The sequence below is a fragment of the Pseudorca crassidens genome, chromosome 9 (assembly GCF_039906515.1).
Source record: "Pseudorca crassidens isolate mPseCra1 chromosome 9, mPseCra1.hap1, whole genome shotgun sequence".
Lineage (NCBI taxonomy): Eukaryota > Metazoa > Chordata > Mammalia > Artiodactyla > Delphinidae > Pseudorca > Pseudorca crassidens.
Window position 1 is genome coordinate 46,078,608 of NC_090304.1, and position 101,101 is coordinate 46,179,708.

The window sequence follows — 101,101 nt, forward strand, 5'->3', positions numbered from 1 at the left end:
GTAGGAGGCTACTACGGCAGTAAGTACCCAGGCAACAAATAACTAAGAGAAGGTCTGACCAGGATGGAGGCAGTGCAGGTGGTGAGAAGTGTTTGGATTCAATTCTGGATATAGTTTGAAGGCAGAGCCAACAGGATTTCCTGACAGATTGGATGTGGGAGGTGAGAGAAAAAGTAAAGTATGACTCTCAGGTTTTAGTCTGAGCAATGGAAGAATGGCAACCTCATCAACTGAGGCAGGGGAGGCTGTGGGTAGAGCAGTTTAGGGGGTAAGATCAGATTTTGGGTGTGGGCACGTTGACCTTGGGCTGTCATTTAGACTTTTAAGTGGAGATGTCAAGTAGATGTCAACTGGATAAATGGGGAGAGAGGTCTGAACTAGAGCTCATGCCTTCTCATGCTTTAATATCATGAGTTCACTGACATCTCCAAAATCTGCTCTGACTTCTCCCCTAAGCTGCAGGCTCCTAGATTCCACCACCTACTTGACTTAATCGTTTAGCTTTCTAAGAGACATCTCAAATTTAACATGTCCAAAACTGCGTTCCTAATTCCCTGTCTCCCTCTACAAAACACAAACACATGAACAAACAGCAAAACTCAAAAAAAAAAAAAAAAAAGGCAATTCCATTCTTCCTAAAACTTTAACTCATCACTGACGGTTCCTTTCAAATTTCACATTCAAACCATCAACAAATCCTACTGGATCCACGCCCAGGCTAACTGTACCACCTTTACCAATGCACCCTAGTCCAAAGCACTGTATCATCTCTTGCCTACATTAACAACCTCTGAACTCTGACAGTCTGTTCTGCACAACAAAAAAATTGATTCTTTTAAGAGGTAAATCAGAGCATCTCATTCCTCTGCTCAAAACTGTCTAATGGCTCCACTATCATAGGGTGTGGTACAATCCACCTTTCTGCTCACATCCACTTTCATCTTTCCCACTCACTCCACTTCTATCACACTGGCCTCCTCCAACATGCCAAGCACACTCCTCTGCCTCAGGGCCTTTGCACTTGTGTTTCTTCTGCCTAGAAAACCCTTTCCCCAGATTTGCAAAAGGACTGCTCTTTCACCTCCTTCATATCTCTGCTCAAATGTTACCTTATCAAAAAAAATCTGCCCTGACTACTCTATAAAAATAGAGTACACCTGATCTCCCTCACCTGGCTTCATTTCTCTCTGTTGCACTTATGATTATCTGACAATATAATATATAATACTTAATATTTTATATATATGTTTATTGTATGTCTCCCTTAACTAGAATTTGAGCTCCATAGTAGCACAGACTTTATTTTGTTCACTTCTCTATCCTCAGTGCTTGGACCAGTGCCTGGTATGTAGTAGACATTCATTAAATATTTGCTGGATGAAGGAAGGAAGGAAGGAAGGCCGGCTTCTTTGGAGCTTAAGCGTTCATCATGACACCAGAAATTGGCTGGAGAAAAAAGACCTCAGCATGAACTCTCTGAACACAAGTTCATAGCATAACAACACACACACACACACACACACACACACACACCCCCTCAATAACCTGAAACCCATGAAAGTGTACAACAAAGGGAGATGATGAAATATGCTTGTGGGTGGAAAAGTATATAGCCATTAAAAACACTGATTATGAAGATAGTAAAATGTTTATGGTATGTTAAGGAAAAGTAGTAGATTGTGAAATAGAACAGCTCTCAATATACAATTATTGTGCTACTATAATCACAGCAATGCAAAATGCGTGTACACAGGAGAGCTGATGTTTAAAACAAATTATTGCGTTAGGCCTATTAATGAGATTGTGGTGGTTTTGTAATCTTTTTTTTCCTTCACAATTAAAAAAAAAATTCTTGTATTCTTTTTCCCTTAAAAGGAACACGTTTTAACTCCCTGGGCACACTGGCTGAGGAAAATCCCAGCCCAGTGAAGTCAGCACCCAAGTTCCCCCAGAGACTCCAGCGAGCGGAAGAGGGGTCCTGGGCCACGCCTGCGCCGAGGGCTGCCCCAGAGGCTGAAACCCAGTGGTAAGTGAGGCATAGAGCATTTGCATGACTAACCCGGGGAAAAAAGCCACCAGAGAGTTATTTCTATTTAGGCACAGAGAAATGCAGAAGTAAATCTACTTGAACCCAAGTTGGCTTTAAAACGAAACCAACAGTGCCCCTGGAGGGTTTTTTTGGGGGTGCGGTGGAGGTGGGGAGGAGCTTCTGTAAGGAGAAAAAGTCAAGTCCAAGCTCTAATGACCCTCACTGGAGAACCAAACTCTTCCACTGGGGTCCAGATTCATGGGCCTCAGGCCCTCAGGAAGACCTCTGTGTTAGTGCCAAGGGTTCTGAATCTAGAAACCCACTGAATGTCAACTTTAGACAAGCTTTTTTTTTAACCAAACTAAGGTTATGAACATTGGTCATCATAAAAGATACAAAATTTCTTACTAGAAAAAGGCACATCACCCGCCAAATTGGAAACAATTTCAGGGTTGTCATGGACTCCCTAAATCCTAGACAATCTTACTTGGCCCTGTACCCCCAGATTAAGAACTGCTGCTGGGTCTCAGTAAATACGTTTTACATACAATGGGTACAACGTGAGCGCTGTTTTTCGTCTCTTGATAGGTTTGTGATGAATAAATACCAACTAACTTAAAAGAAATACTGAATTCACAGACTTTGTTGTTGTTGATGTTATGTATGTTCTCCAGGCAGACAGTAAACTCCCCTGAAGGTCCAGGAGCATGTTAAAAGGGGTCTTCTATCCCAGGGGTCCCCTATCCCTGCAGCAAGGCTGTCGTCCAAGTGTCCTTTCCAAGAGAGTGGGGCCTGCCGCCTCTCCCCGGTCCCAGGGCCCAGGCATTGGAGGGCACCTCTGCTTTCCGGGGTTTTTTCACGGAAATGCTGCAGCCGTTGGTTGGCTCACCTGTATTTAAGTTTTACTCTCCAATCATCAGCGGGTTTTCCGGACGTAGATTGTCTGCACGTGTCTAAAAGAGTCAGCAGCGCGGGCCTGAGCGCCTGGCGCAGCCCTCGAGGTCGCTCCGGGTGAGCTCCCCTCGTTAGAGCCCCGCGGGGCCCGGGCGTAGGCGGCCGTCACTGCTGCGGCGAGCGGCGGAATGTCCTGCCCGCGAGCTCCCCCTCCTGGGCGCGCCTGCAGGCCTGGCCCGACCCGGGAGTGCGCCGCCTTCCGGCCCGAGGGGAGCACCGGGCGCTGCTGCGTGGAGGCAGCTGTCGGGCTCCGGCTCCCGACAGGCCTCGGCCTCGGGCGGAGTGGCGCCAGGCCCGAGACTGTGCGGTTCCTGGACACCCTTACCCCTGGCCCGGCGGCTCGCGGATTGAAGGGGAGACTAGGAGGAGAGGGGCGCGTGGCCCAGCGCATTCCCCATCACTGACGACTCCAGGACGATCCCCCTCCCGGCTCTCTACTCATTCCCTGAGATGCTCCAAGACCTGATTTCGACTTTGGCAACCAAACTTGGTTGGTTCTAGAAGCCCCGGGTTGGCTCAGTCTGGGACTCATCTGACAATAGTATCTGGCGCACAGTAGGTATGTGTGCATCTGCTGAATAAATAAATATTTTATTTTTCATGCGTGAACTGTGTCTGCTTCAACAACACTTCAACAGTGAGCTCCTTGTGAGGAGTAGGTACAGTCAGTGATGTGCCGAGAAGGATCGGGGCGGCCGGGGAAGTGAGGGGAAATACGCGGGCCCAGCGAGCAGCTTCTGAGTGAGCTGGAAAGTCAGCGCCCAGAAGCTATCCGGGCGCAGCGCCTGGGTGCCGCGGAATTCCGCGCAGACGGCCAGAGCCACGGGCCATGGGCCCTGGGGTCACGGAATTGGAAAAAAAGACGCTAAAGGGAGAGCCCGAAGGGGACAGTCCCCACCCGACAGCTGGATACAGGCCCAGCTCTAAGGGATGCTAGAGACCCCAAGAGACCTGAACAGAAGGAAGCCGGTCAAAAGGGCCCCAAATCTCCCTGCAGAGACAGAGCGACACATCCCCCCGGCCTGCGGGCTCGGAGGGCAGATACCAGTGGGCGAGCGTCCCTGCCGCCCTGACCCAGGCTGCTCAGGTCCTGCGCGGTAATGTCAGCCTGCAGGGGGCGAAACGTTCCTTTCTCCTGCTGGGCTGCGGCTGAAACCAGAGCCAAAAATAGAAGCTGAGATCAACCGAAAGGAATGAGACTGAACAAACATATGCGTGTGTCTAAAATCCTGATGGGACACACAATAAAGTAATACTCCCAAACACGGGTGTAAGGCGGGATTACTTAGTAAGGAATGCTCGGATAAATGAATGAAAACTTGGAGAAAAAAATGTAAGTTCCACAATATACCTCAAAATAAACTCCATGTGGATTAAAATTCTAAATATTTTAAAGAACAGTCATAGAAACACTATATCAAATAGGATAAAACCGATTTATGGCTAAATGTCAGCATTCTCAAAGCTGTAAAGCAATAGAAGAATGCAAACGAAAACTAACTTTCGAAAATACAAGAATTGAACAGGATTTTTAAAATAAAAATATTGACAACAAGCAGAAAACCCCTCAAACGTATAAAAGCTTGTTTAAATATATAAAAACAACCAAGATATCAATAACTAAATACACAAAGAAGTTAAGTATGTAATTCATGAGGAGAAATAAAATTACTATACAAGTGCATGGGGAAACGTTCATTGTCCTTGAAAATCAAACATTTTAAACTTAAAACAACCTTGAAAAATATTGAATCATTATGTTTTACACCTAGAACTAATATAATATTATAAATCAATTATACTTTAATTTTAACAAAAACCTTGACATAGCACTTAACATCTACTAAAGTTGCAAAAGTGTTTTAAAATTATAACACATGTTAGCAAAGTAGAAAAATAATGGAGTCACAATAATACTTTGAATATTTTAAAAATTGATTTATATACATATTAAGACAATGATAAGTTCATTAAGCTGAAGTGATATAGTTAAATATGTGTCATTTTATCTTCACTAAATTAACAAAACCTTAACCTCAATGGAAGGTGACATTGCAAAAACATTGCTTCACCCCATCCTCCTCCAGACATAAAATGCCACTTCTTCATTTTCAGTACACTCAGTCCGTTTCAAAATAAAGTATCTAAAGATATGAATTAAATAAAGTACTGCCACAGTTTAGGGAAAGGGTTTTCAAAGTAAAAGCAAAAAAAGTCTTGAGTGAGTTTATCCACTTTCGTGGTTTTCAATACCATCACTATGTTAATGATTCTCAAAACAGATTCCTAACCCGAACCTCTGCCCTGAACTTCAGACTCAAACATCTGTCTGTCCATCTGACCTCTCCAAATGGATGTCAAATGTAAATGTCCAAAACTGACCACCTGTTCTCCCTTCCTCCTCCCCCAAACACACACACACACACACACACACACACACCATGGACAAAGTAGTTTCTCTAACAGTCTTCACCTGTTAATAGCAAGTCAATTCTTTCAATTGCTCAGGCTCCAAACTTGGAGTCATCCTTGAGTCCTCTCTTTCCTTTCAAAGCTGAATCAGGTCATCAGTTCTCTACTTAAAACCTACCATGTCTCTCCATCTATCATATCTGTAAAAGCTGAACTGCTCACTGTTCCCTAAAGGCCCCACCACCTCTCTGACCTTTTCTCCTACGCCTCTCCCCTCCCATCACTCCTCTTGGTCAGACTGGCCTCCTTGCTGTTCCTCAAATACACCAGGCACATGCCCACCTGAAGGACCTGTTTCCTCAGCCAGGAATGTTTTCCCCTCCATACTCAAATGTGGTACATGCCTCACTGCCTGCAGATCTTTACTCAAAAGCCAAAACAACTTTCTCAGTGAAACAAACACACGAAAAACTCCCTGCTTTGGATTTTCTACTTTATCACTATCTAAAAGTATATATATATATATATATATATATATATATATATATATATATATATATATATATAAAATCTTTCACTTGTGTATTTTGTTTATTATCTATATTTCCTTAGAAGGTAAGCCTCTGAGGGCAGAGATGGTTTTCTGTTTTGTTCACTGACGTATCCACAGTGCCCAGAACAGTGTCTGCCACCACATGGTGAGCAATGGATAAATGTTCACTGCATAAATTACAGGGGAAAGGAAAGCAGGTAATACAATGTGGTAAAGATCAGAGACAGGAGGAAACATTCTCATTAACAGAAAACCAAAACAAACAAATAAACAAAAACCCAGAAAACTAGCTTAGGGAGATTATTAAGAATACAGGTGTGGGAATTCCCTGGTGGTCCAGTGGTTAGTACTCTGAGCTTTCACTGCCGAGGACGCAGGTTCAATCCCTGGTCGCGGAACTAAGATCCCAAGCCGAAAGCCACAGCCAAAAAAAGAATACAGGTGTGGTAGTGCAAAAGGTTCTACAAAGTATAAATAGGTGTCTGGGTCACCAAGATAGAGGCTGGAGGCCAAATATTCTCTGACAAAGAAGACTGGCCCCCTCCCTAGTTCGTAGTTTACATCAGGCTCCATCTTCAGAATCAGTCCCCTGAAGGGTAAGAATGCCAGGATCTGCACCATGCCCTGCCCTAAAGACATACCCTGGCCCTGGAAGGTGGCATGGAGGGGCTGATGGGACAAGGAGATGCCTAAGATAATGTTTGTCTCATTTAGGATACTCTCAAGTAAGGTAAGGTAACAGAAATCTCAACCTCTCACGGCCTCTTTTGGACCATCACTCTGCTTTGAGTCTCCCTTCATTGGCACTGCTATCTTCCCACCTCCCAACATTCACTGGGGAATATTGCCATCAGTCTGGATAACTTAGTGTCTCTGTGGGTAATACCTTCTACATCTTAAAGTCTCTGACTCCTGTGTCCCCAATGAACTTTGCCCTTCTTGCCACTTAGGCCACTCATCCTTTGGCCACACTCTGAGCCTTGTCATCACCTTGAAGGGCTCCATTGTCTGACAAAACCCCCATTCTCCAAACATGACCATACTTGTAGCTCTCCTTCCCTTACCTCACGACCTCCTTTGTCTCCTTATCCTTCCATCTTCTTGTCAACACATACTTTTTAGCAGTGGTGGGGGAAATTCCTTTCCCCTTTGGACTGGGACCAGGGTGTCCATTTCCAGCCCCCTGACATCTGGATTCTCTACCACACTTCCAGAGCTGCTCCCTCTAATGTCATGAGACTTCTATGTTGCTAAACTAGAGGGACACTTCAGTCCTTATCTGATTAGTCCCCTTCTCTACGTTGACCACTTCCTCATTCTTGAAATTCTCTTCTCCTGGGGCTACCAAGACACCAGTAAGTCCTCATTTTCTTCTGTCTCCTTGGATGCTCTTTTTCCATCTTTGTCACTAGTTCCCTTTTTCCTCCATCAACCCCATAAATATTGTTGTTCTTTGGGTTTACTTCTCCCCTCATTTTACAAATCCTTCTCAGATTCTCTCTCTCAGGCCCAGGTCTCAATGATCACTCAAACGCCAATGATGCCCAAATCTAAAACTTGGGCATGGATATATAGCTGATCACCCATTGGATATTGCCACCAGTGTGCCCCTCAGGGACCTTAACCTTAATATGTCCAAAATTGAACTTTCTATTCTGTAACTTGAACTCCCCTTTCTCTTCACTAAGGCATCATACTCTGTGTGAAATGCCAGAATCTAAGTTAAGACCAGCAGATGCTGCCTCTCCCCTGGATAGAAAGGGAAACTTGAATAGTATTCATTATTACCAATTTAAGATGCATTAAAATGTCCCAAACCTACCTTTGATTCAGCACGTTGGTGAATATAAAATCACTTACAATCTTATTTTCCTCTTAAAGTCCTGAGTTGCTCAACTGTAAATTCTTTTCCCACCGATGATTTCAGGGGGAAATACGGTGCCTTGGCCAGCTGCTCCTCTTGGGTTGGCAGTTGACATGAGTCATGCAATACAGAGCAGGGTCTAGGTGAGCAGATACAGTGCATTTGTCTGCATGGTTAAAAATGAGTTTTGCTTTACTGCAGATATTCAGCTTTCTATGAGAAGAGGATGGGTCACATGTAAAGCTAAAAACAGATGTCCTATGAGAACCCTCCAGGAAAGTGTCTAGGTTTCTGGGTCTTGTATTCTCTTGTGGGCTCTCAGAGGCTGGTCCCAGGACTTTCTAGGACTGAGAGTTTCCTAGAAAGGCAGATGCAAGATCTGGTAATGGAGCTTTCAAAACTGGCTGGGAGCAAAACAGTCCCTACTGACACAGCTCCCCTTGGGTATCACTGTGATCAAGGGATGCAGAGTAATCGGATGTCTGAGAAAGAAGAAAGCTTGGATAGGATTAATTTAACCTACTCAGTCCGTCATCTGTGTAAGAGAAACCTCTTGGGGGCTTCCCTGGTGGCGCAGTGGTTGAGAGTCCGCCTGCCGATGCAGGGGACACGGGCTCGTGTCCCGGTCCGGGAAGATCCCACATGCCGCGGAGCAGCTGGGCCCGTGAGCCATGGCCGCTGAGCCTGCGCGTCCGGAGCCTGTGTTCCGCAACGGGAGAGGCCACAACAGTGAGAGGACCGCGTACCGCAAAAAAAGAGAGAGACCTCTTGGTGCGTGATGCAAGAAACCGAAAACTAACTAACTACTTTGAGAAAGAAAAACAGGGGCATGGGGCTTATTGGAAGATAAATGATTGTTTCAATAGCAACCAAACTAGAGGAATGGGAGGGAAACCCTGAGTTTGGGCCTCGGTCAGATATAACTGGAACCAAGGATTCAATATCTAGTGTTCTCTCTGCATGCTGGCTTCAACTTTTCCCACTACAGACCGGGCTCCTCAGTGAGGCTGAGTGCCAATAGCTCCCTGGCCTCTCACATCCCACCTTCCCCTGCAGAGAGGAACTGGCTTAGTCTCTCTCTGCTCTGAGAAGGGACTCTGGCCTGGCTCAGGGTGGGGACTGACCCCCATACTGAAACCATGCAGGCCCATGTAGGGGCCTTCTTCCAGTGACAGGCCCCTCTGTGTCCCCGCTGATTTTTGATCGGGAAAAGAGGCTACGGAAGTACACTGTGACCTCCTAAGCCCTCCTTGTGGAACAAAGAACAGGTCCCAGCAGTTAATGTTTGGGGAAGTAAAGAATGCAGAAACAAAGATAAGGCAGTCAAGAAGGAGAGTAGGCATAACTTAAACAATAAATCAGTCACAAGGACCCCCAGTTCTGTTTCAGAGGTAAAGATAGGTCTGACGCACATTCTTAAGTTGTTCTGCAGATACTAAAAACCCCACCAGGTGGAGGAAGTTGACTGCCTGCTGACCACCAGCACGTTGCCCCCAGACCGGTTGGACCCAGAAAGTTGATGATGTTGACTCCTGAAGTACCACCCTGTTACCTTGCTACCAACCAATCCGAAGGATGTACACAAGCTGATCACACACCCCGAAACCCCCTCCCGCACTCTGACTTTGAAAACCCTTCCCCAAAAGCCATCCAGGAGTTTAGGACGTTTGATCATGAGCGGCCCCTTTCTCCTTGCTTAGCACCTGCAATAAACGCCATACTTTCCTTCACCACGACTCGGTGTCAGTAGATCGGCTTTGCTGCACAGAGGGCAAGCAGACCCAAGTCTGGTCTTGTAAAAATACCACCGATGGCTGGGCTGTGAGGAGATCTGAGAGCCCTCTTGAGTCAGGTGATCACGGGATCAATCAGCTATGCCAAGGAGACAGAGTCCCAAAGCACGGACCCACTCACTGGGCACCCACCCCATGTTAATAAAAACACTTCTCAGGGCAGAAGGAAGTATTAGAACATTACAATTACAATACTATAATTAGAATACAGGCATTCACCCCTAGCAAGGATTGCTACATCACTGCTAAGTAATTGTTTTTCAATCTTTATCCAAAACACAGTCAAATAGCCTTAATACATTGCCCATGCTAAGTTCAAGGGTTAAAGCACATGGGAACATGGCTGAGCCCTCTCTCCTTGCTCTGTCAGCTGCTCTCCCTCTGCTGTACTTCTAAGGCATCAACCCCTCTCATCTGTCCCAAGCTGCCCGTAAGTGTCTTCACAAGCTGCCCTCTGTATTTCCCTCCCTCACACCATCTTATCTCTGAGTTGCTCTCTCTTTTTATTATGCCCAAAGGGAGAGCCTTGAAGTCGCCTCCCTGCCAAGGGAAAATGCAAACAGATGTAAATCTGCATGTGCTCCAGTTTCACAGAAGGAGCCTGGTGGTTGAGGAAGAATTTCCTTCCCAGACGGAGTGCGGAGGAAAGGGAGAAGGGGAGGAGCGCTCATGTCGCAGACTCCCCAGGTGGGTCTGGTTCTCTCCCTGGGTGAAGCCAGGGATTCCCTGTGCGAGAGCCTCCAGATGTGCGAGCCAGTGTGGGTGAGCTCGTGGAGCCAGTGTGACACACGAATGACAACCAGTGAAGCAGTAGATGGGGGTTGTGCCAGCCTGATCCAAGCCAGGATCCAAGCCTTCTGCCTCTGGCCTGCAGTTGAATTTGGTTTTCTACACAGATCCTTGTAGTTCTCTAAGATTTAGCTCTTATTCACCTTCTAGCTACATTGGTTAAGATCCTCCCCCTTTAATTTCAGCCTTTACATAGAACCTTCTGCCCCAGCCTTGTTGGCAAGCACTCCAGCCAAGATCATAACAGCAACACCCCGGGGGCTCAACAGCAGCGGCCAAGGAATAAGAAAGGAAGAGAAGCCGCGGCCCGTGCCAAGGGCGAAGGGATGCTTAGCTCCAAAGCACAGCCCTGACCTCCACCTGCCCGAACTCCTGTCTCTGCTGGGGCTGCTCAGCGTTCAGGGACCAGGGGCTAGGAAGGGGCATGGGGGTGGCTATGCCCAAGGCTCAGGCACAGGGGCCCGGGCACAGGGGAGGCAGTACCGGGAACACTGGAGGCAGTAGGATGGTACAGGCGACAGGAGGAATAGTGCCTGCAGCTGGCCTGCTAACGGAGCAGACGGCAGGACCAGTGTTGCTGTAGGAGCGGACTCTGGGCTCTTGCCAGAAGAGGGGGCTTGGAAGAGGCCAAAGTTGCAATGGTGATCGAAGCTCTTCCCTCCTTTTCCTCCCAGAGTCATTTTCCTTGACTGACAAGGCCTAGGACCTATTATATATTTTTCTTTCATTTGTTCATTCATCATTATTTTCAACTCTTCTCTGAACAAGAATAAACAGAAATCCGTATTTCTCAGCAGTTTATCACAGAATTGAAACCCAGAAATGGAAAACATGAACCTCACAAAGTGAATCTGGGTTCCCAGTACAATTGGGCAACACTAGCTCACTTCCTCTCCTCTGACGCACAGTACATCCTCCCCATCCCAATACCCCGCACAGCTCCATTCCTCTGCGCCCTGTTTATGCTAATCCCTCTACCTAAGAAACCCTTCTATTGATACTTTATCCACTTGGCACACTCGTACTCATCTTTGCAGACCTAGATGAAGTGTCACCTCTCCTGGGAGCAGCAACATTCACCCCTCTCTCCACTGGATTAATTGCTTATCATTTTGTCCCCACAGTGGCCTATGCATGTCCTAAAAAAGCACTTATTGGGCTTCCCTGGTGGTGCAGCGGTTAAGAATCCGCCTGCCAATGCAGGGGGCACAGGTTTGAGCCCTGGCCCGGGAAGATCCCACATGCCGTAGAGCAACTAAGCCCGTGCGCCACAACTACTGAGCCTGCGCTTTAGAGCCCGCAAGCCATAACTACTGAGCCCATGTGCCACAACTACTGAAGCCGGTGAGCCTAGAGCACGTGCTCTGCAACAAGAGAAGACACCACAATGAGAAGCCCGCGCACCGCAACGAAGAGGAGCCCCCGCTCGCCACAACTAGAGAAAGCCCACACGCGGCAATGAAGACCCAATGCAGCCAAAAATAAATAAATAAATAAAATAATTTTTTTTAAAGTTAAAACAAATGCACTTATTTTACTGTATATATAGTTAGATGTTTCTAATACCTCCATGTAACTGAGTGCAATGGAGAGGGTGGGGGATTACCTTGTTTGTATTTGTAGCTCAGTGCCTAGCACTAGTTAGTAATCCCCAGCACAGTGCAGGTCCTCAAAATACATGTTGATTGAAAAACTGAACCAAAGAATGTAATCGACAAAGTAAAACTGGGTGCAATTCTACTCTGTACTTCAGTCCATTCAATGTTGGAGCCAGGAGGGAATTTCCTGGCAGTCCAGGGGTTAGGACTCGGCATTTTTACCGCCATGGCCCGCGTTCAGTCCCTGGTGGGGGAACTAAGATCCCGCAAGCTTCGCTGTGTGGCCAAAAAAAAAAAAAAAAAAAGCTGGAGCCAGGAATCTGTTTGGGAACTAGGTCCTCTGCCTTCTCCAACTTCAATACTCCCTCCACCTCTCTGAATGAAGAGGCATAAATACCATCCTTTCCCAAATTTATATGTCAAATACAAATTTAAGACTCCTCGCTGGTTTTTATCTCCAGGTTCTTCATTCAAAAACAGCATCTTTGTTGGGCTTCCCTGGTGGCACAGTGTTTGAGAGTCCGCCTGCCGATGCAGGGGACACGGGTTCGTGCCCCGGTACGGGAGGATCCCTCATGCCGCAGAGCGGCTGGGCCTGTGAGCCATGGCCGCTGGGTCTGCGCGTCCGGAGCCTGTGCTCCGCAGCGGGAGGGGCCACAGCAGTGAGGGGCCCGCATACCGCAAAAAAAAAAAAAAAAAAAAAAAAAAAAACATCTTTGGGACTTCCCTGGCGGTCCAGTGGTTAAGGCTCTGTGCTCCCAATGAAGGGGGCACGGGTTCAATACCTGGTCAGGTAACTAAGATCCCGCATGACGCACAGCACAACCAAAAAAAAAAAAAAAGCATCTTTGACCTCATAGCAATAGTGTATACAGACAGGAAAACAGACTGCACAGTCTAATTATTGTCTAAATCACCAGGCTGGGTAAGTCTCTTTAGCTGTTAATAAAACTGTGTGTTTTCTAATCCTGTTCAGGAGAGGTCAAGTCTATCAGCAGAATTCTTTCTGGAACTGCTGTGCATGGTGCTTCACACAAAAGAACCACTAGAAAATTGATGCTCTAACCACATGTAACCAGAAAAAATGAGGCAGGCCAGGGTGGGATACTGAGGAGTCTGCTGCCATCACACACGAGTCTTGACACAGCAGGAGCCTTAACAAAGGGATTTATCAGGAACCCTAGAATCTTTGGCATACACTTCTCAGTCATACAATGCCTAGAATATTTAATTCATGGCCGTCAGTTTAGAGAAATATGTTGCACCACTCAAGCTCTTTTAATTACAAGCAACAGAGACTCACCTCAGTATAGCTTAGGACAAAAAGGGGAATAAATACAGTAATGGAACCAAACTAAGATTGGCTTCAGGGACTGATAACACTGTCAGATCTTGCTCTCCTCATTTCTCAGTTCTGGTTCTGTGCTGGTTCATTCTCTCCTCCTGCAATAGGCTTTTTCCAAGCAGTGGAAAGTCTGGCTTTCCCATCTTTGCCAACATATTAATAGCAAATGGAGATACTTCAGGGTTCCAGGAGAAACTCCATTTGACCCAGCCCAGGTCACATAGGTGCCCCTGGATTCAAGGGAATAGTCTCATTACCAGAAATTTTAGGGCCTGCAGGTGTGATCACTGGACAAGTCTCTGCAAGCTGGCTGACTTGCCCAATTTGTACTGACTGCACATGCTAATAACTTCAAACATTTTTAAAGTGTATTTTTTCTGATTACAAAATAAAGGCTCATTGTTTAAAATATAGAAGGTTCATAAAGGAGAAAAGAGTGGGAAATACCCCACAATCTCACCGCTCAAATGACAGTCATTGTTAGGCCTCCATTCTTTTAATGCTTTAAAAAAAAAAATCCCTTATACAATTTTGCTTCCTGATTTTTTTTTCACTTTAACATTATAACTCAAACATTTCCCTAAGTCATAAAAATTCCTTGAAACTTTGCTTTAAATGGTTATATAGTATATACTCTATGTATTTCTCTCATTTAGAAGGAAAGAATGCAGTGGGGTAGGGCAGCATTCCTCGCACGTGTGTGCATCTGTGCACAGGCACTTTCAGTTCACGGGACTCGATAAGAGGCCTCAGACTGGATTCCCCTCCCCCACTTCCTGCATTCCCCCAAACACTTCCAAACTTGTCTCATCCACACTCATTCTTCCTCTGCTCCAGGCTCAAAGGACTTGCTATGAATTGGGCTAGTAGTACAGCCAAACACTTTAGGTTTGAAAACTGAATCTTTTTACCTATATCATCTGGGAAATTTGTTTTACCACTCTAAATATCATGTGTATAATGGGGATTTTTGTGTAGAATTCTTATAAGGATTAATGACATTATGTATGGAAAACATTTAGCACATAATAGGTGATCAATAAATGATAGCACAAGACCCAAAGATTCCTCTCCAGCTGTATGGCCTTCTCCTCTCTTGCCCTGCTTTTTCAGCCATTTTTCTTAAAAATAATTTATACTTGCTGTCTCAACTTGCCCATCTCCCATTTACACCCAACTCACTGTAACCTGTCTTTTGTTCCCCCTCCATTGACACTGCTTGCCGAAGATCTAGTGAACTTCAGATGCATTCATGGAGCTTTGAGTCATTTCTTAATCTTTTCTGCATACAGTCACAGTTAACCAGTTTCTCCTTCAAACTTCTCTCTTGGTCTCGCCGATACCAGAGTCTTCCCAGTTTTCCTAATTTTCACACTGTTCCTTCCTGTTCTCCTTTGCTGACTCACTCTGCCCTTTAATTAGTGTTGCCCTCAACTTTCACGTGTCTGGAAAAAGCATGATTCTTTGCTATGAGATCTGAGTTGAAATTCCGGTTCTCCTACTTACCAAATTGAGTTCCTAAGTTACTGAACTCACCTGAGCCTCCCTATGCTAATCTGTGGAAAGGTAACTCCTCTCCTAGATAATCAACCTAAATGGAATCATTGTACACTGAACCTGCATTTCCCATTGGTGTAATGGATTGGTAGCCATAAACTGGAATTCCAGGCCTAGAAACTCATTTCATACCTCAAGAATGTCAAAACTCAAAACAAAGAATATGCTCTTCAAAATATTTATTAACCATATAAAACTAAACAATATGAATTATAATATAAATGTTTCTTTGAGGCATTTTTCTTCATGGGCTGGACTGGCTGAGGTTTCTTAGGCTCTTAGTTTAACGAAGTTTGGACAGAACATGTCATCGTTTCCTGGTAACTCTTCCTAGAGCATACACAGATATTTTTCCTTACTCCAGAGACCTTTGAACTGCATTGAAAATTAGGGTCATCTGCCACAAAGAAAAAAAAAGTTCAATGACGTTCAGATGAAAGCCTCTCAAAGTTTTTGAAAGTTAAATGTTGGGAGAGGGACAGTTTCAATGATGTCTTACTCTCGCATTTATATAAAAATCTACTTTGCTGAGCTTGAGAAATGTCTAACAGTACAACCAGGTTTTCAGGAGAAATGTCTAGATCCACTCACTCCGCAATGTCAATCAGTTTCAGTGATGCTTTTTACAGTTAAACCAATGCCTTCAAAATACTGAGGCAGTTTCCTCCAAATTCCTAGTTCCAAGCTTCAATTATGATTTTCACAGCATCCAAAACACTTCCAAAATTTCTTTTGATCCATCCTGTTTGTTGATTGCTTTAACTGGCCTTAAATAATTTCACAAATAAAAATACCAGAAGGACGCAACAACTTTGATCTGCTGGCTAAAGTCAGTGAGATGCTTTGTGGATATGAACTGGGGAGGAAGAAAAACTAATGTCAGGATGCTGCTGCTTAAGAATTAGGAGACAGCCTAAAGCATTACCCAAACCCAGCTGTTACCAATTTTTAAAATACCATTTCTTGCCCTCTGGAACAGAGTAAAAAAATCAAAGCTTAAGAATCGGCTCTTCAAAAGACATTAGTTCATTAATTAAAGGGGATTGCCTTGGATTCTTGGCAAGATAAAGGTAAGGCAACAGTTTCAATTTGTAGTCAACTGCAGTATGGGATTCCTCCTACTCAACTGCATAATCAATATTTTAAAATGTTCTTCCTCACTTAAGTTAGCTTTCCAAAAAAGTAATTTTATCAGTGTTAAATATCTGTCTCAAACAATAACAGGCCTCTGCATTTTAATTTTTCTGGGAAATTCTTCAATGCTTCCATATTAGCACTTGCAGCTGATTCTCCCAATTCTGACCTTATGCTAACAAGTTCTTATTCCATTATAAAAACAAACAAAACCTGTTCAATGTGCAGTGTGCCCATCTAATGAAATCCTATCCCCTTGTTTCCATGCATAGACCTCCTAGTTCAGGCCCTCCTTACTTTTACACTGATTTAGTACAATGGCCTTGAAGCCAATCTAAACCTAATTCCCACGATCCATTCTCTAACCTGCCACCAGCTTCCTCCCAAGGTGTAGGTACATAAATTGTCCTTTGAGCCATCCCTCCAACATAGCACTTACCACATTTTATTGTCGTTTTGTGTTTACATGAATCTCCTCTATTTTATCCCAAGTCCCTAGTGGACAAACACTATTTCTTGGTCTACCAGTTAGTACATAAAAGGCACTTAACCTAAGTACACTGTATTGAATATGAGCCCAATTCTCATGATCAGTTTTCAGAGAGCCTCAGAATTCCCTCTTTGAAAATCAGATTTTTTTCCTACTCAATCTACTACTCTTAAACAATGTGAAAAACTTACTGCAAATCTTGATGAAAAACACCTGATTTTTTTCTTTGAAGCTAGTGCACTAGAAAAATGCACATTAACGACTTAGTGATGCTCACAAACACCAATTATTATATTTCTTATAGCTTTGTCCTCAGTGGCTGAAATGTATTACCTGCTCCAGCCTATGCAGCTTTTTCTGTCTTCCATACCTGTCAGCTTTTATATCTAATTTATCTGCACCAACTCCTCTAGTGCCTCTAAATTGTACTTTTTAACATGCCGTGGGCTTAAAAGCTAAAATAATCAAGCTTGTTAGAAATGTTTATAGCAGAAAGAAATAGACCCTAATCAAAAGAAATGATGTACCCATGATCAAAAAGCCCAAGGATCTTGCAATGTTCATTTTTACCTGCTAAAAGGCCTTCACTGCTTACTCTCTGGTTCTAATCTATGTCAGAAAAAGATGTCACATAGAATTAGCACTGTTAATCACTTAAACTTGCATTCTCAATTCTAAAATCCAGGCCAGTTTAGTGAGTTAAAACCCTCTCCACTTCAAAACTCTTCTGTGACTCAGTTCAAATTAAAAAGTTGAGTCCTATCCATTATATTCACTTAATAATCTAAAGCTATCTTAAACCACATTATATATTTCTAGCAGATCAAATGCATAATATGCAATGTGATGTAAAGATATTATTTATGACAAAAAACATTGAGGGTTAATGGGTAAATTTTTGTTAAATCTCAAAATGTAACTAATGTAGACTAAAGCTCATCATTAAATAATCAGTGTTTCATATTCTGTCAAAAATGTGCCCTCTGCTTTTAGTATTTCATATACATTACACTCTACATTTTAAAATGTAGTGATAATGGAGATAAACTAGTAGAAAACAGGCATCACAAAGATTTAGACAATTAAAGTAAGCTCAGAGTGACTTTTAATATGCCAATCAATGTTAATAAAACACAAGTCAAACAGACTAGTGCAAACATGTTTTAAACCAAAATAGAAAAACAAACAATAGACAGATTCTATTTTTTTGCAACATCTGTTAGCCAGTATTATTAGTCAAATGGCTAATCACACATAAAACATATTTTGTGATAAGCTTGGGTCAGAAGTCATTCTGGCATTTCAAATAGCTATGTACAGTATCACCAAGATTAGTTTATATACACAAATATTGAAGAGAAACCAGGCAAAACATTTAAAAAACAGACTAACAATATAATCAAGTACAAAACTTGGGTGAAGGGAGGAAACATTTTTTAAAAAGAGTCAGGGAAGGGCATTATCAGGAAAAAGTACAAAACCAGTAATAATTATACTACATTAATACAGCATTCCAAAGGGGGGGAGGTGCATTTCTCCAATGCACTAGCTTCAAAGTTCAAAGAAAAAAAGAAGGCAAATAGCTGCTTTTCATCAAGAGCAGCTATATATTTCACATAATTGTTTTAAAAAGAAAGCCTATTAACAACGATGATTGTTTAATGCTACAATTTTACAGCAAAGACACAACTAAAATAGCAGCAAATTCACAAGGCAGTACTTCCACAGAATCATCATTCCATGGTGCATGCAATGCCTACAAAGTGCTCCCAGTGGGATATACAAGTATAATTCACAATTTAAAAAAAAGAAATATAAGATTGACACACAGGTACATTGAAGGCTGAGGAGTACTGAGTCTCTTAGCATTTCCCTTTTCAAAGGGAGAATAGGTATGTAATAAAGCCCTTGAGTCCTTTTTTACAAGTCACTACAGAGACAGATACCTTTTATTACAATGCAACAGCTAACTATAAGCAGCACACCACCACAGTGGTTAACCCTGGAAAGGCTGGTGTAACATCCAACAGTGACTGACATCCTACAGAAGACAGACTGGTAAAACTAGACAAAAGCCTGATATAGCACTGGTCAAAATACAGCTTTCAACTGTAATTCACAAATAAAAGTCCTAAAACATATTTCAGTAAAACTACTGACACCGATTGAGAAAGTAATTGCAAACTGGATTCTAGCAGTGATTTCAACCTAGCTTCCTCTTGTCACAGTTTTTTTTTGGGGGTGGGAAATGAGTAGTTCAGTATATGGTAAGGCTGACAGAGCGGTTCATTTTCTTTCCAATAAGTCGAGATGTTCTATTACTCTGGGTGGTGGACCTTGTGGCCATCCGGTCAGTGAAGAGTGCTCTTTCCTCAGCCGCAGCTTTTGCCATCTGGGCTTTCTTGAGTTCTCTAAGAACGTAAAAATAGGAAACAAGACTTTTCACCTACTGTATTAATCCTAGGAAGGGAACCTAAGAGGCCAAATACAAACTACATTATCAGTTGGGAGATCTTTGCATGTTATCATTACTCATGCAACTGAGGAAAGAAAAAATACAGTATTGTGAAGATCTCTTTACATAATACAGACAAAAGGAAAATTCTACTTCCTCTTTATATGAACTATGATGGCTATCAAACTAATGGCAAAGGAACCTTTAAATATTTCAAGTCAGTTTTATTAGGTTAGAATCAAAACGGCAGCAATAAAGCAAATGAATTAGAATGATCATTCCAACCAGTTTTCAAAAATGTCAAAGGTCATTCAGAGCAAATATGAGAATCATCTACTAACCTAATCGACATTTATTTCATCCCTTCATATAAATAAGTAGAATAGAACGTTTCAAGGAAAATGTTAGTTTATGTTGAGAGTGTGGAGGGAAAAAACTGATACCTGCTCATTTTAGTTTTTGTGACAATTTGGGGCTTATCACCACTGCAAATATATGCAAGTTTAAAAAATTTTTAAGTCCATAATTTCAAACTTTAGAAACAACACAAATTTATAGGTCAAATACCAATGTAAAGCAGAAATTCCCAATCTTTAACCGTATAACATGCCAAGCCACTATATTCCTCACTGATGGAAAGCCTAAATCATCTCTCATTAAAATTTGAGAATAAAAATGAGAAAGTAAAAACAAAACAAATAAAAACCCCATCACTTACTTCTGCAAAAGTGAATTTTTGAACTTTTCAGCATTCAGTTCTATTCGTAATTGTTCTGCACTCTTCCTAGAAGCAGACAGCAATACTGAATGCTTTACCAATGCCATTGCTGAAGGTCTTCTCTCTGGATCTGGATGAATCATAACCTTAAAAAGAGAAGTAAAATTAATGTAAAGGCATGCAATTAAATAAAATATTGAATCATGTCAATAAAGTGCCTCATATATAAAATGCTCACTTTTAGCAACTCTGTAAATTCTTGGGAAAGCACTTGTGGAATCCGAGGTAATCTACCCTGTCTGATTTCATGCCATTGGTCTCCATTTCTGGGAAGAGGCTCAGCACCAGCAGCACATACCACTGTGAGGGCAAGGGCAAAGATATCCGCCTTTGGTAGATGAGTATAGTTCTGTAAAATTAAAAAAAAAAAAAAAAAGAAAAGAAACTTAAGGGAATATAAAAATGGCCAAAATAAAGTAAGATTACACCTCAATGATGATTTGGGTGAGAAATAAAACGAAATTAAAATGTCCAATGCCACATTTAAGTTTAGGACCTATTCAGAGAACAAGCTAAATTTGGGGAGATTATTATTTTTTTAATGATAAAATAATATACACTCTGGGGTGGGAAAGTAAATACATTTCTAAAAGTATTTAGGCATTTCTAAAAGGCCTCTTCTTTATCACTAGCCCAGCTCAACTCTCAGAAGAAACTCCTATCCCCCTGGGGGCATTCATATGAAAATACAAAACATACATATATCAACAAGTCAGAAATACGCATATACGTATAAAACACAAATATACATATAAAAAGAACAATGTAATCATACACTTCATTTGTTCTACTTGTTCTATTTTCATTCAAAACTCTTATCAAGAAATATTTTGCAACACTCTTTTTGAAATAGCAGTATTAACTATGTGCCATAATTTACTTAATCATTCCCTTACTGCTAAACACATATTTACATCATTCTCAATTTACTTGTATATGACTATCTCTGAATGAGAGACTCCTAGAAATGGAAATTTTGGGTCAAAGCGTACATGATTTTAAAATGTTGAAAGATACTAACATTTTTTTTTTAAGATTTTTTTGATGTGGACAATTTTTAAAGTCTTTACTGAATTTGTTACAATATTGCTGCTGTTTTACGTTTTGCCACGAGGCATGTGGGATCTTAGCTCCTTGACAATGGATCGAACCCACACCCCCTGCATTGGAAGGCGAAGTCTTAACCACTGGACTGCCAGGGAAGTCCCAATACTAACACTTTGATCCCCAAAAAGGCAATGCCATTTTAAAGTTCCACCAGTAGTGTATGGAAATTTCTCTTTTACTGCAACTCCACCACTGCTGAATATGATAAATCTTTGCCTTTACTGACTTTCGCTAGATTAAATACGTCCACAGTTAACAGTTTACACTTTCTATTTTGTATTACCTTTCTACAAGTTATTAGCATAAAATTTCAGTACATCTGCATTTATAGTTTTCTAGCAACTGGTTAAGTATTACAAAGCAAATGGCTTAAAGGAGAAAAACTACCTCCTGCAAAACTTCATTTGCAAGAAAACGGCTATCACCCTCTTCAACTTGTGGACTAGAGATTCTTGTTACATGCCCAAGGTCACCTAGAAGTATTGAAAAAATACAGTCAAGAATTAAAACAAACCAGCCTCTCCCTCTTTATTTTGAGGAAATAATCTGGTTATTTTTCTTTCTTACCTATTTTAAACATAACTTTGTTGGATACCCAGTCATCTTCATCTCCTTCTTCAGAGGCAGCATTTGGGATTGAAGTTCGAGATATGAAAATATTACCTGTCAAACAGTTATTTAGGTTAGCCATACTAACAGTTAACAGTTAAACCAAAGTTCACAAACAAGTCATATAACAGAATCAACCAGAAAGCTTTTAAATATATAGATTCTTATGTGTTCTACCCCAAACTCAGTGAGAATGAAAATCTCAGGGGACAAGAACTGGGACTATATTTTCTAGGAATATATTTTCTGGCCTAGCACTGGTCCTTGAACACTTGGAAACCATTGCATTAGACCCTTGTCACCTACACACTGATCTTCAGCAGTTTTAATTACTTAGAAATAATACAAAAGGCAATTAACATACTAATTTGTGATGCTGCCAAAGAACAAATTTTAATCTAATGCTACAAGGCTAGTGTGAAAAGAATAAGTCATGTAGCTATTGAGTTTGGCTGACCATACAGCATCTACATCCCAATGAGGTTCTGTGGTTCATTATTTCTGCTGTACACATTTTTTTTTTTCTAATTCAGGTAAGCTCATGATTAACGTAAGTTTTAGTGGCAGATTTTATTTTAGTAGTTTTATCAATATAGTATATAAGTTATAAATGTTACATTCACTAGAGTCATCTTTCCAATTCTGCTTTATTTACAGGACAACTTATTTTATGGTGATATTTGTAAATTTAAAACTTCACAAACCCTAATATTTTCAACTTTTGTACTTGTAATATAAGAATCCACTATGTTTGTCTGACATTTAATACAAGCTATGAGTGAGTATGGGCAAACCTTACTGATCCACGTTAACTGCCATCAGTTCAAATATAGTTTTTCCTTTTGGAAAATAAACATTTTAGCAAGTTAATGTAAAAAAATTCTTCACATAATTCATATAACTAAGTTGTGCAAAATGATTTAAATTCCCGTGAATCACACATATTTCCATAGATTAAAAAAGAAAAAAAACACCACCTCATTAAATTCAACTTAAAAACACCTAGCCTACAATGTTTAACTTAAATACATCAACCTTTTAGTTATAACTTCTAATTTATAGGATAGAGAAAGGAATAAGCTAGGAAGCAACCAGTCAAACCCAGAAGAAAGGATATCTTGCAAGACAAGGTCTGTATTATTTTTATTATTTAAGTTGGGGAAGGGTAAAACCTAAAAAAGAAAAATGGATTTAACCTGGTGTAATGCATGGTCCTAAAATGGAAATGAGTTTGGACGAATCAACTGTTAAGGACTTTGGTCAACTAGGAAAAATTTTAATATGATCTGGCTACTAGATGAGATAAAAATTTACTGAAATGGAAAGGTAGAGACAGTTGTCTTAAAAAAAAAGTTACGGGGCTTCCCTGTTGGCGCAGTGGTTGAGAGTCCGCCTGCCGATGCAGGGGACACGGATTCGTGCCCCGGTCCGGGAGGATCCCACACGCCGCGGAGCGGCTGGGCCCGTGAGCCATGGCCGCTGAGCCTGCGCGTCCGGAGCCTGTGCTCCGCAACGGGAGAGGCCACAACAGTGAGAGGCCCGCGTACCGCCAAGAAAAAAAAAAAGTTATAAAACAGTATGTACATTATGATGTTATTTTTGATTAAATGAGAGGAATTTGCACTAAAATGTTAGTGTAGGATTCACCTGCATACTTTTTTTTTTTTTTTTTTTTTTTTGCAGTACGCGGGCCTCTCTCTGTTGTGGCCTCTCCCGTTGCGGAGCACAGGCTCCGGACGCGCAGGCTCAGCGGCCATGGCTCACGGGCCCAGCCGCTCCGCGGCGTGTGGGATCCTCCCGGACCGGGGCACGAATCCGTGTCCCCTGCATCGGCAGGCGGACTCTCAACCACTGCGCCAACAGGGAAGCCCTGCATACTTTTTTTAATGCAAGACAATCTAAACGCATGTACCATTTTGTTTTCTGAATAAAACAGTAACATTTTGATGGCATTTTACAGGCTAGAAATACCACCATGTTTGTACAGCACATAAGTTTTCAAAGCATCTTCACAGCTCAGTTTATTCTAATAACCCTGTTAGTAGCACTGACATTATAACTGTAGTTCCAAAGATTAATAGAAGAATGGGGATTTAATTTTTCTTTTTGTCCAGCTTGTCTATATTTTAAAATATTCTACAATGTACTAATTACTACTTCTGTAATACAATTTTGTTTCAGTTTAACATAAAATTATGTAGGCCTACACCTTGATTCGTACCACTGCATCTTCAGTTTGAAACCTCATAAGCCTTGAAAGAATACTATGAGGTTGTTCTGAGCCATAGTATGGTCGATCTACTAGAGCCATTTATATATAAAAATCAATTTTTAGCTGAAAATGATCTAATGGTAAAGAGAAAAAAAATAAAACCACTATGTTCCTAAACTCTCCAGTGCTTATTTATCTGCAACATTTTAAATACATTTATAATCACAATACATCTATCATTTTGTTTTCTGGGTCATACAGTGACAATTTTATTATTTCTTTTACAGACTAGAAATACCTCCAGGTTTGTAGCACCTATGTTTTCAAATTTATCATTTTATTCTAATAACCATGTTAGTGGCACCAGCATTAATTTAAAATTATGGGTCTATAGCCTAGTACAAGAGACGGGCTTTAAACACAGGTTCTTTTAGTCTCCCCAAAGTCCCACTCCGAGACTACATGGTTCCCATAAGATGCAGCACATTTTTAACTTTTAGTAAAAGTGAGTTTGTTATTTCAAATTTGGGATAACAAGGGAAGAGGTGATGGGAAATAAAACAATACTAATAAGTGGGTCAAAAATCTTTTAAAACTAACAATGAAAAAACAAAGTAAGATGTTTATGTTCCCATATTATTTTAATGAAGTCATTTATTCTCTATAACCCTAAAGAACACAGGTCAGAGGATCTATAATACTTACTAGGTTTTATATCCATGTGAACCAAAGACATTGAATGAATATACCTCAAGCCCCGGCCAACTTGCAAAAGGAGATCCTTCAACTCTGCTTCTGTAAAGTAACTCATGCTTCTGTAGTTTTCACTTATGGCATCAGCTAAACTTCCACCTAACAAACACAAGAAAAATTAGAATCATCTTCTTCCTGAAATATTATTTTTCTTCCATCTTTACTGTATGATCACACACAACCAAGAAAGTGACATTTTATATAGGACCTATTCTCTTCAACCTGTTTGTGAAATCCAAATTTTATTTATTCTTTCAGTAGGTAATACACTCACATGGGTACAAAGTACAATGTAAAGTCTCTGTCTTATGAATACATACTTCAGCAATGCACCTGGTTCTCTTTCCCAGAGTAAATCAATGTTATCAGTTTCTTACGTATTCTTTTCAACTCCTTTTTACACAAGCGAAAACATATTTTCATTATCTTGAAGATCATTCTCTACCAATATACAAAACTACCCCTTTCTTTCTTGTGTCTACAGAGTTCCACTGTATAATTGAATGGTAATACACTAACCAATCCCCTAATTGATGGACATTTAGAAATAATTTCCAAGCCTTTAATACTACATACTGTGGTCGCGGGAATAACTTCGTACATTGGTCATTTCACACATATTTAGTATATCTCCTACAAACAAACTGCTGGGTCAAAGGGTATGTACAATGTAATATACACATGCACAGTGTGTGTGGGAAACTTTTATTACATATAGAATAAATTTCTGTAGCTGAGAGGGCCATTTCTGTTTATCTGGCAAAAGAGCTTAGAGTTGGTATTCACACCATCAGTGCCAAGATCTGATTACCTCTGAAAGCTCACATAAAATAACAGTACACTCAGTTTCTGATTTCAAAATGGCTAATACTTAAATTCTGCTAGCATAAGCTTATGTAAATCTGGGGATTTGGAAGATAAATCTGGGGCAATAACACACACACATAGAGTGCCCCTTAGAGAAGGCTGTACCAATTCATACTCCCATGTTTAATGTGTGAGAATACCTGTTTTCCCACACACTTAACAACAGAGTCTAAAAATTTTGTAAGTAAAAAACAGTATCTTAGTATCGTTTTAATTTATACTACCCTTACTATGAATAAGAACATAACCTACTTTTATAGAATCAGTCAAACCAATTAGCTAATTTGTTTATACTTTAAAAAACTTTAAGTTTATACTTAAAACCTTTGTTTATATTCTGTCTCAGAGGAAACAAGGAGTTATTGTAATAAATAAATAAATAAATAAACCACTTCCATTTAAAGCTTAGTTGGGAATAATAAAATCAGAATCAAGGTAATAAAATCCAGGTCAATGATATACTACTCAGAAAAGGTGGTCCTATAATTTGAACAAGACCGAATAACAAAACGTCAAATGTGTTTAAAATAAATAAATAAATCACACACCTGGAGAACTTAGGATTAAGTATGTTTTCTGAACTTAACTTGAACAAATCTTGAACTGCAGGAAGAAGAGGGGTCTAGGAGGGAGCAGGTCAAGAAGCCTGTCAGACAGGTGAGCTTGGAGTCCTAGATCAAGTTTACCAAGAAATAACATGGCTGCTTTTTAGTGGGTCTAGCAACTACAGCTAGGCCAGTTCTTCTATCTTGTTGATGAAAGGGCAAGAGGTGAGAAAAGCAAACCATTGATCTGATATTTCAGGTTCTCCTCCCCTATCTATCAACATTTTTCTACACCTGTTTATCAAGAGTAGAAATTCAGTCTATCACCAAACCAAGAAAAAAGGCTCAAAATGCAAACGATGTTTGAGACAATAAGGAAATTCAGTTAAGATAAAGGATATCAGTTAATCAACACAACAAATGAATGATAACAGAATCCTTCCCTGTGAAACTGTAGAAAAGGATCTAAAGACCAGGCCTATTAGGACATTCAAGGGTTTATGTGGAGAGAATGGTGGAAAAGGGAAACAAAAGAAGAGCTCACAAATGTATCTAGATAGCCTCACTGTCTTTCATCTAAGCAAAATAAACAACCATACAAAGAGGCAGTCCTATTTTACAGAGGTCTATTTGTTTTCTAAAGATCCATATTCCTTAAGTGTTTTACAATGCTCCAAAATAATAAACTATTTCAAAAGATTATTTTATAATCTAACTTTATTACAGGACAAGGTCTCTGTAATCTGAGAGGGTTAGCAAGATGGCTCATTCCCTCCCAACTCCCAGGCCCAAGAGTTTTCTCAAAATCATCTGAATGACACAACCATGTATCTGGACTGTGGCTGAAATACTTAAGAGAGCCAGGCACATCCAACAAGGTGAGAGGCAGATAGAAACTAAAAGGAGACGGCATCTAGCAAATATGGAGGGGAGAAGGTATTATGGTAAAGTTGTACTATTATTAAATGCAGTTACTAAAAAATGGAGGTTAAGAAACACAAGGCCATGGGCGATAGCTTCAAAAATGTTTTGATGGTATGAAGAGAAACATTTCAACAGATGTGTGAAACAAAATAGCAGCAATGCTGTACACTGAGCACTTATTCTTTCAAGGGTGGAGATTAAAATGACAACTCAATGAGAAGTCAGGTAAGACAAATGAGTCTTTTACTGCTGTTTTGTTTTCAAATACAGAAAACCTGAATCTACTACCTATAACACTTATTTATTCACAAGCTATGAAATGGCTGGTCTTAAGAAAAAATGAGAATCAACAAAAATAATCTTTGCTACTCGACTGTTCATTAAATTCTAAATTCTCTAATATTCACTGAAGATATACAGAAATAAAAATCCATCATATATAAAGATTTAAGTATTTAATAACAGCTGTCTGTAAGAATCAGAAGTGAGGCCGGGACTCTGGTAAAGCTTTAATAAAAAAGGAAGGACACACGTTGATTGCTGAAGGACCTGATGAAATTCAAAGCTATACAAAGGTCCAAAGTTAAACCTCTATAAATGCTTGTTTTAGCGGGGGAAGGAGGGAGGGAGGCACAACTAGGGAACTAAAAGAGCATAACTCTTACTTTACAGAAACATCTCAGTGGATTCTAGTGGTAAACTAGGTTGGAGAGATGGAAGGGGGAGCAAGATTCAACAAATGGCTAAATTTGTATCAATGGAGAGTCACTGTCATTTTATGAGTAACCAATATCAGTTTTAGCAGCACATAAAATGAAATGGAAAGGGAAGGCTAGATGCAGGGAACCTGGATTATTAACTACTATATCCCCCACACACACTATGTTAAGTGCTAGGGATACCAAAATATATATGGCAAGGCTGCTGTCCTCTCAAGAAAATCAGTTTAATTTGAGTAACAGGCATACGTATAATATGCACGCAAGAACAAGGTTTTCAATACTAACTTCTACGTAAGAATTACTTGCACTTGAAATTCATGTTGAAATTCAAAGATCAGGCTTCTGATCTTTGAATTTACAAGAGATAAAAGATATATAGAATTAGAGCAAGACTTTAGATAAAAAGAAGTATCTCCTTGGTGTTCATTTTCTTGAGCTTATGAGTTTACAAGGGAACCATTATATTACTCACCGTTACAATATTCATTCTGTATAAGCATATGGTCATCTTCTGCCCATGCAGAGAAATATCGAACTACATGAGAATGTTGTCCAAGCACTGCATGAGCATATACTTCTCTCAAAGCGTTCTGCCTAGAAGTTTGAGATTAAGAGAATGGTAAATCATTTTTATTCAAGCCTGAACTGAGTTAATTTATCTGAAAGTTCATAAAAGAATCTTGACTTCTGGATCTATCATTATGCTGAAGGACAACTTGCTTGAAAGAGAGGGAGTTAAAACTCTGTACCAGATTTTTCCATAGACTTCCATTAAAGAATGTTAGAAAGAAGGAAGCTTGCTGGCCCTAGAATTCAGAAAAGATGAAACTCCACTTCACTATGAATTCATGGATGCCACTAGAAATAAGAAATTTAAGTTAGGCTCCAAGATCAGACCCCTTATATTATTCTTCCAAGTCCAGTAAGAACTAATGGCACAAAATGAAATGGATCTGATTAAATCATTACAACTTCTCAAACATTAGAGAATTAAATTCAATGATTGACCACCTAAAACCTTAACATTTGTAACATCATACTGAACAAAAGAGAAGAGAAAATCTTTAATACATACTCATCAACAGAGCCAGCCAATGGCTTTTTTGATCGCTTTATGGCATAAATGCATCCATCCAGCCTCTTCACACATTTAAACACAGAACCAAATTCTCCAGAGCCAATCTTCTCTAGCTCATGAAATTCTGTTGTATACCGTGACTTCATATTGCTTTCAGTAATTGTAATTCTCTGTAATAAAAAGTGTATCCATATATATATATATATACATATAAAATACAAAGGTATGAAAATGACTTTTTCACTATGGTGATAGCACTATGTGTGAAATTTTTAAATTATATCTTATGTTTTGCAGGTGCTCTGTGGGAATTGTTCCATTTGTAGATGCGTTTTTGATGAACTTGTGAGGAGTGACAAATTCCGCATCCTCCTATTCCACCATCTTGACTCCTCCCTAAAAATTATGTTTTAACATGCATATATGGTAGCTTGCATATGTGGCTTATTTAACATGTATATGTGGTAGCTTGTTAAGACGTAGAAAATCAAATTTCAAAAACAATAAAATCAAAATCTATTTACTTTAGCAGGTCTTGTTTCATCGTCAAACTCATAATCACTGGCTTCCATGTCTTCACCACAGGAACTGAAAAATATTATTTTTTCCATCAACATATCTGACAGATACATCAACTAGAGATCCAAAACTTTGTCTGACAGGTATATAACAAAATGAAAATTTAATGAATGAAAACAGAAAAGAAAGCATTTAATTTTGTAATGACAAGATACAGCTCAACTGATGGAAATGTTGTTCTTGCTTAGATACACCAACACCACCACACATATAAAAATTAAAGCCTTTGGAAATCAACCTTCTCTGCCTGTCTCATTTTGACACCAGCAGATTTCCTACTATCTAGGCTCTTTATTCCTTCCTTTCCCATACCACTCTTTTCCACAGGTGATTACTGAGAACTGCTAATAATGGAGAAAATTCTCAGTGCATAAACTTCCATGTCATTCAGTTGAAACGAAACTTTAATAAGTATACCAAACCAATCTTGGGTGGTTGGGGAACCACACTGTTGAATAATAAATAACTTACTCATTCCAGTATGTTCTCTTTCTTCTACGACACTGTCCTGAGGAATGAAGTAACACAGAATCTGGAGTAAAAGGATTAATATTCACTTGAGGAGTCTGTCGTATGTCAAATTCCCTTTTTCCTGACTTTTCTGTATCCATGAATAGAGAACCACCTCGGAGTTTAACAGAACTGGAATCGATTCCTCGAGCTTTGGAGAGCAAACTCTAGGAGGGGGAAAAAAATGTTTAGGATCCAAGTGCTATAGCTGGCCTTCTCAACCGAACTTTCAACAAGGCTTTCACGAGGCTGAATGTGTAGGTCAAAGCAACACACAAGCCTTTGTTATCTTTCAAGCAAAATAAACAGTGGTTAACTTAGGAGCCTGAAGCTGGATACTAACCACCTTTTCTGAAAAGGCCAAGTAAAATAAGGTCTCTAACCCTAAAAAGAATATAAATGCAGACTAAAATTAAGTTCATTCTAGAGGATAAAAGTTAACAAAACCTTTCAATCCATCTAAAAGTGGAAAGCAGTCAGGGAGCCCCATAAAAGCTCCCCTCCCCCATCCAAGTAGGGCTTTGAAAGCCTCCTCCGTAGGACTCCTCCCCTCACTTCCAGAGGGATCTTGCCCTGGGCAAGTCGGCTAGCAAACAGTAGAGCACAAAAGCACACATCTTCCTGAGGTTTATGACTAGTAACGGTACTGAAACTGACTCACTTAAAAAGGTGCATTTCCTGCACTAATCTTATAAATGCGGCACCTGTCTTAATTTCGGGAAGTGTCCGTTTTAAAATCTTGTGTTACTTCTAAAGTTCTAGAAGTGGTCATCTGCTTACTCACTAGCCATTCAGCAAACAGGTGCTGAACAGCTACTTCTTTAAGATACCTTATTAACGGTATATGAAAGCCTGAGGGTCCAGGCAACAACACCAATGCTGGTTTTTAACAGTTGGACGTTCCTAATCCTGACACTTAGGCTGACCAAACTTGGGAACTGCAAACCCAAGGGTGTAAACAAACGCTTACCCAATAAATATTCTGTCCGGAAAGAGGCTTAAACGCTACCCCTTAGTTATTTACGAATCTTTTTAAGACTGTAAATGCTTGAAGGCCAGCCTTTTCTCCCAAGTCGAAGCGCAGTCTCCCTCCGTATCTCAAACTTTCCCCCATAAGGCCACCTGATACGAAACGATAAGCGCATGAATTTTTTTTTTAATCGAACTCCTGCGTACGCCGCCCAAATTACAGGACAGAACACTGCGTTTAAAAGCCACCTGATGGCTGCGGCGCTCGGGAGTGTCAGGTGGTCGGGCCAGGACCACTCGAGCATCATTCCAAACCACGTTATCGGTGCCACACTCCCCGCTGCCACGCTCGGGGAGGCCCCGACTCGGCGGGCGTTAAATCGTCAGCCACCTGGACTGCGCCGATCAGCCCCCTTGAAAGATGAAGTTCCAGACGAGGCCCATTGTTCAGTTACATAATCTTAACGGACAACTTCTGGGCAGGGCCCAAAAGAGGGACTGCCAACTTTTTTGTTGCGGCGCAGAAGAGCGAGCGCGGGTGCGGCCCGGCGGTTATGTAACCGAACCCGGGCAGCGCCGCGCTCGGCTCCTGGCGCCACTGCCTTTTTAAAAGGCTAGGCCGGCGCGGGCTCGGGGCGCCCCAGCAGCTGAGTCCTCTCACCTTGGGGGTGTGCGGCGTGTCGAAGAGCCGCAGCTTGCGGAAGGTCTTGTGGGGCGGGGTGCCCGGGTGGTCGGGCAGCGGCGAGCAGGGGCCCTCGCCAGCCCCGCGCGCTCCGCAGCCCCGCGGGGACGCATCCCCCGGGCCGCCGCAGCGCACAGGCGAGAACGAGCTGCCCAGAAAGTAAGCGGCTGCAGGCGACTTGACCGGCGACGAGGAGCCGAAGCCCTCTTCCTCCCACGAGTCGCCCTCGGCCCCGCCGCCCGCCGCGTCCGCGCCTGGGCAGGCGCCCCGCAGCAGCATGTCCTCCTCCAGCTCTCCGGGGCTGCCGGGGGCCGGGCCGGGTGAGCGGCGGCGCTCGGGCCCGGGCTCTGTGGGGCTCCGCGCGGGCGGTAGCGGCGAGTCAGGCTCCTGAAAGGCCGAGTCCTCCCCGGTGCTGTGGCCACTGCCTTCCTCCTCCTCTTCCTCCTCCTCCTCCTCACAGTCGCTGCTGGGCGAGAAGATCAGCTTCTGGCGCAAGGTGCACGAGGCCCCGGCGCGGAGGGGCGGCGGCGGCTGCTGCCGGCTCAGGAAGCTCATCGCGCCCACGGGGCCGGGGCGGAGGACCGGAGAACCTGGGCCCGCGGAGTCCAGGGCACGGCCGGCCCAGGGGGCGGGTCCGCCACGTGCGACTGGGCGCGCCTGGTGGCCGCGGCGGCGGGCCTGCGCGGCGGCTCCGGGACTCTCGGGGCGGCGGCCGGCGGGGGCGGCGGCGGCGGCGGCGCGGACTCTTCTGCAGAGGCGGGGGGGCCCGGGCGCCGAGGCTGGGGTCTCCGCAGGTCCAGCAGCAAGTTCGGGCTCCGCGGCTTCCCGCGACCGTTAACCACGTGAGTGCCCAGTCCACCAATCCCCGCCCAGCCCGGGGTTTGAAAAAAAAGGAGGGCGCGACTCAGCCCGCGGGGGAGGGATCAACTACGCGATTTTGGCGCGAACCTGCTGGCTCCGCCCCCCACGCCCTCGCCCCGCCCCCCCGCTCCGCGCGGATCCAGGCCTGGGCGGGCGCAGTGCTCCGGTCCTATGAGCGAGCTGGATGGCTGGGAGCTGGGTCCGCCGCCGCCCGGACAGGGCCGGGCCGGGGAACAGAGGCAGCCCTCTGGGAGGAGCGAAGGGTGCGGACTGGACTAGGCCGAGCCGAGCGCCGGCCTGGACACGACTTCCTCGCCGCCCCTCCGGCTCCCCGGAGTCAGGAGCGGGACTTGCGACGGCGTAGCCCTCGGGATCCCTGCGGGTCGCGGGGAGAGGGGGACCGCCGTGGCCCTTGGGCGCTGCCCAGGGAGACCGACATCCTGTCCCGCATCCCTTTGGTGCCGGGCCCTGGGGCTCAGTGGGCGTGGCTGTGGGGAGTCTGGTTGCAGGGTCGAGGTCTGAATCGGGAATGGTGCCTCCGGCCTCTGGACCCTTGCGACCGTGTGCAAATGGGTTAGGCCGATACCGAAGTCAGCCGGAAGACGGACGCTTGAGTTCTCGAGGCGAGGTCACTGGATGCGGGGCGACCTCTGAGCCTCAGTTTTCCCCCAGAGAGTCTGTTAGGGGCCGGTGTGTCCGCCGCGAGGGGAGCGCTCGCAGGCCATAGTCCCCTCTGCCGTCCCCGCTCTCCACCGCCCGCCCCCCACTTGCCCACAGTAAATAAAGCAGCACCACACTGGGCCCTAAGCACAAAACCAAGTGCCCACCACGCGGCCACGGTGTTTATATTTGTTTGCCAGCACGTGGGCAAGTGTTGGCAAAACAGATTGGCTCAGCTCGCTGCAAGTTTCAAAGCAACTTGAGAAAAAATTTCTCTAGTACTACGTCAAATTGTGATTTAATCCGTCTCTTACTGTCGCACATAGAAGCTTCTGACAATTTTTCAGTTGTGAGTAACCCCGTAATGAATATTGTTCCTTCTCGTGTTGTTTTTCCTCTGTGTTTTGTTTTTTATTCTTTAGGATACATTCACAGAAGTGAGAATTACTGGCTCAAAGTATATATAAACTGTCAAACTGCCTTCCAGAAAAAAAAATTTACGTTCTCACAAGCGGTGGATTAGAGTACACCGTTGGTGGATTCTGGACATCAGTGGGTACTTAATGTTTGTAGATGTAGTTTTGTTTTGATTCATATCACTGGACAGTTTTCATGGGCTTAATGGCCATTTGCATTTATCTCTCTTGTCTGTTTTTCTTATTGTGGCACTTTATGGATATTAACACCCGACCATATATGTTCTAACACTTTTCAAAGGTTAAACTCAAGGTGGTTTTTGACAATGGAAACACATGGGAAATTACCTGAGATCACATAACTGAAGAAGCAGTGAAGGGTAAACAGTTGTCTTCTCCAAATATCTGCTAACTGATGTATAAATGTGTCTTTTTTGTGTGTTAGTCCAAACTTAATTTTAAGCTCTCAGAAGACTGGAACTTAACCCTTTTGTATATATCAGAGAGAGGTGTTCTCTGATAATCCGTGGCCAAAGCCAAGGAGTGGTTTTTAGCACCCTCCCTCCAACACTTCTCTCCTAGTGAGAAATATAAATTCTTTGATACGGATAGTTAACATTTTCTCAATTTTCTCACACTTCATGTGAAGTGTAAATAAAAATAACTTTAGAAAACTTCTACTCTTTATTGATCTGTAACATGAGTTGTATGTAAAAATAGTGTGCTTCCTAGGTAAACAGAAACTTTAAAGCTGAGTAAACACCTCTCCAGAGCGAGGTTTTTGCCCCTAAGCCTCTCCCATATAGGAATCCTATATCCTCTATCGTTTCGCACGCAAGCTCATGCTGCCGCCCCCCCCCCCACTCTTTCACAACACGCTGCTTTATTTCCTTTACAGGCTTATATCTATTTCAAAGTGTGTTGATTGTTTATTCCTATTCCCTTCTAGAAAATGAGGTCCTTGAGTATAGGGACATTTTCCATTTGTTTATTGCAGTATTCTGATGTGAGTTAGGTGCTCAATATCTTCTGAGTGAATAATAGAGCCCTTACTTAAATATTTGTTGATTGGTTTATTTTTCTCTCTATGTTATTAATTCAAATGGTATAGAAGTCTCCGACTTACCCCTGCAACCCCCAGCCCAAGTCCCCTTCCTGGAGGTAAACAATCTTCTAACATTTTTTGGGTTTTGTCACCTCTTAACTTTTCCACCTCTCTGCTTCCCTGAACTAGGAGGTTCTTGAAATTGGCTGGGGCAAAGGGGCCTGGTTCCGGATGGGAAGGGAAGAGTTCTTGGTTCACACCCAGGTCCTCACACAGAATATGAAAGGTAAATTCCCAACAAATGTATAAAATTACTGGGGGAAAGAAGGAATTTTTTTTTTAAGTATTGTTAAAAGCAGTAATCAGAGCAAGAACCATTTGACTTTCACCACTTCCATGTAAAATAGTTATTCCCGGCTCCAGACTTTCCACTGCACCCGGCATGGACTATGTAACACTCTTTGTTTACATGTCTGGCTTCTCTCCCACCCAGCGCTGAGATCGAGTTTTATTAGTCTTTAGAGCTCCAGCAACCAGCAATGTGCCTTGGCCCCAAAGAAGGTTCTTAATAAATGTTTCTGGAATAATTAAAATGTAGTGTTCTTTAAAACAAAAGTGCCAAAATGAGTAAGAAACCCAGCCCCTGCCTCCTCCAGCTGAGAACAGGCACAGTGTTATGGTTTAACTGCAGCAATGTCCTAACTGAAATTCTAAATGATTGTTCCGATTTTTAAAATTTCATGCTCCTCAGAGTACAGCACTCACTGTACGGGTCACGCCCACCTGCCCCAGGGCATATCTAATTCAAATTTCCTGTTCTTTCCCTACCCTGTGTTGTTTCTAACTGTAATGTTGCTAGGCAACTTTTGCAGAATCCACAGGCTTGTGGTAATGTTGTAATAACTGAGTGAAAATTTTGCCTCTGGGTATTGGGAGAACAAACTTAACCTGTTTATCTCCTTTAGACTGATGATTTAACAAGTAAAAGGCTTTTTCATGCCACTGTTGTCAGCCTATTCACCTTCCTTAGCAGCAAAATAAGCAAGATTCCTGCCCTGAAAATTTATAATTGAGAGTCCTAAATCACCTTCTCAAATACTTTTTTTTAAATAAATTTATTTATTTTATTTATTTTTGGCTGCGTTGGGTATTTGTTGCTGCATGTGGGCTTTCTCTAGTTGTAGGGAACGGGGGCTACTCTTCATTGCGGTGGGTGTGCTTCTCATTGCGGTGGCTTCTCTTGTTGCGGAGCACAGGCTCTAGGTGCGCAGGCTTCAGTAGCTGTGGCACGAGGGCTCAGTAGTTGTGGCACATGGGGTTAGTTGCTCCACGGCATGTGGGATCTTCCCAGACCAGGGATCAAACCCGTGTCCCCCGGCAGGCGATTCTTAACCACTGTGCCACCAGGGAAGTCCTCAAATACTTATAATATATGCAGCACATAAATATATGTGCATATTCTCATTAACATAAGCCATGAACTTTTGAATGAAAAGTCCTTCAGAACTAGGACCTAATTTTTCACAGTGATGTAAAGTCTCTAGGAATGTTTGTTAAGACTAGCCAGATTTTACCCAAAGCTGAATCATTTCCAGATTATGTTTTTGATTCTGGAGAAATAATAACTTTTTCTAAAGAAGAGCCTACTCTGATAGATATCTAATTTTTTTAAAAATCCATGTTGGTCAAATCTGTTTTTCACTTAAAAACCAAATAATATACTAAAAAAGTTAAACTGTCTTTCTTCATCTTGCTTAATATCTTTACCTATCTCCTTCTGCTGGTTCTCCCAGCAAACCTCATCTCACTTCAACCCAGCTCTGTTACGAACTGCTGGTTGGCCCCAGGAATCCAGTTCTCAGGCTAGAATGTGGTAACTCCTACCGCTGCTCCTGTTTGACTTCTCACATATAGATTAGATTTCTCTCCTTTGTCACTTGCCTTAATACCCTCTGATGGATGACACTGTTTGACCATTTCACCACATGTTCATCAGCTTACTCTGATACAGAATAATCAAATCCAGTTCCTCCTTAGTTGTTCAATGGATTAAATGTGAGACTAGCATTGTCCCTTACGAATAGTGTTCAATAAATGTTATGTGTGCTTTTACTTATAACAGTGTTATTCGAGAATATTCATACTTGTTAATGGCTTTATACTCAGTAAATGCAACATGTGATTCCTGGTGTCACCAAAATAAGTTTGCTTAACGTGGATCAACAGTTAAAGGCTGTGTACAACCAGCAAGGATAATCAAATCAGAACAGAGATAGTATTGATAAGAACTTGAGAAGTATAGCTAGGGAAGAGTGACCAGTTGAAAGCTTGTATTTTAATGAAATGAGCATAATTTATTTTCATGCCTAATGACTCTTTAAGGATTACTAACATACTATTTTCATTTATCCTTCTGACATTTATATAAGATCAAGGGAAGATTCCATTACATGCAATTATATAGATTATGTACAAAAACTTTGAGGATCTAAGATTCTCATTCAGTTTTGTTTTTTTTTTTTTTTTTTTTTTTTTTTTTTTGCTGTACGCGGGCCTCTCACTGTTGTGGCCTCTCCCGTTACAGAGCACAGGCTCCGGACGCGCAGGCTCAGCCGCTCCGCGGCATGTGGGATCTTCCCGGACCAGGGCACGAACCCGCGTCCCCTGCATCGGCAGGCAGACTCTCAACCACTGTGCCACCGGGGAAGCCCTCTCATTCAGTTTTTTCTTGAGGGCTTCAACACTGAGAGACCGTGCCGGGGTGCTTGACAGTTGTGTCTGTACATACACAAAACCTTGGCTATAACCAGTTTTGTTAGTGAAAGAAGCCTTCAGGCCTGCCCCCAGTTATCTCAGCCTTTACACAGGCCCCCCTAATCTTCAACGACTTGATAGTCCACTGCAATCAGTAAGGCCTGTGGCAAGAATACTACTTTAAGACTTTTCCCAAGAGAAAATACTGACCACTGGCCATATTATTTCTAGATAAGAGAGGAGTTCTCAACCCACATTTAAAATTACAGCTCTGTGAGGCAGTTAGCCAAAACATCATGCTTCCTATTTGCTATTTTAGAACTTCTTTTTACTGGAATGGAACGAAGTAGCCCCATTTTCTCCAATATTTCTTGCAAAGGGCTGCTTTTCTCTCTATTCTTCATGAGTTTCAATAACTGAAAAGGTCACTTCACAGAAATGTTATAAACAGGAGGAATCAGTAAGTGAGTGCCCAACAGAATGCCGGTGCTAAATACACAATCGGGTAATTGATTAATTGCCTCTCCTGGGTTAGTGACATACACAGGAAATGACCCGGATGACCACGAGTTGTCTGCTGGCCACACTGTGATTATCTAAACCAGCTTTGTTCAGATTACTGCCACACAAAAGATGTGATGACTCCTCTCCAGTGAGACAAGGGGCCCAGTCTCAGTAGGAGAGGGAAAGGAGATAAGGCAGACATCCCATGCTGGTCTTTTGTGAAGCAACAGGAGTGTGTTTGGGTATTGCTATGTTTTGATGACTCAGTGGTGAGTCAGTTTTAAAGTTCTGTAAAAGGCCTTGTTCAGCTCAGACAGGATTGAGAGATGAGCTCATCCAGTAGCTAGTTGGGTAGAGAGTACGCAGCAGTGTGGGATACGATCAGCTGATTGGTGGTATAAATATGTACGTGGAAAAAAACAATGCAAAAATCAACTCTACCTGGCATCTTCTATTGAGTGCGTGCCATGTTCAAGCACCATCCATATCCTACCCACTGCCCCTACTTTTTATACAGGTCAGCATATGGGAAATGTCCTAAGTGCCACAAAAAGCTGGAGTGCTTTAAAGGGAGCTGGGAAGGCTATAGTGCCAGCTGTATGGTAGGCACCGAGCCAGATGCTTTACATATTTATCTTACTTAATCTTTATAGGAACCCTCCAAGAGGTATTTTTATTCACATTTTACGGATGAAGAAAATGAAACCCAGATACGTTAAATGCCTGTATCACACAGTCATAGAGCCAGCATTACTGAGACTGTATTACTACTGACTTAAAGAATAGCTCTTTCTACCCTGTCAGGAATGGGGTAAGGTGAGGGTGAGAACTCACTGGGAGACTTGATGAAGACAGTGTCACAGGAACCAGCCATGGGCCAGGCTAGTTGTGCAGTGTGCTGCTAGAGTCTGGACTGCAGGGCACACTTCCTGTACGGCGTGATTGAGGGGAGTGGGAATCAGAGACAGTCAGACTTGGCACCTCTACCTTTTTGTTATACCATAAAATCCACATGTATTTTAAATTCTAAAATCAAGAGGAAAGATTATAGGGGCTTCCCTGGTGGCGCAGTGGTTGAGAGTCCGCCTGCCGATGCAGGGGACGCGGGTTCGTGCCCCGGTCCGGGAGGATCCCACATGCCGCGGAGCGGCTGGGCCCGTGAGCCATGGCCGCTGAGCCTGCGCGTCCGGAGCCTGTGCTGCGCGACGGGAGAGGCCACAACAGTGAGAGGCCCGCGTACCGCAAAAAAAAAAAAAAAAAGAGGAAAGATTATAAAGACTGATACTATGCTGTGTTGCAGAGGGTTTGGAGAAATGCATTCTTGTCTGCTATGGGGGTGGGTGTAAATTGGTACCACTTTTAAGAGATTGTTTTGTTATTATTTTTTAAAAATTAATTATTTTTGGCTGGGTTGGGTCTTCGTTGCTGTGCGCGGGCTTTCTCTAGTTGTGGCAAGGGGGGGCTACTCTTGGTTGCGTTGTGTGGGCTTCTCATTGCGGTGGCTTCTCTTGTTGTGGAGCACAGGCTCTAGGCACGCGGGCTTCAGTAGTTGTGGCACACGGGCTCAGCAGTTGTGGCTCGCGGGCTCTAGAGCGCAGGCTCAGTAGTTGTGGCACACAGGTTTAGTCCCTCCGTGGCATGTGGGATCTTCCTGGACTAGGGCTCGAACCCGTGTCCCCTGCATTGCTAGGTGGATTTTTAACCACTGCACCACCAGGGAAGTCCCTAAAAGATTGTTTTGAATATTTCTGTTACAATTTAAATATTTATAATTTTTGACTCAGCAATGCTAGTAAACATTTCTACAGGTTTGCAAACATATATAAAAGAATGTTTATCGTTGTATTAATTCATTCAGTAAATACTTAATGAGATTCCCCTGTGGGCTTGGCACCCTTCTGGGCACTAGGAACACAGCAGTGAAACAAACCAAAGTCCTTACTTTCATAAAACTTTGAGGCCTCTGGTGGAGACAGACAATATATAATTAAACAAAGGTACAAAAAATATCAAGTAGTGATAAGTGCTATAAAAGAAAAAGGGAGGTGTCAGGGATTAAGAAGTGGTAGAGGGTTGGAGGGAGGTGCTATTTTAAATAGGATGATCTAGGAAGGCCTTTCTGAGGAGGTGGCATTTGAGCAGGAATCTGAATGAAGTGAGGGAATCAGCCAAATGGAGATTTGGAGGAATTGTGTTGTAGGCATTGTTTAAAATACCAAAAATTGGAAGCCACCCGAATGTCCATTAAATAATAAGTAACCACAGTTTGCATAATAATGAGATAGAGCTATATGTACAAAATGAAAAGATATCTAAGATACGAAAAAAAGGTTGCAAAACTGTATAATGATTCGATTTTTAAAAATTAACCTAGAGTAAATATATTTACCACAGCGAAGACATTTGGAGAAATATACAAAATTATCAAAAAATCTCACTTCCAAAATGCCTAGGTACCAACTAAAGAGAGAGCCAAGAGAAAGGCCGAATCATTGCTCTAAAACAGGATGGGGAAGGTGGAATATGGCACAAGTCCTAGAGACCCATACCCTGCCTTTTCTGACACACTAGAGCTCTCCTCTCTTTCTGGTCACTGATGCCCTATCCCTCCTTCCCTTTCCTCGCTTCCCCACCTCCCTATCTCCCTCCCCTGGCTTTGCTCTTGGGAAAGGAGCCTGTGCTTCTGTTTTCTTAGCCTGGTTACTTCATCTGGACTGGTCTTCCTGCAGGTCTGTTCTCTGGCTGCAGTCTGTGGTGAGGTGCTGATAAGGAAGGGGCTTCCAGGAGCCCTCTGATTTATTACAGTCTCACTTTTAAACACAGAATAAGAGGCTTTGTCCCTGGTTACCAGCGTCAGAATCTTAGCTGAGCCAGGAGCTCAGTTTGGGACGTAGGATTGCTCACACACGCTCCTGACAATTCTGACTGGATCACCTGCCTTGCCTTCAAGGCTCTTGAAGCAGCCCAGCTTTCTGTTTGATGCCTACCCCAACTCCCACCCACCACTACCAAGCTCTGCTGATTTCCAGGGCCCTGTGTGTCTGTGTGCTTGTAAACCAGTGGTTAGAAACAACAAGAGCACAGAAAAATGGCGAGGATGAAATAAAGACACAAAACATGTTCTGTGCTCCTGGATTACTTCTAACAATTTTTCAGTTGATTATTTTGGATTTCTACGTAGGCAATCATATAATTGATAATTCTGTCCTTCTTCCTGGTATTTATGACTCTTACTTTGTTCTGTTGTCTAATTGCATTAGCTAGCACTTCCAGAACAACATTAAATAAGAGGAGAGGTGTTCAATGGCTGGTTAGCTCAGTTGGTTAGAACATGGTGCTAATTATAGGAGAGGTAGAGAGCATTCCTGTCTTGCTCCTGACTTCAATGGGGATATTAAGAATAATATTGGAGGGCTTCCCTGGTGGCGCAGTGGTTGAGAATCTGCCTGCCAATGCAGGGGACACAGGTTTGAGCCCTGATCTGGGAAGATCCCACATGCCGCGGAGCAACTGGGCCCGTGAGCCACAACTACTGAGCCTGCGCATCTGGAGCCTGTGCTCCGCAGCAGGAGAGGCTGTGACAGTGAGAGGCCCGTGCACCGCGATGAAGAGTGGCTCCCGCTCGCCGCAACTAGAGAAAGCCCTTGCACAGAAACGAAGACCCAACGCAGCCAAATAAATAAATAAATAAATTTTATTAAAAAAACATAATAATAATATTGGAAAAAAAGAATAATATTGGTTAATAAGATGCGATTATGTGTATATGTGCATGTGGACATGATTTATATCTGTTATATTAGGGAAGTATTCTTTTCCTTTTGTCAGAATATTTATGAGGAATGAATATTCAATTCTATCACATTTTAGCATTTCTCTTCATTATTCTGCTTTTTCCTCTTTTTAATTATTTATGTGGTGAATTAGATGATAGATTTTCCTTCTATTATGCCACTCTATTCTTCCTGAAATAAACTGTAGTCATTTTCAGAACATACTGCAAAATTATGTTCATGTATTTCATTTAGTCATTTTGCATCTATATTTATAAATGGAACTGGTCCATAGTTTTTCTGTTGTACAATCTTTATAGGACTTTGGTTTCATGAAACACTGGAATGTTTGCTTCTTTCTCTGTGCTTTAGAGCAGCTTTAATAGTATGAGAATGATTGATTATGTGAAAGTCTGAAAGATGTTGCTCTTAATGTGTCTAGGTTCAGATTTTTTTTTTGAGGTATTGCTTTTGATAGCTTTTGTCCATGGTTATTTATCTGTTTAGATTTTCTTCTGTCTTTGAGTCCCTGTTGGTAATTTATATTTCCTTGAGTATTATCCATTTCATTCAGATTTTAAATTGTAATAGCATAGGACTGAGCAAAGTTTTCACTTGTATTTCTCATCATTTCCTCTGTACCCATAGTTATAAGCCCTTTCTCATTGTATATTTGTTTTGTCTTTTTTTTTTATCATGTTAGCTAGTGGTTTATCAGTTTTACTGTTTGCTTTCCTCCCACCCCAAAGAACTAGATCTTAGATTTATTAATCAGTTGTTTTCTGATATTGAAATAATTCATTTTGCTTTTATCTCTATTAATTCCTTCCTTTTGCTTTCTTTAAATTTTGCTTTGCTGTGACTTTTTTTTCCCCTTCTAATTTCCTGCATTGTCTGCTTTGTTAATGAACTTTTATTTTTTCTTATTCAGCAGTAAAAGTGTTTAAGGTCATGAATTCTCTTGTGAATACAACTTTGGCTGCATTCCATAAGTAATGTTTCATTGACTTTTTTTTTTTTTTTTTTTTTGCGTTACGCGGGCCTCTCACTGTTGTGGCCTCTCCCGCTGCGGAGCACAGGCTCCGGACGCTCAGGCTCAGAGGCCATGGCTCATGGGCCCAGCCGCTCCACGGCACGTGGGATCCTCCCGGACTGGGGCACGAACCCGTGTCCCCTGCATTGGCAGGCGGACTCCCAACCACTGCGCCACCAGGGAAGCCCAACTGACTTATTTTTAAAATAATCTATAATTCAACTTTTTTAAACTTCATGTTGAGGTATATACATACAGAAGAGCAAACATATCAAAATATGTACACTTTGGTGAATATTCACAAATTCAACACTCAGATTAAGATATAGAACATTACAGCTACATAGTTTACAGGGTCCAATGAGAAATGAAAATGCAATGTTCCAGTTTTATTAAGAACTTTAAGATGGTGACAGCAGAGCATTAAACCACCAGTGGGGCCTTTCTAAGTGCAGGGCCCTATGGACATGCCCATGATGCTAGTGCTTCAACTTCCCTCTGGGCTTTCTTCTCACCCCCAGCTCCCCTCCCTACCAATAGTATCCACTGTCCTGACTTCAGATAATGAGAGTAGTTTGGCCCGCACTCTTAGGTCCAGCTTCCTTTGCTGAACATTATATTTATGAGGATCATTCATACTTTTACATGCAGTTGAAGATCATACATTCTCATTGCTGTGTACTTACAACTAGTCTATAATTTAGTTTTGGTCTGTCACCGATTGAAGAGTTGTTTAGGAAAACTTCAAATTTTTCCTAGTGATTGAGTGCATTAGACTAAGTTCTAACTTCCTAGTCTCAGAGGTGGAGCTAGAAACGGGCTCTTCTTCCTCCGAATGAGCAAGTCCTTAGTCAGAAAACATATAGTATGAATAAGGAACAGTCAGCTTCGGAATAAAAAGCTCCTCCTCGGGCTTCCCTGGTGGTGCAGTGGTTGAGAGTCCGCCTGCCGATGCAGGGGACACGGGTTCGTGCCCTGGTCCGGGAGGATCCCACATGCTGCGGAGCGGCTGGGCCCGTGAGCCATGGCCGCTGAGCCTGCGAGGCCACAACAGTGAGAGGCCCGCGTACCGCAAAAAAAAAAAAAAAGAATGGAGACTGAGACGGTGGGTGACTGAGACCTTTTCTAATGTTATCTATCTATGAAGAGCTTTGAAGGGAAAGCAGCCAATCCCCCCGCCCAACCCTGAAGGGTTTCCCATTTCAAATGACTAAATCATGACCCTTTTTAGCAAGACTTCAAAGAACCTGATCAAAGATAACATTTATATTAAATAAAACAGCACATTTTTTCCTTTTTACTGTAAGGCTTGAAATGAAAAACAGCCACGTTTCAGCTCCCTGGCAAACAAAGCATGGTGAACAACAGCAAAGAAGTGATTGTTGCAGGACAACCCTCACACACCCCCCCCCCTTTTTTTGGACCTTGGTAGACCCCACACTGATTTTCCAACATTAGAGATGGTTTTTCAGGTGCTCAGGTCATTGGGCAATCGAGATCACCAAAGCTCATCTTGAAAATCTCTGCCACAGGTTATCATCTGAGAAGGCAGTTGTGGTGTGGTGAAAAAACACCCTGGACTTGGGAGTCAGAAAGTCTGGATTCTTAAGTCTTTGCCCTGCCTCACCACAGCTGTAAGGCCTGGGTAGACACTTAACCTCTTTGGACCTTCAGCTTCCTATGTACAAACAGGAGTAGTAAATCCCACATAGCTCACAAAATTGTTATGAGTAGATAAAAATGTATGGAAAAGTACTTATTTTGTGCTTGATACACAATATACTCTCAATATATGTGTTGTATTTTATTATGTTTGTGATATTTTCTACAACACTTCCCCCCACCTCCATACCAATTTAATGAAACAAATATAAAGGTAACATTTAAAAAATTGCTGTATTCAAAATTAATAATAAACTTTAGGGTAAATAAGCTTTAAAACAAAAGTACATAAGCAAAAATAAATAATTTACACCAACCCACTAACCTAATTTTCAGAGTAAAGCCATTTCCAATTACAGCACTATTATCCCGGGCTCCAGCCTGTGGTCAAACTTTGATAGTTTATTATTTTTAAAAAACAGTAACAAGAAACTGAACGCTAAGGAAAATCTTTTAACAAAACCAAAGTACTGGATTTAACTTTTTAATTTTAAATAACCAAACTTTGTAATTTTATATATAATCCAATGTAATGCTAATACAATTAGCACTTCAGCTTGAAGAGCTGTTAGTTAACAGGGATGGAAAACTATAATGAATAGTCTTCAAACCGTAAGATACAAATAAAAATGGACAAGTATACAGTAGAACAAAAACTGCAGACACTCTACTAGCTGAGGGAAATATGTGAAGGCTTTACATCCTTTATTATCCATGATGGCTTTTGGAATTATGATTGTTTGATGTATAGAACCTTTGACATTTTAGATACAGCCTTTCATTTTTCACAGTAAGTTAAAAGTCCATCATAAGTCTCCATAAGACTTCACTGGTCTTGCATGTAGACTCTAGGATTTTGCAATCTGATAAAAGAGTAACATAAAAATTTACTGTATTACCCTAACTTCATACTTCCTTGTACACAATGAATCAGTTTGGGAAATCTTTTCCAAGGGTTATATACACAAAAGTGTCAAGAATAAATTGTTCTCCACTCTTGCATAAAAATGTGTACAGTGTTTCAGGAATGAAAAATTTCTAATTTTCCTGGGCCCGGGCTTCATGGATCTCTGCTGCCTGAAGATGATAGGCTCCTCTTCCTTTATTGCTCCATTGTTCTGAGGATTAATCATCCAACCCTGGCGTTTCTCCTTGTTGGATCCTGGATGCTATTCTGATGGCTTCTTCCAGAGATGGCTGTTCTCCAAGCTGAAACAGGAACATACACAAAACCACAGTCAAGATGCCAAAGAAATATAACATACCAGAAGTAAAATTTCTCTCTGTAACTCTGACACCTGGGCTTGTTAAGGTACTACTGCTGATCCACAAAACATAAAAACAAATTCCTGCTGGGGATGCAGTTTCTTTATTTAGGATTTTGATAAACCTTCACGCATGCAAGGAACAAAAGATGCTCATCTTTTCCAGTGGAGATAGAGAGCTTCCTGAGCCTTTAGCTTTTATGCCCATAAACTAAATTAAAACCAATAGCTGACATTTTCCTGAGTATGTTCTAACCCTTTTCCAAGTAAATACATTTAAAAAAAAATCTTCCCAAGGAAAGGTAATCTACACCTAGCATTCTAGATTCTCTGCCTGAATGCAGTGACTTCCCAGAGAATATGTTCTTCACAGTCTTCTGACATTTCCCACCATAAAATACAGCTGTGCAGTGATTCTCAGAGGACTAACTTGGGGTCTATGTTTACAGGAGGTTCATTTTCAAGGAATAACTCTTAAGTGCTTTATAGAATCCTGCCTAATTAGACTTTTATTCTGAGAGTAAAGATAGCTGGCCAGGTACACACAGGTATATATATATACCAGGAGCTTTATTTTTCTTGTCATAAATTCCCCTAGAATATACAAGGATGGTAGAAAACAAAGTTTTAGTCTGAGTCTACTTCAAATGCAGCAATTTCCTTAATGTGGCTAAGTAATACAGATGATTCTGTGCCCTGCCTCTGTGAAGGTTACGCATAAAGCAGAGAGTACAAGGCTGAGAGCTGAGCAGCACTGCTGTCAATGGAGGACAGTTGCCATTGTACCCACCTGAACTGCAATCTGGGTGCCGTTGGATGTTGCCACTAAGGTCAAAGGTCTGGTTTCTGTGGTTACTAAGTGATGGCTATGCTGTTGGTGCCCCATTTCTGATGATGCAGTATGGAATGCTGCCAAGTCCTGAGCCACAATTGCAACCTTAAAAAATACACAGAAAAATTAAAACTATGATTTAAATAGGTTAAAATCCATTTAACACAGGGACTGTCTTCAAATTCAAAAGGCAAACCTCCCTTCTGACCATACACTTGTAGAAGCCTAAAGCTGGAAAAGACCTTACATATTGTCTATTCTGGACTCTTTTTTTTTTTTGGCTGTGCCACGCAGCTTGTGGGATTTTAGTTCCCTGACCGGGGATTGAACTCGGGCCCTTGGCAGTGAGAAGCAGCAGTCCTAACCACTGGACCACAAGGGAATTCCCATGGACTCCTCTTTTTTATTTGAACAAGTTGAGGCTCAGATAGACGGGACGTATCTAAGGTTATAAAGTGAGCCAATGGCAAAACAGGGTAGAGGACACTGAAAAAGTGGATTCGCTATGTCAGGCTCCATTAACCAGGAGAGACATGACTGTGCATAGATTCTATTATCCCTAAGAGGCTGCCTGGGAGATTACACATGTGGACTAATTCACACCTCATATGTCTATTTATTCCCGAGTTTGGATCATTGGTAGATATACTATTTTCTCCTGTTTATCTGTTGCATTTAAAATTAGATTTCCATAAAAAAATTAAAAATTAAAAAAATAAAAAGCAATTAAAAATTTTAAAAATAAAAAATAAGACAAAAGAATTAAAAATAAAGTTAGATTTCCATTGGGAATTCCCTGGCGGTCCAGTGGTTAGGACTCGGTGCTTTCACTGCCAAGGGCCCAGTTTCGATCCCTGGTCAGGGAACTAAGATCCCAGCAAGCTGCATGGTGCTGCCAAAAAAAACAACAAAAAAAAGATTTCCATTAACTAGGAAAACAAAGTACCAGTACCATTACTGACAAAATAGCAACTATCTTTTTTTTGGGGGCGGGGCTCACCATGGCCTGAGGGATCTTAGTTCTGACCAGGGATCGAACCCATGACCCCTGCAGTGGAAGCACAGAGTCCTAACCACTGGACCGCCAGGGAATTTGAAGCAACACATCTTGTTATACTCACTTCCTCTTTTAGATTCCATGGAATCTTTCCATCTTGTTCCTGAAGCATCTAGTCAAAGTGGTTAAAAGTGCTTTTGTGGCTCTTAAACCACAAATATAGATTTTGCTATGTGGATAACAAAGAAAATGGCATCAATTACTTCTGTTATATATTTAAGAATTTTGTCCAGCCAAACTCAGAGAAAGAATAAGTTAAAAACTGAAACTACTATTTTACTTGGCCATTAATCCATTAAAAATGCTAGATTTTAGAGCTAATAGATATTCAGCTTGGATCAATTCCAGTAATGTTCCATAGTCCAGCAACAAATTTCAGTATGGCAGTGGGGGAATAGCTTATATTGGACTAACCCTTCCTGCAGATAAAAATCATAAAGTGTGGAAAAAAATATAAAAAAGCAACCATTTGAAGGCAGTGGTGAATGATGAAAAGCAGGCAGGAAATGGAGGGGATTCTTAAAAGAAGAGAACCACACTGGGTCACATCTATGTTTAAATAGCTTTTCCACTGAGGGCACTCACCAGTCTGAGCAGCACAGGGCAACTTAAGCTATCAGAGATAATGGAGTCTATGGCTGCCAGAATGGCTATGTATTGAGAGGCATATCCTAGAAAGGAGAAAACCAGAGGGAAAGGGGCTCCCAAACCTGTGTATAAACTCCCCTCAATTCTTTAAGACCTCAGAACTGCAAACATGTTGGGGGGGTTCCAATAAATCTGGTAGAAAGCAGCAGCTAGAAGGCTGAAAAGCTGAGAAGAGATTTCAGCGATACCACAGGACAGACAGGATTTAGAACTTCAATCCCACCAAGTTAGAAGGGTTTGGAAAATACCTCAGGCTTTCCATTGAAACCCTAAGAGCCACACTTTAGGAGTAAAGATTGTATCCCAGGACTGAAGATTCACCCTGAGACTAAATGGCAAAACTAAAACAGAACTACTTTAATAAAGTATAAAACCCAGCCTCTACAAGTAACTTAACTACCTGACAAAGCAAAATGAACATTCTTCAGAGAAAGATAACAAAATTAAGAATCTCTATAATGTATCATCCATAATGTTCAGAATACAATAAAAAAATTACAACACATAAGAAGAGGAAAATGTAACCCAGAGTCAAGAGAAAATGAAGTCAGTAGAAACAGACCACGAGATGACCAAAACGTTAGAATTAGTAAACAGGGACTTTAACACAGTTATTATAAATATGTTAAAAGGTTTATGGAATGCATACAAGAGGAAATCTCAGTAAATAAATGAAAACTATAAAAAAAAGTAAATTCTACAATCAAAAATGAGAATATCTAAAATTATCTGAATGGGCCTAATAGAAGATGATGATGTCAAAAGAAAAGGTCAGTGAACTCTAAGATCAATAGGAATTATCCATCTGAAGAACCAAGAAAAAAAGATTAAAAAAAAAAAGAATGGCTCCCCAGCAACTTGTGGGACAATACCAAGTTAATATACATATAATTAGAGACCGAGAAGGAAAAGAGAAACAGAATGAGGCAGAATAAAATCTTTTGATGAAATTATGGCCAGACTTTTCCTAAATCTGGTAAAAAACAAATACCCTACAAAATATTATATAATGTTTTATAATATTATATATATTGTCTTATAATTATATAAAAGAAACCTAGTAGATAAATACAAAGAAAATCACACCATAATCACATTGCTAAAAAAATCTAGAAAATAGCCAGAGAAAAACTGATATATTATATACAGGGGAACAATGATATGAAGATGGCAGATTTCTCATCAGAAACAATGAAGGACAGAGACAATTTAAAGTGCTGAAAGAAAAAAATTAACTGCCAACCAAAAATTCCATATCTAGCAAAAATATCCTTCAAAACAAAAATGTTTCAAAAAGAAGGGTGAAATAATATATTTTCAAATAAACAAAAACAGAATTTGTCACTGTAGATCTGCACTACAAATAATGCTGAAGCATATCCTTCAGGCCAAAGGGATGATTCCATATGGAAACTCAAATGTACAGAAAGGAATAAAAGGCACTGGAAATGATAAATTAGTGGGTAAGTATAAAATATTATGTTTCCTGTCGTCCTATAACTTACTTAAAAGATTAACTGTTTAATGCTAAAATATAATGTTGCATTGCCGGGGTTATAACATGTAAATGTAAAATATATTACAGCAGCACAAAGAGTAGGGGCATGAATGAAAATATACTGTTGCAAGGTTCTTAGATTTTATGTAAAGTAGTACAATGTTAAGTCTAAGTAGACTTCAATACCTTAAGGATGCACATTTTAATCCCTGGAGCAACCACAAAAAAGTAACACAGAAGGGTATAATTAGGAAGTTATTTGAGGAATTAAAATGAAATATGTATGCACCTAATAACAGAGATTTAAAATACTGGAAGTAAAAAAACCCCTAACAACTAAAAGGGAAATACAAATCCACAATCATAGTTGGAGGTATTAATTCCTTTTTCTTAGTAACTAGAACAAATACAGAAATGATTAATAAGGTTATAGAATATTTGAACAACACTATCAACCACCTTAACCTAATGTGTAGTATGCTACACCCAACAAGTGCAGAACACACATTCTTTTCAAATACATATGGAATATAATGGGAAATCAATGAAAGACACAGGGAAAACAAGTCTCAAATTTCAAAATAATGAAATCTTACAGAATATGTTCTCTGACCGTAACAGATTTAAATTAAAAATCAAGAACAACAGGTATCTTGGACTTCTCTGGTGGCACAGTGGTTAGGAATCCACCTGCCAAAGCAAGGGACATGGGTTTGAGCCCTGATCTGGGAAGATCCCACGTGCCGCAGTGCAACTAAGCCCGCTAGCCACAACTACTAAGCCTGCGTGCCACAACTACTGAAGCCTGCGTGCCTAGAGCCTGTGCTCCGCAACAAGAAAAGCCACCACAATGAGAAGACTGCGCTCTCCACAACTAAAGAGCCCGTGTACAGCAATGAAGACCCAATGCAGCCGAAAATAAAATAAATTTATTTAAAAAAAAAAGAAAACACATTTCCTTATTAAAAAAAAAAGAACAGGTATCTAGAGAAGTACCAGATATTAAGAAATTAAGCAACCTACATGCAAATTAAAACCACAATGATATATCATTTCACATCCACTAGAATGGCTAAAATTTTTTAAAGTAACAACACAAAATGTTGATGCTGTGAAACAAACAGAAGTCTTATACATTGCTAATGGGAGTGTATGATGGTCAAACCACTTTGGAGGACTGTTTGGCACTTTCACATGAAGTTAAATATACCTCTACTCCATGGCCCAGCAATTCCACTAACAGGTATTTAGCTAAGAGAATGAGACCATATGTGTACAAATATACTTGTACTAGAATTTTCACCGCCACCTTATTCACAATAATCAAAGATTGGAAGCATCCCAAATGTTCATCAAGGGGAGAATCTATCAACAAATTGTGATATATTCCTACCACAGAATACTGCTCAGCAATAAAAAACAATGAACTGATGTTATAAACAAGAACATGGATAAATCTCCAAAATATTATGTTAAAAGAAAAAACCCCAAAACAGAAGAGTTCATACTCTGGCTCCACTATGCAAAGTTTAAGAACAAACAAAATAATACAATCAGAATAACTAGGTGGAGACTGACTGGAAGGGGTCTCAAGAGAACTTTCTGGGGTGATAGAAATGTTCTAGATCCTGTTTGGGATGGGATGGGTGTGTATGTTTAATAACTCACTGAACTGTAAATTTAAGATCTGTGCAGGGAATTCCCTGGCAGTCCAGTGGTTAGGACTCTGTGCTTCCACTGTCAGGCGCCCGGATTTAATCCTTGGTTGGGGAACTAAGATCGCACAAACAGCGTGCTGTGGCCAAAAAAACCCAACAAACAAACAAACAAACAAAAAACCTGTGCATTTCACTGTATATAAATTTTACCTCAATGAAGAAAAAACAGATTTCAGGCTAATATGAAAAACATGTTCAACCTCACCAAACAAATGAAAGTAAAAATATAATTTATCCTTGGCTTGTGAATTATGCAAATATATAAAAAAAATCCTAATGCTAATCCTAATGAGAATACAGTGAAAACAAGAACACTTTTAGATCCATGGCATGATTGCTAAAACTTTCCAGAAAATAATTTGGCAATATGTAGCAAGAAACTTAAAATAGTTCATACCATTAATAATTAATAGTTCATACCATTAATCTAATAATTCCATGTCTAGAATTTGTTTCCTATGAAAATAATCAAGGGGCTTGCAGAACAATTTATGAATGTGGAATGAGTTAATGTTATGTATATCCATTTTATGGATTATTTTGTAAATATTAAAAATCCTTTTAAAAGAATGTTTAGGGACTTCCCTGATGTCACAGTGGTTAAGACTCCAAGCTCCCAATGCAGGGGGCCCGGGTTCAACCCTTGGTCAGGGAACTAGATCCCACATGCATGCCACAACTAAGAAGCCTGTGAGCCGCAACTAAGGAAAAGGTGAGCTTGCAACTAAGGAGCCCACCTGCCGCAACTAAGACCCAGCACAACCAAATAAATAAATAAATAAATAAAATATTAAAAAAAGAACACTTAATTGATATGAGAAAGTACTCAGGATGTAGTGTTAAGTGGATGACAAGCATACAAAATTGTATTATAATCCTAACTTTGTTCACATATGCATACACACAGAAAAAAAGATGAAGTAAATAGTCTTAAATGTTGAGACTGGTTATTTTAACACCAAGGTAAATAGCTGACTTTTAGTTTGAGTCTCTAGTTTCAAATTCTCTTGGGTAGATACCTTTAAGTGGAATTACTGGATCATATGTAATTCTATGTTCAACTTTTTAAGGAACTGCCACACTGTTTTCCACAGCAGCTGCACCATTTCACATTCCCATGAGCAATGCACAAGAGTTCCAATTTCTCCACATCATCCCCAAAACTTGTTATTTTCTGTTTTCTGGATAACGGTCATCCTAATGTAGGTGAAGTGGGATCTCATTGTGGTTTTTATTTGTATTTCCCTAATGATAATGATGTTGAATATCTTTTCATGTGCTAATTGACCATCTGTAAATCTTCTTGGAGAAATGTCTATTCAAGTTCTTCACTCATTTTTTTAAAAAATTTATTTATTTTTGGCCGTGTTGGGTCTTTGTTGCTGCGCGTGGGCTTTTTCTAGTTGCAGCGAGCAGGGGCTACTCTTCGTTGCAGTGTGTGGGCTTCTCATTGTGGTGGCTTCTCTTGTTGAGCACAGGCTGTAGGCGTGCGGGCTTCAGTAGTTGTGGCACACGGGCTCAGTAGTTGTGGCTCGCGGGCTCTAGAGCACAGGCTCAGTAGTTGTGGTGCATGGGCTTAGTTGCTCCACGGCATGTGGGATCTTCCTGGCCCAGGGCTCGAACCTGTGTTCCCTGCATTGGCAGGCGGATTCTTAACCACTGTGCCACCAGGGAAGTCCCCTTCACTCATTTTTAAATTCGTTTGCTTGCTTTTTTCTTGTTGAGTTATAGGAATTCTTTATATAGTCTAGATATTTTCCCCCTCATAATATTATTATTTTATTTTATTATTTTAAAATATATTCTAGGGACTTCCATGGCAGTCCAGTGGTTAAGACTTCACCTTCCAATGCAGAGGGTGAGGGTTCGATCCCTGGTCGGGGAGCTAAGAGCCCACAGTCCTCTCAGCCAAAAAACCAAAACAGAAGCAATATTGTAACAAGTTCAATAAAGACTTTAAAAATGGTCTACATCAAAAAAAAAAAAATGGTCTACATCAAAAAAATCCTAAAAAAATAAAAAAATATATATATATATATTCTAGATATTAATCCCTTACTAGATGTATGATTTGCAAATATTTTCCCTCATTCTGTAGATTGTCTTTTCACTTTCTTGGTAGTGGCTTTTGATGCACAAGTGTTTTTAATTTTTTTTTTTTAGCCGTTCCCCGTGGCTTGTGGGATTTCAGTTCCCCGACCATGGATTGAACCAGGGCAACGGCAGTGAAAGCCTGGAATCCTAACCACTAGGCCACCAGGGAACTTCCAAGTGTTTTTAATTTTGAAGAAGTTCAATTAATTTTTTTCTTTCATCACTTATCATTTTGGTGTCATATGTAAGAAATAATCTCCTAATCCAATTCATCTGTTTTTTCTTTCATTGCCTGTGCATTTGGTATCATACATAAGAAATAAGATCATGAAGATTTTCACCTATGTTTTATTCTAAGAGTTTCATAGTTTTAGCTCTTAAGTTTAGGTCTTTAATCCATCTTGAGCTAATTTTTATATATGGTATAAGATAAGGGTCCAACTTTATTTTTTCTCATGTGGATATACAGGTTTCCCAGCACCATTTGTTGAAAAGACAAATGAAAAGCCCTTTCCCACTGAAAGATCAAATTCTGACTGTCAAAATTTAGTTGACTATATATGTGAGGGTTTATTTCCAGATTCTCTATTTTATTCCATTGGGAATATGTATTACTTTTGTAATCTGAAATTAACTAACTAAAATAGATGGAAAGCACTGACTCTTTAGTCTATACCTGCTAACTAGGCTTCCAAAGGCACCTGGAAAAATGAGTCTCAGAAATGCAATTACCTTAACGACCAAAAAAAAAAAAAAAAAAAGACTTAGGGAAGGACTGACTACTTTCTTCCCATGCATGTAAAGAAATGGTTACAACCAATTTAAGTGTTACAGATAATTCATAGGTGGGGTCCAAACACCCCAGTGGATAGCCAACTTTTGCCCGATGGCCTACATGTAGTTAACAGCAGAAGGAACAGTAGCAGCAGCAGGTCCTCAAGTGAAACCCCATCCCTGTTGTGATATCCCTAGTTGCTGGAAGCTGCCTGGCTTCATTCTAGCCCTCAAAGCCTTCTCTCTTGAGAACTTTTCTAGCTCACAGGCTACAGATAAGCTACATAAGAATGTGTGCTTTAGGGTCACTATCTTTCCAGACCTGCAACTGTACAAGGTGTATTTACCCAAGCTGGGCTATAAACCCATCCAGGAATCCCAGAGCCACGGAAATGACTGCAAACTGATTAGGTGGGACCATTCCATAAGACAGCCTGAAAGCTAGTGGCTGCGTTTTTTGTTTGTTTTGGCATAAGGTAAAATTAGAAACAATAAAAATGCATGGATCTTAGGTGTTCTGTTGAGTTTTGACAGTTAGATACAACTGTGAAACCACCACTTAAAACAAGATGTAGAATAGTTCCTTCATATTTCATTCCATCAATTTCCTCCCCAGCCAAGCAGCACTTTCTGATTTCTGTCACCATGGATCGTCTTGTCTGTTCTTGGCTTTCGTGTAAGTGGAATCATATGGTATATATTCTAGAAGGAATTGCTGACTCATAGAGTAGAGGTATGTTCGACTTCATAAGAAACTGCCAAACAGTTCTTCAAAATGGTTGTAACATTCTATACTCTCACTAGTGTGTTGAATGTCCTAGTTGCTTCATTTCTTTGCCAACATTTGGTTTTGTTTGTCTTTTTTATTTTAGCCATTTCCCTGTGTCTGAAATGGTGTCTCTTTGTGATTTTAACTTGCATTTCTTTGATGATTAAAGATGTTGAGCACTTTTTTGTGTTATTGCCTTTCATGTACCTTTTTTTTGTGAGGGGTCTGTTCAAATAAGCAATCAGATGATTTGATCTTTTTTTTTTTTTTTTTTGCGGTGTGCGGGCCTCTCACTGTTGTGGCCTCTCCTGTTGCGGAGCACAGGCTCCGGACGTGCAGGCTCAGCGGCCATGGCTCACGGGCCCAGCCGCTCCGCGGCATGTGGGATCTTCCCAGACTGGGGCACGAACCCATGTCCCCTGCATCGGCAGGTGGACTCTCAACCACTGCGCCACCAGGGAAGCCCCTGATTTGCTCATTTTTAACGGGTTGTTCACCTTTTTATTATTGATTTATAGAAGTTTGTCATATATTTTCAATACAAGTCCACTGTCAGATATAGTGTGAATATTTTTTCCCAGTTTGGGGCTTATCTAATCTTTTACTACATTGTCTTTGGTGAGCAGAACTAATTTTGAAGAAGTCCAATTTATCAGAAAAGAAAAAAATTTATTATTAGTGCATTTTGTATCCTGTCTAAGAAATTTTTACCTTAAGGTTGCAAAAACATTCACTTTTCTTCTAGAAGCTTTATGATTCTGAGTTTTCTATTTCAAGGTGTAGAAAACCTTCAATTTTGTTCCTTTTTTCAGGACTGTTTTGGCTATTTTAGGTCCTTTGTATTTTCATGTAAATTTTAGAATCGGATTATCTGTATCTTCAAAAATTCCTGCTGGAATTTTTATTGTGATGGTATTGAATCTATAACCGAATTTAGGAAGAATGACAGCTACTAACTTACAGACTTTTTCACTGAACAGGGTAAGGCAGCTGCAGTGAAACCCCGCACTGCCTTCAGCATAGCACAAGAAGGGTTTTTAAATGTTATTAACCAATATCATTTATTTTAAAAGAAATGAAAAATTAAACTACAAAGAGATACATTAGATTGGCAAAAATCCAAAGGTTTTACCACTATATTGACTGTCAGAAGGGGAGGAGGCACTCTCAAAGGCTGCAGCTAGGAATGTAGATGGGTATAACCCTAGAAAGGAAGTCTGGGAATATCTATCACAATTACCAATGCATATGTTTTTTCACCCAGCAATTCCACTCTAGGGATTTATCTAGTAGCAGATGTACTCACACACATGCAAAATCACATGTGCACAAGGTTATGTGTTGTTTGAAACAGCAAAAGACTTTAAATATATTATGGCATGTCCAATACAGTGGAATATGATATAGCTTAAAAAAAGAATGAGGAGGGAATTCCCTGGTAGTCCAGTGGTTAGGACTCGGTGCTTTCTCTGCCGGGGCCCGGGTTCAATCCCTGGTTGGAGAACTACGATAACTAAGATCCCTCAAGCCATGCTGCATGGCAGGAAAAAAAAAAAAAAAAAAGAGGAAACTCTCTATAAAATGAAATAGAAAGATTTCCTAGATGTATTATTAAGGTTAAAAAAAAAAAGGTGAAGACGAGTATAGAATTTACTATCATACAAAGGGAAGGAGGGGAAGATGACTTTATTTGTATTTGTTTGTATATGCTTAATGAGTTGTTGGGAAAATTACGCAAGAAACTGATAAAAGTGGATTATCTCTATGGGGGCAGGGGTGGAAAGAAGACTTTTCACTGCCTATCTGTATATACTTTTTGACTTTTGAATTATGTGAATATATTACATATTCAAAAAATTAAATTTTGCAAATGAATTTTTTTTCTAAGTATCTGATGATGATAATGATGATAGGAAGAGCAACCATTAATGAACACTTAATATATACTTGGGCTGACTACTTTATATGCATTATCTTGCTTAATCCTTCTATTAACCTCATGGGGTAGATGCAATAATCACTCCTATTTTACAGATGAGGAAAAACTGAGACTCAGAGGGTTATGTAGCTAAGAAGTTGTAAAACTGGGATTCAATCTGAGGTTTGTGTGCTTAACCACTATATCACACTGTACATCTATGTAACGGTTTTGATATTGACATATGTATTGACTGATATAAAAGAAAAAAGCAATTACCTGCTGCCCTTCTGTACCCTCAGCGGTAACCATAGCAACAGAGTGTGTTCCTGCTGAGGAGATGACTGCATCATGAGCAGGTACTGTGATGGGCGTTCCGTCCTGTGTTACCATTGTGATGGTATTGCCAATGGCCTGCATGTCAGCTTGAGATATGTTCACCTGCAATACAATGCATTTTACAATCAGGCAATGTTTCTTGTTTTATCTGGCAGTCTTTATTAAGGGCTAGGCCTAATCCTTGTATAAGTCTACTCTGGGAGCAGATAAGCATTTTACAATGGAAAGAGGTCATCAGAAAAACTGCATATTGCTTTTTTTTTTTAATCTTTATTGGAAAAACTGAATATTCCTTAAATGCATTTACTCCTCTCCATCTCTACTGCCAATTTAGACCCCTATTTTTCTCCCATCTAATTTTCTACAATACAATGTCTTTCCAAATATCTAGTCTAACCCGTCCCTAATCATCCTCTACCTTGTCACCTTTCTAAAAAACAAACAAATTTCATTATGCTCCCTGCTCAAATCCCCAGTGACTCCCCATCACTACAGTTCAGACTTCTTACATGGCACTCATGACCTTTCATCATCTGGCCTTAAACAGCTTCTCCAGACTCATCTTTCACTACTTCCAAACCAGCACACAAATCTGGCACTCCAGCCACAACAGATCATTTGCATCCCCGGGACTGTCATATTCTGTTATATTTTTGTGACTTTGCCCTTTCCTTCACTCTCTGCCTGGCTAACTCATAAAAATTCTTCAAGATCTAGCTGAATGGCCATTCTCTACAAGGGCCTCCAAGATTCCTTCAGGAAGCATCATTTACCCCTTCCTCCAGGTTGCCACAACACTTTACATACCTGTTGATTATATACCCATCATTATGAGAAATTATTTTTCATTTTAGGAACGTCCCTCTCCTACTAGACTACGATACCCCCCCTTCCAGTACCCCCCACACTAACTTTACCAAAATATCTGTCATTGGGTTCAATAAATGTTTGTTTTTTAATTGACCGAAGGAATGGAATAGAAATCCCTAAAGGAAATGGGAAGGTTATATCTAGAGAAAATACAACATTGGGATGGGGAAAATAGCTGCTTTAAAACATATGAAGAGGGATTAGACACATTCTATATGGTCAGAGAAAAGCCATGAGTGGATGACACAGTGGTAAGTTTCAGTCTGATAAACCCTCAAATTATCCAGCAATGGAACAGACCGTCTCTTCAGAGAGAAACTGCCTCATCTATATGGGGGCTGCTGTAGAGGGAATTTCTCCAGTATAGGAAGGGAAGGAAGTTAGATCAAATGACCTCCACAGAGCCTATCTGTGATGACCTAATTTTTAAAAAAGGCTTAGGGTTGATGCTGAATTAAAATTGTGTTAGTAAATATGTTAAATCTTATATGCCAATCAGTGGACAAAGAGTGTTGTGTAGAATTAGTGATGTCAAAAGTAAGGGGAAGAGGAATGAATGGGATGGTACAAGTGCTTTTTATTTTCCTATCCTGAATACGTTCTGCCTTCTAGCTAACATCAGCACATTAACAGTTATCAACACAGAGGGCAAATTAATCATGGGAGGTAAAGGTCCGAGAGAGACAGGTAAGAAGAGAGTTCTCCATGGAAGAGGTAGATATAGAAGGATAAAGAACCCCATATGTCTATTTCCACCAGTTATTAAGACAACCTTAGCTAGAGCTTAAAAATGAAATCAAGTCTGAATTATTTTAGGCTAGTGGCATCTAGAAAACAATGAAAAGTTTGACTATTGAACAACAGCCATTATATTGCTTTTCCTGGGGAAATCAAGATACCTCTTCTATTAATTCTGTGAAGCTAGTTAAGTGAACTCCCATGATTCCAGGTAGGGAGAGAGTCACACTCTGGAAATTTTACAGATGTGCCCATCACTGACTTGCCAGGATCTTTTAATGATGTCCTCGTCACCTCAGCCAAACCTCTGCTGACTTCTCAATCCTATCCCTTCTCTGAATTGGGTTTCATATGGATCTATTACTTTTCAAGCCCTCAATTTCACTGTGGTTCTGACCTTCACCACCTCACATTTGAACAATACCCATAACACCATTTGAATTCTACAGAGTCACAAACCTTCTCTCTTTACTAATCTCCCTGCAGGTAGTCGCTTTCAACAGGCTACTAGAAAGCCTCCAGGAGATCCAGCACTGCCTACAAGCTAAACTCCAAACTCTGTGCCCCAATTCAAGGCTTTCCTCAATTGGGACCCAACCTGCCTTTCAAGCCCAGGCTCAGAGAAATATTATTTAACTTGTTTGACTTTTGGTGGGTACTTACATGCTGAGTCCCGTCCTGGGATATGAGTGTAACCTGTTGACTCAACCCAGACTGGGTTACTGTGGCTACTTGTGTAGACACAACATCGTCCCCTTCTACACCTGTAACATACGTGATCTGGGACCCTTTAAGAACATCTTCACTTTGACCTGTTTAAAACAAATGAATTATTCATTTGATCAAACAACCAAGCTGTTTAGAAAACAGAGGAGATTTTAAATATTACAGAGAAAACTGACAAAAGTTAAATGGCATGTGTATTAAATTCTAAATCATGTTTTTTTTTCTTTGGCCATGTGGCATGTGGGATCTTAGTTCCCTGACTAGGGATTGAACCTGAGGCCCTTGCATTGGAAGTGCAGTCTAAACCATTGGACCACCAGGGAAGTCCCTAAATTCTAAACCATGAAAATGGCTTCCAGCACCTCCTGCCAATCTCTCCACCTCCTCTTTTGCAAAGCCAAACCAAATCAAAGCAGACCAAACCAAACTTTTCCACATAAAGTGTAACTGTTCTAATTTTGAGAGACCTTGCTTATTCTCTTATTTGGAGTAATTATGTGATACCATGCATGTGTGCTGGGGCAGGGAGTGGGGGAACTGTACAGGGAGACTAACTGGCAAATAACCCTTCCAACATGGCAAGTATGCACTAAGTCCTTGCAGTCACTTAAGAAGCTGCTAAAAATGATAAGACAACCTTCATAAACATTAACCACAAAACCAGAATGGTATGTAAACACAACGTACTAACACTAAGTTACTTACTCTTTTAACACAAGTGACTGATTATAAGTCATGAGTACACAGTGACATCATTGTGTAAAGACAACGTAATGGCATATTATCTGGGTTAAGGTTAACCATTTAGTAAGTAACAGAACAGGAGCCCCCCTCCACTTCTTTATTTCACAAAGAACCAGCAAGTAAACAGCAATTTCAATAGTCAATTATTGCCATACTTGGCAACCAGGAAGATTATTGATCCCTCTCTTCTATTGCTTTCCACCTCTCATGATGCCAGAAAAAGGGTAAATATTTTTTTTTCCTTCAAAGGAGGACTTTATATGCTAATTTATGAGTACTTCTCAAAGTTATGGTTGATGCCTACACTCATACAGCTATAGTCATCATGGTGTAATCTCTATGACACTCATTACTTCATTTCTTTTTGTTCTGTTCCATGGCTATTTATTATATTTATTATTATACCATTATTCCAATGGGTTCAAAACCTAGGGGACCATATGGGAGAAAAGGAACATAAACCCATCCTTATTCTTGGAAAAACAATCTTACTTTAATTTTTTAACAAAATGTATATTATTATAGATTATCTTCTAGAACACAAGAAATTTTGACAATCTGAAATATCAACATTTAAGGAAGAGATTGAGGAAGCTTAAAAGAGGAACAGTCTTAAACCTAAGTTTGACATCATGAAAGTCTGCTTTCTAATTGTAACATTTAGCAGCTGTTGTGATATCTAACAATGCACACTTACACTGCTTTGGCTAGAAAACAGCGTAGCATTCAAGAGTGAAGGAATTTGGGGGAGTTCCCTGGTGGTCCAGTGGTTAGGCACTTTTACTACCAGGGACCTGGGTTCAATCCCTGGTCAGGAAACTAAGATCCCACAAGCCATGTGGCGTGGCCAAAAATAAAAAAACTAAAAAATAGAAGAGTGAAGGAATTGTTATTTTCTTACTATCACATGACTGATATCTGAAAAGACAAATTAGAACTCCAGGGAATTATCTGAGTAGACAGTGAATGATCTGTTCTTTTCCTTATTCTCCAACCATTTTTTTCCTACCTAAATGTTTTTCAACACTTCAATACTAGTTGTTAAGAATGGGTAAAGATGTTTTAATTTTCAAATTTACTCCATTTAGGAGGTACTCAATGAAATAGGACAACATATGTTTCTTTTTGTTTGTTTTAGAAAAACCTACTTCATTTTACCTGTTTAACTATGCTGATTTATTTAACTGAAATCATAGAATCTAATTCTCTAAAATATTTTTTCCAAGAGTTTATCCTTATTGAAATGAATGTTTTTGTCTCCAACAACACTACTGAATAGCACATGAATCAACTAAGAGTTATCTGGGAGTGCTTCACCGCTCTTATGATTAAGACCAACATCTTAATACACCCAAATAGTCTAGGCTGCCCCTGACTTGCTGTGCAGTCTCATTTCATACCACCTTCCCAAGCAGAAGTGCCATGCTGGCCAGGCTTCTTTCAGTCTCTCCGATTTACTGTGCTCTCTCCCACCTCAGGACTTTTCGCTTGTGCCAATCCCTCTATTTGGATCGTTCTCTTGCCTTTGCTCCCTGTTTACCACCCCCCCAACCCCCCACATCCCTGACTCTACACCAAGTTAACCCTTATTCACCCTGTAGATCTCTCCAAAAATCACTTCCTCAGGGGAGCCTTCTCTGACCTACGAGACTAGACTAACTTCCCCTCTTATATCCCAGAGCATTAAGCGCCTTTCTTTGATAGCAATTATCACAGCTGTAAATGATATGTTTGTGTGACTATTTGAAAAACTTTATGATTTGAGAAAATGCTTTAAGTCATAAATTACGTTCATAACTGTTGATTTTCAAACACAGACATAGACGTACTGGAAAAAACCCTTACCTGGGGGAGGCTCAAAGAAGGCTTCCTGCTCCTCCTCGATGGGCTCAGTGTCATTGTGAGCTGTCCGTTTGTGCATGGCCAGCGTGGAGATCTGCTTGTATGTCTTCCCACAGTGGTTACAGTTGTACGGTTTGGAGTGAGTGTGAACAACATGATGTTTGTACAAACTGGAATATTCTGTGAACCTTTTGTCACACCCAGGGACTGTACAAACATATGGCTTTTCCCCTAAGAACAGCACACACATACAAAAAAATCAACTTTTACCTATGAAGGCATAATCATTCCATACCTTCTGGTGGGGGGAGGGGGGAGGGGGTGGGGGAGGGGGCAGAGAGAGGGAACCTCTAGTGGCAAAAATAAATAGCTGTCAAATCCCTTTCTATCCTGCTAGGAGGCAGTGAACAAGAAAAGACTCCTTAACTATGGTTTCAACTTGGATCAAAAGGTGGTCTGCACCCTGAGTCTCATCCCATGCCTGAATACTACTTTCCCCTTAATTACAAGGGATGTGAAAAATAAGGATGGAGATGTTTATCGCCCAGTTAACTCTAAGATTTGGTGAAACTGTTATTGTTACCTGTAACTAGATAATCTAGATATCATTAGTGATACTTTCCTAATAATGGCAATAATAAATGCAATTATTAGTATAACTAATGTAGCTTACCCTAAGGGTTTTTAAAAATATATTTATTTATTTATTTTCTAAAAATTTTTATTTATTTATTTGGTTGCGCCAAGTCTTAGTTGTGGAAGGCGGGTTCCTTAGTTGGGGCTCCAAGGCTCCTTAGTTGCAGCAGGTGGGCTCCTTAGTTGTGTGGCATGCGAACTTTTAGCTGCAGCATGCATGTGGGACCTAGTTCCCACATGCATGACCAGGGATTGAACCCAGGCCCTCTGCATTGGGAGCGCAGTCTTATCCACTGCACTGCCAGGGAAGTCCCCAAATATATATATATTTATTTATTTACACTGGGTCTTAGTTGTGGCACATGGGCTCCTTAGTTGCGGCAGAAGGGCTCCTTAGTTGCGGCAGGCAGGCTCCTTAGCTGTGGCATGTGAACTCTTAGTTGTGGCATGCATGTGGGATCTAGTTCCCTGACCAGGGATTGAAACCAGGCCCCCTGCACTGGGAGCGCAGGGTCTTAACCACTGTGCCACCAGGGAAATCCCACCCTAAGGGTTTTATAAGGATAATAAACAAAGATTTTCTAAAAAGTCTATGAGACATAGTTTGGACACTTCAGTAAATCTAAAAGGACACACATTTTATATTAACTTCAGTTGACTTCTTGCATCCAATCAAAAGCTATTAAATATTCACTAAAAACAACTCAATACAAAGTAATTCTTTTTCCATGAAACAGTCTGAGAACAATGTAGGCAGTACATATATTTTTAGAACTTTTCATTATAGAAAATTTCAAACATACACAAAAGTATAGAGAAACAGTGCAATAAACCCCCATGTACCAATCATCTAGCTTCAACTATCAATTTATGGCCAATATAGTTTCATTTATTCACCACACATTTCTGCCCCCTCTTCCCACCCTGGATTATTCTGAAACAGCTCCAGATAGCATTCTATCTCATCTATAAATTTCAGATTGTATAAAAGATGGATGTTTTTAAATAACAAAATTAACAATAATTATTTAATATCATAAAATATCTAGACACTGTTAATATGTAGTGGGGGGAATCTAACACTGAGAGCAAACTGGAACAAATTAACCTAACTGTAGTTTTTTTTTCTTTTATAAATTTATTTATTTATTTATTTTTGGCTGCACTGGGTCTTCATTGCGTGCTTGGGCTTTCTCTAGCTGCAGTGAGTGGGGGCTACTCTTCGTTGTGGTGTGTGGGCTTCTCATTGCGGTGGCTTCTCTTGCTGCGCAGCACGGGCTCTAGATCCCAGGCTCAGTAGTTGTGGCGCACGGGGTTAGTTGCTCCGTGGCATGTGGCATCTTCCAGGACCAGGGTTCAAACCTGTGTCCCCTGCATTGGCAGGCAGATTCTTAACCACTGCGCCACCAGCGAAGTCCCCCCAACCTTAGTTTAAATGAATACTTGTAACCACTTAGAAGGGGTATGGGAGCCAGGGCCAGGGTCGGGGGTAGCAGGGGGAGAATAAACTAATTAAAGTAACTCATACACACAGTATTTGACTAATGCTCTCAGTCTTGGACCAGGCTGGAGTGGGGAAAACTGCAAACAAATCTTCAGCTCTTCTTGGTAGGCTTGTTTATTGTAGTGCTATGGGCAAAACAACTCTGAAACTATTTTAGGTGTAATAAAGGATTAAGCAATGAATAAATGTGTCAATGTTGTTGGAAGCTAGAGCACTTACTATGGAAGAAGGGACATACAAATACGGAATGAGGGAAGAAAAGAGCTCTGTAAGATGAGCTGGAATTGGATGTACTAGTATGAACTCATATACTCTCTAAAATGTGTTTATGTGTGTATACATATGCATATCCCAGTTTGTTCTCATTTTACACCTTTCTTGGGTTAACTCCATCTTTTTCCATGGTTCTGAACCAGTAAAACCAACCACAAATATAAAATCAAAATGTAATCTGTAATATACGTCTTAGACATTAGTAATTGAAATTGCTTCTGTCCTTTGCCCAGCCTGCATTCTCAAAGCAGGGCAGGTTAAAGTTCTTATCTTGGGGAATGGTTGTGGGGGAGATATGACAAGGGCAAGGCCAGGCAGGGAAATGTCAGGCAATTCCAACTCAGAGAACCAGCCCTATTCATATTTAGGCTGGAGCAGAAACTGCCACTAGGTGGCACCAAACCACAGTCAAGATGGAAATGAATTTGTATTTTTGGTGGGAGGGGGGTTGTTTTGTGATTTTGTCTTGAAATTATACTTTTTTAAATTGAAGTATAATTGACTTACAATATTAGTTTCAGGTGTATAGCATACTGATTCAATATTTTTATACATTACAAAATGATCACCACAATAAGTCTAGTTACCATTTATCAACGTACCAAGTTATTACAATATTATTGATTATATTCCCTATGCTGTATATCCCATGACTCATTTATTTTATACCTGGAAGCTTGTACCTCTTAATCTCCCACGCCTATTTCACTCATCCCCCAACCCCCTCCCCTCTGGCAACTACCAGGTTTGTTTTCTCTATCCATGTGTCTGTTTTTGTTTTATGTTTGTCTGTTTTATTTTTAAGCTCCACATAAGTGAAATTATATGGTATTTGTCTTTCTCTGACTTATTTCACTTAGCTTAATACCCTCTAGGTATCCATGTTGTCACAAATTGCAAGATTTCATTCTTTTTTATGGCTAATATTCCATTGTATGTGTATCACATCTTTTTTTTTTAATATTTATTTATTTGGCTGCACTGGGTCTTAGTTGTGGCATGCGGGATCTTTTAGTTGCAGCATGTGGGATCTTTAGTTGCAGCATGCACGATCTTTTAGTTGTGGCATGCAGGATCTTTAATTGCGGCATGCAAACTCTTAGTTGAGGCATGTGGGATCTAGTTCCCTGACCAGGGATTGAACCCGGGCCCCCTGCATTGGGAACATGGAGTCTTAGCCACTGGACCACCAGGGAACTCCCTATGTGTATCACATCTTTATCCATTCATCTATCAATGGATACTTAGGTTGCTTCCATATCTTGGCTACTGTAAATAATGCTGCAATGAACACAGGGGTGTATATATCTTTTTGAATTAGTGTTTTTGTTTTCTTCATTAAAATACCCAGAAGTGTAATTGCTGGATTGTATGGTAGTTCTATTTTTAATTTTTTGAGGAACCTCCATACTGTTTTCCATAGTGGCTGTACCAATTTACATTCCCACCAACAGTGCAATAGGATTTTCTCTTCTCCACATCCTTCCTCATGACTAACTTGGTCACCAGGTCCTTTGCTGTTACCTCTTCAATGTCTTTCATTTTTATCCTTCTCCATCTCACTCACTTCAAATATTCGAACGGCCCTTAATCAGTCTCCTTGCTTATGGTCTCATCTCCCTTTAACTTCTTTCTATGGTATTGACAGAGTGATTTTTTTCCCAAAAAAACAAATTTTCTTTAAATCCTCTTAAGGCTTCCCCTCTGTCCATAGCAGTATTCAAAACTTGTGAATGTACCAGTTTCAAAGGAAAGGGATTGTTGTAAATGCCTGAAAACATTTCCAGAGATATCCAGGGGTCTGCAGAATGCAGACTAACTTACGCAACCAAAGTTCCATTCTTCAAAAATGTCTTTTCATTTTGAATTATCACAAGTTTACTCTTAATATCAGTAATAAAAACAATACATTAAAAATCTCGCTCTCATTCACCTTTCCACTCACATCAAAAATACAACCATCTGGGCTTCCCTGGTGGTGCAGTGGTTGACAGTCCGCCTGCCGATGCAGGGGACACGGGTTCGTGCCCTGGTCTGGGAAGATCCCACATGCTGCGGAGCGGCTAGGCCCGTGAGCCATGGCCACTGAGCCTGCGTGTCCGGAGCCTGTGCTCCGCAACGGGAGAGGCCACAAGAGTGAGAGGCCCGCATACCGCAAAAAAACAAAAAAAAAACAACCATCTGAAACTAACACAATATTATAAATCAACCATACTTCAAATAAAAAAAAATACAACCACAAAGTGGAGAATCAAAATTAAAACGTTTTAAGAGGAGGGTGGGACGAACTGGGAGACTAGGATTGATATATATACACTACCATGCGTAAAACAGATAGCTAGCAGGAACATGCTATAAAGGACAGGAAGCTCAGCTCGGTGCTCTGTGGCGACCTAGATGGGTGGGATGGGGGAGGGTGGGAGGGAGGTCCAAGAGGGAGGGGATATAGGTATACATATAGCTGATTCACTTCATTGTACAGCAGAAACTAACACAACATTGTAAAACAATTATACTCCAATTAAAAAAAAAATTTTAAAGTTTTGGGTAATTCCCCAGCAGTCCAGTGGTTAGGACTCAGTGCTTTCACTGCAGGGGGCCGGGTATGATCCCTGGTTGGGGAACTAGGAATCCTGCAAACCATGAAGCGTGGCCAAAAAAAAAAAATTAAAAACTTTTGAGCTGCAAATGACACCATCAAGAAATTGAAAAAAAAACGAAAACAAAAAACCCACAGTAACAGGAAAAAATGTCTGTAAATCACATACCTAACAAGGGACTTGTATGCAGAATATAATAAAGAATTCTTATAACCCAACCAAAAAAAAGGCAACCCAATTTAAAAAATGGGCTAAGAATCTGAACAGACATTTCCCCCAAAAATACATACAAATGGCCAATAAGCACATAAAAAGATGCTCAACATCATTAGCAAACTAGGAAAATACAAATCAAAAGCACAATGAGGTAGATACCACTTCACACACACTATGATGGCTAAAATCAAAAAGAGAGATAACAACAACTGTTTGCTAGGATGTGGAGAAATTGGAACCCTCATACATTGCTGGTGAGAACGTAAAATGTTGCAGCCACTTTGGAAAACAATTTGGCAGTTCCTCAAAATGTTAAACAAAGTTATCATAAGATCCAACAATTCCACTCCTAGGTGTATACCCAAGAGGAATAAAAACATATATCCAAAAAAAAGAAAAAAATGGAATTCCCTGCTGGTCCAGTGGTTAGGACTCTGCATTCTCACTGCCAAGGGCCTAGGTTCAATCCCTGGCAAGGGAACTAAGATCCCAAGAGCTGTGTGGTACAGCCAAAATAAAAACACCACACATCCAGACAAAAAATTGTACATGAATACTCCAGCAGCATTATTCATAATAGCCAAAAAGTGAAAATAACTGGTAAACTGATAAATAAAATTTGATGCATTCATATAAAGGAATACTAGTCAGTAATTAAAAAGGAAAGAACTATTGATATGACATGGCTGAACCTCAGTACTATTATGCTAAGGGAAAGAAACCAGACAATAAACACCATATACTGTACATCTATATGAAATATTCAGAATGGGAAAATCCACAATTGCTTATGGCTGGGGGGTAGGGTGGGAGAAGACTGCTAACAAGTATGGAGTTTCTTTCAGGTGAGATGAAAATGTTCTAAAATTGGATTTTGGTGATGGTTGTACAACCCTGTGAATATAATAAAAAACAATGAATCATATACTTTAAATGGATGAATTGTACAGTTCGTGAATTATATCTCAATAAAGCTGTTAAAAATATATATCCATAGACACTCTGCAATAATCATGTCTACTATGCCTCCCTAAATCAACTGTCCTGGAAAATATCTTGTCTGTCTCTGTATTTCTGGTGCCTGGCAGGGGAACAAAGAGCAGATGGTCAATAACTGTTGAATAAATAAATGTAAAAATGCTAAGGTGGGGCTTCCCTGGTGGCGCAGTGGTTGAGAGTCCACCTGCCGATGCAGGGGACACGGGTTCGTGCCCCGGTCCGGGAAGATCCCACATGCCGCGGAGCGGCTGGGCCCGTGAGGCCTGGCCGCTGAGCCTGCGTGTCCGGAGCCTGTGCTCCGCAACAGGAGAGGCCACAACAGTGAGAGGCCCGCATACCGCAAAAAAAAAAAAAAAAATGCTAAGGTGAAGTTTTTTCAAGTTGCATAATCCATTTCTACCATGCCTAGTGGCAGGAAGGAGGGAAGAGATTACTTGTAAATGGTTTATAGGAGAGGCAGGAATTCAATTGAGCCTTGAAAGACAGAAGACCAAGAACTAGAGACCGTTACCTGTGTGTATCCTCACATGGTTTTTATAATTGGTTGCACTGGCAAATGCCCTCCCACATCCTGGTTCTGTGCAGTAATAAGGTCTTTCGCCTGTGTGTGTCCTAATATGCACTTTTCTGATATTCGATGTTGTGAAAGACCGACCACAGCCTTCAAAGTGACATTTAAAGGGCCTTTCTCCTGAAAACACGAAGGGAAATACATTAAATGGTGCAAAAATACACAGAAAATTGAAATGTCTTATCCTTCAATTCTGCTTAGGATCATTCATGCTCAGACTCTAGCCTTTTTGTATTGAACTTCCCTTTGAGTTTTTTTCTCTTTTTTTCTGTCAACAGCATCATCTACTCCAAACTTAAATTTACATAGGAAAATCTGAATAGTATTCAAAACTCATCACTGATTACATGACTTTCCAAAATGGAATTACCCAGAAAGGCATATTAAAAAATGAGCTGAGAAAAGAAGACAAAGAAATACATATCATAAAGAAATACAAAAGAAAAATAGAGTCTGGAATAAGGATTAAGTTAGAACAACCCTAGAATCCCCTAAAAGCTTACCTCCTACTTTATTCTATAATACTTGAAGAAAAAGAATTTTTGGTCCTTTTAAAATCTAGTGTCTAACGCATAATATGAATCAAAAATCCTTGCTGAATATATTACTATTCTCAGGAGCTTGGAGACGCTTGCCTCTGATATAACAGATAAAACTAAGAGCACGAATGAAATAGAAGCAGGGACCTACAGCTTTGTTCCTGAACACTGTAAAGTAAAGCCGATTTGGGATCATATTTGAACTAAAAGTTAAACTTTAATGACTGGAAGAATCCTCCATGAAAATCTGCTAAACTATCTCAGAATATTTAGAAGTATCTGGGGACAAAGCGATAACACTATGTTTAAAACATCTGCAGTAAAATCTCAAACTAAAGGACCTTATGCTATACTACTTAGTCAACAGCTTATAATAGCATCTCTTATCAACAGTTTCTGAAACTCTTCCAGCTCTGATCCAAAGCAAATAATTACCTTTATATTACCAATCTGCAAATAATCAAGTACAAGGAGGGGAGGGGAGGGGAGGGAAGATAAGAACAAAGTACCCTTTAGGAAAAGCAGAGAAGGAATTTAAGGACAGGGGAGATGATCACAAGGAAGTAACAAGCCTTTCTTTCTGTGGGGCTGTGAGGGGTTCAGACACTTTTTTTAGAAGCAGCTTAATGCAGAAGAAGCAGTACTAAACTGAGAAGGAACTGGGTGCCTTAGGTTCTGGTCTCTGTTGCGCTACTAAGTAGATGTATAATCCTAGGTAAGTAAGACTGTTGCTCAGATAATTCCTGAAAACTGAGAGGGTTGGTGGTCTAGGGCCATCGTTAATCTCTTGGAACATGAACCCCTTTGAGAATCTAACAGCGTTACAGGCCCTCATCCTGGAAAGAAGCATACATGCACGAATGGCTAATTGCATGGAGTTTTGGGAGTTTAAGAGAAGCCCTTGACGTTGACTCCTTGAAACGCTTCCAGAAACTACTTCCCCAAGTTCCTTCCTGCAGATTAAGAACTCCTTGCCTAGATATGACATTTCTTCACACCAGTACCTGTATGAGTTCTGATATGTTTTTGTAGATCTCCTGAAGTTTTGAAAGATTTAGTACAATTATCTTCTGAACACCGATATGGCTTTTCTCCTGTATGAGTTCTGACATGACTTTTTAATCCATAACCTTTAAGAAAAATTTAAAAGAAATGTAATTACACAAGACCACTCTAAGCATGCCCATTGAGATTAAGTTATTGAAAAATATAGTATAGTAAACACCAAGGATATAATACTAGGCAAACACAACAGAATAACTATTAAAAAGGTACAAGAGTATGACAACTCAGGACTGTCCTGCTGAAAATTCAATAGTTTCATCTCTGTCTAGAAGAGATTGTGTGCTTCTTTTTTTAAAGCGCCCCAATCTTATTAGATGTTTACAACTCATACCCCAAAATCTTGAAGTAGAATCAAGACATGATACCCGGAGAAAACCATAATTCAAAAAGATACATGCACTGCAATGTTCACTGCAGCACTATTTACAATAGCCAGGATATGGAAGCAACCTAAACGTCCATCAACAGAGGAATGGATAAAGAAGATATGTACATATATACAATGGAATATTACTCAGCCATAAAAAAGAACAAAATAATGCCACCTGCAGGAACATGGATGGACCTAGAGATTGCCATACTGAGTGAAGTAAGTCAGACACAGAAAGACAAATATCATATGATATTGCTTATATGTGGAATCTAAAAAAAAGGGTACAAATGAACTTATTTACAAAACAGAAGTAGAGTCACGATGTAGAAAACAAACTTACGGTTACCAGGGGATAAGTGGGGGGTGGGAGAGATAAATTAGGAGACTCAGAATGACATATACACACTACTATATATAAAATAACTAATAAGAACCTGTTGCATAGCATAGGGAACTCTACTCAATACTCTGTAATGGCCTATATGGGAAAAGAATCCAAAAAAAAAAAAAGGGGAGAGTGGATATATGAATATGTATAACTGATTCATTTGCTGTACACCTGAAACTATCACAACACTGTAAATCAACTATACTCCAATAAAATTTTTTTAAAAATAAATAAATGAATAAATGGATGAATACAGGAAAAAAACTTATAGAATGTTACAATTAATATTTGTACAGTAAACTGTATGTAAATTTTACCTCAAAAAAGAAATGTAAACAAATATTGATATGCATGCTGAACTGTTTATGGTGGTATACTCTAACATTTTTCATTTATATAAATGTTTGTAAATTTTCATAATAAAAAAGAAAAAATCCTGAGAAACAAAACCAAAAAGAATTGTGACATGGAATGAGGAATAGGGTGAAGTCAGGAGGCCTGGCAACGGTCCTGGCCCTCTTGGATGTGTACCTGGGAGGGACCTGTCCCACTGCTAAGCCCCTGTTTCCCATGGTTCCCCCTAAGGTCTGTCCTAATGTTAAACTCTGTGTCAGCTTTAATGCTCGACTTTTGTTTTTCCTGCTAAAAGAAAGCAGAGTGTGGAGTGAAATAACAAACACAGTAGGCAGAAACAGGTCTGAGGAGCAAAATGAGAACACAGAGAGAGAACAGAGCAAGCAGGACAAAACGCAGTAAGGGAGAGATTGGAAAACTAGTCACTGTGTGCCCACTAATTCAGACCAAGGCAAGGGGTCAGTTCCTGCCTCTGACCCGTCTCTGCTTGACCCCCAAGTGGAACCAAGAAACAAAGAAAATTCATGTTTTTACCTGTTGCAAATGCTTTCCCACAGCCTGCATGCTCACACTGATAAGGCCGGTCTCCTGTGTGTGATCGCTCATGCACCTGTTATTAAAACACGGGCATGAGTTTATTTCCTTGAGGCACTCCACAGGTGGATGGTCTACACAGAGACCTTTTTTATTTCCCCACTGCTGAATTATGTTGTTGCTTGTATGTTATTTTTGAAAAACAAAAGATAACTTCTTTTCTCAAAAACTACAGGTCAATAATTCTCAATATAGACCAAATGTTGTACGTTAAGAAGTACTCATTTTAAATAAGGAACAGGGGACTTCCCTGGTGGCACAGTGGTTAAGAATCCGCCTGCCAATGCAGGGGACACGGCTTCCATCCCTGGTCCGGGAAGATCCCACACGACACAAAGCAACTAAGCCCGTGCGCCACAACTACTGAGCCTGCACTCTAGAGCCCGTGAGCCACAACTACTGAAGCCTGCGTGCCACAACTGCTGAGCCCGCGTGCTGCAACTACCGAAGCCCACGTGCCTAGAGCCCATGCTCCATAACAAGAGAAGCCACCATAATGAGAAGCCCACTCGCCGCAACTAGAGAAAGCCCGTGTGCAGCAACGGAGACCCAACGCAGCCAAAAATAAAAATATATATATATATATAAATTAAAAAATAAGAGGTTCAAGTTTTTCTAGAGTGGTCAAAGGTGTTTGAATGGAACATGTACCTGGTGAGACGCAGGAGTACAAGGAGACGCTACACAACATAAGGCTAAGAGTGTGGAGGCTGCTGGCAGAGGGGCCTCAATCTGAGGCAAGGCTTCACTGCTGACTAGTGGTGTGGCCATGGCACTTGCCTTCTCTCAGCCTCAAAGTCCTCTCTGTAAAGTGGGGACATAATAGTACCTACGATAGAGGGCTGCTGTGACAAATGAATACTCATGACAATGGCCAACATTTACTGAACCTTTACCACATGCCAGGCCATTCTCTTCAGTACTTTACATGTACAGAATTAACTAACTTAATTCTCACAACCACTCATTGAGGGAGGTACTTTTATCATCCAATATTATAGATAAGGAAAATGAGGTACTTAAGAGGTCAAGTAACATGTAAACACTGATAAGTAGTGGAGATGGGCTCTAGGGATGCTATTCCAAATATGCTAAATGCACACTTCCTGACACATTGTGAGTTATTCAATAAATGTTAGCTATTATTTTTATGGGTCATGGTATGTTGTGTTTAGCTGCAATCAAAATACTTGGCCTATGTATTTGATAGACAGGACAAATTAACACCAACTTTCACTATATTTCAGCAAATCACTGTTAACGGAATGATTACACATATATCTCCCATGTAATTACATAAATTTCACATTTGAGAAAAGTGTATTCAAATATGTAGAGTACCCCTATCATGTGTCACGTAGTATGCTGGACCTGAGGGAGCCAGAGATGAAAAAAGCATAGTCCAAGCCCTCAAAGAGTTCAGTTTCTAAAATCTGCATAGGCTTTTGTGTGAGTATATTTGTATCTTGATAGGTGGGGGAGAACAATGGTGTCTGAATACTGCAAACACATTATATTGGCATTTAATGCCCTATTCTCATAACTAGACACAGCCTTCCCTTCATATATACCTTAAGATGATGAGCTGTTGTATACAATTTTCCACATCCGTCATAGCCACAACGAAAGGCCTTCTCTCCACTCTGTTGAGACTTAGCAGTTACTCTTGTTGCATGTCCTTGTAAGACAATCTAGATGAAACAAAAAGTATGATTTAAATTATTTATACAGAAATAAAGTAGATGAAATTACAATTTTCAGGATAAAAAAGATAAAACTGTAATGTGGTTTTCCAGACTCAGGTCATCATTTTATGAAGATTCTATCATGCTGAGCCAGTTAGTTAATTCTGTTCCATGGCTGAAGTCAGCAGCTCTGGAAGAAGTCAAAAGGAGATCCACAAGGGGGCATAGTCAGCGCTCACAGGTCGATTCCCACTCTAGAAAAGTCAAGCCAGGGAGCATCCATCGATGCATTATATGCAGGTGTTCCTTGACATACTCCAGGGAATTAAGTGTGTGTGTGTGTGTGTGTGTGTGTGTGTGTGTGTGTGTGTGTGTGTGTGTGTGTGTGTATGTATATATACGTATATATATTTATAATGTATATATGTATTTTAGGACATATGTTCTAAACAATGTAAAAATCATTTTCAATTTCAAAAGCAAAGGAAAAGAGGGGGTTAGGTCATTTGAGTCGCCTGTGGGAGACATTACAATCCATATGATCCTAGTCTATACTTACATAGTGTTAAGTAGAAGATCACTTCTCTGGAACTCAACACAAGACTTTAAACAACTGCACTGATGTTAGAGGTTTTTTAAAGATTATGACCTATTTTAGAAATTGAGGTACCATGAAAATTGAAGAATAACTTTCTACTCTGTGGGCATGTGGTGATGGTGCTGCCACATCCTATCTGTGCAGATTGTCATACTTGGCTCAAAAATGACTCTGGGACTTCCCTGGTGGCGCAGTGGTTAAAAATCCGCCTGCCAATGCAGGGGACACGGGTTCGAGCCCTGGTCCAGGAAGATCCCACATGCCGTGGAGCAACTAAGCCTGTGCACCACAACTACTGAGCCTGAGCTCTAGAGCCGTGAGCCACAACTACTGACCCATGCACCCAGAGCCCATGCTCCACAATAAGAGAAGCCACCACAATGAGAAGCACGTGCACTGCGACCAAGGGTAGCACCTGCTCACCACAAGTAGAGAAAGCCTGCGCAGCAACGAAGACCCAATGCAGCCAAAAATAAATAAATAAAAATAAATTGTTTTAAAAAACTGCCAAGCCAAAGGACTTTGATCTCCAATGTAAATAAAATTAGTTTTTAATGAAGTCAAAACTAATGGAAACCATGAAAAAGGACCTTGGATTCTAACAGAACATGTAAAGCATCAACAATGCTGCATGATGCTAACACATTTACAAATTACATTCTCATGTGTTACCTAAAATATTAATCAAATGAAACTCTCATTTGGTTTTCATAACCCCACGAGATGGGTAAGGCAAAGATTATTGTTCTCATTTAGCTAATAAGTCTCAGATCCACAGAAATTAAGTAATTTGCCCACAGTCACACAGATACTACATAGCAGAATGGAAGCTCGACTGAGATGTTTTTATTACAAATTACATGTTACTTTAATAGCACGCTGTTCTGCTTAACTAAGGGTGGTGTAGCTGAAGGGCAATGACAAGAGTCATAGCCTCCCTGAAACACACATATCCCATCATCCTTACGGTTCTTACAACTGAACACATGGGCAAACTTAAACAGAGTACTTCAGATGAGTGTTTTCAAATTCGGTACTACTGGGGCTTCCCTGGTGGCGCAGTGGTTGAGAGTCCACCTGCCGATGCAGGCGACACAGGTTTGTGCCCTGGTCCGGGAAGATCCCACATGCTGCGGAGCAGCTGGGCCCGTGAGCCATGGCCGCTGAGCCTGCGTGTCCGGAGCCTGTGCTCCGCAACGGGAGAGGCCACAACAGTGAGAGGCCCGCGTACCACCAAAAAAACAAAACAAAACAAAACAAATTCGGTACTGCTGACATTTTGAAAGAATAATTCTTTGTTGTAGTGGGGCTGTTCTATGCCTTGCAGGACATCTACCCAGAATACGTCCCCAATTGTGACAACCAAACTTGTCTTCAGACACTGCCAAATGTCCCCCAGGGGGCAAAACTGCCTTCCCACAAGCGCATTAAGTTTTAGATACTCTAGGTCTTTCTTGTTCTATGAAATCTGGTTTCAAGTAAGAGATCAGCTCAGCAGCACAACTAGTATGCTTATGTTATAGATGAAAGAAAAAGCTCTAAACTGTAAGCATCACAATGAAAAAAAATCTAAAGCTTTGAAACAAGACTGTAAAAAAAAATCTATCGCATTAGGTATAGACCTCTTTACTTTAAAGTTCAGCCAGACACAGAGTTACAACTTCTTAAGCAACTCTGGCAGAAGTAGGATGAGTACTAAGAGACAAACCAAGACGTTACAGGTCCTGCTTATTTGCAGCGGTTCTTCTGGGATATTTTGACCTTTTAATACCACGTATTGGGTCCTCAACCTCAACTATGGTACTCAATTGTTTTGGAGGATAGAAGATTCAGAAACTTCTGGTCTAGCACTTAATGAAGAGAAATATGAGTCACAAATACAAGCCACATATATAATTTTTTTTTTTGGCCGTGGTGGGTCTTCGTTGCTGCGCACGGGCTTTCTCTAGCTGCGGCGAGCAGCGGCTACTCTTCGTTGCGGTGTGCAGCCTTCTCATCGAGGTGGTTTCTCTTGTTGTGGCTCGCGAGCTCTAGGCACGCAGGCTTTAGTAGTTGTGGTGCACGGGCTTAGCTGCTCCGCGGCATGTGGGATCTTCCCAGGGATGTAACCTGTGTCCCCTGCACTGGCAGGCAGATTGTTAACCACTGCACCACCAGGGAAGTCCCCACATATATAATTTAAAATGTTCTAGTAACTACATTTTAAAAGGAAAAAGAAACAGGTGAAATTAATTTTAGTAATTATTTTATTTTACCTAGTATGTCCAAAATATTATCATTTCAACATGTAATCAACAGGAGACATTATTAATGAGATATTTTACATTCTTTTTTTTTTTTTTTTTTTGCTGTATGCGGGCCTCTCACTGTTGTGGCCTCTCCCATTGCGGAGCATAGGCTCTGGACGCGCAGGCTCAGCGGCCATGCCTCACGGGCGCAGCCGCTCCGCGGCCTGTGGGATCTTCCCGTACCAGGGCACGAACCCGCGTCCCCTGCATCGGCAGGTGGACTCTCAACCACTGCGCCACCAGGGAAGCCCTACATTCTTATTTTCATTGTAAGTCTTTTAACTCTGGTATGTATTTTACACTCACGGCACATGCCAATTCTGGCTAGTCACATTTCAAGTGCTCAGTAGCGACAACATTTTGGACAGCATAGATCTAGTCTGTAAGGAGAGGTACAAAGGGAAAAGGCGAAAAAGCTACAGTCAGAACAAAAATCCTATTCAACTTTCTTCATTTTCTTTGTCTATTGGCACAAACACCAAATGGTTATATATCTGCAGATAAAGAGTAAGCGTGCTTTTTACGACACTCTGTTTCAGCAGTTCTGAATTCCTAGTATGTTTCTGGGTTCAGAAATTAACTATTGATCGTAATAGAATTTTATGCTAATAGTATAATGTTATACGGACCAATGGTAAATTCACTCATTTTTTGTAAGACCTATTCTAGTTTATTACAAGTGTAGTTACAACTGTCTGTCTTTAAAAATATTCTATTATTTAAAAACTTAATTGTTAGTCACTAATAAGAGACAGAACCCTATTGGGCCACTCCAAGGCACTGACCTACATCTCTTGTATATATTTACACTGTGTTTGCATTTTAGTAGAGTTTGACTTTGATAGATTTGACATACTGCAGTATAAAAAATATTAAAGTCTCATTTTATGAATTCAAAGACTTGAAAATTTTGCCAAGAATCATGTAGTTTCAAAGCTGGTGGGCTTAATGATTTACAAACTGTGTTTATATTACTGCTACTTCATGGCATCACTTCAGTGATAAATAGAAATACTGGCTATCCAGCAACGTTTAAAAGCATCAAATTTTTACCAGTGATTTCTTTTATTATTATTTTATTTATTTATTTATTTATCTTTTGCAGTACGCGGGCCTCTCACTTTGTGGCCTCTCCCGTTGTGGAGCACAGGCTCCGGACATGCAGGCTCAGTGGCCATGGCTTATGGGCCTAGGCGCTCCGCGGCATGTGGGATCTTCCCGGACCAGGGCACGAACCCGTGTCCCCTGCATCGGCAGGCGGACTCTCAACCACTGTGCCACCAGGGAAGCCCTCTTTTATTATTTATTATTATTATAAATATAAAATCTTCTTGATAACCCCCAACAGTACTACTCAATGGCATTAAGTAGTGATGCTAATGCTCAAGTTAAAAAGTGTTGCCTGAAGCAATAACTTTAGGAGTTAAATATGATAAAACACTTGGAAGACTGCAAAAAACTATGAGGGAGCAGTCAGCCAAATACTAGAGATAATTGCTGAGAAAAAAAGGAGCAGCATTAAAGCAGTAATAAACTACAGTGATTATATAAGCTCCAAGAACATCCACCCACACAAACACCAACCCCTCAAACAAACACAAAAACACATAATTCATAACAGAGTCTTGAAATTTGACTTGTAGATCTCCCAGAATGCATCTGTGACTACTCTGTACTTAACTACAAACCTTGGCGAGGCTCTGCAGCTCTAGGCTGTTATTTGGGTAAGGGATAGCCAGGGACTGGACCCAAGGTGAGCATCTGAATCAAGGGCAGCCAACCAGTGGCCATCTGCAGCCCAGGAAGGAGTCTGGCAGAAGCAGTAAAAACAGCTTTGCCCAGAAGGAACAATGACAATTAGCTAGACTGGACCTTCTCTCCAGAAGTTGAAAAGGAAAGTATGGAGGGAATCAGTTGTAAACAGAAGAAACAAAAACATATAAAAAACAAAGTAGCAAGGGTTAGTCAGTCACAGTAAGGGTGAAGGCCCAGAAAAAGGATCCACAAGCTGCCGAGGGTGGGGCAGACAGAAGACCGCCTGGTCTCCAAAACTGCTTTGGACTCCAGAACACAAGCCTCATCTGGATTTCTGTGATATTTCTATTTCTTTAGTGCCACTTTCATCCATATAATGAATTCTGAGACCTGAGGAGGTAATCTGAGAAAGCTGCTGCCTAATGCATACACTGTTTTTCTGAATTGGTAAGATATTCCTAGGGAGGTAGTGAGTTCTTGCTTTCGTCCCTAGAAGGGCTCAGAAATGCTAAGAGAAAGAGATTCTAATATAAAAAAGTAGCCTTACATACCTGCATTTTTTTCTCTTGCTCATTTTCTCCAATCATTCCTGAACCTGTTACGCTTTCACTTCCATCAATGGACACCTACAGGAATAAAATAAAGCTTAAAAAATTTTTCACATATTGATAACTATTTAGGCTGGGAGATAAGTACATGGGTACATTATCATTTATTTCTGTGTGTGTTTGAAAATTTCCATTATAAAAATGGGGGGAAAACCTTTTAAATTATATAAATGATATAATTTCAATGCAGGGAAAAAAACACAGCCCTTTTGATATAAAACTTAATTGAGGGGAAAAAAAAAAAAAACTTAATTGAGGGGCTTCTCCGGTGGCGCAGTGGTTGAGAGTCCGCCTGCCGATGCAGGGGACACGGGTTCGTGCCCCGGTCCGCGAAGATCCCACATGCTGCGGAGCGGCTGGGCCCGTGAGCCATGGCCGCTGAGCCTGCGCGTCCAGAGCCCGTGCTCCGCAGCAGGAGAGGCCACAACAGTGAGAGGCCCGTGTACCGCAAAAAAAAAAAAAAAAAAAAAAAAAAAACTTAATTGAGATTTTCCTTCACCTTTCCAAACTCTAGTTTCTACTTTATAACTCATAAGCAGTTCCATCTATACCTCATTGCTTCTTTTATGTCACTCATACTTGAGTATATCTTTGTGTGAATTACCTGCCACCCATTTCTCTTCTATAAGCTTTTACTCCATTCCTTCTTTTGTCTTCAAATGTTCCTTTCTACCCTTCACTTCTTTTAAGATAAATGCTGATCTTCTCCTTGATGCTGTCTGATTTTGACTCTGAATTCCTAGTTTCTTATTGTTTTTTTGCTTTCTTTTCTTTTAGTGAAAGATAAAGAAGCTGTATCTGGGATGTTCTTCACATTGTAAAATGCTGTACCTTTGCTGCATACTGTTCCAAAGCACTGATGGTGTCGGGATCGATCGTGGCATCCCCAGTGTGTAGACCTGCCACTGTCCCATCAGCCTGAATTGCCAAGATGGTGTCAGACTGTGGGACTTGCACTGCATGGTGGATGTAAGCTGTGGTGCCGTCTTCCAGCTGAACTGCCTGTAATGCACTCTGGTCATAACTATCTGAGGGAGTAGAAGAGAATGGCATTAAATTAAAGGTAGTCTGATAAACAGTTACATATTTAAAGGAAGAAGGGAATGAACTTTTATCGAATATTTACTATGAGCAGGGCCCATGTGCTTTACATATGTTATTTCATTCAATCCTCACAATGATTCTGTGAGGCAGGTATATTTACACCTTATTGTATGAATGGGAAACTGAGGCTTGAGGAAGTAAAGTCACTTTCCTTAGGACCCAGGAAATAAAAAAAACTAACAATTAACAGTCAAAAATCAGTATGCAGGGCTTCCCTGGTGGCGCAGTGGTTAAGAATCTGCCTGCAAATGCAGGAGACATGGGTTTGAGCCCTGGTCCGAGAAGATCCTACATGCCACAGAGCAACTAAGCCTGTGCACCACAACTACTAAGCCTGCGCTCTAGAGCCCGTGAGCCACAACTACTGAGGCCCGTGTGCCACAACTACTGAAGCCTGCGCGCCTAGAGCCCGTGCTCCGCAACAAGAGAAGACACCGCAATGAGAAGCCCGTGCACTGCAACGAAGAGTACTCCCGCTCTCCAAAACTAGAGAAAGCCCACATGCAGCAACGAAGACCCAATGCAGCAATCAATCAATCAATAAATTTATTTAAATAAAAAAGGAGTACTAAAAAAAAAAAATCAGTATGCAGAGAAACCAGGATCTGAACTCATGTCAGTATGACTCCATGGTTTTTTCCCCCTTCTAAATAACCATACTAAGAAACATACAGCATTGTGAAATAATAAATCTAGCCAATTACAGTGAACCTGTGATCAACTCCCACTGCTAAGGAAAAAAAATTTTCAGAGTTTACTTTTCTCAACTTTAAATAAATTTATTTACAAATTCAAATATTCTATATTTTAAAAAATTTCTTCCTTTGGTTTCACAACTAAATATAGTCTTTTAAAACATTTACAGTCATTCTATAATAAAGTATTTTATAAAGTAATAACAATAGCTAATATTTATTGAGCATTTACTATGTGATAAATATTGTTCCAAGTGCTCTACATGTTTGTACATTTTGTCTTCACAACTACCCTATGATGTGGATACTTATCATAATCCTCATTTCAGATGATGAAATTGAAGCACAAAAAGGTTAAATAATTTGCTCGGGGGCACACAGCTAAAAGACAGCAGACCCAGATTTGAACCCAGATAGTCTGGCTACAGAGCTGTGCTCATTGCTCCTATGCATTCCACCTCAAACCCCTGGTCCTCCCTACACAAAGCTAATAAACATGAACATTTTGCCATATTTGCTTCAGATAGTTTCAAAATTTTTATTTAGTTTTAAAGACCAACACAAGGGGCAAAGGACCTTGCTAAAGACATTATATTTAAAAGGAAGAAAAAAATCAACAATTTAACTTTCAAGTGTTTAATTTCATATTTTAAAGGCAGCCTCTAGTTGAAGTCTTTCAGAGACCAGGGGTTTGCTATTTCAACCTGTTACTGGACAACTCAAATTATTAGAAAGTTTTCCCTTAGACTGTGCCAAAATCTACCATCTTATATTTGAGAGAACAAGCATAATCCTTCTTTTACATGACAACAGCATTTCTGCAACTAAAGGCAGGTCTTATTTTTCCCACACCCTACCTCCCCCTTATTTTATTCAAATGTTCAAAGCTAATTTACCTTTGGAGGTATGGTGAATAAATGCTGTAGTTCCATCTTCTAACTGCACTGCTTGCCCATCCTCTAAACGCAAACTGTCCCCTGCTCAAGAACAATGTTTACATTTAGATCCCATATTTTCCAAGCATATTCTGATAACTCAACAACAACAGAGTCAATAAACCATTAAACACATCATACAAACCTACACTTCCTTTATGGATCCTTCAACATTTAAATAATTTCAGCAAAGCTGCTCTGAATAAGTGTTTAAAGGTAAAAAGATATTAGAATACCTGTTTTAGGAATATTTACCAGGAGATAGGAGAATTGAAAGAAGGGAAAAAAAGAAAATGAGAAGGCGTGTAGGATTTATCTCAAATAATAGAAATATTCACTTAGAACTGTTGCCCATTTATCTCCAGAGTAAAGTCTAGTAATTTCTTTTCCATTAACTTCGAGAGAAAATCTCAATTAAGTTAAAATGGTCTTTAGATCCTCTCCCCTTTCAGAAGGAGACCTAGAGATCAGGACTAAGTTTAAGTAGTAAGAGGCAGTTGGAGGCAGCAAATACTGAAGTATGAGAATCAGAAGGGTAAGTAAATATCAAATACTTACTACTTTTAGGTATGGGTACATGTTGAACATAGGCAGCAGAACCATCCTCCAACTGAATGACCTGACCATCTATGAGTTTCCCATCTAGAACAAACAATTTAAGCCAATAAATTAGCACAAGCAAAAATTTTAAACTTTATACAATTTCAAAATGATATCAACTATAAAAACATACACTACTTAAGATCATGTTCATCTTGATTCTTCCCTCAATGTTCTGAGGCAATTCAATAACACATCCAGTGATCCTACAGAAAGCAGAAAATCCTCCCTCAGCCATCCTTTCTCCCCTCCGATTTTCAATTAGACAAGTTCAAGAGGAAGAGTGGCTCATCTGAGCAAGCTACATGAGTCAAACCTCTATATACCTTTCAGAGCCACTTAGGAATCATGACCCTGACCCCAGCGAAGCTGAAAGTGGGAAGATAGAAAGATGTATCAGTATACATGAGGTCAGCTGTCATTCTCATCCCTGGGGGCTACAAGTCCCTTGACTATGTATACATATGCTCAGTAGCTTTCCAAAAAAACAAGGAATTTGAGAACTAGGCTATTTCTTGGAGCAAAGTAAACACTGATTTAGAAACAATGTTATAAAAGCAAAACCAAATGTCTACTTTTACGCATATTTTGTAAAAACATTAAATAATAATTTAAAGGGAAAAAGTGAGAAAGGTCTTACTAAAAATAGGTCAGGGACACTACCCCCTCCCCTCTTCCTCACTAATTCTGATACCCCAGAGTATCTTCCAAATATCTCAAAAGGTGTCCTCAAATTATCAAAACAAAATTTAAGTTAAACTGAAATTACTACCATATGTAGTACAGTGTCTGTAGGAGGGATTGGAAAGTGGTATAACTGCTAGGTGTTCCAACTCTGAGGTTATGAATTGCTGGTAATAACCAATGGGCTGTATATGAGGCACATACCTTTAGAATTGTGTTGTATATAAGCAGTAGAACCATCTGCAAGTGTTACTGCTTGCAGGCTTACACCTTCCATATTTTCTAAATTGTCACCATCTATTATAAAAAAAAAAGTTATTTTCTTTAGGCAACTATCATATGTGTGTGCTGTTTAATTTTTTAAAAAATAAAAATTAGTCAAAAGGCAGATTGCTTAACTTAGACTCAAATGGCATTTCTTATAGCATTTACAAAAAATATTTCTACACCCTACTATACCAGCATCCATACCAGGGTAAAAATGCTCATAAAAAGGCTTAGCTTTGTGTTGCCTTTAGCTAAAGGAGGAGGAACAAAGTAAACAGTATTGTAAGTTTTCATTTTCCCTTAAGATAAATATTTCCAAACCCACATGATCCCTTCAAATAAGATTGCTCACCTGCCACAGTTACTGCCTCTGTCAGGCACAAGGTAACATGCTGAGCCTCCATTCCTCCTCCAGGAAACTCTGTCATTCCCTGAGAATCTCGATTTATCTGGGCTAACAACATTTTCTACCTTGAAAAAAACGTAGGCATTGAGAACAAAGAATGATGTATATGAAATAAAATCTACAAACAATATTTATGAACCATAAAAAATTGCTACGGAAGTGAACAGTGTTTGAAATAAGCTGAAATTTCACTTAATATGCAGGGTAAAAGTATTTGCCCAAAGTCCAGAGCATGCTTTTAATAATTCATCAGTAAACTATTGAGCACACCCAAGTCTTGCCCATCAGTTCTGTACCATGTCTAAAATTCCCATAATTAGTGTTCTTTGGGTTTAACATGGTTGAAGATTCCCACTGAGAATCCATGAATGGATTGAGTTAATCCTGTTGACTCAATCTTCAGAAATCTATGCTGAACCTGGCCACTTCTGACAAGCTTCGCCATTACCTCCCTGATCCAAGCCACTACCATCTCTCACCCTGAGATGTTACTGCAATAGCATCCTAACTGGTCTCCTTGCTTCTACTGTGACTTCCCTCATCTCCTCTCAACACAACAGTCAGATTGTCCTTTTGAATGAAAAAGTTAGATCACATCTCTCTTCTGCTCAAAACCCTTTGATGATTTCTCATCAGAGTAAAGCCAAAAGTCCTTACACTAGCCTATGAGGCCAATGATCTTGCCCCCATTTCTACTACTCTCCGTCTCATTCGTTCCATTTCAGCCACACTGGTGCCCTTGCTTTCCCTCAAACATACTGGATGTTCTGCTGCCTCAGGACCTTTACATTTGATGTTCCTTCTGCTTGAAACATTCTTCCTGGTATCTTCATTATTACTCCCTCATCTTCTTCCAGTCTTTGTTCAATGGCACCTCAACGAGAGCTTCCTTATTCACCTCATTGCAAACTGTACCTCCAACCCCACAATGATGATATACTCCAGCCCTCTTCCCTCCTTTATATTTCGGCATAGTACTAATAAGTTGACATATTACATGTATTTACTTATTTGGTTTTTTTCTTATCTATTTCTCCCTCAAATAGAATGGACAGGTGTTTTTATGTTTGCTCATTGCTGACTAAAGTGCCTAAAAAGTACTTGGCACACAACAGACACACAATTGGTGCAGAATAAATGGATGAATGGCTCTTTTACCAATCATCACCACAACCCCCTTCCTCCCTTTTCCTATCTCCGGGTCCCATTACCTCTGTAGGCCTTGAGTTGTCTCAAACATGAGTTGGGATAATTTAGCTGCCTTGAGCCAGGGAACTGGATACCAGAGCATCTCTTGAGGACCTTTCCAGGTCTAAAGATCTGATTTCAGTGTCAATATTTAAAAGAGCAATATGCAGATAGTAGTAATAATTTGCAATTATATTTATGTTAGGACTACTTGAAGATTTTTGTTTTATAAACACTATAAACTACACCCTCTTTGGATTAAAGCCAGGGACTATGGTTTAGACGCTGAAAGGTATCAGTGCTGTGATAAAAGTCAATCACAGGCTGACTTTTCAGGGATTCCTGAAATATTTCTAATCTATAACTGTTCATAAAGCAGACTGAAACTTCAATACTTCCTTGCTACATCTAAGGGCTAACAGAGAAGCCTCAAAGTAAAACTGGTACTCTGCTGTTAAGCCCCCTGATGAGTACAGGATTGGGACAGGCTAATTTTCAGAACAAGTACTGTCACTATATAACAGAAATAAGACAAGGAAATGGAAGGGAAAACACCTATAAAAATGTAGAAAGCACTCTATGATTTTTACAGCATTCGTCTAGAAGACGAATTTTGAAAAAGGCAGATTACAAGTTAATTTGGGTCATGATGTTAAGAAATGCCTATGGTTTGACCATAATTCAAGCATTTGTCCTTTTCATTGAATTATCTATAAATCTCCAAATAACTACATCAACAGGTAACTGATATATCTGCAATAAATAAAAGTTATTTCTTGTCTGAAAGCTGGTCAAGTGTTAACTTTCTTTAGGAAGGCTTCAGGACCTATAGTATCTATCCTAAGGGAAAAAAATCGACACTAACTGAAACATCTTGAAGAGACAGCTGATTCCTGGACACAAATTGCTGGCAAATACATGGGGTGGTGAAGGAATCAGAAGAGATCATATGGGCACTACAATTACCAGAGATAATAAGTGATGGCAGGTACACAGCCCATCTTATTCTCAAAAAGGCTCTGTGATACAATTAATGCCCTTTGTTAGAAAATGATCAACTAGGGAAAATATGATAATGAATAGATGAAATAAATAAGCTAGAGATCAAACACTCTATAGTTGCTCATACCATATCCACCATCATGTCTTGATTATTTCTGGCACCAACATTTTCAGGTTGTGTGAAAATAAGTATGTAAGATACACATGACACCTTTAGAAAGGGCCACCTTGCAAAAGGTAGTCAGCTTCCTGTGCTTTAATAATGAATCATGGGCCAAAATCAGACACAGAGGAGGCTGTCATGGGGACACAACAGGAATCTCAAATGAAGACCTCTGTGTAATAAATAAAGTTCCTGCCTTTCTGGAAGATGATGATGGATATTAGCATAAGAGAAAAAAACACACTTACGAAATTTAGCAAATGTTATATCCAGAATATATAAAGAAATTCTACAACACAACATCAAAAAACTAATAACCCAATTAAAAATTGGACAAAGGACTTGAATAGAAATTTCTCCAAGGAAGATAAACAAATGCCAAACAAACATATGAAAATATGCTCAATATAACTAACTGTCAAGGAAATGCAAATCAAAACCATAATGAGATATCACCTCACACCTGTTAGAATGCCCACTATTGGGACTTCCCTGGCTAAGTGGTTAAGACTCTGCACTTCTACTGCAGGGGGCCCAGGTTTGACCCCTGGTCCGGGAACTAAGATCCTGCAAGCTGCGTGGCACGGCCAAATAAATAAATAAAAATAAAACAAAAACAGTATGGAGATTCCTCAAAAAATTACAAATAGAATTACCATATGATCTAGCAATTCCACTTCTGGGTACATATCCAAAAGGATTAAACACAGAATCTCAAAGAGAGATTTGCACACCTCTTCACTGCAGCATTATTCACAATAGCCAAGAGGTGGAAGCAACCTAAATGTCCATCAACGGATGAATGGATAAAGAAAATGCAATTTATATATACACAATGGAATATTAGTCTTAAAAAAGAAGGAAATACTGTCATATGTTACAACATGGATGAACTCTGAGGACATTATTCTAAGTGAAATAAGCCAGTCAAAAAAAGACAAATACTGCATGATTCCACTTATATGAGCTATCTAAAGTAGTCAAACTCTTAGTATTAGAAAGTAGAATGGTAGTTACAAGTACTAGGGGAGTTGTTTGATGAGTATAGTTTCAGTTTTGCGAGATGAAAAAGTTCTAGAGATCTATCACACAACAATGTCCATATAGTTAACACTACTGTACCCTACACTTGAAAATGGTTACGACTGTAAATTTTATGTTGTGGGTTTTTAACCATAATTCTTAGAAAAAGGTCTGAACACATATGGAAAAATGTTAGGATCTGTTAAAAACCAAGTGGATACATAAGCTTTTATTCAATTACTTATACAGGTACTCCTCCTTATATTTGATAGATTTCATAATTTTAAAAGTGAAAAATATCCAAAATTATTGGCAGGAAGAAAAAAATGTCTGAAAATTGATGGTTAAAATTAGTAACTAAATACTAGCTGACTTCATCCCTTAAAAGAAAGAATCAGTGTTTCCTCAGTGGTATGAATCTACATCAGACGAATATTTTAAAATGTGAAGCCCTTAGATATTTCAAGTTTGGTCTAATTTGTTAGATACAATTATTACCACAAATTATTATGAAAATATAAATCTAATGGTCCAGGTATAAAGAACTCCAACTACAAGTAACCTTTATTGTGGTAAGAAATGATACAAAAAGAAATCTAGATTAACAAATCTTAGAGGTCTTTTTGCATGAAGCCACAGAAGCCAGGCCTTCAGAAATTGTCAAGCTCAGATCCTAACCTCAGGCTGGTTTCACCTCAACACTTAACAGAGAAGCTATGCCATTCTATTACCTGGTCTCAATTCCAAATTTTACTCATAAATTTACTACTATACAAAGTGCTTCTCCATTTAAGCATGGTCATTTGTGCTGCATTTTATGACATCTCCTAACCTGGAATGAGGAAGTTCCTTAGTACAGCAACATAAAAATAGCAGGCTAGGGGCTTCCCTGGTGGCGCAGTGGTTGAGAGTCCGCCTGCCGATGCAGGGGACATGGATTCGTGCCCAGGTCCGGGAAGATCCCACATGCCGCGGAGCGCCTAGGCCCGTGAGCCATGGCCGCTGAGACTGCGCGTCCGGAGCCTGTGCTCCGCAACGGGAGAGGCCACATCAGTGAGAGGCCCGCGTACCGCAAAAAAAAAAAAAAAAAAAAAATAGCAGGCTATCCTGTACCTTTGCAGTATGCTGATCCAGTAACACTGCTTTGATTAACATTTGTGGAAAACTATCTTTAAATCCCTTCAATTTTATTTAAATACACCCAGGGAATAAGCATGTTCCACTGATGAAATGTAATTCAGTTAAGTACAGAGTAGTTAGAATGTGCTGGTGAATGATGTAGAGTTTTCATAGGCTCTACAGAATGCTAAAGGGTAAAACTGAGGGATAGAGTTTATACTACCTATTTTAAAGAAGTAGAATATTCTATCAGATGGGTGAAATGTTGGAAATTGAAGGCTTTCAAACTTTTTGCCAAGTTCCAGGACCATTCAGAAATAGAATATTTGAAACTGACTGGCAGGTACTTGAGATGAGGCCTAGGAGACCTGAAACTAAAATACCTGTGAGAAAAAGAGGTGAGAAGAGACAAGAATTGAGAAATGGACACCTAGGTCTAGTCATCAGGAACGTCAATTTTGGTGATGGTTTGTTCTTAACTGAACCACTGATGTGAAAAAGTACCAAAACAAATCTCTCTCAAACCTCAACAGTGTAGCATTAAAAACAGAGCTTGAGGGCTTCCCTGGTGGCGCGGCGGTTGAGAGTCCGCCTGCCGATGCAGGGGACACGGGTTCATGCCCCAGTCCGGGAAGATCCTACATGCCGCGGAGCGGCTGGGCCCGTGAGCCACGCTGAGCCTGCACATCCGCAGCCTGTGCTCCGCGCAGGAGAGGCCACAACGGTGAGAGGCTCACATACTGTAAAAAAAAAAAAAAAAAAAAAAAAAACAGGGCTTGATAAGGGCACACCTGCATAGCTCAGTTTGCTAAGCATGCCCTGGCTTGCTTTCACTGAGACTAGGGAGTCTGAGGAAGCATCAGGAGGAAGAGAAAGGTTCTGATATATTCAAACTCAACTTCTGACATTGTTCTGTTAAAAAAAAGCATAAAGTCGTTTCAAAACTATGATGCCACAAAAAAAAAAAAAAACTATGATGCTAGATTGTACTTTATTTCCCTCAAGATAAACACTGTGTATGTTAATATTTTATTACCCAAATTGCCCATCTTGTCATAGGTAAGGGAAGCAAAGCATTGTGAGACAATTATGAAAATAAGAGAGGGCACTCCTGAAACACAACACTATCACAAAATAGATCCTTTGTCCAAAAAAGTATATTGAATAGGACACTAAACATGGATAGTTAAAACATATACCTCTAGTCAGAAAAAACTGTTTGTACAGGTCATATTTATGAAGCATTTTTCAGATCTAATAACTTATTTGATGGAATAGTCCTGAAGGGCCATAAAATTTCTTGGGCTCTTCCAACCTCTTCTGAACCCCCAAAGCAGTCCAGCAAACTTACATGTCTTTATTTCTTCATGATGACTATTTAAAATATTTTCCATTTACCTCAAACCTTCTACCCCCACTCCCTCTCCTGCTATCCTCCCACCCTGTCTCCTTCACCACTTCATTTTCAGCAAATTAATCAGCTCCCAACTTCACGGAAAATATAGAAGTCAGCAGAGGAATTCTCTGCCAACAAACCTCACTTCACTGCATTTCCACACATTTCTTCCTTCTCTCCTACAATATTACCTTCCTACAAGGTAAGACTAATCTTTCCAACCTGTACTCTGCATTTCATCTGTCTTTCCTCCTTAGGGATCTCAGGGATCTCTCCTGTAAAAAATTTCCCTCTCTCTCCCAGTTCCTTCCCATCAATAACTTAAAAAAACACAAAAACAGGGACTTCCCTGGTGGTCCAGTGGTTAAGACTCCATGCTCCCGAGGCAAGGGGTCAGGGAACTAGATCCCTCATGTTGCAACTAAGAGCCCGTGTGCTGCAACTAAAAGATCCTGCATGCTGCAATGAAGATCCCTCACATGGCAACTAAGACCCGGTGCAGCCAAATAAAAATAATAAATATTTTAAAAAACAAAAACAAAATCGATAAAACAAAATCTTGCCTCTGACTCAGCTACTAGTCTCTCTCTCCTCCTTATCACAGCTAGATTTCTCTAACAGTTGTTACTAAGACTATTTCCTGATTTCCCACTGCTATCCATCTGGTTTCTGTCCCTAAGTATTGAAACTGCTTTGGCTGGTCACTAATCTCCACTTTAACATGAAGTTCGATGGCCATTCCTATGAATGAGAGATGAAAATATTCATCCACAAAAAGACTTACACAAGAATGTCCATAGCAACTTTATCCATAATAGTTCCAAATTGGAATGAACTCAAATGTCCATCATAAAACAGATTAAAAAGCTGTGATAGGGGCTTCCCTGGTGGTGCAGTGGTTGAGAATCCGCCTGCCAATGCAGGGGACGTGGGATCGAGCCCTGGTCTGGGAAGATCCCACATGCCGCAGAGCGCCACAACTACTGAAACCTGTTCATCCTAGAGCCTTTGCACTACAAATATTGAAGCACACACACTCTAGGGCCCGCGTGCTGCAACTACTGAGCCCACCTGCTGCAACTAGTGAAGCCCGCGCACCAAGAGCCGGTGCTCCGCAACAAGAGAAGCCACTGCAATGAGAAGCCCGCTCACCGCAATGAAGAGTAGCCCCCGCTCGCCACAACTACAGAAAGACCTCGCACAGCAACGAAGACCCAACGCAGCTAAAGAAAAAAAAAAAATGTGATGGATACTTTTCTGTCTTATATTGGGTTTGATATCATTGACCTTTATCTCCTTCTTAGAACATTCTCTTACCTTGGCTTCTGTGACTTCCACACGCTCCTGGTTTTTTCCAACTTCCTAGCTAATCCTTTTCCATTTCTCCTATGGGTTCCTAAATACTGAGAACCCACAAGTTTCCATCCTAGTTTGTTTTTTCATTTTATGCACTTTTCCTCTTGGAATATCATATCCATTCCATTGGCTTCAAAGATCTCTGGAATTTATAAGCTCTTTAAAATTTCTCTAGTCCTTTCTCTTAAGGGCTCCTGATCTATATATCTAGCTGCTTACTGGCCTTGGTGACCTTCATGGTCCACAGTCACCTCCATCTCAAAACAGTTTGCCACAAAATTCTACTTTAGTATTTTCTCCCTCAGTGATAAACGCAGTCACCTACCCAGTAGTCAAATCCCCCTTATTCTCCAACCGATCACTAAGAACTATCACTCTACCTCCTAAATATCTGTCAAATCCACTTGCTTCTCTTATTAGGTTGTCTTAATTCAGGGTACCATCACTGCTTGGGTTACTACATCGGCCTCCTAAAATCCACTCCTACCCTCCTCCAATCTAATCAGTCCAAGTGCTTTCAAATCCAATCAGAGCATTTCTCTGTCTCAAAACCTTCAAAACTTTCCCATTTCCCCATATAGTCCAAATATCATGATCTGGATTCTACTAACTTCTCCAATAAGACGAACAATCATCCTGCGTTGCCCAAGACTGAGAAGCTTCCTGGCTCATGGGACTCTCAGTTCTTTTTTTTTTTTTTTGGTGGTGGGGGACACTTTCTTTTAAAACTGGGATAGTCTTGGGCAAATCAAGACAAGTTGGTCACTCTATCTTCCAGTCTTGTTCTAGCACAACCTCACATTCTACACTCCAGCAATACTGTTTAAAATTCTAGTAGTTAATGATACTGGTATCATTTAATAATAATATTAATTAAAATGTTAATAATACTAATAAATAAAAATGATTATGATAACTAACTCTTCCAAAATACTATACGCCAGGCATTACTACTAATTCATTTAATCCTTCTAGCAATCCTATGAATTAAGTACCATTTTATCACAATTTTGCAGACCAAGAAAGTGAAGCCCACAAAGGTTAAATGATGTCCTTAACTTCACAACATAAGTGGCAAAGTCAACCTTCTAATCATCTGGCTCAACAACTTATACATGAGCTGCTGGATTATTTGCCACTCCCAGAACAGCCCAAGGTGTCTCCTGCATCTCGGCTCTGAACACTGCTATTCATACCCTCTAGAATACTCTTCCTCCTCTCTTTACTTGGCTAAATTCTTCAGATTCCACCAGAAAGTTTTATCTGAACTCCCCAAATTGGGTCAGAATGCTTTAGATGTATTTCCCAAGATACTCTGTCCATACTCTTATAATAACACTTAGCACAGTATACTTTAATTACCTGTTTTTCTCCAGACTGGAAGCAGTATATTTACAGTAACCAGCTACTAAAACATATCTAAGGAGGATTCCCCTATAGATAGATTGGAAAGTATGGGTTATACTTAGGAAGGAATGCTTATGAGCGGTAGTATAACACTATACTTAAGAATAAGGACTCTGGAGCAAAACAGCCTGCTTCAAAATCTCATTTTACCACATATTATCTATGTGACCTTGGGCAAGTTACTTAACCATGCTGTGCCACAGTTTCCCTATCTGTAAAAGGAGGGTACTTCACAGAGGGTATTGTGAGGTATCTGTGTTAAATACAAAGCACTTGTAACAGCACATGGTATTATATATATGTTTGCTATTAATGCTTATCAGTAGTTTAAAGCTAAATGAGAAGAGACTGTACAGCTCTATCTCTTGTCTTATTCACTATTTTCTCCTACTACTGTAAAAGGGTATTGCCAGAGGAGAAAGAAGACAAAAAAGAAAGTTTCAGAGATGTGTTATTCAAGAGGAACTTTCCTCTTGTTCATGCTTTTCCTTTTTGAAAATATCTTTACTGAGATGTAATTCACATATCATAAAATGTACCCATTTAAGGTATACAATTCAATGACTTTAGTATATTCAGAGTTGTACAAACATCACCACAACCTGAATTCACAATATTTTTATCACCCTTCAAAAGAAAACCCTACCTCCCCCTTTCCAAAGCCCTAGGCAACCACTAATCTACTTTCTATTTCTATAGATTTGCTTATTCTGGACACTTCATGTAAATGGAATCATAGTATGTGGTCTTTTGTGACTGCCTTCTTTCACTTATACATAATGTTTTCAAGGTTTCTCCATAAAAGAATAAAAACTAAAAAAAAAATTTCAATCCATAAAAATAATGAATCACTATGTTGTACACCTTAAAAGAATAATAATGTAAATCAACTATACTTCAATTTGAAAAAGGTAAAAAAAAAAAAATCTCCTTTTCCTTCTGAAAGTCTTTTTCCCCTAAAAAGGAAGACAAAAAATAATTTCTAAAGGTGATTTTAGGGACTTCCCTGGTGGCACAGTGGTTAAGAATCTGCCTGCCAATGCAGGGGACACGGGTTCGAGCCCTGGTCCGGGAAGATCCCACATGCCGCGGAGCAACTAAGCCCACATGCCACAACTAAGCCCACGTGTCACAACTACTGAGCCCTCGTGCCACAACTACTGAAGGGCGCATGCCTAGAGCCCATGCCCTGAAACAAGAGAAGCTACCACAATGAGAAACCCACGTACTACAACGAAGAGTAGCCCCGGCTCACCACAACTAGAGAAAGCCGGCACGCAACAACAAAGACCCAACACAGCCAAAAATAAACAAATAAATTTATGTTTAAAATAAGATAAAATAAAGGTGATTTTAAGTAATTGACTTTTTAAAAAATTTTTATTTATTTATTTTTGGCCATGCTGCCACATGTGGGATCTTAGCTCCCTGACCAGGGATCGAACCCGTGCCCCCTGCAGTAGAAGCTCAGAGTCCTAGCCACTTCACCACCAGGGAATTCCCTGAATAACTGACTTTTAATAACAGACATTTATCTCCTAGTATATTTTCCTTAAATATTATCTTCTCAACAATAAGCATGTCCACTTACAAAAAGCTCCCCAGTTGAATCTAACATGCACTCCTCATTTAAAAACACAGATCTATAATCCATCAACTAAAAACATTTACATACATTCCTAGGTCTCAAATCAAACTGCCCCATCCAAAAGTCTGCCAGTGATTCTTTTTCCTCTCAGCACTTCTGTTTGAAAGGACAAATGCCAGAGGAAAGGGAAGACACTAACCAATAGGTAGGTGGGGAGGTCTCCTAGGAATGTACCACGTTGTCATTCTTTTTTTTCTTTTAATTTTTATTTATTTATTTATTTTTAGCTTTGTTGGGTCTTCTTTGCTGCACGCAGGCTTTCTCTAGTTGGGGCGAGCGGGGGCTACTCTTCACCGCAGTGCGCGTACTTCTCATTGCGGTGGCTTCTCTTGCTGCGGAGCATGGGCTCTAGGTGTGCAAGCCTCAGTAGTTGTGACACATGGGCTCAGCAGTTGTGGCTCACAGGCTCTAGAGCATAAGCTCAGCAGTTTTGGCACATGGGCCTAGTTGCTCCGTGGCATGTGGGATTTTCCCAGACCAGGGCTCGAACCCATGTCCCCTGCATTGGCAGGCGGATTCCTAACCACTGTGCCACCAGGGAAGTCCCTGTCATTCATTTTATATCAAAATACATCTTGTTTTCTGTCTGAATTAAACACAACACATTCCATATACACCATTAAGGTTTGCCAATTCATCTTTCCACTCTAATCAATTTGCCATATGGACTTGGCTATTTCCACCAAACCCAGACAACAGATTAAAATGATCAAAAGTCATCCTTGACTAAACCCTCATTCTTTTTTTTGCAGTACGCGGGCCTCTCACTGTTGTGGCCTCTCCCGTTGCGGAGCACAGGCTCCAGACACGCAGGCCTGCGGCCATTGCTCACAGGCCTACCCTCTCCGTGGCATGTGGGATCTTCCCGGACCAGGGCACGAACCCGTGTCCCCTGCATCAGCAGGCGGACGCTCAACCACTGCGCCACCAGAGAAGCCCACCCTCATTCTTAAATTCACAACAGGGCAATTGTCAACTCCATGATTTTTTTTTTAAATGGAACCATATATATGGGAACTTGGTATGACAGAGAGCATTTCATCTTTTTAATTTTTTTTGGCTACACTGCCCAGCTTGTGGGATCTTAGTTCCCGGACCAGGGAGTGAACCCAGACCCTCAGCAATGAGAGTGTGGAGTCTTACCCACTGGACCACCAGGGCATTCCCTTCAACTCCATGATTTTTATCCTTCAAAACCTTTCTTTTCCAACTCCTCACATATTAATAACTACTGCAATAACTTCTTTACTGCTTTCTTTACTCCAGTGTCTCATCCTTCCATTCCAATAACACTGCCAACTATCTTATTTTGTCTTGTACAACAGTAGAATTTTCATTGCATACAATATTGTAAGAAAAATTTGTTAATAAGATTAATTCCCACTAGCTTAATAAATCAAATCTTTTCGTTTCCTGGTTTTCTTCTTTAACTCTTGCTATCCACACACATAATTTTTTACAGCATTACCTCCCAGAAATGGGACTAGGAGATGAGGGTGGACTGGGGACGGGCCTTTTAATTTCTACCGTATACATTCCATAAGTTAAAAAGAAATTTACCATGTATTATTTTCATGGTTTTAAAACTAGTTACTTAAAAAAAAAGTTACTATAAACAGAAGCATTAATAAAGTAAGGAGCACCTAACTCTGCCTCAGGTATGCAAAGATGATTACATGTGAATATGGGCATAAGAAAGATAAGTAAACATTTCCTAGGGGTAGGAAGAGTAGAGAAGGCAGTCCAGACACAGGGAACAGCCTTTGTCACTGTCCAGTCTAAATCCATCTTTGAAACAAAATCACTTTGATTTTGACAGTACGGTAAAGTTTAAAACACTGTCTCAGGGACTTCCCTGGTGGCGCAGGGTTGGGAGTCCGCCTGCCAATGCAGGGGACACGGGTTCAAGCCCTGGTCTGGGAAGATCCCACATGCTGCGGAGCAACTAAGGCCGTGCGCTGCAACTACTGAGCCTTCACTCTAGAGCCCAAGAACCACAACTACTGAAGCCCACGCGCCTAGAGCCTATGCTCTGCAACAAGAGAAGCCACCAAACTGAGAAGCCTATGCACCACAATGAAGAGTAGCCCCCACTTGCTGCAACTAGAGAAAGCCCGCGCGAAGCAACAAAGACCCAATGCAGCCAAAAATAAATAAATTAAAAACCAAAAAACACTGTCTCACAAAAGCCATCCCTTAAAATGCAAATTAAGCAAAGAGCAACGACTCAAGCAACCCAACTCTTTAAAAAATCACTATGTCCTGGGCTTCCCTGGTGGCGCAGTGGTTGAGAGTCCGCCTGCCGATGCAGGGGACACGGGTTCGTGCCCTGGTCCGGGAAGATACCACATGCCGCAGAGCGGCTAGGCCCGTGAGCCATGGCCGCTGAGCCTGCGCGTCTGGAGCCTGTGCTCCGCAACGGGAGAGGCCACAACAGTGAGAGGCCCGCATACCGCAAAAAAAAAAAAAAAAAAAAAAAAAATCACTATGTCCTGAAATAAAGCCAGGAGCAAAAAGACTCAGAACTGGGTAAAACCTCAGATTAAAAACCAAAAACAAAAACTAGATAAAAACTTCAAAATTAAGTAATGATGAGAACATCAGGACTCAGAAAGTTCTCCTCCCATGATCATAAACTGTACCTACATTATAAATATTTAATAACAGCTAAAGTAATAGTAGAGGCACAATTCCCCAAAACAGCTAGGTCATCTTTCCATGAAGAATATGATGAATCCTTACTTCACAGCAATATCTCAACCTGCAGCAAAGGGCAATGGACATTTTGCAAATCATATATCTGATAAAGGACCTTTATATAAGAAACTCTTAGAACTCAATAACAGATAAACAATCCAATTTTAAAATGGGGGAAAGACCCAAATAGACATTTCCAAAAAGAAAATATACAAATGGCCAATAAGCACATGAAAAAATGCTCAGCACAATTAGCCATTGGAAAATGCAAATCAAAATCACAAGAGAGGGCTTCCCTGGTGGTGCAGTGGTTGAGAGTCCGCCTGCTGATGCACGGGACGCGGGTTCGTGCCCCGGTCTGGGAGGATCCCACATGCCGCGGAGCGGCTAGGCCTGTGAGCCATGGCCACTGAGCCTGCGCGTCCGGAGCCTGTGCTCAGCAGCAATGGGAGAGGCCACAGCAGTGAGAGGCCCGCGTACCGCAAAAAAAAAAAAAAAAAATCACAAGAGATACCACTTCACACCCACTAGGATGGCTACCATCAAAAAGACTGATGACAACAAGTGCTGGCAAGGATATGGAGAATGGGAGCTCTCATACATTGCTGGTAGGAATGTAAAATGGTACACCCACTTTGGAAAAGTTTGCCAGTTCCTCAGAAGATTGAACACAGAGTTACCGTATGACCAAATGACCAAGAAATTCTACTCCTAGGTATATATATACACACAAGAGAAATAAAAACAAATGTCCACACAAAAACTTGTTCCGTAACTGTTCATGGCAGCATTATGCATCATAGACAAAAAAGTGGAAGCAACCTAAATGTCCATCAACAGATGAATGGATAAATAAAAGGTGTTACGTCCATACAGCGAAATATTTGGCAATAAAAAGAAATGAACTACTCATATATGCTATAACATGCATGAACCTTGCAAATATCATGCTAAATGAAAGAAGCCAGTCACAGAAGTCCACATACTGTGTGATTCCATTTTTATGAAATGTTGGTAATAGACAAATCTGTAGATTAGTGGTTGGGGAAGAAGGAGTGTTATGGGGAAATGGGGAGTAACTTAAGTGGGTACAGAGTTTCTTGGGGGGTGATGAACATGTTTTAAAATTTTGGTGATGGTGGCACAACTCTGTGAATACATTAAACCTACCTAATTATTATAATACTTTAAATGGGTGAATTGTAAAGGTATATAAATTATATCAATAAAGCCATTATTTTTAAAAAATAAAAGACAGCTATGGAAAAAATAGGCACTCAAGTATTTGTACACTAAATAATTTCCAAAGTAATCAAAATACACCTGGATAAATTAGTTACCTGTCTTACCTGAGCTTTTGTATGATCTCACTACCTATTCTCTTACTAAACACTTAACAATGAACTGAAACTAAGCACTTAGCAAGAGAATATATTAAATACTGCACAGATTTTTGTCAACTACAGCAAAACACAAGTATCTTCTAGTAAGGTTCGGGACAAAGCCGACCACAACTTCGAACCTACAATTTTTCACATCCCCACTAGGTTATACCAGCTGATTAGACACTTCCAAAGGCTTAAACTGATCTTAAACAAATAATCAGTTTAGCAATTGTATTCTTATCTACTCTTTACTTAACTTCCTTAATGCGTAAACTTAAATGTTAAAAAAAGCAAAAGGAGAGAGAAGAAAAATTGATTTACGTTCCACAATAAAATGTTACAAAGCAACCAAAGCATTCGTATACTCTTTGGCCAAAACCGAGAAAAAAGGAGAATGATAAAAATGACAATTTCTAATATTCGCTGTTAGGCCTCAATGACCATAAACATTTTTTTTTTTTTTTTTTTTAGTGAGGGAAACAAGAAATCTGTGCACGATCAGAGTGGGAGGAAATTCTGGGTGCGATCTACAGGCGGGATGCCGACCGGGCCCTCAGCCAGTTCTGCCGCCGGCGCCCCAGCTAGGGCCTGGTGCCGACCGGGGTCCAGCGTCTCAGCCGGAGGAGCTTCGCCTCGGCGGCGCCAGGGGACTCGCTCCGCGCGGAGGTCAAGCCGAGAAGCGCCGCCGGGCTCCCAAGGGCTCCACCCTCCCCTCCTTCACTCCCTCCCCTCGGCAGTCCCCTGAGGGGAACAGGCGGGGCGCAGTGCGCAGAGACAAGGGCGGGGGGTGGGGGTGCGTCCTCTGAGAAAAGCTCCGCCGCCCGAGTGGCGGCCGCGGGTTATTAATAAACTCCGCTTCTGCCCAGGCGTCTCTACCGCGGCCGGCCGTAGGATCTGCAAGGCCTGCGGCGGAGGCTGAGGAGCCAGAGTCCGAGCCCGGGCCCTACCGGGCCCGCGCCGCCACGCTGAGGGCGGCGGCCGGGCGGAGAATAATGCACACTGGGTAAAAACACATTTATATACGAACCTCCGAGAAAATTTTCCAACAATTCCTTCGTCCGACCACCATGCACCAGGACAGGAAACAGCCGCCCGGCCCCTCAGCCCCGCAACCAGCATAGTGGGTCTGAAGCCCGCCCCCAGCCTCCATTGGGCTTTCATTACGTCACTCACTGGACGCTTCCTGCTTGCCATTGGCTCAAATTTAGGCGACGCGAAAGGAGACCGCCTTATCCACGCCCCTTTTCCTGACGTCAGCCTCGCCTGGCCTTACAGCCAGCGCCTGAGTGGCTTACCCAAAGTGCGGAACAAAGTTTTCTGCTTCTGACTGGTTGGCAGAACCGCTCGTCCCAGCGCGACACCGCCTCGCTGACAAGTGAATTATGCAGAGTCTGTGGCCCCAGCAGGAGGCGCCATTTTGTAGCGAGGGAGGGAGGCTGGTCCTTGTGACTAGCCGGGAGGGAGAAGGGTTCACACGCGCCATTTTCCCCACAGGGGCTAGGCGGTGGCCTTGGCGCTCCCGGTGGGCTTGCTGGAGCGCGTTCTGGAGACCGGGTGGGCTTTGCCTAGCAATTGCCGAGTGTCGTCCCGTTGGGAGGGAAGTGGTAGGGTGGGGTAGGACAGGATGGGACGCCTCACCGCTCCCTGGGGGCTCTCGGTGCCAGCTGAGGCCTTTGGTCTTGGGCGGAGGCTCTGCTTTTCCGAGAGCTGCTGTATGCCTGTCACTGGCTGCCAAGTCTCCCTTTGCTTTTCCAGTCGCTGGGGCATCATCATTGGTAGGAGGATGAGCCTCCTGCCTCAGCTGAAGCTCCGGCGTAGCTCGACAGCGGGGTGGTGGTCTTGGACTCTGCTGGGAGACACTGCGGTTGCTTTTGCGCTTTCATGTTCCTTAGGTTCAAATTTTGAAGTCGTCTGTAATGGTGTCGCTAACTTTTTTACTTTCCCTTTTGTGTGTGTCGCAAATTAAAGGAAAGTCAAAAGGCTGAGGAAATAATTGACTCGGTCTCCCCAGTATTAAGAATGGATACAAATTAGTTGTGAAGTTTAGGTAGTGTTTCTTGTAGTTCTCAACCCAGAATTTTTCTGAGCCATTGGAAATACTAGTCATTTCAGGAGTATTCAGTATGTATTCATATGCTTTGGCAACCAGGCTGAATAAAGATGAGGTAAAGTGTGTAGACTCAAGATTTGTTAAATCTGGTGTTCCAAATGTAGATTTGAGTTACTAAGAGATTGAGAAGGATGGTCCCGTTGTAACTGGAGATTTGTGTCCTGCTTACAAAAGCTGGACAGAGCTGGATGATGTTTGATCTAGTGTCTTTGCATTTCAGGTGATTATGGAATGGCCTAAGTGAGGATAATTAAAGTGTTTTGATTTACATTCGAGTCCAGTTTGAGATTTTTAACGAGACCTTCTTTTAGGTAGCGAGTGAGGGGCAGGCTGCAGACCCTAACCAAGGTATAGCTGCGTAATTGGTGCCCAAATGCCATTGGAAGGAAAATAGGACGTTGAGTGTCGTTTGAATACATAGTCTTTAGAAGTTTAAAGTAGTTTTTATATTTTATGCCCTTATAAGAATAAAAGATGTGGCACATAAAATTGGATTAGGTTGCTTGAAACTGGAGGAATTGGCTCATTCAAGTCTTGTACCCAATGGATAGATTTCCCTTTTTCACAGAGAGTTCAGATGACAAACGAGGTGTTTTAATTTATACTTTCTGTACCTTCTAGATGTTATATCTGTATTTTATAGTCAGAAATATTATTAAAAGAATCAAAATACTTTTATGCAATGTAGTCATTTATTACTAAGTCCTGAATCTCTAGTCTGTTAAAACACAGTAATACAGAATCTCAAAAGGAAGTTAAAAATCACCCTGTAATCGTAGTTTGCAGTTACAGGACATCTTTTTATCCCCAGGACCTACTGAGTGGTTGTAAACATTGAATGGTGGTGGTGGATAGGATACTATAATTCTAATCTGATTCAGGGAGAAACCTTAATAATGATTTTGTCATGGGTAGTGGAACTTTGTGTTACAGTATTTACCACTGACTATATATAGAACAAAGTTCAAATGTACATACTATTCAGGGCCATCCAGAATCTTCACATTTTCCCTAAATCACTT

At 40.7% G+C, this 101,101-nt stretch overlaps 2 protein-coding genes across 9 annotated transcripts; both read right to left on the minus strand.

The window, feature by feature from the left end:
- Window positions 1–17,606: 17,606 nt before the first annotated feature.
- Window positions 17,607–32,134, minus strand: WEE1 (WEE1 G2 checkpoint kinase). 3 transcript variants are annotated; one of them, XM_067749935.1, is made up of 11 exons: window positions 31,288–32,134; window positions 29,619–29,824; window positions 29,093–29,156; window positions 28,566–28,738; window positions 27,963–28,084; window positions 24,385–24,531; window positions 21,426–21,521; window positions 21,246–21,331; window positions 19,930–20,100; window positions 19,692–19,837; window positions 17,607–18,929 (listed from the first exon to the last, which is right to left on the minus strand). In XM_067749935.1, exons 1-11 carry the CDS (start codon window positions 31,861–31,863, stop codon window positions 18,776–18,778), a joined length of 1,941 nt encoding a protein of 646 aa, XP_067606036.1. In that variant the 5' UTR covers window positions 31,864–32,134; the 3' UTR covers window positions 17,607–18,775. The 3 variants fall into 3 exon arrangements, with proteins under 3 accessions (XP_067606036.1, XP_067606037.1, XP_067606038.1); XM_067749936.1 differs by lacking the exon at window positions 31,288–32,134 and adding an exon at window positions 30,105–30,773; XM_067749937.1 differs by lacking the exon at window positions 31,288–32,134 and adding an exon at window positions 30,628–30,742.
- A 12,097-nt stretch (window positions 32,135–44,231) lies between these two features.
- Window positions 44,232–99,113, minus strand: ZNF143 (zinc finger protein 143). 6 transcript variants are annotated; one of them, XM_067749943.1, is made up of 17 exons: window positions 98,997–99,065; window positions 88,606–88,820; window positions 83,532–83,646; window positions 83,117–83,209; window positions 82,187–82,270; window positions 81,590–81,673; window positions 79,726–79,922; window positions 78,838–78,912; window positions 73,532–73,651; window positions 71,901–71,976; window positions 70,191–70,316; window positions 68,588–68,767; window positions 61,852–62,079; window positions 59,200–59,348; window positions 56,869–57,030; window positions 46,072–46,218; window positions 44,232–45,225 (listed from the first exon to the last, which is right to left on the minus strand). In XM_067749943.1, the coding sequence occupies exons 3-17, from the start codon at window positions 83,641–83,643 to the stop codon at window positions 45,142–45,144; spliced, it is 1,917 nt and encodes a 638-aa protein (XP_067606044.1). In that variant the 5' UTR covers window positions 83,644–83,646; window positions 88,606–88,820; window positions 98,997–99,065; the 3' UTR covers window positions 44,232–45,141. The 6 variants fall into 6 exon arrangements, with proteins under 6 accessions (XP_067606044.1, XP_067606042.1, XP_067606041.1 ...); XM_067749941.1 differs by having other exon boundaries at window positions 83,532–83,650; XM_067749940.1 differs by lacking the exon at window positions 88,606–88,820 and having other exon boundaries at window positions 83,532–83,650; window positions 98,997–99,113.
- Between the last annotated feature and the right edge of the window lie 1,988 nt (window positions 99,114–101,101).

What these genes read in the sequence shown, in the direction of transcription:
- ZNF143 (XM_067749938.1), bottom strand. Translation starts at nt 99,038, where the DNA reads ATGGTGGTCGGACGAAGGAATTGTTGGAAAATTTTCTCGGAG. An exon ending in GTTGGAAAATTTTCTCGGAG is followed by an intron (nt 83,647 to 98,996) that starts GTTCGTATATAA and finishes TTTTCAAGGTAG; the next exon opens with AAAATGTTGTTAGCCCAGAT. An exon ending in ACATATCAGAACTCATACAG is followed by an intron (nt 68,768 to 70,190) that starts GTACTGGTGTGA and finishes TCGTGTTTTCAG; the next exon opens with GAGAAAGGCCCTTTAAATGT.
- WEE1 (XM_067749935.1), bottom strand. Translation starts at nt 31,863, where the DNA reads ATGAGCTTCCTGAGCCGGCAGCAGCCGCCGCCGCCCCTCCGCGCCGGG. An exon ending in TTGGCTGGCTCTGTTGATGA is followed by an intron (nt 28,085 to 28,565) that starts GTATGTATTAAA and finishes TCAAACTTCTAG; the next exon opens with GCAGAACGCTTTGAGAGAAG. An exon ending in TCACATGGATATAAAACCTA is followed by an intron (nt 21,522 to 24,384) that starts GTAAGTATTATA and finishes ACTGTTTGACAG; the next exon opens with GTAATATTTTCATATCTCGA.